The 144,179-nt window shown below is 33.4% G+C and overlaps 9 protein-coding genes across 12 annotated transcripts; 6 read left to right on the plus strand and 3 right to left on the minus strand.

Moving 5' to 3' along the window:
* Positions 1 to 4,643: 4,643 nt before the first annotated feature.
* LOC113404336 (inositol polyphosphate multikinase) lies at positions 4,644 to 16,625 on the plus strand. 2 transcript variants are annotated; one of them, XM_026645202.2, is made up of 7 exons: positions 4,644 to 4,800; positions 12,407 to 12,482; positions 13,067 to 13,205; positions 13,795 to 14,040; positions 14,827 to 15,015; positions 15,459 to 15,690; positions 15,808 to 16,625. In XM_026645202.2, exons 2-7 carry the CDS (start codon positions 12,417 to 12,419, stop codon positions 16,289 to 16,291), a joined length of 1,356 nt encoding a protein of 451 aa, XP_026500987.2. In that variant the 5' UTR covers positions 4,644 to 4,800; positions 12,407 to 12,416; the 3' UTR covers positions 16,292 to 16,625. The 2 variants fall into 2 exon arrangements, with proteins under 2 accessions (XP_026500987.2, XP_064073660.1); XM_064217590.1 differs by lacking the exon at positions 4,644 to 4,800 and adding an exon at positions 11,653 to 11,807.
* On the plus strand, positions 4,837 to 10,852 carry LOC113404338 (probable 3-hydroxyacyl-CoA dehydrogenase B0272.3). 2 transcript variants are annotated; one of them, XM_026645206.2, is made up of 5 exons: positions 4,837 to 5,056; positions 5,324 to 5,596; positions 6,067 to 6,152; positions 6,815 to 7,029; positions 10,554 to 10,852. In XM_026645206.2, the coding sequence occupies exons 1-5, from the start codon at positions 4,946 to 4,948 to the stop codon at positions 10,787 to 10,789; spliced, it is 921 nt and encodes a 306-aa protein (XP_026500991.2). In that variant the 5' UTR covers positions 4,837 to 4,945; the 3' UTR covers positions 10,790 to 10,852. The 2 variants fall into 2 exon arrangements, with proteins under 2 accessions (XP_026500991.2, XP_026500989.1); XM_026645204.2 differs by lacking the exon at positions 10,554 to 10,852 and adding an exon at positions 8,233 to 8,555.
* A 1,750-nt stretch (positions 16,626 to 18,375) lies between the features above and the next one.
* Positions 18,376 to 25,753, minus strand: LOC113404328 (AN1-type zinc finger protein 4-like). The gene is made up of 8 exons (XM_064217441.1): positions 25,250 to 25,753; positions 22,813 to 23,017; positions 20,718 to 20,839; positions 20,367 to 20,525; positions 20,088 to 20,293; positions 19,866 to 19,986; positions 19,613 to 19,748; positions 18,376 to 19,546 (listed from the first exon to the last, which is right to left on the minus strand). Exons 1-8 carry the CDS (start codon positions 25,428 to 25,430, stop codon positions 19,183 to 19,185), a joined length of 1,494 nt encoding a protein of 497 aa, XP_064073511.1. The 5' UTR covers positions 25,431 to 25,753; the 3' UTR covers positions 18,376 to 19,182.
* Positions 25,754 to 25,998: 245 nt separating this feature from the next.
* On the plus strand, positions 25,999 to 27,042 carry Rps26 (Ribosomal protein S26). The gene is made up of 3 exons (XM_026645209.2): positions 25,999 to 26,121; positions 26,323 to 26,500; positions 26,845 to 27,042. Exons 1-3 carry the CDS (start codon positions 26,119 to 26,121, stop codon positions 27,009 to 27,011), a joined length of 348 nt encoding a protein of 115 aa, XP_026500994.1. The 5' UTR covers positions 25,999 to 26,118; the 3' UTR covers positions 27,012 to 27,042.
* Positions 27,043 to 27,961: 919 nt separating this feature from the next.
* On the minus strand, positions 27,962 to 29,386 carry LOC113404341 (PEST proteolytic signal-containing nuclear protein-like). The gene is made up of 4 exons (XM_026645208.2): positions 29,215 to 29,386; positions 28,935 to 29,102; positions 28,428 to 28,686; positions 27,962 to 28,318 (listed from the first exon to the last, which is right to left on the minus strand). Exons 1-4 carry the CDS (start codon positions 29,240 to 29,242, stop codon positions 28,156 to 28,158), a joined length of 618 nt encoding a protein of 205 aa, XP_026500993.1. The 5' UTR covers positions 29,243 to 29,386; the 3' UTR covers positions 27,962 to 28,155.
* Positions 29,387 to 29,727: 341 nt separating this feature from the next.
* On the plus strand, positions 29,728 to 34,869 carry LOC113404334 (mitochondrial tRNA methylthiotransferase CDK5RAP1). Its single transcript, XM_026645201.2, has 7 exons — positions 29,728 to 30,368; positions 30,898 to 31,048; positions 31,593 to 31,807; positions 31,880 to 32,010; positions 32,771 to 32,927; positions 33,688 to 33,815; positions 34,390 to 34,869. The coding sequence occupies exons 1-7, from the start codon at positions 29,834 to 29,836 to the stop codon at positions 34,777 to 34,779; spliced, it is 1,707 nt and encodes a 568-aa protein (XP_026500986.2). The 5' UTR covers positions 29,728 to 29,833; the 3' UTR covers positions 34,780 to 34,869.
* An 887-nt stretch (positions 34,870 to 35,756) lies between these two features.
* Positions 35,757 to 109,733, minus strand: Dgo (diego). 2 transcript variants are annotated; one of them, XM_026645200.2, is made up of 5 exons: positions 109,590 to 109,733; positions 60,442 to 60,555; positions 39,485 to 39,583; positions 38,688 to 38,882; positions 35,757 to 38,529 (listed from the first exon to the last, which is right to left on the minus strand). In XM_026645200.2, exons 2-5 carry the CDS (start codon positions 60,538 to 60,540, stop codon positions 35,866 to 35,868), a joined length of 3,057 nt encoding a protein of 1,018 aa, XP_026500985.2. In that variant the 5' UTR covers positions 60,541 to 60,555; positions 109,590 to 109,733; the 3' UTR covers positions 35,757 to 35,865. The 2 variants fall into 2 exon arrangements, with proteins under 2 accessions (XP_026500985.2, XP_026500984.2); XM_026645199.2 differs by having other exon boundaries at positions 39,482 to 39,583.
* LOC113404340 (uncharacterized oxidoreductase SERP2049-like) lies at positions 89,661 to 90,496 on the plus strand. Its single transcript, XM_064217490.1, is given in 2 exon segments — positions 89,661 to 89,830; positions 89,833 to 90,496. Coding segments are annotated over 2 exon segments (585 nt in total). The 5' UTR covers positions 89,661 to 89,704; the 3' UTR covers positions 90,292 to 90,496.
* Positions 96,646 to 102,480, plus strand: LOC113404339 (uncharacterized). Its single transcript, XM_026645207.2, has 7 exons — positions 96,646 to 96,794; positions 98,231 to 98,313; positions 99,130 to 99,252; positions 100,333 to 100,507; positions 100,889 to 101,007; positions 101,974 to 102,122; positions 102,255 to 102,480. The coding sequence occupies exons 1-7, from the start codon at positions 96,785 to 96,787 to the stop codon at positions 102,478 to 102,480; spliced, it is 885 nt and encodes a 294-aa protein (XP_026500992.1). The 5' UTR covers positions 96,646 to 96,784.
* Positions 109,734 to 144,179: the final 34,446 nt, after the last annotated feature.

Raw genomic sequence — 144,179 nt, forward strand, 5'->3', positions numbered from 1 at the left:
CGAGTATTTAAAAATGCCGTACGGTTTGGCTAACGCTCCAGTTGTTTACCAACGCATTATCTCAAATACATTACGACCTTTTATTGAACAAAATCGCGTCTTAGTATACATTGATGACGTACTCATACCTAGTTTAACTATCAATGAGGGTTTAGACACTTTACGGGATGTTTTAAAAGTTTTAACTTCTGCTGGGTTTTCGCTCAATTTAAAGAAATGTTCGTTTCTCACAAATGAAGTTGAATATTTAGGGAGAACGATTGGAAATGGTCAGGTTAGACCGAGCGCTTATAAAGTTGAAGCTTTGATTCGTTCCCCAGTTCCAACTAACGTTAAACAGGTTAGGCAATTTCTGGGACTAGCAGGGTATTTTAGACGGTATATTCCTGGGTATTCAATAAAAACTGCTTGTTTATCTCAACTTTTACGCAAGGGGGTAAAGTTCGAATGGGGTAACGATCAAGAGAATGCTCGACAAGACATCATATCGCGTCTTACTAATGAACCGGTTTTGCATATTTTCGATCCTTCTTTGTCAATAGAAGTTCATACCGATGCATCCGCGTTAGGGTACGGGGCTGTCTTGCTTCAGACTCATATGGATGGTCGCAAGACTGTTGTTGCATATTTTAGCAAAGTTACACTTGGTGCAGAGTCACGCTACCATTCATATGAGTTGGAAACATTGGCAGTGGTCAAGGCATTGCAACACTTTAGGCATTACCTTATAGGCATTCACTTCAAAGTAGTAACAGATTGTAATGCCTTGAAACACACTCAACGAAAGAAAGATCTATTACCGAGAATAGCTCGATGGTGGATCTATCTTCAAGATTTCGATTTTGAATTAGAGTATCGTAAGGGAGCAGTATTAGCACATGCTGACTATTTCAGTCGCAACCCGGTAAACATTTGTGAAATACAAAGACCTCGAAATTGGGCTCAAATAGCACAGGCTGCTGATGAAGAGACTCAGACTCTTTTACAAAAATTGAATGATGGGGAACTTGATTCATCTCGTTATGTAAAACACAATGATTTGCTTTACTATAAGTATAATTCTGTGGGTAAAGATGCAAAATTACTTTGTTATATACCAAAAGGACATCGTCTTAGTTTATTACGTATATTTCACGATGAACATCAGCATATCGGTGTTGATAAAACTGTCGATTTAATCTTAAAACATTTTTGGTTCCCAGGGTTGAGATCTTTTGTTCAAAAGTATATTAGACATTGTATTGTATGTTTATCTTACAAAAAATGTGCTAGACAACCCTTACAGCCAATCGAATCGTGGAGTAAGCCCAATGTACCGTTTGAAACATTGCATAGTGACGTTTTAGGGCCATTGCCAGTTTCGAATGGCTATAAGTTTGTTATTATTATTATAGATGCGTTTACAAAATATTGCCTTTTGTACCCAATTGCTAAACAAGATTGTAATGAACTTAAAAGAGTTTTTCAAAATGCCATGTCATTATTTGGATCACCTAAATTAATTGTAGCTGATAGAGGCAGAATGTATGAACATACTGTATTTGTTCAATGGGTCTCGGAAATGGGTAGTGATTTGTATTTGATTACACCTGAAATGCACCAAAGTAATGGACAAGTAGAACGCTATTGTAGAACCATTTTGAATATGATTAGAATAGAAAGTAATTTTAAACAAGAAAAATGGTCCGATGTTTTATGGAAATTACAACTTACATTAAATATTTCAATACAAAAATCAACTAAATGCTCTCCTTTACATCTGTTAATAGGTACCGAGGCCACAACACCAGTGCTACGTTCCATTGTGCGAGACATAGCGCTTGAAGGGACAAGCCCTAATCGTGAGTCGTTGCGTGAATTGGCCCGACAACAAGCCAGTGAATCTCTGGAAAGTAATAGAATCCTCCAGGATTACCGCACAAACAAGACTCGAATTGCGCCTCGTACGTTTAAGATCGGTGACACTGTATTTGTGTTGAAGACCTGTCAATCGACAGGCAAACTGGATGGTGGCATGCGGGGTCCATATAAAGTGGAAAAAGTTTTACCTCATGGGAGGTATGAGTTGAAATTGCTAGCCGGCTCGTATGGTAAAACCACGCAAGCTGCAGCTGAATACATGATTATGTGGCATGGAGAATGGACCCCTGATACTTGTACATCATTCTTCGAAAGTAAGCATTCAAAGACATGTTGAGACCTCTGTCTTTTAAGCATCCTGAGGGCTCTGCTTAGAAATTACAATTATTAGTTTTATGGTAAAGAGCACCCTGAGGGCTCTGCTCTGGGTAGACATGCTGAAGCCTCTGTCTCGTTGCATCCTGAGGGCTCTGCAACAGATGTTTCATATGCGCATATGAAGTTATTATTTCGAGGGTAGCATCCTGAGGGCTCTGCTAACATTTGATTGCAATATGTTTGTTTATTGAAAAATTTTCATAACATAACGATGTTTTTGTTTGTTTTAGCTGAGAATGAGGAGTTCGTAGATCAAATGCCAGATCCACCAAACGATGTGCCATATCAAACGGGCGAGGGCGCGCCGTCGTCAGGATAGGCCGTGTTAGCGACAAAAATATCACCGGTGTTGTGGTCACGTGTCCTACTGTTATAAAGCTATAAAAGAGCATGACAAAGGGGGATCGGACACTTTTTCTTGGGCACTCGGAACGTAAAGACGTTGACGAGATTTTTTTGTAATCCTAATCTTTAATCTATATTTTTGTGTTTATTACAATATAATTGCTAGAACATTTCAGTAAAAGTTTTGTTTGTTGATTTAAAGATATTCTAATAAGAGATTTAATGATTTTGTTTTTATTATTATTTAAGTTTAAATTGTTAAATTGATTATAAATAAGAAACCTTTTATTTGGAGTAGTTTTATTTTTTTTTTTAATTTAATTATTAGCTTTTTGCTAATAATATATATAATATACCCTGCCTGGAAGTCAAAAAGTATTAACTCCACGCTTTTCTATCATCTATAGAATCCAGTATTGATTAAAATGTTTTTTTATTTATGTATTTTTTACAAATGATATGAATTTATAAATCGACAAAGTTATAAATATCTGTGAAATTTAGCTTCTTGCCCCAAGAAGGATTTATTGACTTTGCGGAGTCGGAAACTTGGCGTTATAAACTTATCCGTCTCCTGCACATATAATGATTATCACTTATTCTGATAATTGGAGCCTAGTGTGTATATTATATAAGATCTTATTTTTTCATTTTGTTTGATTACTTTGATTGCTTGGTAGCTAATTCAATACCATACCAATACAATACCTAAAGCTGCATCGCCGCTACGATTCGCACGACCGAGGTCCGATCTTGCTATACTAATCTGTATTTATGAAACATACAATTGTATAAGCTATAAGAATCATGTGACCCATCCGTCGCGTGTCGCCACAAATTTACAAAGTTTATAAAATGATCGTACGAACGCTGCTTTATTGCAGATAATTTTAGTATGGCATTTAAAAGTCTATATAATGGCGACAGTTAAAAATCGACCACTATAATCATGCACTTATATGCATTTTGAATTAAAATATTTCTTAGATATTCGAATAGATTTGAGATGACGCAGGAATGTTTTCCGAATTGCCTTATTTATTTAAGTTGGAAAACTTTGCTTACAACCTCCGTGGAAGGTTTCGTCGCCTTTAGTACTGTATCACTCGCGTTGAGTTAACTCAACATTCTCATTTATATTAGATTTGTTAACAGTGACTATAATATAGTAGATATTGTGGAACCCTGAGGGACTCCGACCTGGATAGCGCCATATGAGATCTGCCAGGTCTGCCAGGCAATCGTAGGATCTGTAGTTAATATTATCAGAATTAGTAGTATAAAGTAGGTGACGTTGATGTTCAACGAGAAGTCCTTTGAAATATCTTCATATATTTGGTTATTTGGTGTACATGAATGAAATGAAATGCTCATCAATTAGTTTCTGTTTGGTCTTAACAATGTTCTTGATTTTAAATAGACATACAGTCAGAATTTGATAAATTGATAAGGACGTAATTTTGTAACCTGTAGGCAGATTTCTAGGTTTCCTTGGTTTTACATTACATATAACTATAGCTTCTTTCCATTGATCGGAAACGATAGGGGCAGATTTGACATCTTGGGTGCCTCTCCTGATATTTAATACGTTACTGGGTCTATTGCAGAAGCTGCCTAAGCTTTGCAGTTCTAGGCCCACCCGGGCCTACTCTTCCTATAGAGAAATTCATCCCTAGGGAAGGAGTAGACTGCCAGAATGCATATGAATTTAGAACTAGTGAAAAGCCTTGCTATGTTTGAAAGGCGGACGCATTGTGTTAATTTTTGGGATTGATGTCAGAGCGACATTGTTCTAGTGGGGGTCGCATCTTATAACAATAGCAAAGATTATATAAACTTTCTTCGGGTACCAGTCATGTTGAGAATTGACATTTTGACAACTTGACTACAACATTAACAATTGTGTTGGTTTTTCGTACCGCTTTAAATGTTAATATTATTATTAAATAAAGTATATACATTTTCCGTTTTTGTATAGTTAATTCGAAAATTTAGTTTTAAAATATATTGTGATTTATTATTTATGGATAGTAACAAGATGTGCTTTTAATATATTTTATAACAACGAAACAAAAACTTATATTACTGCAAAAGTGAATTTAAACTTTATTGACAAATACATAAAAATATTTTTTTTTATCACTTAGTGATATTTAGTTATTTCACGGTTGATAAAATGTGTTGTTTACGTTGCCGTATCGCTACAATATATGGCAGGTAAGTGATATTATCATTCAACTTAGGCGTATAAATTTATTTTTTTATCTCGTACATCAAACGGAGTGAATGGACTTTGAATTAGACATTATACCGGTTAAGTAGCAAATTATCGCGTCGGCATTTCAATATATTTAAATACAAAATGAACAAATTAATAGGAATTACTAGAAACTTTTCTAATTCCACGTCTTTAAATGCTATTAAAACGGTCACGGTTGTCGGAGGGGGTCTTATGGGATCTGGCATTGCTCAGGTAAGTTAAGTATTGAAAAAAAACATCCTTAATTTTTTTTTTAATTTAATTCATTTTACTTTATTCATAAAAAATGCTTTATTTCTATATTTTAAACTGTATAAACATATTCATCATAGTTTTTTTGAGTAAATGTTCGTATAATATTCTTTTTTATTTTTCTAAAATATAAAATAGTATAAAAACATGTTTGTACAACATCAATATTCAAATTAAGCAAATATAATTTAATGTTCTATTTAAACATATCATCTATTTTGTTAATAGGTCGCAGCACAAGCTGGCCAAAATGTAACAATAATAGATCTAAAACCAGAATCACTGGAGAAAGCTGAGAAATCTATTCAGAACAACCTTAATCGGGTCGCTAGAAAAGCTTATAAAGATGACCCAGCAAAGATTGAAGCCTTTGTTAAAGAAGCAAGTGACAGAATCAAAGTTTCAACTAAAATAGAAGATGGAGTTAACGTTGATCTGATTGTTGAAGCTATTGTTGAGAGGCTCGATGTTAAGCAAGAGTTGTTCAACAAACTCGATCAGGTATGTCTTCAAATACTAATTTCTTCTGATCTAGTTTCAACTAGGTGTTATATATGATTACTCTCTGGTGTCTGTAACTGATATTAAAAGTATTAAACAAAAAAGTAACCTCTTGTTTTATGGCATAATCATTTTTTATACCAAACATTACTTCAACATGAATAATGAATATATATATGTAAACTTGTTAGCAATTATTGTACTTATAGTAAAATATTTTGGACTGTAAATGTCGCTCTTCTAAACAAATGTCTTTCCACTGATGAGAAAGTTTGGATCTATTTAATTCATACATTGCATTGGAGAATAAACATTTTGCATAATTCAAAACTTTTCTCATGATGTTTTGCTTTGCCGCTGTGCAGAAGAATTAAGATTACCAATTATAAGAAATAAGTACTGGTTGGATGTCCAGATATGAACCAGCAGATATGATATACAATCCAATAATGCATATGTTTTCTTTTCAGCTATGCCCTGAACATACCATTCTTGCAAGTAACACATCATCAATTTCAATTAATGAGATTGGAGCGGGTATCAAAAGGAAGGACAGGTATCTAACTAATATATACATTTTATAGTTTGAATAGATATGGCTGGTAGTCATTGCAGGCTGAATGAATCCGAATGAAACAGCATGGATATAGATTGTAGTCTGGAATAGGCTACTTTTCATCCTGGAAAAATGTACTCAACAACTGCATAACACCCCTCTCACTCTCCTAACACACGGAACCTAGTATTTAATAATAATGACTGATTACAATGTCATTTTGAACATTGCATTTAATTTCCTAATCATAAACAAATAAAAACCTTGGAAATTATATAAGTTATTTTGTGTGACTACTTACAATTCTCTTCAATCTTCTTTAATTCTATTTATAAATGTAATTAGTAAAAAAATGTAAAAACACAAAACATAATTTACTAATTCAGATCATGAGATGAGATAATGATGCTTTAAAAAAGTCTCTTTGTATAAGAGGGGTCTTGTTCCACTATTGCCACTCTGTTCCAGTGCAGTTTGATGTTTAAAGTGTGTTTTAAGCAACTAAGAATTATAATTAGTTAGCACGTAGTAGACATGATTAGTTAGCCACAGGAAAATATAGTATAAAGATGCTACTAGTCGAGGCCAAAGAGCCACCAAGCCAGTTGTGAAAGTGTGTATGTCCTAAAAAATTAACAATATGATGTTAATGTTCTATTCAGATTTGGAGGTCTACATTTCTTCAACCCTGTACCCGTGATGCGTCTCTTGGAAGTCATTAAGGGTGACCATATATCTGAAGAGACATACCAAACTATGATGGCATGGGGTAAATCTGTTGGAAAGACTTGTATTACTTGCAAAGACACTCCTGGATTTGTGGTCAACCGATTGCTCGGACCGTACAGTGCTGAGGCACTAAGGATGTATGAGAGAGGTAACTAATAAATAATTAAATTCATCCATGCATGCAAAAAGGCATATGATACATAAACCAACCAATAGTACATTGTTACTTTATTACACTATTAAAGAAAATATGATTCATAATTTTTTACTACAAAAGTTTGCTTGTAAAATTAAAACTTGTAATTTTTTTTTAATAATGTTGAATCTTGAGAATCTTGTTGAGTCTTGTACCTTGAGATGTGTAATTTATATTACTATGATTTTTATTCTGTGCATGTTTAATTATAAATTTTCATTTGGTTTTGTATGGTGCTTTATACATTATCATAACAAATTTCAATTGGGTCATTATATATATACATCATTCGTATACACATTCAAATTCAAAACATTTGGTTATTTTTTTTGGTGTGAACAGAGTATCACATGCATTGGGGTGCAATGTAACAAATTCGATAGGTTTTACTGCGGCCACATGTATTGAATTGCACATGCTTGTTTTAATTTAATGGAAGAAGGGCTTACTCATGCTTGTGTGGGTTGGTACCACTTGTACCTAACCAGCAGAGCTTGCACAGTCAAAACTTATCAGCTATATATAAGTTGCTTAGGAACTGATTAGAAAAATCACTGTTTTCTTCTTTGGAATGACAAATCATATGAAACAAAAAAGAAAACATTTTTCAACATAGTTCTTCAAATACATAGAAGTCAATGTTGTTCGACTAAACACCGCCTGCACAATTTTATAGAGGTTTGTGGAGTAGGAAATAATTAATATTCTTCAAAGTGTTATCGCTTGGATGGTTGTAACATATCATCAGGTGTTTATATGCTAGCGTTCCTGTTATAAATAAAAAATAATAATTAAGCTTTCTTCTGCTCACAAGTTTTACCTACACATCACAGTATGTATGTATTGGTGTGTATTCTATACAAATATATGGTTATACTATAATTATAATTTGTATGTATTTATTATGTAGTTTATTTGGATTTGGGGCTTTGTTTGAGTGATAGAAATAATATATATGAATGCATGATTCCGAATAATTATTATATAATGTAAGTATATTTATTGTTATTGTTTAATATATAATTAGGCATTATGTATCGATGGCTTTTATATAACATATATACAACAAATGATATATATATTTTGTTTATAAATATTAAAATTTATAAAGAATTAAATTGTATCTTGAACATTTTATTTTATCTGTTTTCCCAGGTGACGCGTCAAAAGAGGATATAGATATTGGAATGAAGTTAGGTGCGTCATTGCCCATGGGCCCGCTTGAGTTAGCAGATTACACAGGCTTGGATACTAACAAATTTGTCCTACAAGTTCTGTACGAGAAGACCAATAACCCCGTATTCAAACCAATAGACTTGTTAGAGAAGATGGTCGCTGATGGAAAACTTGGAATCAAGACTGGGGAGGGATTTTATAAATATACGAAATGATTGCTATACTTCTAATGTTTATTATAAATCGATTTTTGTACTCAGATATTTATAATTAATGTTTTGGTTAAATATTTTATATTTTTATCATTGCTTTTTATTATTATTAGTAACAAAAACCCGCCTTAGTTTTCGACTACGCAATATGGCAACTAGCGTTTATTTAAGTATATATTGTTTGTGGGATGTGCGCACTACGAATAAAATAGAACCATCTGCGTACGATAGGTGGTGCATACAATGCCCCCTTTTAGTACCTACATGGGTAGTCTTCTAGACAGATAGAAGCGTGCAGGACAACGACGATACCCGATAGGGTAATTGTTGCTAACGCTCCCATCATACGAAAACATTTATTGTGATGACACCACTAGGGACGTCTCGCCAACTGTATTAACGACTTACCAAATCTGTTACGAACAGCAGCGCTCCTCATCTTACCGAGGACTTCCAGAGATAAGATTTCAAAGCCTCAGTAATGAGACTCCGCCTTAGAATATTACTCAATCAGAAAAAACACAGTTACCCTTTTCTTAAATTTAATGAATAGTTATTTTATTAACTAATACATTTCGTATATTGCCAATATCTATTGGCCATGGTTTAGGCGCGATAATTCGAAGCGAATTTATTATATTTATATAAAACAAATTCGCTTGTTTTTATCAACCTCTTTATCTGACCTTGTGCATTTAAAATAATTTCAGTTCCTTCGTTCGTCTTATCGTAACGTAATTACAACTTTACCTTTATATTCAATGTATTTGTAATTATATTTTGACATTGTATAGCAATGACTAATAAATAATAACTATATATGTAGTATAAAAAAACATCTAAATCCAATTGTTCATTTCAAAATGTTTTTGATAATTAAAATTATCCGACACGACTCGCTCTGGTACAAAACACCACATTGTCTAAGTTTGATTGAATTAAATTAATAAATAACAATTATATAAATAGCGTTCGCATAATAACTGCAATTCATCAATCATCACTTTTGCTAGGAATATAAGTTCTGCAAACAACTGTACATTATTGTTGCGTCCGGTTTGCTGGGTGATCACAGGCTGTGTGACTTAATCCAGATCGCGGCAGTGTAACTATAGGCACAAGGGACATAACATCTCAGTTCCTAAAGTTGGACGCGCATTAATTATGTAAGAAATGTTTAAAATTTGATACGACTGTGACCACTTATCGGTTGGCCCATTTTGTTACTGCAGTTTTTTATTACTTTACACAATAATTCGATAAAATGTTCAGTGCATCCATTTATGGAAATATGAGGTATTTCTTTCTAGACGTCGGATGACGACGATAATACTTGGTATCCGCCGGCTTTGATAATGGGATACAATATAAAACTACTAAGTAAATTTATAGCCAGTGGTAATAGACTGTTGTAAAAAAAAAATCAAGAAAAATTTTCTCTTTGTCCATATGAGGAAAATAATGTTACGTATGTAACAATTTTAAAATATTCTCTGATTACTTGATTAGTATATTTTCAAATCAACCACCATTCACCAATATAATGCTGGATGAACCTGAGATGAACGAGCAAATAAACAGTTGATTTTAGTATAGATGAATGTGGTAACACTGGTGTATTTAGTTATGTTTGTTATTGACAAGCTACTTTCTTTTCAAATAATTACAATGATTCCGTGTATGAGGGGGCCAGGTATTATGTGGAATTTGTCTGGGTATAAGCTATCTCTTTCATACAAATCTGTCCAAACGCTTTTCCTATAAATATAATAAAAATTATTCGGAGTTACATCTCCATATGTATATAACACATAAATAAATACAATAAATATACATTATACCTAATGTGTTCTATAGAATGTGTGGAGGTTCTTAGTTTTCTAAACTTGTCCAAGTTCCACGGATTAATGTAAATTTGTGTGTTAATTTGTAAGTAGTATGTGCATTTCTTATCCAAGGGAATTAATAAAGATGAAATATTATAATAAAAAACCTTTCTTCTTCTCTTTCTTCTTTTGTCTTAAAACTTGTTCCAGGCAAGTATTTAAAAATAAATTAACTTAAACCATAATTTTAAGCATATTTCAGGTGATGCCTCATCTCGTGATATCGATACAGCTATGAAGTTAGGTGCAGGTTATCCTATGGGTCCATTGGAGTTAGCTGACTTCACTGGTTTAGACAACAAGAAATCTATTTTAGCTGTAATGTTAGAGAAAACTAGCAACCCTGTGTTCAGGCAAGTAACGATTATAAACAAATTGGTTAGCGAAGGAAAATATGGAAGAAAGAGTGGGGAAGGAATTTATAAATACAATAATTAATTAATCTTCTTTCTCTAGAAAAACTAATTAAATCCATTGTTGTTCATGTTGGGACAAGTTTAAAAAAAATTATAATTTGCAAAATGTGAATTTTTTACTTAGATAATTTAAGCCGTGTAATGAATTAATGAAAGGTTAAATGTGATCAAGAACGAAATGGGAATGGAAAAAGTTGTATATGGTTTTATTTAGATAGATAAATAAATATGTATTTGATTGAATAGTCTTTTATTGATAAGGCGAGTATTGAAATACAGCTGTTTCCTTTTAGAAATTATCTATTAAAAAATCCTATTATATCGATAAGTTATACTATAACAATGCTTGTGTTGATAAACTTCCGCGGTAAGTTTTTTCATTGGCTCTCAATGCCAATGTCACAAAGGAAACCGTATAAGGTACAAAAATGTAGATTATACGAATAGTATCATTATATAAGACAAATTCTATATATAAGATAAGTTTTATGATGAGTACTAAAGTTGTGTTAAGTAGTTTATTATTTATATCGATAAGAGTTTATCTTACAATATTAACTGGTTCTATTCACATATTACAGATTAGATTTAATCCGTAGAATTTAAAATATATAAGAGAGAAATTTTTAAGATAAATCTATGGACACAAGTGGTATATCCGTTATTTTGTTTATATTTTTTAAAAACAATTATTGTAATATAGGCATAAATAATATTATTATACTTTAGTCAACACAATACTATATGGCCACACTTACCACCAGATAAGCCATTTACTTTGTTCTTTTTAAAAAATGTCTTATTCTAAATATGTGAAGATGTTGATAAAAAAAATCAGTAAGGTACGGTAGATACGTTTCACAATTTTTCTATAAAATATCCTGTTATCGATGAGCGAATTATAAAAACGATAAATTTCCGACAACGTTGATTTATAGCAGATTAGATAAATACATATATCACTCGTTTATCAGTTAGTTTTTATAAAAGAAAACAATCAAAAGTGTCTAAAAAATAGTAAATTCAACGTTTATAATAAGGTAAATTGTTACTTTGTGTTATTTATATTTTTTAAAATATAACTGTATAGTTATCCTTTAGGTAAGAACTGTTTCAATCATTGAGTGAAGAGTTTATAATGAATTACAGATATACAATACGAGTCATGTTTGAATATTATGTATATTATATGTATTTTTATTTTGTAAAATTAATATAATCTAGTTTTACAAATATATAATGTAGTTTTACAAATAACCTTAGTTTGAATAAAATAAATGATAAACGATTTTTTTTTAATACCTCTTATCAATTATAAAAAGTTTTTTTTTTAATATATCGTGACTCTGAATCTAATTTGACCTGACCGTTAACAATACAGACCTTATTTTATTTATTCTAAAATCAACATTTTATCATGACATCATCATTATTATAACTATCATTTGTTAATGTATATTATCACAAATAAAGCTTAACAACCTATGTAACGTTTAACATTTTTAACATCTACCTACCTTGATTTCATTGTATGTGTTTCTTAAAATTATTCTTTGGACAATTATATTTTTTTACTCTATTTATTAAACTGTGTGTGACGAAAAAAAGCGTTATTTATATTTTAACGTGTTTATTACAGAAAGAAATAAATGAGTGATGTGGGCGAAAGACCGAAGACTCGAAGACCAGTGCGAAGGCAAAGGTCTATTTATCAGGTGAATACGGTTTTTTTTAAATTTATGATTACAATGAACTTTATGAATAATTAAAATATTCTATTGATACTTAACGAACATAGTTATAAGAAAATAATTTGCTATTATTATTTTCATATCTGCTAATATTTCATTCTGTATTTTGATAGTAGAGGGAATCCCAACCGTGAATCAAAGTAGGAAAATTAAGGAAGATAATGTCCATTTTGGAGGTTATTGTTAAATATACTGTTACGAAAAATTAACGAGCGAAGTGAGATATGTAATATAGTTTTAAAATACCATTAAGTATAAAGAAATTAACAAGGAATTCTAAAATACGCGAAACCCAACGATTTTTTTTGATATGACCTCTCGGTATTACGTAGGTTTGACAATAAATAAAAAAAACATCACAATAGCGTATCGAATAGAAAAAATAAATATGTTCCTAAATATAATTTGTTTCGAAGTAATCTTGGGCAAGATTACAGTAAAAAAGTTAATTGTAAAAACGCTTTAGAAATCTGACACATTTCTGGCGCAAAAAGTAGTTTCACTTTAGTCACGAGTGTTGCTCGTATTAAAAATGAAATATTTCTCAGGTGCATTACAGTCTCCGCCCGAGAGAGGACGAGATGATGGCCAAGCCGCTCGCCATGCCGTCGGGCCCGCTGCAGGTGCACGCCTTCGAGCTGCAAGTCGCTGGACACAAGAATGACAAGACCGACACGCGGTACATGGGTAACGAATGTTTTCAAACAGTTATAGCAATGCATTTATCGAGGTGCTATTAAGATTCCTGCTAGCACCATCAGTTAAGCGTAAAAATGTAGGAAAAGGAATATAGGAGAGGAGAAGACAATAGTTAAGTGTCAGGATTGTCATCGATCAGGATTGAAATTGCAGATTTTACGTCGACGATTTAAAAAAAAATATGATTCTCAATAAAGGTTGATACTCAACAGTATCAATCGTCCTTCTTATCCTTTCCTCTTAAAACAGTACATAATAAATTACAAAAAAATATAAATTAGTTTTTTTCTTAATATGTTGCGCTTCATCTTGCATCTGCACTGCACTGTCTTGCCCTAAGACACCTACTTCACTTGTTGCGCGCAGTTTCCCGTTCCAGTTGATAATTCAACTGAGGAAGTAGAGTACTTGTAGAGTACAATATCATTGCGCAGTCTTCGAGTGACGGCCATGGCCAATATAGTTCAGGTTACAATTCAATATATCTACTACTAGGCAGGCGCCTAGTAATAAAAATACGATTTAAATAAAAACTCATAACGATATCTTCTAACAAGAATAATATAATATCACACAGGATTACTCCAATGCAGCAACGGCAGAGTCCTCAAACCAATCATAAAGGAATGCCAGAAGCGAGAAGTAGAATTCTATTCCCGGGTGTGGTCTTCCAATGATCCAGATCTGGTGGAACTTAGGAAGTACATCCCAAAGTATTACGGCTGCAAGAAGTTCACTTACAATGGATACGAACAGGAGTATATCATGCTAGAAGATTTAACAGAGAGGATGCTGGAACCGTGTATTATGGATGTGAAAATTGGTAAATATTCCCAAGTCAGTAATTAGACTAAATTATCAAGTAACGTAACGGCGTGTAAATGTCTTTCGCTTGAGAAGAAGATTACAACGCTACTCCAAAACGGGTTACGTTGTTACCCCTCTTAAGAAGAGACCTCCGCCAAACCATGAGTGGAGTTGAGCGGATGCGTTATCTGCTTGATCACCCGAGGAGAGCTCCTCCAAGCCACGAGTGAAGCAAAGCGGTCTCTCCAATCCTCGTCGAAGATGGCCAGCCATCGTAGTGTTTATTTTTTGGTTAGTTTAAGGATACCAAACGTGGGTTCACTCCTTAGTGGGCCCACGTACCGTTCTGAATGTTTCCACTGCATGAAAAGAGGCTATCTACTTAATAATTAGGTTTTGGGTAAATAGACGAAAAAATCCTCACGATGTTTCCCTTCATCGCCAAGGACGAGATGAATTATGAAAACAAATGAACTCATGAAATCTTAGTAGTGTTTACCTTGGTTTGAACCCACACTCATATTAGACAGTATTGATAAAAGCATTAAAAGTCGAAGATTTGAGTTCATCCGGTTAGGTAGAACTGGCACGAAATTCAGTTACATAACAGGAATTTAGGTGTAATATTAAATAACTCTATTTATTGTGATTTTATATTTTTAATTTAATCTTATATGAAAATATGCAGCGAAAAACTTTGCATAAATGTAATAATTGTAGGTACATTTATGGTCTTCATGAACGAGCTCTGTCATACTAGAATAGATTTATGTTATATAAATCATATCTGACAAAACTATAGGCAGAAGAACATGGGATCCGCTCGCAACAGAAGAGAAGATTAAGAAAGAACAAAGCAAGTACAAACAATGTAAAGAAGAATATGGTTTCTGCATACCCGGCTACCAAGTGTACAAGCTAGCCACGGGTAAGCTGCAGAAGTACAACAAGGACTACGGGAAGAAATTACATGGGACCATGGTTAGGACAGGTGAGACTTGTAACCGATAGGTGGATAATTAGTATTGCTTTAAATTTGCTCGGTATAAGTGTGATGATGTAATGATTTCCTAAAAAGGAGGTTCTCCCAGGGTTCGTCTTTTTAGAATTTGCACCGAATGCCTTTTTGGAACGTCACCTATTACAGTAGCAGGCTCGTATAATCAACGTTAGTATGCCGTCGGGGTGCTCTCAGATTGTGCCGCGGATAGCGCACATATCGAGGAGACTACGCCGTCGCGGACCGTTGCCGATTTTTAGTATCCGAAACAGAAATCATACACATATAACAGGTTAACGAACCGCTGTACTCTCGGCATCCTCCTCGGTCGCCTGAAGATGTGACGGGTTGCAGGTAGACGACGCGCTGTAGCGCTCGGCCTCACTGCGATTCCGACAACTCGGAACGCGTAGTAACGATGATTCTCGACGCAGCCGTGAAGAACTTCCTGAACGGCGGGGGCGGCGCGGGGGGCGGGGGCGGCGCAGGGGGCGCGGGGGCCGCGGGCGGCGCGGTGTGCCGCGCGCTGCTGCTGCAGCTGCTGGCGGCGCTGTGGGCGCTGCAGCGCTGGGCGGCGCGCGCGCGGCCGCTGTCGCTGTTCGCCGCGTCGCTGCTGCTCGTGTACGACGCCGCCCGCCTGCGCGCCTGCTGCGACGAGCCGCCCGCGTGAGTGGCGAGCGATCGCCGATTTTACGAAATTTGGAATGAACCGAGTGTCGGCATCGATGTCGGCAGCCGAATGCTGCGGCCTATATTTGTCATCCGGCAGGTCGTTTGTTTCAGATCGCGTATGCAATGTCGCCCGCCGTCGATACCTCGGAGGAAATCGATTCATTCGATGCACAGTCCCGTGGCGGGGTCCAACTTTAGCGGTCAGATCTCCTCCAAGGGCCCCGTTTACAGAAAAGTCAATTCCGTTCCCATATCTCCGATGAGTCTCACCAGGGAATCCTTCTCCTCGCCTCCCCCGATCAAGTCTCCTTGGACCGAGGCCCTGGAGAAGCTGAACAACAGCCACTCCTTCGAGCATAATTACGAAGACAAATTGTCGAAGATCAAGATGAACTACAGGGCGTTGTTGGATCAGCTGTCGAGCGACTCCCCGAACCCGAATCCGTGGGGGACCGTGAAGATAATAGACTTCGTGCACGCTTTCTTCAATGACGAGGACGAAGCAAAAGTTGACACCAATTTCAGAGATGGAATAGACAGCTTAGTTGAAATATTTGAATCTTTATTGAGAGAGACCGACGATCAGGTTTTCTGATAATATTTTTTCTTGTTACCGATTTTTCGGGACGAAGGATTAAACGCCATGATATTTACTTAGTGGCATTAAAATATCCAACATCAACTATACCAAATGACTAAAACCGACTGGTTTTTTGATCCAAATCTTGAATAATATTATATATTAATAGGCATTTATTAAAATTATTTTAGGGTCATTTTTCATTATGTGAAAACATATAAGTTATCTGTGCTCCAAGATATATTCAAATAATGGTTTATTTTAAATGTCTTCGTTGTGCCAAATTTATTTGTACAGTATTGTTCGAAAAAAATCCTATAAATGAAAAAATGTGCCAATTTTATTCATAATTAATTTTCTAAATGACAGAGAAATGTCTCTCAGACTATATTTTATAATTGTTGCTACACATTAAGTTGTATTTCTTTGTAAATATAAATTTTTAATAGTTAAGCCATCGTTTCTCAAACTTTTAACTTTTTAACGTGACCATGACATTCAGCCACACGTGCATCCACTGTCCTCCAGCCTGCATGCGTCGTTGATTTGTCTAGTGGCGGAGCATTTACTGGCTGATACTTATGGTTTTCATAGGCAGCCCGCGATGCTAAATGGGGATTTACTCGAGCGTTGAACCTAATTATTGAAGTTTAGAGGGTAGAAAAGAAAAGGTATGGATATGATGTATATATTTTTTTTACTATTCTGGTCGGCTGTCCTTTGGTGGAGGTGAACAGGGTGCAAGATATACCCCTAATGTTAATCTGCGCCCTTGAGTAAATCCCAAAATCCCCAGTGAGCTCCCACACTGTTATTTTATAGACACATTGAATTGACAATGAGTTTGAGTAACGACGATTTAAGGTATATGGCGTTGTTATTTAAATAAAACAATTGTATATTTATAAAAATCAGTACTTAATATTGTAATTTGTTTTAATAAAAGAGGTGATATTTCGCTTTCGCATTTAAAATATTTATTTTCGAAATCAGCCAAAACTATTATCCAAATAAAAAGTATTAACATAAAATACCGTCTAGAATGAAACCGTGGCGCCGAACGGTCTAAAATGAACTCTATGCATATGCAATAAGGGTCATTCAATACAAGGTATTAGACGATTCCTACACATCAATCTATGAATCTTATCTGCGAAGATAAATAATCCCAAACGGAAAACGGTACGGCTTATATCGAATTTATTTAAAAAATATATTCGTATAATTCATAAAACATTTAGGGTTGCCATCTTAGAAGTTTTTCTTTATTTAAAGAACATTTGATTTTTTAAAGCCAAATAAACGCCAAAGTAAGCGTTTTACTATTACAAAGATAAATAAATTAAAATTATTTCGAATTCCAAAGATGTAACTGAATCTAAGTCAAAGATAAAACTGCAAAGTATAATCAAGTTAGCTCTACCAGTTATTACTATTTTCAGTTTATACGGATCTTTAATCTTATCTATAGTATGCACAAAACCTTGATTATGGTCCCGTCAGAGGAATTCTGACGTTATTTAACATTGCATTCATATTGGTTTATTTAATAAATTAAAAACAATGAATTACAACTAAAAGTTTTGTTCGTTAAGTTACTTGGTGAGATGGTCAAAAATCCAACATCGTATTTAATTGTAACTTATCTGCCGTAACTTAGCCGGCACTTCTGTAACTATCTAGTAAGCAGCTCCAGCTATTAATTAAATTTTGAAATCAAACAAAAAAAAACAGTAATATAATATAATGACAACTAAAACCTAAAAATGGCAACCCTATAAACGCTTGAAACGTGTACGTAAAGTAACATGTATTTTTAAATAAGAATTTATGTTATTTTGAGTTTAGGAATAGTCGAATGCCCTATACATAAAATATAAGTTTATAAATTGTACATTTGTCAACAGTCTTGTTATATTAAATCGTGAAAATTCAATATTTAAACAACAGTAAATTCTTTCGTAATATTATCAAACATGTATTTCGTCGTGCGGACAATTTAGTTATGAAATAGGAACTTTTTTTGTTGCCTTATTAGGAAAAGCATATTGTGTTGAAAAGAAAAACGTTTTGTAACTAGGTGTACGATTCAAAATATATTTTTATATATAAAATATATTTTTAATAACAGCAACCTTCAAGCATGACAATTTATAGATTTGATTTCGTCATTAATAATGGTTAGTGAAAACGATACTATAATACACATTACAAAAATAAATTTCCTAAATACGAAAAAGTAAACATTCTAAATTAATACAAATCATGAAATTCCTAATAATAATAATAATAAAAAATAACCACAAAAGTATACCACAGATAATAATAAATTTGGCCCATTCGGCACCCGCGGAGCGCGACCAGGCCATACCGGCCGTACGGGCCGTATGCGATACATCTCTGGGCACATACGTTCCGCTACACGCAAAAATTATAATCATTACAAGCAATTAATCTAACATTACATTTAATATACAACAAAATAGAAATCAGTGTTCTAGCACAAACGAAGCACCTCCATCGACTAAGGGCGATATGGAGGATTTGTAACATTAATTTTCTATTTATATAATTATTTTTTTTGATAATTTTTTCTCAATTATATTTCATTACGAAAAACACACATGGCAGATGATTTTTTAACATTTTTTTAATCTTAATTTAGGTCAATTATATCACAATTCGTTCAACTCCCACGGACTCGCTGCAAATTTTAAAAAATAAAATCGAGCGAGTGTCCGTCCGAAGACGACTCAAAATCAGTCCAGACACACTCAAATGTTCGAGAAGGACGTTCGAAGCGTACAGAGTCTCGCCTCCCAAAAATTACATGAAGATGATTTACGACGAAAATGTTACGGCGGACCCGCGCCCGCCCCGCGGCCCCCCGCGCCCGCCCCGCCCGCCTATATCTTGGGCAGCTTGGGCGCGCTCACGAGCGGGTTGTCGCGGCGCAGGTGGCGCGGCGCGTCCGCCTTGTAGTCGTACGCGCAGCCGTGCACCTCCGCGTAGCGGTGCGGCGCGCAGAACTGCGCCCCGCAGCGGCAGCGGTGCTCCGTCGCCACGCTCAGCCGCTTGCGGCACAGCCCGCAGCGCGCGCGCGCCGCCTTGCGGGGGGACGCGGGCGCGGCGGGCGCGGCGGCGGGGGCGGGGGCGGCGGGCGGCGCGGGCGCGGCGGGCGGCGCGCGGCGGGCGGGGCGCAGGTCCAGCCCGTCGTCGCTCAGGTGCAGGTGCTCGCGGTTGCGGTGGCGGCTCAGCGCCGGCAGCATCCTGCGGGAGCGAGGGCGGTGAGCGAGGGCGCGCGGGCGGCGGGCGGGGGGCGGGGCGGGCGCGTACCTGTTCCGCTTGAGCTGCTCGAGGTCGGAGGTGGAGGAGGAGAAGCGCGCGTGGCGCGGCGCGGCGGGCGGCGGCGCGCCGGCCAGCGCGCAGCTGGAGCCGAAGCCGCGCGCGCGCCACGCGCCGCCGGGCGCGCCTGCGGAGCGGGAGGGGACGTTAGACTTTGTCGGCCCCGCGAGGCGCCGAAGGTGCTACGTGTCGATTTATATCAATCAATTTTTCATCAAGTTTTTTATCCACATGTGACGCTCACCGTATTCAGCGGGCAGGTCCGCAGCGAGCGGTTCCGGGTCGTCGCACTCCTCTAGGATGGCAGGCTCGTCCTCGCGCGCCTTCACCAATATGGAACCCGCCAAGGCCTCCGACAGCGACGCCTGCGGACACGGCCGAGTCGTTATACGAGCATTAAAATGATAAAATAAAAGATGGTGCACGTGGTGACCCTTCGAAGGTGCAATCACCGCTCGCTACGCACCTCGACGACGGAGTCCTGGATGGACTGGTCGGAGTCGGCGCGCGTGGCGATGGGCGGCAGCAGCGTGTAGCGGTCGGCGAAGGAGCAGTCGTAGTCGTAGCGCGTGTAGCGGCCGTCGTAGAGCGGCGCGAAGTGCGCGTCCTCCAGCAGCGACGGCGCCGACAGCGTCTCCTCGCTCCGCGTCTTCTGGATGTCGTGCGCCTCGCCTGCGGGTGGGAGGTGGTGGGTCAGTACCGGCGGCCGGCCCGCTGACCTCGGGCGGCGCCCCGGAGCACTGACCGTGGCGGTGGTCGGCGCGCCGGCGCACGGAGAGCGTCTCCATGCGTCTCCGCAGCTCCAGCATCTTGCCCAGCGTCACGGCGTTGTCCCGCAGTGCGCCCCCCTCCCCCCCTCCGCCGGTCGCGCCGCTCGCGCTCGGTCGGCTGGGGGACGACGAATCTGTGACGAGAGGAGTGAGATTTTAAGTCATTTCAAATACGATGTGACGTTCCTCGATCATCGTTACATCCTTTTTATAAACCCTATTCCTTGCAAGATATACAAAAAATACATTGTCCATGTATGTGACTTAGAGCACAGAAAACAAAATCATGGTGGTCATTGGAGCAGTTTCGTATATGGCGTACTCACACTTGGCGCGCTCGAGCGGCGAGTAGGTCCCGTCGCGGTTCTCGCGCACGCGCACGAGGTTGACGCGCTCGCCCTCGCGGAACACGAGCACCGTGGCCTTGCAGCCGCGCTCGCCCTCCTCCCTGTGAGATCGCGCCACGGATGTATTGTACGTATAAAGTTGGATACTAGAGCGCTACCCACTCGTCGGGTATTCGTCCATTCGCTCGTTCCGGTTTGAAGAGTGAGTGAGGCAGTTTAACAACAGGCTAGAGTACTTTCGTTTGAAGGTAGAATGACAAAGTCCAGGAAACGTAGTTCATTACAAAATTGAATACTAGTCACGACCTATGAACGTGGGTTAAGAATTATAAACCCGGAAATTACTATGGCGGTCAGATATTTTTTTCATTTAACATCAATTGAATTCTTTTTACGATATAAAAAAAAATTACAATGACTTAAATGTTAAGTCATCCACACGGCATCCATCCATTGTGTTGTATATTTATCAATAGGAAGTAGTAGATTCATTCTTTTTCACCGATACGTTTAGAGAAGAATTCAAATTGTTTGTCCCTCTATTTACCGTTATATAATATGATTCAAGTTTATTTTATATACAGCCTGAAGCAGTCGCGGCTAATGAACTTACCAATCTTATTAAATATGAGTTCAAATAGAAGTCTTATATGCTTATTAGTCAGATTTTAAATTAACAGTATTTAAAACGGGATTTTTACCATGTTTTTTTATTTATATTTGGTGGGGCTCGATATTTCGACATTATCTACGAATGTCTTGTTCACGAGACTGACGTTTGCTGGTTGACGTTGACGGCATTAGAAGTGTCCATATCGGACTACCTCCTTTCTCGTACGTTTGCTGCGTAAACACCGGTTACCACTACCACTGTCACTTTCACCCCTACTTTTTGTTTTATTTACACTCGAAACTCGATCCCGTGTTTTACAAACGAAACTCACCGTATCGATTCGCGATTCTTTTTTTGTTTTTATATTATTATTCAAGGGTTTGCATAACTTTATCACTGGATTCCATACTTTCGAAAGTTGAAACCCATCTTCCCTATTGAAATTACTATGTTTAGTAGTAGTCATAAATGCTGGTTGTCTTTCAACCCTGTACTGTCGCAGTAACTTATGATCCCGTGTAGCTGTGTTTCAATTCCGCTGTAGGACCTTTTTAACGTGTGCTAGCTCAGATTGTATGTGGTCTTCATCACAAAGGTCGTATGCGCGATTGGTCAATGATGTCACTACATCGTTTAAGTGTCGAGGATGGTGGTGTGAGTTAGCATGAAGATATCGGTCGGTATGGTTATGATTTTAAATACACGAAAAATTTATAAATCCTTTATACATTTAAAAAAAAAATTGTCACTTGTATATCTTTAAAGAGTTTCAATGTGACGTTTGTTTTTAAAGTTCAATTTTGGGGGATCAATCGGACCGCACCTGTGTACAACTATGACCGCATCTACAGTATTACCTCCCCCCCTCAAATTCGGACGAAAATTATTAATAAAAACAATGATAAATGTCCTGTAACACTCAGGAATAATAAGGCTCTCTAGCAGTAAAATCATTAAATTACTATATAAATTTTTAATTCCGGAAATTACCCCCAACATACAGACAAATCAAATTAACCTCTTTGCAACATTAGCATAGGTAAGGATTTTAACGCTTCCGTTTTTTTTTAAAGTTGTAACAAGATCTTAAATAACACAATAAATGTGAAAGTAACTCAGCTGTGTGTCATCATAACTAACCAACCAAACAGATGGTAATGAAATGTGACAGTTTGGAAGCTTCGAACTTTGTTATACGTAGTAAGATATATATTGGTATATATAGGATAAACTAATCTCAAGAAACAGCAAAAATTACATGAATAATCTTCTATATATATATATATAAATTAATGTTAGTACATGTGGTTGGAATTGGAAAAATTTGGTAAGTTCTTGTACGTACGTGAAGATTCCTGGCACAAAGACTAGATCTTTTTCTTTTTTTTTTGTTTGGTTGTATGTGACCTGTGCACATCCGGGACCGGGAATGAATGATATAACAAAGCGTTGGTGACGCACTCATCCGATCTGTTGGGGTAGAGGAAGCGCTCGATGTCGCGCAGCGGGTCGGCGGGCGGCAGGCGGCGCGTGGAGACGGGCCCGCCGCGCAGGCCCAGCACGAGGCGCAGGCGCGCGCCGTCGCCCACCGCGTGCTCCCGCAGCGAGCGCGCGTCGTCCAGCTCGCGCAGGTTGTACAGCAGGTGCTGCTGCGACACCGGGATGCCTGCAACCGGCCCGGGCTCCCATTAGATCTAGTGTCGTATCATTTGGTAGCCCGTCAGTGGGCAGAGTACATAGTATTCATAAATATATGTAGCTATAGAAGAAAATAAAGTTGTTCAAATTAATTATTCGTTCATTTCATATTACCTCTGTCAACATCATTCAATCTTTTATCATACACAAAACATTCTGCCACATAACAAGAGAGCAATGAGGAAATACATCTGAATGAATCATTGACTCACTGTCTGTCATTCATATTATTATTGTTTCAATATGGTTTTTATACATATTTAATAAATATAAGAACAACAATATATATTTTTTATAGCTTCAGGTTGATAAACTATAATATATTGACATATAATATTTGTTCCTACTTTATATAGCTTGTTTGTCTGCAGCTTCTTAAAAAATATTTTAAATACTAGTATATATATTGAGAACAAATATTTTCATTTCCTCGTGTTGTACAATTTGAAACAGGTGAATTGGCACTCATTCAATCTCGTAAAAATAAGGCATGAAATCACAGTGACCTTTACGTAAAAAGTCATGAACAGTAAATTCATTATTGTAAATTAAAAAATCTAAAACCAATTATCAAACCTCACTATTTGATTATCAATTCACTTGTATTGTTAAGTTTGTTTCATAATACATACTATGTTTGATTATTATATTTGGTGATAATAAATATGAAATTGAAATTGTCATCTTGGCCAAATGAAACTGTTTAATTGGTTCAAAATTTTCAATAAACAGTTGTAGGGTTATTGTAAAACAATGAAGAATAATGTTCTTATAATGATTGAATGTGTCTAATAACTATAAAGAACTCTATTGTCACCACACGGACAGCTAATTTGATTAATTTAGCAATTGAATTTGACATCATGTATACGGCCAAAACACACAGAATTAAATTGCCAATTTTCTTAATCCTGTGTGGAATAGGCTTACCAATATTTATTGCAGATGGTAACATTATAATTCTTTTGTTTTAATTAATATTAAATGGAACAATAAAAACAATTAAAATCAACCTCATGAACAACAAAATAAAAATAATTTAAAATATAATTTCATAAATAATTTTAGTTTCTTTATTATTCGTGGAAGTTTTTTACTACTTTTTTTTTCCTGTACCTAATAATAATCTGTAAACAAAAAAAAAACTTTTATTTATGACATTATGATAGCATTCTAATATAAAATATTGATGAATATATAGATTATTTGAATATCAAAATGTTTAAAAAATGTATTGAGTATTTGTAAGACACGCATTCATAGTTAAGTTCCCCAGTAGTTTTAAAAATTTTATAATAAGAATTATTAATATTTAAAAGAGAAAAACCATTAAAATGTGTTTAAAATATTATCTGTTTCTTGATAGTTAGATACAAATATATTTTTGTTTTAATTAATAATAATATCATGTCTTATTTATTAAATTAGATTTTATTGCAACATTTCTAAGGAATTAATAAAAAAATAAAAGTCTTCTAATGTTATTGGCAAACCAGATGATTGTATTGAAGACAACTGGGTTTATCTCTCGATAACATTACGTTTTTAGAGGCCATTACAAATACAACGAAAAATTATTTGAAAATTGTCTATTTTTAGAATGTCAATTTGACCCATACCATATAGTGTCATGGAGCATAACATCTCTCACAAACCGTGCCAGCAATTTTATTAATGTTTCTGTAGGTTGGAACATTCATGAACTAGACTGTCCAATTACACCTACAACTGATGAAATGGTAGGTATCGTAATTGACTATTACCTTAATTTTATTATGATAACTTATATGACTTGTGAATGGTTCTTGTTTTGTAACTCAAGACAACAATTCCATCAAACTTTGTGGAAATTATTCCTTGCCACATTAAAAGAGAAAAACAAACAGACTTACTTATTGAATTATATATTCAACTCATTAAGTTATTTTAAATAATGCTGTAAAACATTTTTCTATAAACAATTATTTCCATTTTCTTTACACAAAACATATTTAAGAATTCTTATTTTGAACTGATATATATTTTTAATAATAATATTCATATAATTATGTTCGATAAATGTTTTTTCAACATTAATTTATATTGCATTTGTTTAAATTTACGCAGCACAAAGCCATCCTTTGTTGGAATGACGCATAATAAACAAGTCGTTTTCTTACCTAGAAATAAGATTGTGTAATACGAATATGCTAAAACCCACCTTCTACTCTAAATATCTTGGACTTAATCGCGAAAATGGTGTCTGAAGGCGATACGGTCATTTCAAACGCGGTGCCAGTGAGGGTTTCGACCAAAACTTCCATCGTGGGTTGGCTCGTCCCATCTTCCTGAAAGCCCTTCGATCTATTCGAAAGTCTCTCCGGGCATCCATGTTGTGACATTTCACACGCGGTTATTAATATTAACTACCTGCGCCACATCGCAATTTGAAGAATTTTTATAGCACTGATTATGATAAAATGGATATTATGCACTCAGATGATCACTCAATGACGACACACAAATATTTTTGCACGGTTTTAAAAATTCGAAGTGAAGCTATATTAGTAATATTATTCAAAATTCGAGAAAAAGCTAAACAAATATAATTTATACAAATCTAGCTCTATTTAGCAACAAAAATAATATTACATGCAACGATTGAATGAAATATTTTTTTAATGAAATGACGACAGAATATACAAAAACGTAAAATAAAAAGTAAAAAGAACAGATAACTTATAATTTTCGGAGTTCATAAGTAGAATGAACGAATGGTTTAGCATTTAAAAACTTCACTACCTCATAACGCGTATTAAAAAGTATCATAAAATTAAATCAACAGTGTGTTAAAAAAAATGCATTAATTGTATCAAATTTAACACAGCTCATCATCATTTTATCAGTATAGTCTAAGGTTATGAATACAATATATAATATTTAAAAAGGGTTTGTAGCGAAGCGATAGACAAACTCTATAGACAACCAACATAACTCTATGACCGGAAATTTGACATCGTTCATTCGCAATTGTCTCTGCAAAAGATTCTTTTCCGTCGTTCTTCGTTTACCGTATCGGAGGTTAGAAAAATGGTGCGTAACTTTTTATTTAAAATATTAATATATTGTCCATAAATTATCTTTCAAAAACTTATTAACCAAATATAAATTTAATATAAATAGCGTCTAGTGGAAATTAATAAGAAATTTCAGTGATATTGATAAAAAATTGAACGCGTGGTGGTTGTCGAGCACTAAAGACATGTGGCTACAAGGGAGAAATTTTGTTTTCAGACTCGCAAACGCCGTAACGGAGGACGGGCCAAACACGGGCGTGGACACGTTAAGGCTGTAAGATGTACCAACTGCGCGCGTTGCGTACCAAAGGATAAGGCTATCAAAAAGTTTGTGATCAGAAACATTGTTGAAGCGGCTGCTGTCAGAGACATCAACGAGGCCTCCGTTTATGCTTGTAAGTATAATAATGATGTACTCTAATATTTTTAGTAATAATGTTCTGTAGTATCTTTAGATACATTACATATTCGTGGTGAATTTTCTTTATACCAATAAGTTTTCATAGTCAATATTTCTAATTAATACTCCAAACAATAATCAGCTATAATAAAAACATTGTTGTTTGAATTAAAGTCTGATGCCGATATTCTTATATATTTTCATTAGTGCCTTTTACATATAATAGGATAACCTAACAATGAATAAGCACAACATAAATTATTAATCTTTCTACAACTGATATATAATATACACATCATATTTTTATAATTTTTCTAAAATAATAACTTTTACTTTCAGCATTCCAGCTCCCTAAGCTGTATGCAAAGTTGCATTATTGCGTCTCATGTGCTATCCATAGTAAGGTAGTCCGTAACAGGTCTAAGAAGGACAGGCGTATTCGTACACCACCCAAGAGTACCTTCCCAAGGGACATGGCGAGACCGCAAAATGTACAGAGGAAGTAAATTTTAATTAAAAAATTAATGTAAAACCCAAGCAATTTGTTTTATTTTTTCTTATATTTATATTTATCGTTATATTTATATTTGAATATTATTAATAGTGAAATCCCTTTCTATCAATAAAGTTAAACTTATTATAATCTATTCACTGCATAATATACATTAAATATGTAATTATAACTTAACAATATCTGTATTAGTAATTTCACATTTAACCATTAAATTTAGTTGTGTCAAACAATTCCTGGCAATGAGTACTAAGGAGACAAAACTATTAAGTCTGGAAGCCAAAAATAATTCATTCTCTTCTCAAAAGCAAAACGTTGATTAGGAAATATATGTAATTACAAATTGGATAAAACATCAAATAAAAGACAGTAGGTATTCATTTCGAGTCTTATAATGAGTCAAAATTTCAAATAATTTACAATAATGCTCTTTCTTTAATGCCTGTTTCAAATTAATTGGTTAAAATACTTTAAAATATGTATTTGTTTTATATTTCATAAAAAAGAATCTAAACAAAGTTGAAATTTATCTAATTGCTTTACTATTTCTACAAATTAAATTGAAACAGACTCCAATATGTTTAGTAAGTGCACAATAGTTATGGCTAACAATATTTTAAAAACAAAAATTGTTAACAGATTTGAATCCAATACATGTCTCAATTCTAGCTTCAATTCAAAATATTAATACACAGTCCATTATCCAGAAAAACTATTTAAATACTAATTTAAAGATATAACATGTTTGTAAATTCTTAATACATTATTGCATTTTAAGACGATTGATTATCTCCTAAAAATAAAATGTTAGGTTCTTTCCAAACAAGATCAATTGCTTTGAGGATATAATGATAAATCATTGATGAATATCTATAATAAGCATAATAAAAAAGGAATGTAATAACATGATTTCAGATAGAATTTTCCAAATTATATCCATTAAAATTAATGAATAAATAATCAATTCTTGAATGATTTTGCTAATTTATTGAAAACTATGACTTGCGCTAAGTTTCTTAGTAATGTAGTTGAAATAAGGGTGTTTTTTAGTCAGAAATATATATTATTAAAATGATTACATTCTAATTAATAAGATGAACAAATTATATAAATTCTACATACAGACTATAAATTAATTATCATGGCCCTTTAATCTTATAGATTGTCTGAGGGAACTTGATTTGTGGTTTATCTGCAGTTTCTAATGCCTGTTTTAGATTCTTCTCAAATACTTTCTTGGCATCGCAGAAGCCTTGTTTGGTTTTTCCAAACGAGTTTGGGCCCGCTGAAGTTGGTGTCTCTCTGTGGACATTATTGTTATTGAGTACAATTTGAGTCAAAATTAGTTTATAAAAACAATAAATTCTTGTTGATTAAGGGCTTGAAGATATACAAAATGTGGAATACAGACCTGCCAATATTTCTCATCCTCATCTTTGCTTCAGCTGGCATTTCCTCAGGTTCATCATCATCATCATCAGCATTGAACACAGACGCTACTGTTGCCTTTGGTTTATCAATGGGCTTTGATGATGCACCAAGAGTCATCTTTATTGGTGCTTTAGATTTAGAAAAACCAATGGAAATTTTGCTGATACGAGGTGGAGGAGGTGGTGCTGGTACTTCTTCATCAGAGTCCTCCCATGTATCGCCAGAATATCGTCTCTTGTCTAAAATAATTATTTGTGGTTGGAATCCTTTTACATTATTTAAGAAAATATTGAACAAAACAATAATATAAACTTCCAATTAGAATAGAAAAGAATACTTGACTATTTATAAATAAAACTTTAAGTTCTTTGAAATTCTTTAAAATCACTGTTCATTTTAAAGCTACTAATTTTATTTGAATCATTCTAATACCATAATGTATTTAAATAAAAAGAGAAATAGAAAATTTAAGCAGATAATTTTGTACCTTCATATTCTATTCCTTTGTCGCGACTTTTGCTAGGTCTTTCAGATAAATTTTTGTAGGCAGATGGCGGCGAACGATTTCGCCTAGGAGACCTCGATCTGGACTTCGACCGCTTCTCATCTTTCTCCTTGTACTTTCTATAATCATCACGCGTTGATCGCGAAGACCCTGCCAATGCGAAAACACTGGCAAAGATAAATAAAAATATATATATTTAAGTAAAAGATCTAGTGAAAGGTTGCTTGAATTTTTACATTTTACAATATCTACATTCGAATACCTTTGTGTTCTTTGTAGCGACTGCTCATCTTAATTATCCTCCTTATTTTTCAATCATTAAAGAAAAAGAAACAGATTGGTATTTGCATTTTCTACACAGCGCAAATAAAGATTTCAGAATGATAACTCAACAAACGGCCATTTTGTTTTTTATTTTTAATGCGTTTTACATTACATGAAAGTTGCATGTTTTTATTGAATTTTTAAATATTACTAAATAACTCTGAACTCTTAGTTAAATTTTGAAATGGTGTTTTTTTACTTACTTTTTTTAATTTTAGTATTAAAAAGATTATAATTCAGTGAAATATTATTATTTGGGCTTAAATTACTTTAATAATATGACATTATATCCATTCGTAGATAGTTATTCAACACATGTGTGAAAGTAATGTAAGTAAGTAAAAAAATAAATAAAATTAGTTTTATATAAAAGAAGATTATGCGGTGAGATTTACACTTATGACATAATGTTACGATTTTTGTATCAACTGTCAAGTGTCAATGTCAGATGTTATGGTTTTATTTTTAGGTTATTTTGATTACTACATTTTGTACTATTTGTTATAGAATAAAAGGCACAAGTATACTTTCATATTTATTTTAATACACAAACCACAATGTTCTTTTTGCAAAATGGAATGCGACTTTTGAGATACGTTCGGGCATCATATAAATGTCGGTGCAAATCAAATGCACCACTTAGCACTTTAAAAAATAAGTTAAAACAGGGCCCTGGATTAAAAGAATTTATTGTAAATTCAAGTGAAGTTCCAGAAGTGATTACACATCCACCTCATATACCATATTTGCCGGATAACATTCAGAATACTTCAAAACGAAGGGTTTATTTTGATGTTTACGGTTGTCAAATGAATTTGAACGACACTGAAATCGTCTGGTCTATATTAAAAAATGAAGGATTTGAGAAAACCGAAGTAGAAGAGGAAGCGGATATATTTCTAGTTATGACTTGTGCGATCAGAGAGGGAGCTGAGAATAAGATATGGCACCGCTTAGACCATTTGAGGGGTTTCAAAAACAGACGTGCCTTATCAAAAAATCGAAACAATCCTGTGAAGATTGGGATTTTGGGTTGTATGGCAGAGAGATTGAAGGAAAAGTTAATTGAAAAAGAAAAGGCTGTGGATGTGGGTACGATTCTCTATTCCGATATTATTGTTTGATTATTGCAAGAATTCATAAACTGCAAAATATAATTAAGTACTGAATAAAGAATATAGATTAAACAAAAAACTTTAATAAATAAAGCATATTATTCAACACCAGATAATATAGCCTGTAAGAAAGGTGGAACTAATACTTATTCACTTTCAGGCAGAATATATTGTACATAATTGTGTTTTACTAACAAAACTTTGTATTTTAAATGTTGGATGGTAGTAACAAATGAGTTTATCGGTAGACTGAGTTCTTCTAGTTAGAATCTACATACCAGTGGTAGCTTATTCAATATAATTCTGTAAAAAGTTGATCCCAAAGTGCTTTTAAAAGCCAACTTAAATATTAAACAAACCATAGATTTTTTTATACTATGCAATTTGCTTATAGCTTAACTATATTGTGTACCATAGGCAGTTCTTGATTATTACATCTCAATTTATAATAAAACACATATTACTATATTTATATCCAATTTAATTTTTTTTTTTTTTATTTTTAGTTGCCGGACCAGACAGTTACAGAGATCTACCGCGCTTGTTAGCATTGACTGAGAGCGGACAGACAGCAGTCAATGTGCTCTTGTCCTTAGATGAAACCTATGCGGACGTTGTACCCGTTAGATTGAATCAAAATAACATTTCTGCTTTTATGTATGTTGGTCTGTACTTATAAAATCACAAGCTGCCCTTGCAGCTTTTCTAGCACGAAATTTACACAACTATACCTATAGTACACAAACCAACAAATTTTAAAAGTAAGCCTATGCAGTGGCGGACTGAGCCTGTCAGAGGCCCAGGGCAGTAAAGCTGAATGAGGCCCCAGGCTTTAAAGAAATAGTAGTTTTACAAGCTTTTTTATTTATTTTACATTTGTATGTATAAATAAGTGTTTTTCAAAGTAAATAGAATGTAGTGAACGTAAATGTAGGTGCACATTTTTAAAGTCTTGTTTAGGATTTGATTAGGGGAATGTGGATGCATTTGGGGCGGACAGAGTTACTCACGCATATGTAATACGTATTAGTAATGATTTGTCAAATTGATTATATCTAGAAAGTTGTTATATGGATCTAGGTTTATTTTTCATTTTCATTTATGTCTTTCATAACATATTTAGAAATTTCGACTTTAAGGGGCTCTATATATTTAGAATCTATATGTATTTTTATATTATGAATATTGTTATATATTTCAGCTCAATAATGCGTGGCTGTGACAATATGTGCACTTACTGCATTGTGCCGTTCACTCGCGGACGGGAGCGTTCGCGTCCTGTGTCCTCTATAGTGGACGAAGTGCGGCATCTATCCGAGAGTGGAGTGAAGGAGGTCACCCTACTGGGACAGAATGTGAACAGTTACAGGGACGTCACTCAACCTACTGAGAAATTTGATACTCACTTAGCTGAAGGTAAAAAAATTAAAGTAAACTTAAAGTAAAACAGTGTTCCATTTATATCAAAAACATGTATTATTTTGTCAGGGTTCAAAACAGTGTATAAAAACAAGAAAGGAGGGCTCAGGTTTGCGGATTTATTAGATAAAGTGTCTTCCGTTGATCCAGAAATGAGAATAAGATTTACCGCCGCACATCCCAAAGATTTTCCCGATGAGGTAAGTTAGATTCGTGTATATACTGTAAGTGTACAGCCATACTGGATACATGCAGTCATTCCTCATTACTAATTAGTCATTCGCAAGAGGACATACCTTTAAAACTGTGTTTTTTTTTGCCAAAGATAGGTAGGTGGCGTCGTAATTGGGTCACAAGACGCCACGTGGTCATCACGGTCTATATACATTTTATTAGATATTAACCATTTTTTAAATCGTTAACATGCCACCCACCCCGAGAGCTAAGATGTTATGTCCCTGATGTAAATTAATGGTGTTGGTTTTTTGATCTTTATATTTTCATATAACGGTAATTCTGTAGATATAAATTCAGCTTTTACATCTCGTAGAAATATAAGTAGTAAGGTAGCAGATCAAAAATACGATGAGCTACGTCCAGTTTCAATATAATTGGCCTAAATTTGTGTAGTTGTCCATTTTGTACAATACGCTGGGCAACCTGAACGACAGGCACCTATTTTGATAACATATAAAAGTCCATATTCGACTGCGCGAGTTTTCCATGAAGCTCAACTTTGCGGTTCTGTTCCCGAGTGTTCCACGAACCGGTCCACTATGTTTAGGCCAATATACAAACATCTACAGTTCATATACGCTCGGTGAATACACCCTCATGATGACAATATACCCTTTTGATATATATATATATAAATATTTCACAGTCTTGGTCAGATATTACTGATCCAGTGGCAGGTTTCACTGTCGCGGCGCTGTAGTGTAGTGTAGGGTGTGGCGGCAGGTGCTGCGGCTGGTGCGCGAGCGCGCCAACGTGTGCAAGAGCGTGCACCTGCCGGCGCAGGCGGGCAGCAGCGCGGTGCTGGCGCGCATGCGCCGCGGGTACGGGCGCGCCGCCTACCTGCGCCTCGTGCAGCGCGTGCGCGCCGCCGTCCCCGGCGGTACGCATCCGATATTATGAGCAAAAGTCCAAAAAATTACAAAGTAGGTAAATCACAACTAAATAACACAATGAGCTCGTCTCGTAAATTTAGATTTTCAATCACAACGGCATGTACGAAGCGAGTGTGTGGCGGCTTAGTGCCGGTCCCGCCACCCTCTCGCCGCGCACCGCACACGATTGACATGTCTCGACGTGTTCGTTGGCTCTCTAATAGTTTTTCATTGCGCTGTGGCATAACGCTCCCTGTCCTGAGAAGCGCATTGGGCACGACTTTCCTTCCATATACCTGTTGATCTCAGGTCGTTTCGATTGCACTCCCATCGGATTAGATGTCAAAAGGTGATAAGAAAATGTACCAGTCACTCATATACTACGAAAATCTTTGACGAAGCCTTAGTCCGATGCATACGACCGAAACGCTTTATTTTAAATATTTGAACACGATACCCCACTCCACGTAGCTATACAGTCAGTTGTTGCAGCTCAAACTTCATTGACTTGTGCTGACGAATGTCATAGTTAAATTATCAGTGCAAAAAATATGGACTTCATGAAGTTAACACGGGAGGAGCAGCGTATGCGTAACGAAAACGACCCCGTGTCCTCTCTGATCTGTTTCAAAGAAGACGTTATATAAATTTCGGTGGGTTCACATAAACCGGTTCTCCGGTATCAGGTTAATTTCGAAGGTTCTGTCCGGCATTTAAAATAGGTTCACATAATGTAACTAATGTTTAAAATCTATTGTTTATTGTCAGTCGGCTTGTCCACGGACATGATCTGCGGGTTCTGCGGCGAAACGGATGAAGAGTTCGAAGAAACGCTCTCCTTGATGGACATTGTCGAATACAACGTCGCGTTCCTTTTCCCTTACAGCATGAGAGAGGTAACTGTTTTGGTATATTGGTTAATAATCCAATACGGGTATTTTAACTTTGCCTGTCAGGATACAGTCACAAGTGGCTAAGTAAATGTTGAATGTAGACTGACTTTAAAAATCAGAAGTAACGACCAATTGAGTTGCCTATTTAACTTTTTTTGAAACGTAGATAAGGACGTCAAAATGTAACGTTGTTATGATATTATTAAAATCAAATTGGAACTGTAAACTCTAATCCAGGGTGGGTTAAAATCCTAGGTCAGGTCAATAAAAATTTATTATTTTTTCAAGTGAAACAATTATTGGATCACCTTTGGGGTATGTCTTGAAGGCATTTTTCTTATGCCAACATTTCACATGTTTACTTCATATTTTTGTCGGTGGTCCTTAATAATAAACTTACCCAAAGACCATCTATTTCGAAGTTTCGTGATTTTTATTAAAGATAAATTAAATACGGAGTACAATCGTTCAACTTTTTTGCAGTAAGATAATATCCGTCAAGAATGGGCGCCTTAGCCATAATCATCGGTACCTAAAATCGATATCAATAAAACTACCGTGACGTTTATATTTTCAGAAAACAACAGCGTATCGGCGTTATAAAGACGACGTACCGGAGTCTGTAAAAAAAGAGAGACACAGTCGAATGATTGAACTATACAGGCGGAAATGTCAAAAATTGAACGACGCGGAAATAGGAAACGTTCACCTAGTTCTAGTTGAAGGCGTTGTACCAAAAACGGGGCAGATAATGGGTAGGAATGAATTCTACATAAAAGTAGTGTTCGATCAGACCGAAATACCCTCGGAGGAAGGCATGAGGCGTGCGCAGCCGGGGGACTATGTCGGGGTCAGAATCGTTTCAGCGAGGTGCTCGGTTCTAACAGGCGTGCCACTTTATCACACGACTATTAGGGAGTTTTATAAGGAATACAGTTGGGGGGAGAGAGCTGCTTTAAGAATATAATAAACATTATATGGCTGTTTTTAAGGTTTCTTTAATCAATATCCTGTACATATTTTTATTGAACTGTAAATAAATGATTAAGAGCAACAATGTTTATTTTTAATGCATGTTCACCCTGTTGTAGTTAAAAATGTAATATTTAATTTAGGCAATGATATTTCAACACTCAGAATCAACTTAAATCATATTAGCAATGTGATTTCATGTTTTGGCAGTATTTATGTACTCATTGCATAGTATGGAGCGCGGGTAGGTCATTGACGATTTTGTGCTTAATTCAACTATTGCTGTCTGTGTACTCTTAAAAATATCGTCAGACTTTCGAAAATATAGAATCGTATTTCATCTGTTAATTAGTAAATTTTCGAAATGTCGTTCTTTAAAAATGACGCGTGTTCTAATTTCAAAATAGAGATTAGTAAAAAAACAAAATGTACAGACGTGTCACTCAGAGTGCATTTATTAAAATAAAATCAGTACAAACATTCACAGATAATATAATAAATATAAGTATACACAAAATCCAAACACTTAAAATAGTTATCGTCAATTTCAAGAGAATCTGCACAAATTACAAAATCTATAAAAATAAATGATAACATAAAATTCTTAGTTTTAGCTTTTATTCGCATACTTTGATTACGGTTATTTTTTATAGATATCTTGACAATACAGTATAAGTGATTTAGACTATAAATTGTTCAAATTCTTTTGAAATTCGAGAAAAAAATTGACTGAATTACGTACAAAACAATAATTATTTTACATATTTTTTTTACAAAACGTATAAGTCACTACACCTACTTATTACATTAATTAACTTAACAAATTATTGTGAAACATGGCATCTCTCGTTTCTAATTAAAATTTGTACTTTAGTTAAAATAATATTTAAAAAAGTTACTTTTATTAAGTAATTATTATTTTTCAATTTCATTATATGTATTAGTATATGTCACAAATTAGAATGTTCGCGTGCAATAAAAATTGTCGAATTTAGATTTTTTGATATTAAAAAAAAACAAATATGTTTTTTAATATGGCCGGTCGGCTCAGACTTTAATATTACGTATATAATTTTGTCTTTCAGACTAAGCTCGAAGCACCCAGTTGTCCGCCATCTTTATTAGGCAGAACGCTAATTCGCTGCCCTGATAAGTTGTCATCCACGTGACCAGATAGACTTGGAGACGGTCCTTGTGAACTGCCATAAACTTTTGTGCTGTATCCAGAATCGTTATGTGACTCTCTGTCAGTTTGACTTTGAGTTTCCGTCAAATGTGTATTTATGGCCAGAGATTGAAGACGGCTATGCAATAAGTTATGATCTGGTGCTGGTTTTCTCAAACCATGTGTATTTCCTCTGAATCCTGGGTACATTGGCGGACGGTTATCGTAGTAATTACCGCGAAAGTGATCATTCTGATTAGCAATCTCCACCTCTGTATTCTGATCTAAATGGTCACTGTAACAATGTGGTATCCGTTCTATTTCCCGCATTATATGATCTTGCATCATTGCGTTGAAGACTCCGGTCTGGTGATGGTATATAGGATTTCTATTTCGACCTTGGACTTGATTTTGTTGCACTCCGGGTTCGCTGTACTCGTACTGATTCTTACAAGGATATTGTGGATACGGTAGTCCATTTTCGATATCTCTGTAAGGCATCTGATGGTGTACAGGCCTGTTTGATATGTCGTGGAAATAAGCGTCTTTTGGAATCATCCTAACGTCATGCGGATAACTTTGAGGTTGTGCTTGAGGAGCTGGTGATTGAGAATTTGTAGACATAGTCTCGTAGTTCGGTAGAGGTAGAGTTTGGAGTAGGTTAGTGTTTCTCATGGGACCTGGTTGATTTGTACTTCTAATTGGATTGTCTTCATCGTCGCTACTTTCCGAGTTGTTCCCATTTTCCTTGGGTGGGGTTTGGAAAGTCTTTCTCGTTGGGAATGGTATGAGGTTATGTAGGCTAAATCTTTTGGATTTCGGTGGTTTTTCTTTCAATACAGGTGCCGGTCGCATTGGTTGTTGAGGCATTTTTAAGACACTCGGCTGAGCAACTTGCATTGATATCTCTTTTTCAATAACTTTTCTTTGTAAGGGCAGACGTTCTGGTGAAGTGCACCTCTGTTGATGTTCTACTTGTGCTACTAGCTCTTGCACCGATTTACGAGGTTCTTTTTCAACGTTACTTTCTTCTCGATAATCGGGTTGTTTTGGAAATTTTATGTATCCATCTTGAGATATGTCCAATGTCTTTGTATGTCTTGATAACACATCCGCCATTTCTTTTTCGAGAATCACCCTTTTGCGGATGTCATCGGCAGTCCTCTGTAATACCTGACTTTTCCATGTAGTTTCATTACGGGTTTCCGATGGCTGATTTAATTTGGGATCGTCATCAGGATCATTAGCTTTGTATTCCGAATATCTATTGCTGCTACTCGGCGAAATTGTGGCAGATTGTCGACAAGGGGCAATGTATCTGTCATTATAAATTGGCACGTCTGATACCGGTGATTGTGAAAGTGAAACTTTGTTTGATTTGACGTGTATTTCCGCTGTAATATTATGAGATAAGTCTTGATTGCAATTTGCATACGGTGTTAGGTTGTAAGGAGATCTGGAGCATGCACTAGATCCTGCGTCTAATTGATCACTACTTTTTGAATTTTTCAGTAAATGCTTCCGTCTTGGACTGGGTGGTGATCTACTGTCAAGGCCATCTGAGCTCTTAGAAGTTGGTTTTTGATCCAGGTCTTTGGCAATACTTTCACATTGTTCTACATTTTCGTTAAAACTCTGAATAATTCTATTAACATCATTCCATTCTTCGTTATTTGCATCTAAGAGTTCTAAACTTCGTGTCCTTTTTATCGGTGGAATATCTACAGAACCTTTTGGACTGAAATCTAATTTTTTAACCCTCTCCGACGCTCTGAACATCATGCCTCTTGTCAACCACTGCTCCAGGTGTTTATGTCTTTCTTTGCACATAGCTCTTTCTGCAGCTACAAATCTAGTCAATTCAGATATCTGTCCTTGAGTTTTCATTTCCAAATCTGTCACTTTTTGATCTAATTTCTCATGAGCTCTATCTATATGGCGTTTCAAATCTTTCTTGTCTTCATTCAGCTTTTCCTCCATATGCCTGAAAAACGGTGCACAGTAACACGTATACCCAGCTCCGATTGGACCTTTTTTGATATTACCCGCTAAGTCCAAATAGTACTGCTCGCCTTTTTTTAACGGTTCGGTGGGTAACGAGCTTAACTTCGGCTTCGGGAAATATTTAGGATCCGGGTAGTAATGACAGCCGTATGGAGACCAATGAACTTGTGCCGGGTTCTCAAAGTGAACGTTCTTTTTCTTTTTATCCTTACTCTTGTCCCTTTTCTTCGCATCATCCGGTTCATCAATTGTCCTTTCTTTACTTTTGTCTCTATGCCTCTCTTTCTTTTTGGGCTGCTTCGCTACAGGCGTGTTAAGGATGTTGATGATTTCTTCTAGCCCTTTTCTTGCAGCGATGTCTCTAGCGGTTTCGCCCTGGTGGTTTCTCAGAGATTTGTCGCAGCCGGCCTCGAGGAGTATTCGAGTTAGTTTTCTCCTGCCCATGGCTGCGGCTATGTGTAGGGCGGTGTCTCCGTTTTTGTTTTGCTCGGACACGCGGCATTGTGCGGAGATGAGGATACGAGTGACTCCAGCGTGGCCGTAACGTGCCGCGGTATGGAGAGATGTGTCACCATACTGTAACGTGAGAAATGTATTCTTAGAAGTTTCTAATGTTTATTCATATCTGACAAACTTTATAGGCAATTATGAACCTATTTTTAAGAGTTATTTTTATTTCACATAATCCTTTAATTTATATTAATTAATAAACAAGAATATATTATGAATCTCACGTTGTTCTGCAAGTCCGGCGGTGCGCCCGCCAGCAGGATCTCCCTGGCGGACTGGTTGTGCCCGTTCTGCGTGGCGAGGTGCAGCGGAACGAAGCCAGCCGCGTTGCGCGCGCCCAGCTCCCCGCGGCGCGCCAGCAGCGCTACCGTGCGAGAGTAACCCTTCCATGCCGCCTCGTGCGCCGCAGTGTTGCCGTGCTATGTGGTAGAAGATGTAAAAGTTAAACTAAAAGTTGTTAAAATTTAAAAAGAAAATCAAAGATATGATATGAAATGTCTTTAAAAAACATTATAATTTTGTAAATAATATTACATAATTAAGCAGGGTTACTGCACTATAAAAGAGATTTCCTCTTTATAAGTGCTTATAGTCGGTACATTTTCGCACAACACGGTCCAATTATCCCCTTATTGGGAAGTGGAATGAAAAAAAATCCTTAATTACGATAGACTTATTTTACTGAGATATAATAGACATTTTTGTTTTACGAAGTATTGTAAATCTTAATAGTCGACAAAGAAAGACAAAAATATATTTTTTTGATAATTTAGCAAATGTAAAAGATATTATATCTCCTGTTCATCATAATAATAATTATATAAATTAAGTTTATGTTAATTAATTTTGTTTAATAACTCTGGAGTTTTAAGCGTGTTTGTTAATAATATATATATTATAGATACTAAACATACATTCCGATTTAAAAATAAAAAAGCATCCATTGCAAGGCATGCTCGCTTATGAATCCAAATATTTTATATAAAATCGATACACCATATAAATAAGGTAGACTTACCACATTATCCTGTTTGTTGGGATCTCCACCATTTTCCAGAAGAACACGCACGACGTCCACGTGCCCGTCCGCTGCGGCACGTTGTAACGCGCTGCATCCATTCTGTGAAACACGACGAAATTATTTATTAGTTTATTGTGTACAACTTTTTGCTTAAAAGTTGAATTATTTTAATAAACGATTTTTTAGCCCTTTTCCTACCACAGGAGGAGTAAAAAAAAATAACTCAGATTAAATTGACGTGATTAGTTTCTCGAATTCACAAAAAAATTGTGTTTTAATAGTAGACGTAGATCGGAACTTGAAGTAAAATTAAAGTGGTATATATGTATATATAAAATTGAATGTAATATAATATAGAAGAGCTATTTTTTATGGTGTAGGTGATAAACGGGCAGGTGGCTCATTACAAAATATTCTTAACTTTACCGCCTTATCAAATATGTACAAAAATGTTATATATATATGTATTTAGAAAAGGTTATAACAATTTTTTATTAGTTTTTTGTCCTTCATATAACGACACCTTGCGTAATTATTGCATAGCTGAGTAAACGTTACGAAATGTCATTAATACGATGTTGTTGTTAGTAGAAAACAAAATGGCGTTCTTAAACAGTTGATCGATTGGCGAAAGCTTTTCGAATTGTTTTAATAATTTATGTTTGCGATTTGCAGTAAAATAAAAATTTTCTACCGCTCGTTTTAAACACGTGAATATGTATTTCATAACGGTTTTTTTTGTGTTGTAACGTTAAATGCTCGTAACGTGAAACAAGACTTAGTGTCTATCACAGATAATAAAACAAAAAGCGCGCGCAAATAAATGGTGCGCACGGAACGTTAAAGGAGAGCAATAAGATCAAAAGCGAATGAAATGAATGTAGATCAGAATAAACATTTTTTTAATATGTCTATAATTATTAATTAATGTGACAAAACTATCGACGTATTAATAAAAAGACGTGTCGTTTCGCACTAACATGGAATTTTCATTGGTTTTTTATTTTAATAATAATAATAAATTATAAATATTGGAGAACATCACATACACTACTCTGATATCAATGTAAGTAGCTAAAGCATTTGTGTTATTGTCTAAAATATTTTGTGTCATTTATGTCAATTAGTTTTATTTCTCATAAAATTGTATAGATGGAATTACTAGTCTTTTAAATCGCGCTGATGTTTTGTACAAATGATTTACATATTAATATTGTATGCGAGTCAATAAAATGAGTTATTCAAGAACATGGAAGTTTAATTTATCTAGTGAATAGTGTGATCAGTATAATAGTGCAGTGTTGACATTCTGGTGCCGAAACCCGGGAGATATTCAGGATTGAGGAGGAAGATATATTATGGACTTAGAACATCGTGTGTTGAGTGGAAAACTGAACCTATGTTAAAAAAAAAGTGCGATAAAAGACTAAGAATAATAATCTGTGAAATTGTGGGACTTAGAAAAAATAATAATTGTGTAATTCCGAAAGACTTAAAAATAAATTGTGTTCAACTGAGACTTCAAATATTCGCGATATATATACGGATTTAAAGAAATGTGTTATTCTTATTAATTAAAAGACTAAATTATATATGTAATTTCAAGATTTCAAAATATGAGTTCGTTGACAGTTTAGTAAATCAAACTATAAAATGGAGTCTACGATTTTAAAACAAGAAGATCAATTAGAAAATTTACAGAAAGCTTTTCGAAATTATAAAAAATCACCAAGGGAAAGAATTACACGGCCATATATAGAATCGAAGCTTGAACATATAGAGAAATTATATCCAATTTTCTTTGATCAACATTTAGAAATAGTTTCTAAAGTGACAGTTGCGGATAAAATAAAATTAAGTTACTTTAGAAATGAGATCTTTGATAAATATGATGAAATTTATTTCGAATTCAAAGTGAAGTTAAAAGAAGATCTTGAGCAAATAACGTCATCAATTTCAAAGAAAAATCCTTCAAATCAGCCGACGAACATGTATGAAGTACGATTGCCGCAGATCAATTTACCAACATTTTCAGGTGGTTATGATGAATGGCAAACTTTTTATGATCTCTTCGTATCACTCATCCATGAAAACGGAAGTTTAAGTGGAGTGCAAAAGCTGCATTATCTAAAGAGCAGTCTTTTGGGAGAACCTGCAAACCTTTTAAAAAATTTATCAACTACAGAAATTAATTATGGTGAAGCGTGGAAAATGTTGGTCAAGCGCTACAATAATTTCAGATACAATACCAATGAGATTATGAAGAAGCTATTTTATCAAAAAAATGTAATTACTGATTCGGCGGTTAATTTAAAACAACTTTTGGATACCACTTCAGCGTGCCTGAAATCTCTGAGCAACTTAGGTGTAAACATTGAAAATTGGGACTTATTCATTAATTATTTAGTTGTATCCAAGTTAGATCAAGAATCTCGTAAACAATGGGAAGTGCATGTTAGTCAGACTGAGTCAGATGCCTTACCGACGTGGAAAGATTTATCACAATTTCTAGAAACACGCTTTAGAACATTAGAGATGATAAATCCATCAAAACAACTAATCAAGCAGAAATCATTTCATTCTACTTATGAAAAAAATGGACCTATTTCACGTACAAATACCTGCACTATGTGTTCTGGATCACACATACTATATCAATGCAAGCAATTTGCAAATAAATCTCCTGAAGAAAGAACTGAGTTTGTGCAAGCAAAGAGATTGTGTTTTAATTGTTTGGGACATAATCATGCAGTTAAGTTTTGTCGCCAATCAACCTGCTGTCGACGTTGTGGAAAACGTCATCACTCTTTGTTGCATATTGAACGAAAACAAGAATCATCTCCTTGCGAGTCGAAGGAGCTTAGCATCGCAACAGAAACGGAAACTAAGATATCAACTCACTTTACACAGGAGACACGCAGAGAAGTATTATTGGCTACAGCAGTGGTCAAAATTAAAGCGAAAACTGGCTATTATCAATTTGCACGTGCTCTTATAGATCAAGGTTCTGAGGCATCATTTATCAACGAAGCTACTGTTCAAGCTCTGGGTCTTGAACGTACATCAGTAAATGGCCTTATAACAGGAGTAGGAGACGGGAAGACACGTACAAAGAGTTCGGTTTCATTTATACTAGAGTCACGATATCATTCTTTTACAATGCCAGTTGAAGCATTTGTCTTGAGTACATTGACTTCCTTCTTACCAAATAATACAACTTCAATCACGGACTGGCCAGAAATTGAGAATTTATCACTGGCAGATCCGCAATTCGGAGAGCCAAACAGAGTTGATATTATTTTGGGCGTTGACATTCTTAGCGAAATCATCTTAGAGGGTCTTAAGAAACATCCATCTAAGGGTGGCCTTATTGCACAGAACACGCAATTAGGTTGGATCTTATCAGGACGTATTCATAAGACTAATAAATCTAATAGGATTATCAATCTCCATCTACAATTGGAAGAGGACCAACTCTTAACCAAATTTTGGGAGATAGAAAGAGGACCAGAGAATATAGTTAAGAAAATGACAAGAGACGAGACAATTTGTGAAGAGTTTTTTGAAAAAACAACAAAAAGAGATGATGAAGGACGGTACATAGTAAGGTTACCATTTAAGGAAGAAGATCCACAGTGTTTTAAAGGTGAAACAAAAGAAATCGCACTAAGAAGATTTAAACTACTAGAAAGAAAACTAATAAAAAATTCAGCTTTATATGATGATTATAAAAAGGTGATAGAAGATTACATAATTCAAGGTCATTTGATTAAGGTCTCGAATCCAGAAACGAACTCTAGAGTATTTTATCTTCCACATCACGCTGTTGTAAGAGAAGACAAAGAAACTACCAAGGTTCGATGTGTTTTTGACGCTTCTTGTAAAGGATCTAACAACGTTTCATTGAATAGCTGCTTTATCATAGGTCCTAAGCTTCAACAAGATCTTAGGCATATTTTAATGAGATGGAGACTTCATCCATACTGTATTGTAGCTGATATTGTACAAATGTACAGGCAGATTCGTGTACATAGTGATGATTCAGATTGTCTGAGAATTTTGTGGAGATTTGATCCGAACAAGCCCATAGAAACCTATAAACATGTAAGACTCACATTTGGTACCTCATGCGCACCATATTTAGCTGTAAAATGTCTACAACAATTAGCACTAGATGAGAAGTCCAAGTACCCAATAGCAGCCAAGATAACTTTGCAAGATTTTTATATGGATGACTTACTAACGGGCGGTGATAATGAATTTGAGATTATTGAGATCTATGATCAAATGAACAGATTGATGAATGCTGGAGGCTTTTGTCTACAAAAGTGGTGCACAAATAGCGAGAAGTTACTTAATCACATCAAAGCAGATAAAATAAGATCAGATCAAGCTGTGATTTTTAAAGAAAATAATATGATTAAAGTTCTAGGTATATGTTGGAATAAAAATACAGATAATTTTGAATACTTGCATCATTTACCTGAAGCAGATATGCCCGTAACGAAAAGGAAGGTATTATCAGATATCGCAAGATTGTACGATCCATTGGGATGGATTGCGCCTGTCATTATTACAGCCAAAATTTACATGCAGAAGTTGTGGAAGTCTGGTTTAGCTTGGGATGATAATCTCACACCAGACTTGTTAAAAGAGTGGCTAGCGTTTCGACGTGATTTGGTTAACGTACAAGGCATAATGATTCCAAGATGGTTGCAAGTAAAACGTGACTATTACGTAGAACTTCACGCATTTGCAGATGCTTCGCAAGCTGCCTATGCTGCTGCAGTTTACATGAAAAGTAAAGATGAAATAGGCAATGTTAGCGTTCATCTAATCACGGCAAAAACTAGAGTTGCCCCAGTGGAGAAAGAAATATCCATCCCACGTCTTGAACTATGTGCAGCTCTTCTTGCAGCTCAATTAATGTTTGAAGTGTCGCAAGTTCTTAACATTCCAAAGGAACGATTACGAGCTTGGTCCGATTCCACCATAGTGTTAGCATGGATAACCGGCGAACCAAGTCGTTGGACGACGTTCGTCAGCAATAGAGTGTCAGAATTATTGACGATTCTAAATAGAGACCAATGGAATCATGTTAACTCAAATGAGAATCCTGCTGATTGTGCATCAAGAGGAATTCAAACCAAAGACTTGAAGGATCTCAATTTATGGTGGTTTGGCCCATCATGGCTCAAAGAGATTAATGAGTACAAAACATATAAATTCAGTGATTTTATAACTAACGAGGAACAAAGATCCATTAAGAATATGAGCGCAGTAGTTCAAATAAAGGAAGAGGAATTCCTGTGGACGAAATTTTCGAATTTGCAGAGACTATTGCGAGTTTTATCTTATTGTCGAAGAGTTTTGCTATGGAAGATACCAAATAAGATGAGACTTCTATCAGAAAACATTACGCCAGAAGAAAGGAACACAGTTTTACGAATTTGTATAAAAGGCACCCAACATTTTCATTTTAAGAATGATATTAATAAGTTAAAGTCTAATGGATATGTATCAAAATCTAGCAAATTACATACCCTTTGTCCTATTCTTGATGTCGATGGTATTTTAAGAGTTGGTGGTCGCATTGAACATTCTCAGGCAAGTTTTGATACGAAACATTCTATTATTTTACCTAGTACAAGTCACCTCACAAAATTAATTATACAAGATACTCATTTAAAAACCCTGCATGGTGGACCGCTAGCAATGCTAAATTATTTAAGATCAAAGTTCTGGATATTAAGGGCAAGAGATAATGTTAAAAAATGCTACAGAAATTGTATTACTTGCGTCAGATATTCACGACAAAAAACTCATCCATTTATGGGTCAACTCCCATCAGTGAGACTGAAACCGGAGAGAGCATTTAAGTCTACGGGAGTAGATTTTACTGGCTTCATAAAATTGAGATTCGCGCCAGGTCGCGGTTCAAAATCTTATAAGGGTTATATATGTGTTTTTATATGTATGGTAACCCGCGCTGTCCACTTAGAAGCAGTTTCCAACCTATCTACTGAAGGGTTCATAGCAGCCTTTCGAAGATTCGTGAGCAGAAGGGGCTATTGTAAGGATCTGTATAGCGATAATGGTACCAATTTTGTAGGTGCTGATAAAGAATTGAGAGAGATGTTTAATAAGGCAACTTCTGACTTTTCTAAAGAAATAAAAACCTTGCTAGCAAATGAAGGTACTACGTGGCACTATATACCACCTCAAGCACCAAATTTTGGAGGACTTTGGGAGGCCGGTGTTCGATCTACAAAGTATCATCTCAAAAGAGTTATAGGTGACACTACTCTAACTTATGAAGAGCTTTCTACGGTACTGACGCAGATAGAGGCGTGTTTGAATTCACGACCGTTGTGTCAATTGAGTGATAATTCGGATGACGTATTGCCACTAACTCCCGGTCATTTCCTTATTGGAGAACCATTGATAACAATTCCTGATGAAGATTATTCCAAAAGCAATATCACAGGTCTACAGCGATGGAAACTTGTACAAAAAATGTTAAATGATTTCTGGAAGAGATGGTCAGCTGAATATCTGATTACACTAAACCAACGGTTTAAGTGGTTATCGAAGAGAGCTGAACCAGAGATTGGTGACATAGTAATTATTAGAGACGAAAATTTGCCACCCGCAAAGTGGCTACTTGGAAAAATTGAGGAGAAGCATTCGGGGAAAGACAACATAACCCGTGTTGTTACAGTTAAAACCAAGAATGGTCTTCTCAAAAGAGCTTGTAACAAACTTTGTTTTTTACCCATGACTGAGTCTGTCAATGATAATTAGTTTTAGTTTTCTTAACTTTGTTATTGTGATTTAGAGTGTTAATTTAAATTTATTTACTATAATTGTTGTTATACTCGTTTAATTTACTGAGTCACGGTGGGCGGCCTTTATGTCATTACATAACTTCATTTTTTATTTTTTATTTTGTGAGTAATTTAACAGAACAAGTTCTTGGTGGGCGGAATGTCTAAAATATTTTGTGTCATTTATGTCAATTAGTTTTATTTCTCATAAAATTGTATAGATGGAATTACTAGTCTTTTAAATCGCGCTGATGTTTTGTACAAATGATTTACATATTAATATTGTATGCGAGTCAATAAAATGAGTTATTCAAGAACATGGAAGTTTAATTTATCTAGTGAATAGTGTGATCAGTATAATAGTGCAGTGTTGACAGTTATGGAAAATCAGAAGTAACCACGAACACCCAGACCCAAGACAACATAGAAAACTAATGAACTTTCTCTACATCGAATCGGCCGGATATCGAACCCGGGACCTCGGAGTGGCGTACCCATGAAAACCGGTGTACACACTACTCGACCACGGAGGTCATCAAATTCCTTCCGTTTTATAATCTGAGGTGTTTTTGTTTAGAAAAGCTGCCTAAATATGCAATATAGTGAGTGGTTACCTTCGCCATTAAACTCGGGAACTATAGTAATGAACAATTACTTCATAAACCGTTAACGCGATGTGCATGTAATTACACTGGCTCACTCATCCTTCAAACTGGAAATGTATACGTAAAGTGTTATTGTTTGGTGGTAATTGGCTAGGTATTCACCGAGACCAGTCTTTACGTACCCTACCATCGGTCTATATAAATATAATACAATAATTTATAGTAACGTTACCAATGATAACATATATTTAAGCACGAATCTAACGATTAATAAATGAACTTTACTATTAAATTATAATATTTTAATATTATTTTTTTCTTATAATTTAATCAATATAGGATTTTTAGGAACATATTATTAACTATACTTATATAATATGACTAATTTTTCTATATTGAATGTATCTTTAGTAGTTAGTAATACTCCGTAAATATCCCACTGCTGGGCAATGCCTTCACTCTTAAGAAGGTTTGGAACTTATGTTATAACTTCGAATCTAATATATTTTAGGTTTAATTTTGCTCTTCAAAATAACATATCAATTTGTTTTTATAATTTTAATTTTAAAATGTACAAACGAACGGTTCTACCAATGAAACTGTATAGATAATATAGCTACAGCAACTTTTGATACCAAACTGCAATGCGGCTTCCATGTTAATGGATTAGCGAGACTCAGCTCAGCAACATTCGCGGTTAAAAAATAGACTAAGTATTGGCGAAGCGGATACGGCTTGGCTGCTGTATTTCAGATTCTTTCATCGAATATTACTTTACCGACTTTACCATAATATCGCTCGCGTCTAGGGCCCCATAATATCCCTGTCATGTCATATGGAGTTTTTACTGTAATGTTACTGGCGGTGCTGCTCAATTTGGAGACCCGTCAGGAAAAAGGTATGAGCGAAGTAAGGTCTTCCACCAAAGCTCCACAATCCCTCATGCCCAAGGGTCACGGAATGAGCTATGACGACACTGGTATGATGTCTTGTTATTATGTTATTAGTTTGTATATATGTAGCATTAATAATAATATAAAACAGTCATTGTTTAGTAGAATGAAAATTAAACTGTTAATTTGGAGACCGCTCTTAGTCAGCGTTGAAGCTTTCGGCTGTTTATTAAGAATACTTCTGTTTTATTATTTACACTGATATATGTTTGTTGGTAGGGCTTTGTGCAAGCCCGACTGGGAAGTACTACCGACTCATTAAATATATCGCGATTGATGTAAGGAAGGAAAATTCTTACGGCGCCAAAGTCTATGGGCAGCGGTGACCACTGACCTATAAACCTAACTTTTTTTGTGAAAAAATAGGTCTTACTGTATAAGAGGAGTTCGCTATATATATATAAAGATAGATATGGACAAGTCGTTAGTGAGTAACGTAATAAAATTACGCTTTAAACAATATTTGCAATTTTCAAAGTAATAAGTTCCATCCATGAGTCGTGGAACTACCGTTAGAGTTGGAGTCATCTCGGAATTACATTTGCGGTTATAATCTGTATAATCTGTAATATTCATACGGGATGGTCCAGTGGAAAGAATTGAATCTGCAAATGCGATCGCAGATTTGAAGCATTGATCAATATTTTAATTGTATGATTTCTGTTCATTATTGATATGGTGACGTATGCTGGTAATCTCCATGTTTAAATTCAAGGCGTTTGAACCTTGTATTCGTCTTCTTACAAAAATTATCCTTTGCTCAGGAGTGGGCCTTACTCAGTGAGGACAAAAAATAGGCAGATATCTTTTTTTTTACTAAGGCTTCGTATAAGTGCTGCAGCCACACCTGAGTTAGATATCACAATATAGTAAATATGTTATGAATAACGGAATGTGTGTACGGAAATTACATATAATTTTGACGTCATCTGCGGGAACATGGAGCCCTATTCTCGTTGGAGCCCGACCCCCAGTAAACCCGAAGCTACTACGTATTCCACTTTTACGGTTTTTCATGGTACATCTAATATTAGGGGATATTTGGTTTCAAGAAATCTCAGTTTTAAACTAGATTTTAGAAAATGGTGCCAGAGCGTACTCTACTTTTGGATTTCCTGTCCTCAATTGTGTAATGCTACTGCATATAATTATAACAGATAAAGCATGGACTATAAAAACACTTTAATCATCGAGATACCTACAGCTAGTAACTGAATCGGCTCGTTAGCTTCCTCCTTTCATTGTCAGCTTAGTGTTCGTTTTTCGGACACGCTCGTGTCCCAAGTATCAGATTGCTGTTCCATGAGACTGTGATAGACGGCATAGAGTGCATTTGTGTTCTACAATATTTGCCTCCTGTGGAATTGGCTAATTTCCTTTAAGAATTTCACGGATTGCATTTTTCATCGTGGTTCTTGAGCATTGGCTGATTCCACTTACTTATAACGGTTGCGTTCTGTTCCCGATTCTATTCCAACCGCTATTGGATCGTGGTTTTATTCGGCAACGCTTACGCTTCGATTCGATTGATATAACAATTGTCACAATTTGTTAGTAGAATTGTCCCCCCGATAGGTTAAAATCAACGTTTGTCATTTTGTTGTCGCTTAACACTTTTTACAATTTATTGGTATTATAGTCATGATGCTAATATATTATTATTTTCTACGCCGTCATAATTATGCCACTGAATTGATTATGATTAATATAATTCAAGGATCAGCTGTTCCTATTTATTGAAAGTGACCCAGTGTAGCAACAGTCAGAAGTAGCGCATTGGGCATCTTAGGGATGGTTGTTTTTCTTAAATTATCAATATGCATTGCAGGCCCTGGGCTAATAATACTTAGGGGCCCCACTTAAGACACACCTGAACGTAGACTTGAATTAAAATTAATTGAATGGGTTTGATTAATTGCAGGATTCACAAACCATACGATCTGTTTAATTTAATAAAATTATGGATTCTATCGCATTATCGTCTATTTATGACTTTGACTTGACTTGACTTAGCTGGGGGCCGTTGAATCCACGGGGACCTGGGCTGAAGCCCAAAAAGCTATACGGTAGATCCGGCCCTGTCAATATGGATGGTTTTGACCACTTATGATCAAGTGGCCTATCTACCAGTCTGCCTATTTATACAAAATAAAGAAAGACGCGTGTAGAGTCGTGCTGTGCTGTATAGTATATAATATATATCCAGACGCTTCGTATAGCGATACGTATCAATGGACAGCAGGCTTAATCGTACTTTGCATATTATGTTTTATAAATTAAAACACGTCTGTACAAAATGCCGCTCCGTTAATTAAGGGGACACAAAAAGTACGAAACTCGCTTATAACATTTCTTGTTGTTCCGATTCACATTAGTAACGAGCGCGCGAAACTGTTATCTGATTATGATTTTAAATAACTTAATGATTATTGTGTTGGTAAATTAGCGTTTATTTGTATGTATGGGTTGGATTTTAGGGAGTAACGTATTAAGACATTTTGGAGATGTTTATATAATTAGTTATATCGAGTTGTTTTTTGTACTGGTGATTCAAATTTCGGGTATTTTAAATAGATGCAAGATGGACCGTATCTCGTTTTATCAGAGTTGGTAAGAACCCCGCCTCTCGCATGGTTATCGTTGTTAGGAGTATATCAAATTAGTAATAAATATTAAAATTGTCTATATCCAAATCTTATTGTCTTTGATTGCTTGCTTGCTTTGCTTGCTTAAAACATTACATGACTTTTTGTAAATTTCTCAATGATTTCTAGTTTTGGAAATAAGTTGTTAAAAACGTTTTCCAATAATAACTATCAAGTTTTATTTAAGATTTGTCTCTGAAGCATTCACGTGCTTTTGACTTGAGCATCCTAGACCTCCCTTGAATCCACCACTAGCAACGTCACTTAGTAGTATCTTAACAGTCTAATTGTCCAATTGCCAAACTGGGAAATTCTACCAAATGTGTATCTACAAACCTGCACTAAGCTCCAATCTTCAGGGAAATCTTCAGCTTAGAAGTGACACAAAGACATTAGATAGGTTTACGACTTTTGAAATTAAACCAAGTATTAAATTTAGAAATAAATTTTAACTGTTGTCAGTTATCAGGAATCCATTGAGATGTGAAAAAACGTTTAAATATAAAACGAATTAGTGAAGCTTCATTTAATTCTCGCCTTTTTTTTATTAAAGATGTAAATTAGATGAATTAAAAATGAATGTAAAATTTCTTAGCAGTTAATATAGTCGTAATACTTTCGATTTCTCGTTTAGAAACGTTAACAGGAAGTCCGACTGACCAGTGAATTATAGTAAAGAATAGTATAGCACACGTATAGAATATATTTAATAGGAAAATATTATAAAAATCAAAAGATATACCACTTTTTTCAACTATTTATGTTTTACTATTATTTGAATATAATATGACATGTTTAAGGATGTTGCGTAAAACGACATTTAAGTTCACATTTATTTTTGTAAAGGTATTATATAATTTTATTAATTACATTATCAAGATATTATTATAACTTTTAACAGATTTATGTTTAGAAAAAAAAATAAGACCGTGTGAAACTCAATACTAATGATAGAATGTACGAGTACAATTTTCCGTATGTGTATCTAGCCTTGAAGTAAAATTTAATTTCTGCATTAAAAGATTATGACTAATACATAACATCACATAGAATAAAATATGCAAACAGGGCCGTCTCAGTCCATTTAGGAGCTCTAGGGCACACGGAAATATAAGGCCCTGGCACACGACATATTTTTTAAGTTGTTTTTTATCGTATGTTTCTTCACGGAGCCTCCAATGTGAGCCGAACCGAGTGTAAGTCTTTCGAGGGACCTTGACAATGAGGGCCCTATGAACGTGCCCCATAAACCCATATGCTACAGACGGTAATGCATGCAAAAGGCGGTCCCTAAAAAAGTTACTTCTTCCAGAAGCCACACAGAGAGATGCTTGTAAGACCTAGCGGGCGAGTGATATATGAATATTATAAAAATATATCATCTATAATATATCAACGAAGGATACAATATAAGGAATGTGTTATGCAGTAGGTTACGATTATAGTTTCTGAATATGAAAAACTAGTGATAGTTCCGTTGCGTAAAGCTATCGGTGGATGTTTAACCTAAAGGACATAATTCATTGAAATAACTCCATCAGAGCGATATTACTAATCTAATAATATAGGTACAAATTGAGTTTTTATTAAAAAAATGAAATTGAATTTGTCTAGAAACGAAACTAGTTTTATGCTGTCTTAATTAAGTGCCAATTACAGGCGCATTTAAAACGCTCCAGAATAACAAAGACGTCTATTGCAGATCGAAATATTAATTATTTTTCAAATCGATAACTGTTACGAGTATACTAGTTTTAATTAATTTATTATATCTGAAAGGAATTGAATTGCATTGATATTAATTAATATATATTTTATGCGTTTTTTATTATCTATATAACGATCTTGTTTTTAAATATTGACTGGCAACTCTAAAAAAAGTAATTTGGTACACGTAGCATTTCCAGTGTTTTTACTGTTCGATAATGAAATTATAAAATGTATCATTATCATTAAAATAATTATTGAGGATGTAAATTTGACTCGAAATTTTTCAATGGTTATTATTACTGAACTATAATTCTGTCGAGGAATATTTTTCGTTTATAGTTTTTATGTATGGACGGCTCAATGCATACTCGTTAGTTTAACTCATTAGTGTTTTACGCACACACACGCACACGAAAGGTAACAAATCCGCACATACAAACCCATGTTCAAAAGCACAAATTACCTTTTTTCTGTTCCATAATGGAAGATATAAGATTTCTTTAGTCTTCCTCCTATTTATTGTAAAATTATATAAATAAAAAAGTTCTTATTCTAGGAGGAGAGCCAGGAGACCCTTAGTACAGATCAATCTAGTTTGGGCTCCTGCTTCTTACACACATATATTATTAAAAAAAAAAAGTTTGTTTATTTGATGTATGTATCTCCACAGACATATTGTCCAGTCACAGACAATTTAACCAGTTGGCTGCGACATACATATACCATCCATTTTTTTGTAACTAAGCTGCATGAACCAATAACACATAGACTTACGATTGACACTTTAAACACCTAAGACGACGCTAGGCAACACGCAATACTTATTAAGTATCGTCTGTTGCCTACCGTCTCTAAATTTGTTTTGACACTACCCACAATTGGCTTATTTTTTTAATTATTATTATACATATTTATTTTTGTTTTTTTTACTATACAATGGTTGATACTTTTGTGTGTTCAGTTAAACTGAACTTAATAAATTTGTTATACTGGTTCTTTTTTTTAATTGCATTGTTGGGCGGACTGGCAAGAGGGGCAAACGATTTAACCACATTAGTGCCGTATTTTAAACATTTCTTACATAACTAATTTGCAAACAACCTAGAGAATTAACAGTTAGTAACACTGGCTGACTCGATTTTCAAACTGGAACACAAGAATATTAAGATTTGATGGTTATTAGTAGAATATTTGATGAGTGGGTGGTATGTACCCAGACGAGCTGGAACAAAGCTCTACCAAGTAAAATAATGTACTTTGTTTGAGAATACAGATTATTCAACCATATGTCTACAACATTTAACCGATAGTCCTGACAATTAGTAAATATACACGGGTTGGAAAACGTCTGCCGGGTTCTGCTACTTTACTATAAAATATAACATTACTAAACCGAGGGTTGGCGCATGTCGTATATTTTATTATATTGTTCTTTTTAAAAACAATTTCTTATTGCTAGCTAACATGTTGACAGGACTTTGATTATAAGGTAGCTTCATGCACCGTAGTGGTGCTCTATTCCGGTATGATTTATGAAGGTGAGTGAGCTAGTGTAATTAGAGGTGCATATAAGATCCTACTGGCGATAAGAGGGAACAAAATAGACTATAGTAGATGTAATTATTTATAATTCATGCAGTGGTAAGTTTTTAGTGATGCTACCATCACCACTTAAATCAGTTGCCTTTTGCCTTTTTAGCAGTTATTTGCTTGCTAAAATATTAAAGATATTATAAGTTTAACAAGTTATTCCGCTTAAAAATAATTGTTATAACGTTACTAATGGCATTAAAGCAATCAAATAATCTTCCAGGAATCTTCATAATAAATTACGTTTTTATTCTTTTAAATTTTTTTGATCGGCAATTAGTGTATTTGTATGAAACGAATTTTAATTGATCAATTTAAAATATTTATATTAATTTTAAAATGTATTTTTGTTTGTGATTACGGTTCGGTATCGTAATCGGTAGTATTTATATGTGAATCTGTGGTTAGTTTATTACGAATAGAAACTTATCCGGACAAAACTGGCTAGAAATATGAATTTTTGAATCTATCATATTGCATAAAACATATATTTGTAAATATATATAATATTATAGTTTATAAAATGGTCGTAGCTCCAATAAGAATAAGAGAATAAATACTCAAATAAAAAACATTATAAGATCGTAAAAGACATTTTATAAATGTATATATTTCATTTTTTTAACGAATGCATACAATAATAAATTTTAAAGTGCCTTAAGCCATAGTGAAATTGCCTAGCACGAAATCTGTCAGTCTCTGGTTAAATCCTTCTTTATTTCTACCTGGTCGTAAAACCTATAGTTAGGGTTACTATGTTTCACCATATTTATTATGAAGTATATTGAAATACGTTGAAACAAATAGAAAATATTTAATTCTATACCACAGTCAAATTATTAAAAAAAAATGTTTGACATTTAACGAATAAATTAGCTACATGATTTGAAAATGTGTTTAGATCGACAGAAAGCTTGGTAGCCCTAGCGTCAATACAAGAAAAAGTTTAACAAGACTTAAACCGGTCAGCGTTACTGAACTAGTTTTTTTAATGATCCCGGTCCCCCTGATATGGTCTCAGTTGCGCCTAGATGACATATGATAACATTTCCGATATCGAATAAATAAACGTAACGTGGTTTTCGACGAAAATCGTTACCTTTTTTTGATGATTGCAATCATGTACAACGTATATTTGATTTCAGACTTAACACTTAACCTGTTTAGTTATAAATTGAGAAGATTTATTATTAATATAATCACGAGATAACCGATATTTATATGTATATATCATACATCGTGTAAGTTTGTGTTGCGTAGATGTTTGGACTTTTTTTAAATATAATTTTGCATGAATAATGTTACTATGTTTTTTTTATTCAAAAAAAAAAACAAAAACGGTTAAATAAAAGAAACCGTTTTATTTGTAAATTTCATACGAATATATAATGAATTTCTGATTAATTATATTTTTACTATATATTTAAAAAAAACATCACAATAACAATTTTTAGTCTGTTCTAAAACATGAATTCCACAGATTCAATATCGACAATCGCAACTAAATCTGAAAGTTAACGACGGTGTAGGCTAGAAAGTAGAAATACCAACAAGTTCCTTACGCAATCAAATAAAAATATTATATTTGAAGAACGTCAAATAAATATTTTGTAACGTTATCTATTCATAAAAAGCAGGAAACAAGAACTGCGTATTAAGTGTCCACCGAGGCTTATACGAAATAAAGATTATTGAATTTCTGTCGAAATATTTTCTTCAGGAAATTCTCTAATATAATTTGTGTAACTGTATTCCGATTTGCAGGATGAGTAAGTCAGTGTAATTAACATAAAACAAATGAAGGAAGATTTTAAATTGATGGCACATTAATATTGGAAGTAGTTGTATAAACTCCTTAGGACATCAAAATCTACTTTATTCAAGTAGGCTTTTACGATGTGAACAACCTTTTCGGCATGTAGATTATACCTTGAAGAACCGAAAAAAAAAGTTAGTAGTTACTCTTTTTCCAACATTTAAAATACAAAGTTATGTTAGGTATATACAATTATATATGTATATAATATATCCTGCCTATAAGAATTTTCATTCGGTGTGTAATATTGGGGGACGAAGATGACAGCTAACCATCAGACAAGTAGCTCGTGTACAATTTAAATACATATGTTAAAACAACAAGGTTCTATTATGTTAATAAGATCCACTTGAAAGCTTCGATATATCGAAATTGATACATATAATCAAACTCCATTTGTGTAGCCATCATCAAAGTGAAGTGAAAGTTAATATCAACGAATTTTAAATTAAATCATGTGATATGCAAATTATTTTGATATAATTGTAGTGTTTTGCCGCCGTATATTACATGGCCGTCATAATTTGTCGACAGCGCGCTATTAATTATTTTCGGAGATTGTTGTCGTTAGTTGTTAAAAAATATACATATTCAATACTTTTTTTTTGGTTATGAATTAAATTAATGTTCATGATAGAGTAGTTCTCTAATAAGGCAATATATTATTTTAACAACACGACTAAACTTTCTGATTATAAAATATACGAGTATATATTAATACACTATCAATTATTTTTATTTGTTTTTGACGAAATAATTATTTGATCTAAAGTTTGAAAATTGTTTCGATAGCTTCTCTACCTGGAGTTTGTTATTCCTGTTTTTAGATGTTAGTCCAGTTAATGAATACTTTAAAAGAATTGTAGTGCTTAAAGAGGAGTAGAAATTTTTAAGTCATAGATTGGCGACTTTTTCTAATATTTCCCCTTGTTAAAAAAATATTTTTATAAATTTTCTGTTTAAATTCTCATTCTCAAACTTAACTTCTGGCTGGATGGTTAAATATTGAATTTAACTTCAAGACAGATGTATTTTTGAAAACAAGAATCGTATACGCAATATCGTAGTGAATTAAAAAGAAATATTTCAATCAAGTTTAACAAAACAAAGTATTATATTTCCCTAATAAAAATAATAAACTAAATGTATTTTCTAACCAAAAAAATAAACTAGTAATTAAATGAAGGCGTCGTATTTTTGAGAAACGAAGCATTCAAACGAAGTTCTAAAGTTCCATTCGTTATTGTTTGATATTCAAAAAAGGAACAATAAAATTATTTTAAATTATCTGTAGTCGACAGTTCTTATTTATTACTTTGAATATATTTGAACGATGGCAACACAGCGCTTGTAAGCGTCGACTTGATGATTGATGAGGAACCCGCCATGGGAAAAATGAGCGACCGACAATTATAGATCAACAATTAACTTTGTTTATTTTTGTAATAACTCTCCTGAGTTTCTCAGTCAGTCATGGTCTATTAATATAGCTAGTATTTTTTTGACTCCGTATGTCCGCCTGGACAGGTTTCATTCGCTCATCAAATATTCCTTGAGACAACAGCAGCATCTCGATATAAGGATTTAACTTGGATGTATTTTCTTAGTGGTGTGAAATTGTTACAATTATTAATCTTATAAGAGCTTGAAACGTTGTGAAAAAAACGATTTTAGGTTTATTTTTTTATATTATTTTTACTATTGAGATAGATCATACTAGATTTGTAATTAATTTTAAAAAAAAACATGTGGTCTATGTGAAGTTTGCCGGTGAAAAGTTTGTAATTTGAGCTGAAATGATTGAAGTCAGAATTTAAAATAGAATTAACAGTACTATAATCATTTATATTTTTGTTATTTCGAAATTGAAATGTCATTTGTTCGCTCATCAAGTTATATTATTTTCTTGCTGATATATAAACGTCTTTAACTCGATAACTTATATGATTAAGAAGAATTAAAGATATTTAAAAGCAAATTAGTTCAAACCAATGTTACGCCTCGAGGTTACATTTGATCAAGGGTTCTTTTTATTTTCACAAGCGCGTTCTAGGTTTCATTTCATCGACAACGAGTCTTTCTTATTGATTTTAAATATAAACTATAACTCATTTACAACGTCATTGCAATTGCGTTTCAGATTTAGTTCAGAAATTTATTTTTAACATTTCTATCATAATATTATTTTTTTTAAATTCATACGTAGTTTGATTTGGGAAGTTCATTTTATATAACTTTTGACTGTTAAGATATAAAAAATGGCGTAATCGATCACATTTTTGGACAGCATCCTAATCATTTCCTTTTATTAATATTAGTAATTTTATTTCATTCATATTTTACTACTTTTGTTGTTTGTAATTTACGTGGGTATTAAATCATATTAGAATGTGTGTTCATAGATGCATGGAAAATAATATTTGGAAATTGAATTTAGTTATTATATCCATATATTCAATAAGTTTGTAACTAAAATCCGCCATGTTAACATTATGACCTCATAAAGTTTCCACAGACCAACTATACTTTTTGACAGATTTTTTTTAAAACAGATCACATGTATTGTGCATTGTTTCGGAAACTTTAATGATAAAAAAATCATCATCTTGATTAATGTTTATGTCTAAATAAGCGTTTGCAATTGTAGTCTTTAAAGCAGAGCTAATAAAATATATTTTGTGATATATATTCGAATGCAAGACTATAAAATTCATTCGCCACGGGGCGTCTGTACATTAAACATGTATATTGCTACTAGGTAATTGGTTTTGAGGCATCTGACAAAGCAGAATTCAGAGTAACATCTCGTTTTATTACATGTGGCAGATTATATGTGGTAATAAGATTCATGGATGTGTTTTGATGTGTTTTTTATTTATTCTTTATATTTCGATGAAAGGATTAATATGGCGGACTGCATTTCTTTCTGTAATACTCATTATCAATACTTATGTTTATTAAACATGAAAGAGGACCATTACAGATGCAACTATGTTGCAAATTTCACTGTTTGTGTTGTTAAGTCTGTGAAATTTATTTAAATATTTTTTACGTTTTCTGTGGAATGCATGGTTAGTTTGTTTAGAGGCAAATGCTAAGGACCGGCGAACATATAACGAAGCAAAGCTCAATATATTATTTACTGCTAAAAAGTTAACAATTTAGAAATTAGATCCGCAATAATTGTTAAACGATTGCTCTTTTACTGAAGCCATCTGAAGCCAAAGCCGGCAAACCGGAGCGCATTTGTACAAGTGTGCAATGTGCATACTTCTTACAGATGCGGGGCGGTTAGATCAAAGCGCAGTGTCTCACAATCGCGCTCTCTAAGCGTCCACGCAGAGACGCGGAGACGTATCTAACTATAGCCTATTCCAAAGGAAACACGTGTAAGCACACCTTAGAATTTCCTATTCCATACGATCTTGTAATAGTTCATCTACGATATGCATGCAATCCATAATGAAAACCATAGACTATTCTAGATCTTGACCGATGCGAACGCGTCAATCAAATGTCAAAGTTGTTTATTTGTGTTTACTCCTCCTGTAGTTCGAATATGCCCTGTAAGAACTCACTGTAAATATCTTTCGTATGTCACTCATAAGTATTGAAAATAACTTTACAATAATACCTTAGCTATTGTTATGCGTGTAGCTTTTATATTATGTTATATGTATTATTGTCAATGTTATTACTTTTTGCACTTGACGATGATATGCTTTCGAGTTTATGAGTACAGTGTTGCTCTATTGTGCGAGCATACTCAACGCTGTTCTTTGTGAGAAACGTGCTGGCTTCCAATTTAACTACGTCAATGAGGCTTAAAGCGGTGGCAAAGGTCAAGTGTTTCAACTGTAAGCTGAACAAAGATATAATTAGGAATAAAAGGCAATATTTACGCCGTTTCTTCGCTTCGACTTTTCCGTAACGGATCCGACCTTTGAGATTATTTCTGACTGACTGACAGACTGAGCCATAAAAAGTAGATGAATAGAAAATATATTATTTGGTGGTACTGAATATATAATTTTGTAAAAATTAAAGAATTTTAACTACATAGCATACTACGATATATTAGGTAGTTATAGAGTACGCTAAAATGTAGCCAGGCCGTCTACACTTTTGGATTTGGGTTTATCTCGAGAAGTATTGAATAGGCTTTGATCTAGATTAACCAAAGAATGCGCCATTTGTAGATAGAGGTGTGTTTGCGCTATCAATTTGCAAGCCATTCGGAGATCGCGGCATTTAAAGTAAATCTCCATGTCTGACTTTTACTGGAGAACGTGTTACGTGAACGTGTTCATATCATTTAAATAAAAGTCTTAAAACTATTAGCATAAGACAACGCACTATTGTGCTTTAAATTTGGAGATAAAAGTTTGTATACAACAGCAACAGTCTGTAAATTTCCCACTGCTGTGCTAAGGCCTCCCTCCCTTTGAGGAGAAGATTTGGAGCATATTCCACCACGCTGCTCCAATGCGGGATGGTTGAAAAGTTTGTTTGGATTTTCGTAATTTAAGAAAATAGAAATTTGGAAATTACTTTGGCCTTTTACGAAATCTATATCCCAACGGATTACTGACGATACGGAATGAGAATCAAGAACTTAGAAGTTCGATGTATTTGATCTTATTTCGTTTACTCGGAATTAATTGCTCGATGCGACCGAAGAATAAAACATAGGAACATTTAAAAGGTCAGATGGTTCCTATAACATTAAATGGAAAATTTACTGAACGGGACACGGTAGGTATGAGTATTGTGTATATTGTCTTTTAATATAATAGGATTTATAGACTTACCTCGTCAGTCGCATCGACGTCTGCGCCGGAGCGGATCAGACTAGCCACGCGGCCCGCGTCTCCGCGCGCAGCCGCCTCGAGCAGCGCGCCCCCTCCCATGCGGTCACGCCATCACTGAAACAATTAATACATATTAATGATGTTTAAATTACTTGTTATAATTATTATCAGTAAAAAAAAATTGTTACAAATCTTATTAGTAAATGAATATTCAAATATCAGCTTTAAATAATAAGTGTTTCATTATTAATATCTAGTAAAGAAAATGAAATCTAGTATTGTGGAGACCCTGATTATTTTCCTCTAAACCCAGAACTGGCTATCAACTATCGGTATGATCGCTAATTCTAAACGATAAACTACATTAAGTCGGTTTAGTAGCAGCCCTTAGTCTATCAATTGAAGTCAGAAGTATAATAAACTATTAATATAAATGTTGATATATTTTTTCTTTGTGTGTCAATCACGTGAACTACTGCACGTATCGGTAATCTATTGGTCATAGTCCCATGACCAATAGATTCGGAATCGTCTTTAGATGTATAAGCTAATTTATTGAATTCCAGCGAATTTAATACCCAGCGAAGCAGTACCAGCTAGTAATATATAAAATTTACTGGTACTCACTCGTGAGATGTCTACATAACATACATTTGTTACAATTTAGTTTAACGTTAACGAATGCACGCGTTGTTTACATTCCTACATCCGACCGCCTGCTATTTCATTTAAATTCATAACGCATAAAGTATTTGGAAGCGCCTGTATTCCTCATATGACCGACTTGCGCATGCGTATCATGTTAAGACCACCTGTAATTGATTTTTTTTCTTTAAACTTTGGCTATAGTAAGTTTTGAGTAGTACTGTAAAAAAAACTGTAAAAAATTACAGGCCGTATATCACACTTTTGGATAAAGATTTTCCTCCCCTAGAGAAGTGTTGGAACTTTTTCCACCAAACTGGTATAATGTGGTTTGGTGAATTTTGGCGAGAATCGTTTTAAGTAGCTTAATTACATTGAATTAAAATCGAATTAATAACTCATTATTTTTTTTGTGGTTTTATAAGCTGTTTTACCTTCAACTGTTGCGTAAGCTATTTTGCCGGGACCGATAAATGATAAAGGTTCGAATAAAATCGAGCGAAGTACGCACGTAACTCCTGCCAAAAATAAATTTAAAACGGTCTACGCGGTAAAGATATTTGCTAATTATTTAACAAATATAACAAAATTATTTCGAGACCTCTAATTGAGGTTAAAAAATATTACAACTAAAGGCCACACAGTCTACAAAATGGAATATATAATTAAGATACTGTAAATAACTTTAAGGATGCTATCATGAATTAAATGAATCTGAACGAAATGAATGAAAATGAATGAAATCGTACACGTTGTCAAGGTAAACAGAAAGAAACATAGGGCTCGTAACACCTGAGCCCCTAAGTTTTTTTATCTACATCGATATTATAAAGAGCTAAATTTGTTTGGTTGTATGTTGTACATTTGTTAGTGGGTAAATTCCGATACTAATAAACCATTTTTTATTTTTTTTTAATTTCACAGAAATAAAGCTACATATTATATTTCTGAGTGCTAAAACGAACGAATTATATTAATATCAAACCCTTTTCTTTATTATAAACAAATTACACCCGTGGGAAGCCGGGGAGTTAGTTAGTAACTTATAATTGAATAAACTATACTCGTAAGTACTTTACCGTTAAAAATCTCTTAACACATACTCACATACGCGGTTATAAAAGCGCGTTAAAATGTCGATATGCAATATCGCATTAAGTTTAAAAGATTTATGAACTAATAAATAATGTTTTGATTAATGCGCCGATGTAATTTATCTTGTCCGTTGAATACGGTGATGGCGTTAAAGAATGCTCTGCGCATGCGTTAATAAATCGTTGGGAACGATTTGTTTTGATTTTTTCTCATAACGACTGCGGTTACCGTGACTACTATATACGGCTGGATAAGTTGTTAACAATTAAATTACATAATGTATGATATATAGTTTTAATTAATTTATAGACGCTTCGTTATTTAGAGCCTGTTAAACGGTATAAATTTAAGTAAAAGTTTGTATGAAAAATAGTTTTGTACATCACTTTAATGGTTGGTTCACACTGATAAGTTTAGGGGGCCCTTGGCCAACATTACTTAAAATTATATTAAAATAGAAGCATCAGTGTAGTTATGCAGCATTATGTACCAGAGTGCTGGACTACGCTGCAAAACTTCTTTTTTGTTTTATAAAGTAGGAACTAAGATGTTATGTCCCTTGTGCCTGTAGCTACACTGGCTCAATCACCATTCAAACCGGAATTCAACGATACTAAGTATTGCTGTTTGGCGGTAGAATATGTTATGAGTGGGTGGTAGTTACCCAGGCGGACTTGTACAAACCCTAGCCACAGTACCACTAAGATTCTTAAAAGGAGACTGTTACATTAATATGATTTGATGCAAATCTTGAAAGGCACGGAATATTTTTATTTGTTTATTGTAGTTGCACACCTACCACAGATTATAAAGATTGATTTATTGTTCGAGGCCAAGTAGACAAGAACTACTGAACACTCTAAAATCACTCTAATAATAAATATTTTAAATTCGTGTATTCTATAACCACAGTGTCACAGGGCTCAATTATTCGAACTCACCTCGTATTTGAAATTATATGTTGTGATATGCAAAACGTTACGAATGTAATCGCGCGCGCATCTCGATCTATACTGCTATTGTTTCGATCATGTTACCCATTTATCGATTATCTTTCGATGTAATTAGGTTGCGGTTACATATAAGCGTTAGCGATTATATTAACTGTCAAATGTTTTATAAACGATCAGTGACGTCGATTTATTGGTATTTAAGTGAGCTAAGTCAAATGAGTTCAAGTCATTGTTCATAAATATCTTATTGGTGGTATTCCTCTCCTCTTAAGGAAGTATCATATCCCACCTAACTTCTGTCATGTGGTTTGGTGGAATACATATTTACCGTTTTATATTTTTTATTTCTTTGCAATTTAAATTTGATTGATGTATTTATTTATGATATATTGGGTACAGTGAGTGAGTATGAGTCTTGAGGATTATTATAAAACTTAAATGGTAAACAACCATAAATAAAAAAAAAGGTGAGTGTCCGTCACCGGTGTTGGATCTGAGTATTTACTTTTTAGACTCGATGGTAAGGTTCTAATGTAAAAACATAATATACCTATATAATATAATTTATAATGTACTATCAAAATGTAAGTATATTGCTTCCATATTAAATAAATATAGAATACTTAATTATTCAGTGATCGAGTTGTTTTTGTAAATATTTTATATAGTTGCGGGACCTGTTTGTAATAAGCAACATTTAAGCCCCATGACGTCTCTTAATACTTTTTCTTCGTTAAAACAACAGTGGGGGGTCACATGGTAAAATTAACACGGGGCTGTATGAGATTCGATATTGATACGATATTAATCCGATGATTTATCGGGGTTATATAACTATTTAAAATGTAATTGAATCTTTATTATCTCGACTTGAAATTAGTGTTATTAAATTACGAATCATCAATTATTCGGTATAAACAGCACTTATTAAGGTTAATTATTGTCTAATCATGAAATTAAGCATTGTTTAACTTTGCGGAAACAAAATGACAAAAAAAAAAGGAAATTCGTGACAATGATATATGACAGATGATTATTTAAAAGAGAGCGTCATGCCGCTTGCCGTCACGGCTTACGATACGAGTCAGTCTTACCCCCAACGTGCGCTAAAATATATTTCACATTAAAACTAAATATACTAAACATTGTCTATGCAAATGTGTAAACCGCTTTCGCTTATGTCGCAAATGCACACCCGTAGCAACAGGAAGACTTAGCTTCTCAACAATAAGGTATTATATACGCTCGAGTGGACCCTAGCCCTTCCGTGGTATAAAGTAGAGGAAGACCATTAGGTCACGTCAGTCACAGGATAATACCTCAGAAGAATCACTATTAAAAATGTTATCAAAAGAACTGTAAAAAAATATTTTTATGCGTATTTCAAAAGACAGTTTGTATTATTTATATACCTGCCTTGATTCAACACAAAAAAAGTCATGCTCAACTCTGCATAAAATGTTTTAACCAACTTTATCCTGTATTTAAATTTATTATATTAAAAATCCATAAGGTTAGACAATTTAACAGACAATTCTTGAAATATTTTTTTTTTTAATGTATTACAAACTGTTATTCGTCACGTAATTTTAAACAAACTTGTGTTATAATAAGCTTCGGCATTATTTTGTTTTCATGTTGCCCTTACTGAACAATTAAAAAAAAAAATAGTTAATCTAATTTATAAAAAAGTTAGAAAAAAATCAAATCAAATAAAACATTCAATTTGTTTTTATTTTAATTATTTTATGTTTATAGTGCGTTAATAAAACTACAATCTTACTCTTAATCATACAACAGTAATATATGTATACAGTGATTGCTAAAATTATTTAACTAACACGATTTGCACAATTTACAAAAAATTAATTAACCGTATCAAACAAAATATTATGTTTATTTGACAAAAAAATGATGACGAATGTATTTGATACAAGTTACATTGTATTTAAGTAGTTAACCAATTAAATTTCAATTATTAACAAGTTTAATTTTTTTATACGTAACATATTTTATTGTAATTAACTTATTCACGTTTTGTTTTGTTTTATTGTCATATATTGAAGTTTATTGAACATAGTATTAACTGGGCTTTAAACCTTGACTTCGGTTTGATAAAAATAAAAAAAAGTTACAGTCTGTGATTGTTCTATTGCTTGGCAGAAATTTATCTTTTTTTGAAGAGATTGTTTGCAATTTATTCCAACGCGGCGTGAATAAACCAATGCGGGGTAGTTTCGTTAGATATGTGATAGTTTCCTCACCGTGTTTTCCGTCACCGCCAAACCGGTCCTCGGACACGAATTAGCCACTGAGCTATATCGGCTCTTTATAATTACAGATTTTATATTTATTGGAATAAAACAGACGCGCATGTAAGCCACTTTGATGGAAAGTGGTAAATGCGCCGTGAACTATGTAAACTGTTTAGCTTTAGAATTATTGAGTATAAGGTATCCAAGCGTTTCCCTTTCCATTATATTGATTTCAGTTATTTTTTTATGTGATCGTGTGTTTCTATTTTACTTGGTGGTAGCTATTTCCAGTCTCGTTTATCTATGTACCACCCATTCATCATATATCCTACCACGAAGCAGTTTATTTAGTATTGTTGTTTCAGCTTCAAGGGTGAGTAAACCAGTGTAACTGCAGGCAAAAGGCATCTTACTTCCCAAGGTCGGTTGCGAATTGGTTTTGTAAAAAATGGTTATTGGCGTCGAGGTCTATGGACAATGGTAACCAATAACTATTAGGTGTCCCATTTGCCTGTGTCAAAACTAAACAGCATCATAATCCAAATTTCAGGATTTATAATGGACTCTATATTACAACATTTTGTAAGCTATAGTTCTCACTATATACTATATTCCAACCATAACAGTAGAAAAGCCAAATAAACAACATTTGACAGCAAATTGACGCAATAACATTGGTCGTGAGCTTGATTCATCTATGATATTCACTATGCATTTGCGAAAAAATAGCGTTTTGAACGTCGACGAAACTGTTACCGGAAATTTTGGAAGTAAAATTAAAGTGGAAATAAGTAGTTAAGTGCAATAGTGTTGTTTTATAAATAGAGATATATTAATCATAAACTCTTATTAGTACACAATATAGCTGAGTTACTAGCAAATGGAATAAAATACGTAAATCTAAGGTTTGTTTATCTCTTTTCCTACTTCCATTGGAATAGGCTATATCATTTACAGTGTATCAAACCCACCATCATCAACGCTACGCGTAAATAAAATGATAAAGTTATGCTTATTTATAGAACTTGTCCACAGCGATGACCTTGTTAAAAAGGTTTAAGCACAGATAACAAAAACATATTAAGAATATAATACACGAGCGGCCCGACCAGGCTTCGCACGGGGGCAATTTATTAAAAAAGAAAATTACATGATACAAATATATAAATATATATATATAAATAATTTATACCTTATAGCACTCAGCAATAATATAGCTTAGTACCAGAAAAAGTTTGGAATAAGATTATTAGTTCCGGTCATTACCTACGTAAAAACAAACAAATTTAATTTATTTATAATATTAGTATAAATTTATGAACAATTTTAAAATTTTTACGAATTTTTAGTGTCGAAAATAAACGGTTATAAGTTTCAAATGCAATTTGTCCCAATTCATTTTATCAGCAACATTAATACGTATTTACATAGAGATGATAATAGTGCTTTTAAATTTATCTCATTATAGTATATTTAATGACTCTATTGGCTATGAATTTTTCACCTTTTAAAGATTCCACGAAGAAAACAAGTCACACGGGACAGGTTTAACTAGATTATACGTGTAATTTGCGTCTAGGCTGATGCTTGTATCGGCGATAAAATATAAAATTCTGTTTTAAATAATGTCTAGAGTTTATCAGCGGCTCCGCTTTTATTTATTTAATTGAATTAAGTCGCCTTTTTTCGACTATTAGTTACAGCTCATAAATATTCCTCGGCTGGACTAAGCACTTGACTCGGACAATTCTATAAAAAGAAGGACCACGCAGCAGCGTTTTGGCTCCAGCGGCGCGCTGTGCCAAGGCAGGTTGGCAGAAATATTACAGAAAACTAGTTTAATTAGTCATTTAAATAATAGCCGAGCCATTTTACTAAACAGCGCCGCTTAACCAGCGGTCTGAATAGCATTCAGTCAATAAATTTTGCGTTCATATAAAAGGGTAATTTGTTAGGCATATCTGAAAACATTTTTTAAGTTGCTTAGAGTAGAGTATGAATATTTTATTAAATTTTATATATTAAACTTTCAGCGTTTCGAATGTCCATTTTAATATGCATTTGAATATCAGCGGTGCTTGCTTGTGTTTTAATCCACAATCATCTTACTTCTTTACGAATCACAAAATATAACATTGATAAATTTTGCAAGGATAATGACTGCAGTTGTGAAAGCAGAACTCGTGATTAAAATAGCTCTGACATTTACTGTTTCACAAGCTTTTAATCAACTTCACCTGTCGGCATGTGTCGGCCAAAATATCCAAAGAATCTTAACCAGTTTCGTTATTATATACCTATATGTTCATATTGACTTTCAGTTTAGTGTATTTAATTAAATATACTGATATTTTTCCTGTAGTGTCCTAAAATATCCGTGTGTACCTTCACACTGACTTTTTCTTATAATATTGGTAGCAATATCGGTTGGGAAGGCAAAATAGCCAACTCGTGGTAAGTGGTCACCACCGCCCAGAGACAGACATTAGCGCTGTAAGACATATTAGACATTTCTTACATCTCCAACATGCCACCAACATTGAGAACTTAGATTTATGTCTTTGGTGCCTTGTAACAGTGGCTGGTTCAAATCGGAACAAAACAACACTAAGTACTGCAGTTTGGCGGTAGAATATGTTATGAGTGGTGATGGCTGACGAGGTGGCACAAAGCGCTACCACCAAGTAATAGTATATGAAAATAAGTTCGTAAAAGCAGTAGCTAGTCCGTACGAAGTAACTGGATACTCACCGTAGAATAACATTGTGAAATATCAGACAATGGTATGCGAGATTGGCTAAAATAATTATTACATTTAAAAGAAATGTGACTTGTGTAATATTCAAATGAATATTATATACTGTATGATAAACAAAGTTCAGCTCTTTATATTATTTTGATGATGATGATACGATGATCGCCTCCAGGCTGTTTGAAATAACAAAAATATTTTTTTTATTATTGTATGAAAATAAAAATTGTAAAATTAGTCATTTATAAAAAATCCCACTGAGTTTCTGTCGCCGGTTCTTCTCAGTACCGAGTTTATTTTGTCAGTTCACAATCTCGCTAGATGGATTATAATCTAACGGTATGTATTTATAATTACGGTGAAATATACGTATATTGTATTTAACTGACACAACTTTGTATTTCAAATGTTTAAAAAGACAGACAACTACAGAGTTTCTTGCTTGTTTTGCTCCGTAGAATCTACATTCCGAACTGGTTGTAGCTTAACATTTTATACAATTGTGTGAAATGACGATTCAAAAGTGCTTGTAAAAGTCTACTTGAATAGAGATATTTTGATTTTGATTTAGCGTAAAATAAGTTCCAATAAGTCTGTATTCAACATTTGACGATGTAGATCTCAGTGAAGTGCACTCCAGGATAAGAAAACCATAACAACTTCAATGTTAGTTATTTTTATATTATTTCTACGTAATAAACTTAGTAGTCCTGTAATATTATTAATATTTAGTTTATTCTGTTTTATATTATATAATAACAGAATAAACTAAATATAAGTTACATGTTTCGCCATTATATAATATGTTATGTCATGTACCTTTCATGAAGTCTCCACAAAGCTTTTAAGTAATAAAGCTAAAAGTTATTTGATATCAGAAAATTATTTCTCACTACATATGTCATACGTTCAGAATGTATTTAAACATAAATAATAATCAATACTAATATTATATAGAGGTAAAGTCTGTTTGTTTGTATCACATTATTTTTTTTTAATTCACTGCTACAAATCTACATTATTCCTGCGTGCTATATATAAATTAGATTTATATATAATTTACTATATTAATAAATTGCAGCTGTGCAAAACTGGGGCGGGTCGCTAATCTTACTAATAAAAAATAAATAGTATAATAATTTCGACAGATTATATATTTTGGATATTTGTTACTTAAGTACTCTCAGATAGAAGGACTCTAATGAAAATGGATAGACATTACCTATGCCCTGGAACAGAATATAAATAATGTCTTCTTTGCTCTATAGAAGGTCTAGAGCTAATTCTACGACATTACTCTACTGCGGAATGATTGATAAACATGTGCTCATTACAATAAACACAAGAGAACATGCAATATTAATGGTGCTTGTGTAGATATGAACACAATCTCCGGCTAAGAAACACGCGAAGTCTTCAATTCACTAATCTTTTCAGAACATTCGGAATAGAATGAATAGAAAGAATTGTAAAATAAACTTTTTTTCTTATTTTTCATCCCCAGGGATAAAGAATTAGAAAAAGTGTTTTTTTTTGTTTTTAATTAAGAAAATATTTTTATGTAGTGAAACAGACAGGCTTGAATTCTTGTATGGAATAAAAAAGCCATCTATAAAAGCCGTTGAACAAATATCACACATTGAGATCAATATATTACGATGTTTGCATAATAAAAAACCCATACCGATATAATCGGAGTGTGTGAATGATGAAAAAACTCATTTAAATTCCATGGCGTGGCACGCGGAAGCTTTAATAAATGATAGCAAAAACAATATGAGAACTAAATTGGCCATGAACGCTTGATATTTGACTTTTATTGCAAATTGTGTGCTAAGTAACGACTTTTACCTTAAACGTAAAAGCGTGTGGTGTCGGTAAATATTATCCCACTAATGACAATCGATTCGAATCAGCCTGCATGGGTGGTACGATTGTTTATAACTGTCTCAGGTCCAGTAGCTTGTAAAACTGCTGATACCGTCCTGAGTTTCAACACGCATCAAGTAGGCATAGTTACATTTTCGTCTCGGAAAGCATGAGAAAATATTGGTACTGCTAATATTGCTGGTCTGAACTCGGTCGGAATTGAGACTACATGCATTTTTGCCATTTGAGTCTACATGATGCCGTACTTATTGATTTCGGCTACGTCGGCCAATCTTCAGGGAGATCAGGCAGCTACGAAGGATATATTACAAAGTAAAACTATGCGTGCAAACATCTCTATCCGATGAAGGCCAATCGGACACGGCCGGAAAGAGTTCAGGCTCAGGAAGAACGGTTTTACGTGCTTTCCGAGGCACGGGATTTTACATACTTCCAACTTCCAGACTCCGGACTGTTATTGAGAATTTTTCGATGGAAAAATCCAATATCAAATATTCCAATAACATATATTTTTATCGGTCCGACCTGGCGTTTGAATCTAGGAACTCGAGATCTGGGGCCTTATACATCTGCCAGACTAACAAGGCAGTTTTTTAATTAATATAAAATGATGTTATAACAATATTCAGTAAGTATGTTTACTCTACAATTCGTTTATAAACTCGTTAATTTTTTTATTGCGTTCAACCGACTTTAATCCAATTTTATTAAAAACGTCCGTTTATATAACATTATAATTTATGTGACCACATTCTTGCGTTACAATCATATAAATAATGCAAACTACGATACTGTGACGTCATAAATATCTGACAGATGTGGGTGAGACGTGGGGGGCGTGACGGCCATTTTGAATTAGTAGGTAAGCATTAAGTTTGTAGTACAATAAAACTATTTGTGATGATTAATATACGATAAGGTTTAGGTATTAGAAGATTTACTGCCTATATGTTATATACATATTTACTATATTTATTACATATATTATTATATAATAGCCGTGTATATGTATTATATTGTATATATATATTTATAAGAGTTTTTTGGGTAACCTGCATTGCCTGTAGACTTATTTCTATACTAGTTGAACCTGCGGCTTTAGCCGTGCAAAATTGATAAATCTTTGACCGTCAGACAACAAACCGTCAGTTCAGCGGTTTTGGGCGTTAAGCGGTAACAGAAAGAGTTACTTTCGCATTTATACAATTAGTACAGATGTGAAATTTTAAGTGTTACGTCATAGGCAGTTTAATGAATTAAAAAAAAATTGGTGTTCATAGAAAATGGCAGACGTGATATATAAGTATTAGTCCCATTGCCATTAGTCACAGCACTGTCAAAAATTTTAGACAATCCTTACAAGGATAATCCACAACCAACTTAAGGACCTAAAATGTTATATCCTTGTGCTTGTAGTGACAATGACTCTCTCCATCTTCAAACCGAAACACAACTCAATATTGCTGAATGGTGGGAGAATATATGATGAGTGGTACCTGCCCAGACGGGCTTGCACAATAACTCACCACCGAACGAGTGATACTGGTCCACTTAAACTTCAAACTGGAACTGAGCAATTTATTGGCAGTAGAATAACAGATAAATATGTGTTACCCAAAAAAGTTTGCACAATTGCTACAAAAGGTTACATTTAATTAAATATTTAGCTTTAGGTTGAATTTCATCTCGTTCAAAAGAAAAAAATACGATGAAAAAATAGATAAAATTAAGGTCCGATTGTAATCAAGTTTGTTTTGATTTATAACGTAACATTTTGTAATAAATCCTTTGAGGAACACGAGTTTTATTAACTCCGTGTTAAGTCTGGATGAATGGCTAATTCATGGATATTTGAAAATAAAATCTTATAACGAATTGAACATATGACAGGCCATAAATTTAGACATAATGCGACAGATGCATACTTCAAAAGGCTTTTGCTCAAATTTATTGTCGCTGTCGAAAAGTTTTAGCGATTTTATTACTGACTTAACTTATTCAAAGCGTAGGTTTTAGTGTTCCAATCCAGCGATTGTTGATTTTGTTTGTTAAAATTAAAGTTAAGCTTCACAAAATATATAAACAGATTAAGGCAAACAGTAAATACATAAATGGAAATTATTGTCGGGCTCATATAAATAATGACTAGGCAAGTAATATTGTAATGCTCACTCTCATAGGATTAGCCTGCGTTACTTAAAAGAAGATTGGTCAAATGTTAAAAAAATATTCTAAATTTCTAGTTTATTTTAAAAGATATTATTTAAGATTATTTTTTTAAATATGCCAGAATATGCCCGGTGGACCGATTAATATGCCATTTGATGGTACACGGTAACCACCACTCATAGACATTGGCGCCACCAATTTGGGATAGTTCCCAAATTGGTGGCGATATATTTTAACAGCAGTTGACTATACATACCTACTAAGGTATGTATAGTCAACTGCTGTTAAAATATAGGTGATACCTACGAGACGGTTTATACCAAGTTAAATTGAGACTTAGCAATCGTCGCAAAACGATCATTTTATCAATACTGGTGTGTTGCCAACTAGTAGATTGATTTAGGAGACGGATTGTGAGGTCCATGTCCATGGTACCATATTATGTATTGGGTATTGGGTTTATAGGCCTCTAAATTTGCCGTATTGTAATCCTTGTCTCGAAAACCACATAAAACCTATACCAACATTCCCTTAAGTATTATCGGATTATCTTCAAATCTGACTACAAACATGAGGAAGTAGGCTCATCCCGAGTAGCAGGCCAGTCTCCACTGACAAGCTTTTCTCTGGCCTCATCACCATCCCATCAGAAGGAAAATATCGTTAAAAGTTAATTGATCTGTCAAATTTCACAGATATTTAGACATTTTTGTTCTGAATAAGTCTTTTACTTATAAAAATGTTAATCTAGTCGGACATAATCCGCCTTTTTGATAATTATGTTATTCAGCTATTAATTTATTACGCGTAATTTATGTATTAATATTCGTATTTATGTAAATTAAACATAAAATTACACAGAACATGGAAATTGAGACTCAATAAATAATTAGAATGTATTGGGTCGGATTTATTTATGCATAATTAATTTGTCTGTATAACACTGTTCATTTGACTAATTTATCTGTTTAGAATTTGGTCTTTTATTCGTTTTTGTTGATTTAAAAGAACGAAATATGAAATCACACGGCATTTAAAAAAAATCTATGACTTTAAATAGGACATATATTTTTACATATATTATACAAAAAACAATGTCCAAAAAATATTTTGGATGTAATATAGTACATTTAAATTTCTACAAGCAAAGCGGTTGAGAAATCATAGATTTGCTATGAAAAAAAATAATGAATGTATCTTTGAAACGTGTGTGTGTTTGTTGAGACTATATGATACTACGATAGGTTATAGGTGAATTTAAGCTGATATAATTTGTAAATGAGCTGTGTCATCGATTTAGTTTATAATAAATATAATTATCCCGGTGGTATACTCGTTGTTCCGATTTTGTGATTCTCTTCGAAGTTTCTTCCGCCGGTTCTTCTCAGATCTACGGCGTTTTTTTCCGAAGCGGTGGTAGATTTTTCCATTAATAATCAATAAGTAAGTACATATGTCTCTTTGACTTTGATTCGTTGAAAATGAAACGATCTGGTTACTTTTTTAGGATTATTAAGGCATACTTGACTAAAGTTTTTATTTTTATTTTATATTTTCTCTCTTTCACACGCATGCTTCCCATTTTGAAACGGTTCAAGTCACTAGCAGAGTACTATTCAAACCGGAATTTTAAATAGAATAAAAAGTGTATCATTTAAAAAGTTATGATGAACTTTTAAGAGGCTTACTTGTTTTGACATAAGCAGTAAAACTGGTCGTTAGGAAGATAACGTCTTAATTTGGTAAAATACAGATTAACACCATGTGGGGCCGAGTCCGAGATGTTATGTAACCTCGTTAACTATAACACAGATTAGCTGCACGCAGAATAATCTAGATAAATCTTTTCTCCCACAACTATAAAATAAAGACCAGATATAACTCAATAGTTGCATCTTAATGGTTAATTTTGGGTTCAAATACAGACAAGCGCCACTGGATTTTAATAAGATTAATTTATCTCGTACTGTGCGGTAAAGGAAAAAATTGCCAGAAAAACTACATGCGTATAATTCCAAAGAAATTCTGCTACATGTGTATCCACCATAATATATTAATATAAAGAATACATTTTATATGCATACGTATACAGCAAAGTAGATTATACATTTAATTTAATTTTAAACATACTATTAAGATAAGTAAATAAAGGTATACTGTAAATATACTCTGTACGAAGACCATGAGTAGGAATTATTAAGGCCTTAAGGAAATTGCGTCTCATACGGCCGGTGTTAATGAGTACATCATCTTATCTGATGGTAATATGTCCCATGAGTTATTTAATACGCCTTACGACACGTTAAGGCGCTGTTTATCTAGTTAACATTATTTATATAATGCCTTAACGACGAATTATATTCAATTATATATTATATGTAAGGAATATCTGCTAATGGAATGTAAGATTTCTACACAAGATAAATTAAGGTTTTTTATTTAGTTTATAAATAAAAAAACTTTATTTTATTTAAATATTTATTTAATGAAAATGTTATTTAATTAGCAGTGTAGAGTAACTACTGTTGTCTAGTTGATTCTTTTGCGTTTAATCTACCAAAAAACTGAAGCTCATTTAATCGTTTAAAATGACGATTTAAAAGTGCTTGGAATTGCTTATTTCAATAAATTATATTTTGTTTGGATTTCGAAACAATCAAAAGTTACTTTACTTAATAAATTATCGTATGTTATAATATATGTCTATTATTATGATATCTTTATACAGAATTATATAAACCACATATTTATATATAAAATGTAACTAAGAATTCGAACAATTTGCTTGGTGGTAGGGCTTTGTGCAAGCCCGCCTGGGTCGGTACCACCCACTTATCAGATATTATACCGCCAAACAGCAGTACTCAGTATGGTTGTGTTCCAGTTTGAAGGGTGAGTGAGCCAGTGTAACTACAGGCACAAGGGACATAATATCTTAGTTCCTAAGGTTGGTGTCGCATTGGCGATGTAAGGAATGGTTAATATTTCTTACAGATCCATTGCCTATAGGCAGTGGCCACTTAACATCAGGTGGCCCATTTGCTCGTCCGCCAACCTACGCCATAAAAAAAGACAAGCACAAAAGGAATGATATTATAATGTGACATATTTATGCCTCAAATAATGATACAAGTCGTGTCCAGTCAAGAATTATATGACAACATTGTATGAAGAGAAAATTCCCGTCGAACCACATCACGATAGAAAAAAAACATTTCAAGATAGAGACGTGCAGCGGACGGATAAAAAAAATAAATGGATTATGACATTTATGGTGTTTTTATTATGTGTTTTTAATGAATTATCGATGACGGAAACTCTTAGCTACAAAATACATATATGATATCGAAATAATCTATATTGACTTTCTTACTAAAACTAACATTTTTTTATTAAAGAAGGCCATTAAATAAGGAACTTTAATTATGATTTAATTATATTTAGAAGCTAACTCGGAATACAAATTGTATCGAAAATAACAGTCAAGGAACTGGTTAGTAAAGTAATCTAGTTATTAAAGTCAGTAATTAGTAGTCTGTTGCCAGTGTTGCAATTTTCATTCGTCGGAAAGCACTTCAAATTTTACGCTGGAAAAACTCAATCTTTTCACGTGCCTAACTTTTGGTCTGTACCCGGAACTACAGAGTGTTGAATTAAACGGCTGGACGGGGAAGCAAATTGCTCATTCGTTCGAGTAGTAATTATAACAATACAAAATTAAAGGCGGTAATGATTAATCGATTAAAATTTTTGGACAACTTAATTTTTTTAATAATTCAAAATAGACAGACTGGCTGAACCGATGGCGGCAACAACCACCCATAGACATTGGCTCTTTGATAAAGATTAATCATTCCTTATATTGCCACACACACATCTCAAACCATAACTCAACAATACTAAGAAGTACTGTGCAACATTAGAATAACTAAAAATTGAGTGGTACACAGACTTGCACAGAGCTCTACCAAGTAAATAAGGCTTTAGATGAATTAAAATAGTTTACGGTCGATAGTCAATAAACGGAAACTCCACTCATCGTGAGCTTTTAATTATACCAATACGTTAAATGTCAAGCTGACGTGTATAAGGGAACCTCAGTGCACGTCAACAGATCTAAGAATCGATTAAGTTCTAAGTTATTCTAGTCATAGCAAGATCTAGGTTCCTAGTATGAAAGAAACAATTTATACTATAGGCGTGGCATCTTTCCTTATAAGTCAGTGATGCCTATAGGAAACTATTACAACTGTTGATGGAAACTATATGGTGTTCATAATTAAAACGAATTATAGTTCAAAGTCGAATCCTGATGGTTATTTTAATTAGTACATTCATAGTGTATATTTTTGAAAATATTTATTTCCAACTTGACTAGAACGCTATATAACACCCATGATAGTGGGATCAAATCCAGGCTATCACTACGGAATATTTCAAGGGCTTAATTCGGGTTTAAAATTCATCTAGTGCTCGGCGGTGAAGGATGTTAAGGAAATCTGCAAGTGTTTAATTTCAATGAAATACTACCACATGTGTGTCCACCAAACCACATTAGAGCCGCGTGGTGGTACATACTTTATTTTAAGAATATGTAGGCCAAGTTTTACAATTAAATTTTATCAAATCAAATCAAATCAATTGTATTCAAGTAAACTTCACAATGAAAACTTTTTGAATCGTCGATATTAAAATACTACCACCGTTTCGGAAAGCAGCCTCTCGCCAAACGGCTAGAAACTCGCATAGTTGCTCTTTTCAAATAAACAGATTTACAATGCTGTTTTTTACAATAATTAGTGTCCTGTGATGGATCTACATCCAGGCCTATTTTTCTAAAAAGTACTCTTTTAATGAATAATAAGATTTATTTATTAATTAAGTCTCAATAAGCTTTTTTAATTTTGTAAATGGTAAATTGTTTACATTTAAACCAGTTGAAAACGGAATTTCACATTAAAATCCTCCAACCAATCGCAACTAATGCTGAACGCAGGACTAGCGGTGTCCCCCTCTTCCAACCAAAACAGGAATAAAGATAAATAAATAATATTTGTCATTGAATTGACTCTATATAATTTCTATATTTAAATACTGTGTGGTATTCACTATGGATTCGCGAAATAATGGCGTTTAAATGATGACGTAACTGTTATCGAAAAATTGGAAGTAAAATATTTAAATTGAGTATAATTCGTTTAGTGTTACATATTGAATAGATATATAATAATCAAGAACGCAATATATTATCCTAAACCAAAGATTGTCTGGAAGGAATTTCTAGCAAGAGATAACGGAATGTTAGTACAGAATTCTATCTCTACTAGTTTCTATTTCTTTCTTAATTACATTTTTTTTTAAATTTTTTGGAATGCCTGTACAATATATTAATGTAACTTTATGCCAGTATCAGACTATCATATTTTCGACCCGTTCATAAATTTAATTTAATGAGTCTAAAATGAGATGGTTATGGCATTTCCAAAGACAGATTTTTTGTTTTAATAAAGCAATATAATTAGCAAATGACACGAATAATTCAAGGTATAAATTAGTATAAATAAATAGAAAAAAAATATTGAATAATTCAAATCTTATCTTATATCTAATTGAGAAAAACACGTTTGATATTGTAAATGCCAAAAACTTTTTATTGATATTAAAATGGCAACATTTTTTTACGGATATGCTTGATATTTTTTCGTATCGTTTTAAATAATTATTATTTATAGCCAGTCCCAGACATAGTCAAAGACCTCATTCTTTGAATTAAGCACTTGAAAATTCGTTGATGGTTACCTGGGCTTGAATCCATTAAACCGCGTACCATAAATAAGTCGTTTTAAAGTTACCGATTATTTTTGTATATTATTTGTAAATATACTTGGTACTATATATTTTCATTTATTATGTACGAATTCACGTACTTTATTTACCATATGGTTTGAGTAAAGTAATACTAATTAATTAAAATGTTTAAATGAAAAATGTGACAGATGTTAAAGTTTAACTATCATACTGGTACGTCTTGAGTTTATTAACTCTTGAGTCGAACGTTTTTCTTTAACTACTTGTCATATAAAATATACAACTTGAATGATATGTTCTATTGTCTAAAATATGTAGTTTAATTTATGTTAGTGAGTTTTATTTTTATTTTGTTTAGATGTAATTACTAATCTTTTAAATCGCTCTGACGTTTTGTGTAAATGATTTCATAGTACTATAAGTTCTTGTCAATAAAATGAATTGTTCAAGAGTATGGAAGTTTAATTAAACCAGTGAGTGGTGTGATCTATATCAATAAAAATATTACGCAATAACCGCTGAATAAAATTTTTATCATTATGTCCAGCGTGTTTCAGAGAAAGTTTTTGGCTAAATATCATCTATATTTGTAAATATTGATAATTGTGTGCAGGTCTACGATACACCCGACCGAATCCACAATTATGGATCGTAAAAAAAATAATCAACAATATATCTGTAAAATTCGTATAATCGTTATATTTCTATATTAATTCAATTCTTAGTTTAATGGCAATTTCGATATAAATGCATAAAATTGAAATGACAGTTCAACAGGCGGCCATGTTTGACGTTAACGGTTGCGTTCAGAAAGTGTGTTCCAAATAATAATATCGTGCAGGGGTACTGTAGACTCGATGGAGACTTATCCACAATAAATTATAGATCAACGTTTATGGAAAAGTTTTATGTTATATGAAATGTAAAGGATTAAAACGTAGTTGTTCAGTTTTATTTATTTTACCCGAGCGCAGCCAGGTTTTCATATATATGTACAGTACAATATAATTCAACGCATAACGGAGCCACAGAAACGCGTGGCTGATCTGCTAGTATAATATATGTTAAACCGAACTTCTTGAATGATAAGTTATTGTGATGTCAAAGTATCATATCGAGTGACGTATTATGAGATTAGATTTTATGTCCAGAGAATCAAACGTATGTTAAGTCTTAGTTAATTTAAAAATCTTGATTTATAAATACCTAGTTGCCGTCCGTCCGTCTTCAATATCATTTTCTGTATCCCCGATGACGTGTATGTCAAATTTCGTGATGGTCGGTTGAGTGTTTAAGACGTGAAAGCGTAACAAATAAACAAACTCACTTTCAAGTTAATAATATTAGATAGAATCATTATTAGCCCTAAAGGTAACAATACACTATACATTTTAAATTGTTGAAGATAAAAATTGTATTGTAGGATTTATATAATAGGTGTTTAACGATTTCAGTGCGTCTGATTTTTTAAGTTTGTTTAAGATAGGCAGACGAGCTAATAGGTCACGAGGCCACCTTCACATTGACGCTAGCTCTGTAATAACTGCACACTACTCTTTACAGACTCCATGCTACCGACCATGAGACGTAAGATGTTGTCTTTTTTCCTGTGTAAGTGTATTCGATGTCTACACTAGCAACACAGAGCATACTCAGCAGAAGATTAGATTAGATTTTGGGTGAATAGATATCTAATGATCTAGACCAAAGGTAGCTTTATATGAAACGAAACTATTCCGACGTATGGATTAAATTAAACCCGCCCCACCTGAACCATTTAAAAAAAACCCGTCATCGTCTACATCGTGAAAAGTGATCTATAGTTTAGAGGGAGATTTAATTTAATATTATAAAATGAAAATTCACAAATACTCGTGAGCGTCTACTTGAGTAGACGTTCACTGGCTTACAAAAAGTACCAGCAATGATTTTGTATATGTTGTAGTCGAATGTTTTTTTAAATACGTTTCATTTGATCATAACTTCATTGGAATTTCAAGGTGCTTACATAAATAAATTTAACTATGTTAACATGCACCCACAACAAAACCGTTCATGATCGTTTTAAAAAATGTTTACAAAAAATAATCCTTCTAGAAACCCGTAAAGTATTAGTAAACCGTTGCTGTTTGTATATCAATTAACCTTAGCCTTAAAGTCAGCGTGCGCCCGCGCACCCGGTAAAGAGATCTTTAACTTTCCTCGCCGTATTTGGACATGCGTGCTTCAATGATACTCGTATTTTGTTCTCTTTTGTGCTCGAAGAAAGTGAAAGAGACAAATGAAACGGCTGCAGCTCGATATAAACTTGTTTCGGAATAAATAATGGTACGTGAAAAATTTTGCTTTTAAAAATAAAATTAAATGCATGTTTTTCACATTGTATCAATTATATAGAATCGTAACAGGGATTAATTAGCGTTCGGAAGGATGAAAAGCCTTCGTCTATTTGATATATCAAAAAAGTCAAATGAGACTTGATTAAATTTAATTGTCAAAATTTACAATGAACAAATTTTTTTTTAATTTAACAATTGAAAATTTCTGAATGTTTTCTAGGATCCTGTTGTAAGAGCTAATATTGTGTCCTAAAAATAATTATTAACCTGTGCACTCGAAAAGCACACGTAACTCTATACTTATTTGGTGGTAGGGCTTTCTGCAGGCATATCCAGGTAGGTACCATGCACTCATTATTTCTTTTACCGCCAAACATAAATACTTAGTATTGTTGTATTTTGTTTATTGAGTGTACAGTAGCACACAAACGCTCACTCCCCATTTTACTCCCTCAAGAGGTGATGTTTAAAAAAATGTTCTCCGGGACTCAAACTGTCTCCATACCAAATTTTATTTAAATCGGTACTGCGCTTGGAGAGGTAACAGATATTTTCACACTTTTTAATATTAGTATAGATTTGGCTGTATTGACATGGCTTTATGAACCTGTCATTTTTACCAATTTCGGACAGCAACTGAGAATTTAATTTCAGAAATACCTTAAATTAACCATCGTACTACGTTTTTTTTGGGTGGTCTGCGATTTGAGCACAGTAGTTCAGGTTTTATCACCTTACGAATTAACCAAGGAGGGAGTTGTATTTTATGATTATAACTCAAAATTATTTCCAATTGCAGGAGGAAACAATTTTGACTTTAAGTTGTTGTTTAAAATCAAATCTGTAGTATACATTCGAAAGAAAAATAGAATGTCTGTGAGGATGTCTTTGGTATCTTCGAAGTAAATTTGAAGTGCTTATAAAGTCAAGAGAAATACTATTGTATTATAAACAAAGATTAATCTAGAACTGTTAGTTGTGCACAACATAACAGAGCTATTAGTTCCAGTTTTAAACTTCCAGTTTTTCTAAGGATTTATACTTTAATCACAGGAGATATATTCGTTAAATTACGTTAATCTATATTGGTCCAGAGTCAGTATTAACTTTATTTGATATTTTTTTTACAACCTAATTAGTAGTTTTATAGCTACCATTTTATTAGTGTGAACAATAAAACAGTCACAAAATCTTTGCCGGTTGTAAAATTATTTCCATTTCGTGTGTAAACAAAAGAGTATAAAATGTTTCTATTTTAATGGCTTTGATAAATTTATCTTTGACTGTAAAAAAGTATAGTTCTGTAATAATTCTATTAGGTTAAAATAGCTAGTCAACGAATACAATATTATGTTCAACGATCACCAAAACTTCTCTTCAGAAAGAGACAGCTTTAGGCCAGCATAGCATTGACATACTGTTATTTCACTTTCATTTCTATTAGCCATTATATAAAGCGATGACTTGCAAATTAACTAACTACAAAACCAACAATAAAATATACATATTTTAACGACATTACTTGGCTAATGAAAATATATGTACACATGTAATGTTATGTTATTTTGCTCGACGTTTCGACCATGTAATTAACACCTGTTGTGGTCAGGAGCACTCGCGGACATCATTTATTAGATTTTAATATTATAAACGCGAAAGCTCGGATTGATGCATGTTTGTTACTCAATCCCGCCAGAACATCTGGACGCATTTGAATAAAATTCGGGATTAATAAGTGATAGGTTGTCTGGAATAGCACATACGGTACTTTTTATCTCTAGCACCTGCACTCCCTCGCCTTCACACCATACGCAGTCAGATACCAGTGGATAATAATTTATTAATCTAATAAAATTTCTGATATTATACGTTATCTCCCCTTATTAAATAATTATATTAAACATTTTTATTGTATTAATAACTGCTCCTAATTTAAGCTTTTTTTTAGCTTTTTATCAGAACAATAGGCCTTTATATTTCGTTCAGTTTACGTTTGATATTATATCAGTATTATATTGCTGCCTACTAGTTATTTTGTGGTAGGCCTGTGTGCAAGACCGTCTGCCCACTCATCAGATATTCTACCACGAAATAGCAGTATTGTTGTATTCCGATTTGAAGGGTGATCAAGTAAGTTTAACTACAGGTACAAATATACCATGATCATAAACATTGGCGCTATAAGAAATATTAACCATTCCTTAAATCATGGACTAGGATAGGATATAACATCTTAGTTCCCAAGGTTGGTGGCGATTTGGCGATGTAAGGAATGGTTAGTGGTTATTTCATATAGCGCCAATGTTTATGGTCAGTGGTGACCACTAAACACCTTGGGGCCCATTTGCTCGTCATCTTACCTATATAATAAAAAAACCGATACATACCAAAAATTGTAATATAAAACTGAAATGAATACCTATATTATTAAATACAAACTTGTATTAAGTAAGTACTCCATCTATGGCAATTGGCCGGTTATGGCGAAAAGTCACTCCCATTAATAATTGGATCACATATTTTGTTATGTGTCGAGCGAATGTTTGCCGTCGGATTTGAGTCCACCCAAACCTACGGCGGGAAGTTTTGGCCGAAGCCGAAGGGTTTTTGGTCAATTGATTTTAATTAATTTATTTAAATGAAACACCATTACAAGTAATTATAACACTATTCAATAAAAAAAAGTAATAATTCTTAGCATAGAAAAATATAATGGTTAAAGGCCTTAAATCAATCAACCGATTAAGTTCTTTATGTACAGTTACCATTGACTTGAAGTACATTACTTTACTTACTTTTAGCCAATCTTGAACTTTATTTCTTACCGTTACTAAAACTTCGTCTTCAGGCTTCTTTAAGGTTGTGGCGATAGTCGATTAATTGGCTTTGACTCCCAGAATTTCAGAAGAAGTCGATCTTTGGTCAGACACTAAACATTATTGCTAATTTGAGTCTAAATGCTAACACGTTCACGTAAGCGGAAACGTTGTCTAGAGAAACGCTATTTAATAAACGTAGTCAAGACACGTTTCTTCATATCGATTTAACGCAAGTAATTTTTGTATTTAAAACTCCCATAACGGACACGGCTTAAATCGTACAACGACCATCTTCGAATCTCAGTCGTATTTCAAAATTTACATCGATCGTAAAAATACGCGTGGGCTTAACGTGTTTTTTTGTAAGACCAATTTAATAGACTTATTGTTATGGATTTGTATTGTTTTGATTCCTACATTCAAATGTTCGTTTTAAAATAAATAAGCAATATATAATCTTTTTTATGTTGTAAGATTAGCTATAAAGATATATTTGTTGTTAGAGACTATAAAGTTGAGTGAATAAAGACCATTAATATAGAATACTTAGATTCGAATTTCGACCAGGCAGGTTGAGCAGTTCTTATGGGATGGGACTGTAAACGGACTGAGAGTTCAGACATATCACACAGGACAGGAGGCTTTCAGGCCTTGCAAACTTAATTGCACATCAAAAGTCTGCGTGATATTGAATATATTTTCATAATTGAGAGCGTTATAATATTTTTTTCTAATTATGTACAATTTATTTTAATCCAGTATTAACATCAACAAACATTTACTCTTTTTTATGAATTACATAATCTTGAGAACTGAACAGTACTTAAATTCTTCGATCTTGGGATATCAACGTGGTTTTAATCCGGATTTTAATGCTGGAAGAGACAAGTTATTCTTAGTAGACGTTTGAAAGTGTTTCTTGCAAATTAATAAGTGGTTTTCGATGTTGATTATGACACTGCGGGAGTAAAACTTATTCTTAAACTAATTTCAAATTCAAATTTAATCGGTTTGCAAGCTTTTGTGTAGTCATTTAATTAACACGTCATATCAAATCTACCTGGTATTACCATCGCTTCGGAATGTGTCTAAAAAAAAGTTAATACATTAAAAAACGATTCGAAGTTTGAAATAAGGACGCGGATCCCTAAACACATTAAAATAATACCAATCATCTTCTGTCAGAAAAGATCGTATTAAATTAATCGAATATATATTTTACGGAACGGACATTAAGTGCAAATTCGCATGACGCCTGACACATCATGACAGCGGATAATAGTATCCTATCATTGGAAGAGCGCCTTGTAATGAATGCGAGATGTATTAAATGCATAAAGGTTTATTTTAATGTAGGGTGATGTTGCAAGATCGTGTGTCAAGAATATTTCGTCTTAATAGTATTATTTTTTCTTTAGCATATTTATTTTATCTTATATCTGATACACGCACACACACGTACAAACAGAAATACGCGCAGGCGCACACTTACCTCGTGAAGAAATTTGTTTTTTTTTTAATATGGCATTTATTTAATACGGATAAGCTGTGAAGATAATTGTGAGTTTTCTGAACAATAATAAGAAAAATAATAAAATAACATAACCGTCCGATTAATTGTTAATATTTGTATTTATTTATGTCATGGTAGGAGGACTGACAAATAGGCCACGTGCTGGTAAGTGGTCAACACTGTCCCTAGACATTGGTACTGTTAGAAATATTAGTCATTCTTCATAATACCAATGCGCCGCCAACATTGACGACTAAGATGTTATATCATTGTATTTATGATTTAAGGTATGGTTAATATCTCTTAGAATGCCAATGTTTATAACCATGATATATTTGACTAACTATTTTTATAAAAAAATAAACAGCTTTCCACGTAGTTATAGGACTGGATAGATGTTTTATATAATACTTCAAAGTGTTTCAACTACAACTGACATAGGACTTTGTGTATAAGTATATTATCTGGTATACATATCCGTTAACATATGTATAAATATAAACGGATTATATATCATAATTTTTATCACGATGATCTCCATCTCAGGAGAAAGTGTTTCAAAATCGACCCAAGACGGTCTGTTGAAACAATATCTTAGTAGACAAACTCGAGGTATTTAAACAAACCATTCAGATCCGTAAGTGTTGTTTAGCTTATATTAACGCATGTAGCTTTTGTCTTAGACAACCGAACAGAGCCTTCCTTTGTTTGAACTTGATGAAACATTATTGGATATGTACAATTTAAAATAATCTAGCGGATAATGGATTGTGATAGAAGATTAAAAAGTAATTTAATTTTTCATGTTTTTCAAATTGAATCGTGAGTGAGCCAGTGTAAAAGGCATAAGAAAAATAATGCTTTTCTATTCAAATTAATATTGCGTTTAATTTAATGAACTTTACGTTTTACGGCTGTTAAACGCTGCGTTAGTATTAGCTGCGTTTGTATTAATTTATTGCCTGAAATCCGGAAATCTCCATCATTTCCTATTATTAAATCAGACGCGAGAATGTATCCGTTAAATGATGCAACTACCTGGGACATTAACCTACGCTATATTTTTATGTATAATTCACTGAAATATATATATAATTATTTTAATACCATTAATTTCACCTGCTAGTCTAAAGGTTGATTGGCATAAAACTATTTCTGACATAAGTCACGCATTTCTACATGCATCATTTAAATAGCATTATTCTTAGGGTTCTGTAGCCAAATGGCAAAAAACAGAACCCTTATAGATTCGTCATGTCTGTTTGTCTGTCCGTCCGTATGTCACAGCCACTTTTTTCCAAAACTGTAAGAACTATACTGTTGAGACTTGGTTTTGGTAAGTAGATGTATTCTGTGAAATAAAGATTTTCACACAAAAATAGAAAAAAAAACAATACATTTTGGGGTTTCCCATACTTAGAATTGAAACTCAAAAAATGTTTTTTCATCGAACCCATATATGTGGAGTATCTATGGATAGATCTTCAAAAATGATAATGAGGTTTCAAGTATAATTTTTTTCTAAACTGAATAGTTTGCGCTAGAGACACTTCCAAAGTGTTAAAATGTGTCCATCTCCCCTTGTAACTTCTAAAGTAAGAGAATGATAAAACTAAAAAAATATATGATATACATACAAACTTCCACCCAAAATTGGTTTGAACGAAATCAAGTAAGTAGATTTTTTTTTAATACGTCATAAATCGAAAACCACAATTTACCACAATTTATTTTAATATCATAAATATAAACCTTGTTACTTGCTGCTACAGAACCCTTGATGGGCGAATACGACTCGCACTTGGCCGCTTTTTAAATTTTTACTTTGTGTATAATAAATAGAATAAACAATCAAATATAATTGCTATTGCTAATATCATACGGTCGTTTATTAAATCAAAATATTGTCCACATCTCACCTTTTCGTTCTGTTTAAATGCATGTAGCTCTTTTGCGCACTAATTGAAGGACCTAAAGTGCATCCGCGTGCGCCCTCAACTGTCATATAGTCGTATGTCATTTATATTGTACTCTGTATTCTGAGGTCAAAGAAATATTAACTACTGCAAGCGAAGCACGTGGGCGGGTCGAGGAGACAATGGACATTTGTATATAATGTATTTTAACTTCACTATCCATAATAAACGTGAAATATACGTAAATAAACTTTACAAGTATCAACATTATTTAAAGAAAAACTGTACTGCTTATGTGAGGTCCTGCTTGGATGTGGATTAATTTGTAAGCCATGATAAGGATAGCAGCACTTGCTGGTCTTTTCTCACAAATAATTGTTATTAGTATGTACGTTTACTTTAATATCCATTTCCAAGTCATTCATACATGAAACAAAACATATCAAATTGTACTTTACGATTTGTACGAGCACGTTCGGATTAAAGGTATGGATTGGTGCTTCTCTGAAACAAGGATGTATTCTAACTGATAAATTCAATATAAGGACTAGAGATCAACATACACTCCATTCAAATAGACTTTTATAAAGTACCCTTAAAAATAATAATGTTTTGGAAAATTCGAAATATTTTTTCTCAAAAGGTTAAATTTAAAGGATTATAAAACTCATAGTGGCGTTGGTTGTGCCGAAGTCGTCTATATAATATTATTAATACGAAAGTAACTCGGTCCGTCTGTCTGTTGCACTTTCACGGCCAACTTACTGAACCGAATTTGATGAAATTTGTTATAATGCAATCTTGAACTTAGCCTTTTTCATGCCTAACATCTGACGACTGCCCCTAAAATGCGAGCGAAGCCGTGGGCGGCACATTGTTTAATATTTATGTTCACAATAGTCGACATTATTAGCTTAGCTTCCTTGAATTACTTGAGAACACATTTTAGTAAATCCAGATCGCATACTTCAGTAATTTCAACAAAATAAAGATTTTTCTTGAACATTTATTTACTGCATATCAAAGTCGGCACTAATTATTCTTTTAAAGACAATATTCCCTGCGGACGGACGTTTTTTAATTAACAATGCTCTTAGTCTCGTAAGAGCAAATTAATTCTCTGACAGACGATTTATTGAGGTTCACGAAGCGTTATCAAAGTTATTTAATCAAAAAGTATTGAGGTTAATAGTTGATATAATTCAAAAAAGGTTCAGTATATATTATTTTTTATTTTTCTCATAATGATAGTAAAAAATGTATCATTTTTATAATATATTATTTATATTCAAAGTTAATAAGTTATTTTCATTATAATATAATGATTCTTTCATTATGAAATGAGGTTTTTCGGTTATATTACACAAAATGCCCCGGTTGCCCCGGTTGCCCTACCCTAAATCCGGCCCTGTTAGCGATCAATATAAATCATAGTTGTGAAAGCTATTTAATTCACCATATAATCCTCTAATATTACACTCGGTATTAAGCGTACATAATAGATCTACATTCTAATGTTTTATGTTATTATGCAATATATATTTTTTTACATTAACAGCCTGTAAATTTCCCACTGTTGGGCTAAGGTATCCTCTCCCTTTGGGAAGAAGGTTTGGAGCATATTCCACAACGCTGCTCTAGTGCGGGTTGGTGGAATACACATTTGGCAGGATTTCATTGAAATTAGACACATGCAGGTTTCCTCACGATGTTTTCCTTCACCGCCTCGCACGAGATTAATTATAAACACAAATTAAGCACATGAAAATTCAGTGGTGCTTGTCTGGGCTTGAACCCGAAATCATCGGTTAAGATGGAAGCGTTCTAACCACAGGGCCATCTCGATTACGCAATATAACTCAGTGATAATAATAATTACATAAATTGAGTTTTATCTTATCAAATATACAATACAAATAATGAAGTCAAAGAACAAGATCAGATACCGAAAAATTATTAATTAAATTTAGTATATAGTATTAGCAAATATTAGTATTTAGTATTAGCAAATAGTATTAATGTGATTTTAATTTGAATTATTAATTTTAAATAAATTAATATGAATCATACTTCTATATTCATTAAAATATTTTATGTAAATAATTCGCACCGATAGTTTTAGAAATATAAAAAGATTATTTTGATTTACGAGTGAATATATATATATCGCTCTATATACATATATATATAGGGCGAATGGCTATTGGATAATATATACATCTTATTAATAAAAAAATATATAGCACATATGATTAGTAACACGTAACAAATAAATTGAACTTAATAAAAATAAACAGTCTGGCTGTTTATTTTTCCATTTTTATTATGTCCCTATAAATTATTAAATATTAATTTATCTATAAAAGATAGAGATACTGCTGTGAATTTCTCTGTATGTATTTTTAAAACTTACAATTTAGAAGTACGTCAATTGAATATACTTTGTAAATTCAACGTAAGCAATATTAGCTCATTTTACCGAAGTTATAACGAAACATAAATTGAGTACTATCAAATTAAATAATATGATTTTAAATACTAAGATATGTCCGGAGATATTAACTATCGTTATCACTAACTATTTAACCTCTGACCAGTATAACTAAAATATTCCGTAGAAGATTAAAAAAAACATCAAAATAAGGTAATCTGTTATTATTAGGTACATATATATATTTATTAATCAATCAATGCGACTGAAGCAGAAAGCGAGTTTTTACAATTTTGTTAGTAGTCGGTACAGAATACATATCGTATTGTAAAATATTATTAACCGTTTAAATGGGAACCGATAAGGTTTTTTGAAACTATTTTGGAGAAATGTCTTTTCTATCTATATGCATCTTTCTTTATCGTTATACGGCCTGTAAAAGTAAAGTTAACTACATAAGTGTTGATGATAAATAGATAGATAAAACAAATATATCGATACAGAAAGTACACGAGATTGTAAAAATAATAAAATTGGAATTGAGTAATTATTCTATGATAACATTTATCTACAGAGTTCAATTGTCTGTACGGTGAGATACGTTGAATCAGATAGATAGGGCAGATCTAAATTGATCAGCTTTATTCATGGTCGAAGTATTGCAATAACATCATCACAATGAGTTTCAAGAACAAAGTTGTGATCGTGACGGGAGCCAGCTCAGGCATTGGTGCCGCCGCGTCCAAAATGTTCAGCAAAGAGGGCGCTCGCGTGGTGATGGTGGGACGCAACGAGACCAAACTCCCAACCAAGCCGTGGCCGCCCAGTGCAATTCACCGCTCGTGCTTCGCGCAGATGTTTCCAACGACGACGCCGCTAGACGCATTATTGACCAAACCGTTAAGAAGAATGGTCATATCGATGTATTGGTCAGCAATGCTGGTATGACTATGGCTAATGGTGGTATACTCGGCACCGATATGATGAAATCTTACGACACTATCATGAACACTAATCTTAGGGCTATTGTTCATTTATCTAACTTGGCTGCACCATACTTGGTCAAAACTAAGGGCAACATTGTGAACATATAAAGTATAGCTGGAACTATACCTCCCATCGGTCCAGGCCTAACTAACTATTACGTTTCAAAAGCAGCATTGATTCATTTCACAGTCTGTGCTGCGACGGAGTTGGGACCACACGGTGTGCGAGTAAACGTGATGAGTCCTGAACCGGTTCGGACTGATTTTATGATTTATTGACAATGTTAAGGATTTTTATGGAACGACTGGGTCTTGGGACGATTTTATGCCGAAAATTATTCTGAATAGAGTATCCGAGCCGGAGGAAATTCCAGATATGATTTTGTATCTGGCAAGTGATAAAGCAAAGTCCGTCACAGGGTCGAACTTCGTGATCGATAATGGCATGCTTATTAAACGGACCTGACTGTTTAATTCAGTGTTGTTTTGTTTGCTGATATTGAATGAATATTTATGTGTAAAAGTAAATATAATATTATATCTTAGGTTATTTTTATATAGATACAATATCGCAATACAAAGGAACTAAAATATAGAGTCAACTTTATTTTCTTGGTGTGCGTGACAGCTACGCTTGACACTCTCCAGAAATCATATTACTTTACTAGTGTGCGTGTGCTTAGTGATCAACGGTTGGTCACAATTTTTTCGACGCGTATCTAGATATAAAAAAAATCAAAGTTTTATATATTCATTAAGTATGTGCTATTAATGAGAAGGTATGTATATTAAATATAATTTAAAAGTGTGTGTGCGACTGTAATGTTTTACCAAGTGAGAGTAGCTCTCGTCAATCACACCAAACATGCCTAAACTCGAGTACCAGTAGGCATGAGTCCCGTTTCCACGATTCCAGTGTTTGATCGGATACTCTTAAACATTCAGATCAATGTAACGTTCAAAAGTAACTTAAGAACATTTCTTTGTGTTTTATTATATACTGAATTAAATATATACATGAAGCTAAAATAAGCGCGAGACTATCACTAATATTTGTTGTGGCATTGATTAATATACTTACTTGATGTTTGGCCTATGTGCAAGCCCGTCTGGATGGGTACCCCGAATCAGATATTCTACTGCCAAAAAGAAATACTTAGCGTACTGGTGTGACATAAGGAATTGTTAATATTTTTACACTGCCATGCATAGCATGTTTATGTATATAGACGGCGGTGACCACTTACCACTATGCTTTGCACATCCACTTAGCAATATTAAAAAAAAATATCTAAATAATATGAACAACAACGACACGACCAACACGGCGATGGAGATTTGTTTATTTAAAAAAAAAAAATTATATAGAATATATATGTATATATATGTCTGAATGTTTTATGATTGATGAAAGTTCTGTCACGACGACTATGTACTAATAGCTGATTAGTATGTTATCAAAATTATGATCTATTGTCAATTGAAACCATTGTTGAACACGGCATAAACTTATTGCCTAATCACTAAACTGTATTGAAAAGATTTCTATTTGCTCTAGAGAGTTCGAATGTACACGCAATGTGTATGTTTGTTCGTTTTCTCTAACACTGTAATGTTGTTCTTCCATACTTTCTTTATGACATGATAATCGTTTCTGTACATCTTATGCCTAAATATTGAACATTTCATTGATTTACTATCTTAAAAAAATACATAAACAATATAAATTATGTATTCTTTGAAGACATATACAAGACACGGGTGCTGTGTAATTCTAGTAAAAACTCAGGCTAAGATATATTTATTTTGCTTGTAAATAAGCGTACTGTTATACTCTAACAGTCGGATATAACATTTTATTGAGTTTAGGTATCGTTAACTGCTTAAATATATAAGGTATATATTGCTGCGGCTATATCAGGGAGAATTGTTGTATCAATTCTAGCCGTACGAAGTCGGGATGGGCAGTTAGTCAAATAGAAAATTTCAGTTCCCAAAACTCTCGTTATTAAAAACTCCGGAAATTTATGAAACGTACCGTCGTTCTTCCGTGAGAATATGCTTCACTGTATTCGTAAACAAAAGTAAACAGTTCGTTTCCAAAAGTGTATGCCATTTAGTTTCTAATAGAACTTAAGAAACATCAGATATTAGTAAAGTTAATAACTATGTTAGTTAGATATATATGCCATAGACATATAGATTTGAGTTATGTAAGAGCGTTGATATAAAGTTTTTTATCACATCAACGGAAATGTTAAAACGATATTTGTTTATTTTATATTTATTATCACAATTAAACGGTAAGTTTTATTTTGAGCTCAATATATTTAAAAAAAAAATTTACAAAAATTCTTTATTATAACTTAGTTTTTATTTAAGTCTGCGTTTTTACTGCCTAAAAATATTGTAATAACTCCAAGATGCCTCTTAATCGCATCAACAGATTTGGACGTATGTGAAGAATAAGATAAGTGTTACACTCTCGTGATTGGTTAGCCAATGAGGCTTACGCTTCTCTCTCCAGTTGTGTAGGATTGTCATTCCATCTGACTATGAAAGCGAGGGAACACTGTGTTTGTCACTTGTGTATACAATTATCTACAACCTTTCACCTTGGCCACAAAAGGCAAATTCGATCAGGAATATAAAATGAATAATATTTATTAATCCATAATTGAAATACTCCATAACTTCATTTATACCTTACCTTACCTGAGGCTGATTTCTTAAATTTATATTCTTGAAACAATTATTTTCTTATTTTAAAGCAATACACAGACAGTGCAGATAATATTATAATCTAATTTAATAAAAAATAAATTAACATAATTAATTGAAGATCCAATACGACAAGCACGTTGATATTTTAATCAAACGAGTATGTATTAATTATAATACGTCAGACCATCAGAGTCAAGGACAAGAGACAACCTCGTTGGTCTAGTGGATTGGCCATAGGGGAGATCCCGGGCTGTAATCGGTCGGCTCAACGATTAATATTAGATTTTTCCCTCTCATCCGATCAGATGATAGTCAGATGACCAGAGAGAGTTTAGGCGATGTAACAACACCTTTCCAAGACACGGATGTATAAAAACTGTCAAGTTCCGGGCTAATACCGAGAACATATGACAGAAAAACTCAATTACAGATCTGACCCAGAATTTGAACCCAGGAACGCGAGATCGGCACCCATAGCTAGCAACTAAACCAATGACCGATTTAATGTATCTTGTTTCTAATTGGTAGCAACCTAACTATTTACTAGAAAAAGAAAATGTCTGCATTTAATTCAAAGATCAAACACAACTTAAGTGTTGAGGGTTCAGTAGATCCGTTTTCGTTATTTTAGAAGATCGAGGGCATTTTTTATATTAAGAACATTTCGTAAGCCGTTACTTACGGTTCTTGAGATTTTGATGGAAATGTGATGAAGCCCATTTATATAGGCAGCTGGTGGTGGAGTCTTGTATAATTCTCCTATTGGTTGCACCCTTAAAGAAAGGTTTCTATTAAGACTTCGTATTACAGCGAGTTTCTGTGCTGTGAAATGGGATAGCATTCATTGTGCGTCAGACGCAGAGCAAGCAACGCCAGAAGGCAAAGTTCCAGATATAGGTCGATTTCCGTGGTTTGGAATAGTTCAACACTCATTTTGTAAGTTTATTTATAGATAACATATGTGTGATCATTCTATCTATAGTATTATTCAATCACGGGAGAAGGAAAGACAAATAAACGATTTCGACAGGGAATTGACAAGATATCGTTAGTCGAGATCTTGGTTAAAATTAAAGTGGATATGAGTATTCCAATTTTTTTTTATATACCGAAGTAGGTAGACTGGTAAATGGGCCACCCGATGACAAGTGGTCACTACCCCCATAAGTTGACGACCTCCGTGGTCGAGTAGTGTGTACACCGGTTTTCATGGGTACGCCACTCCGAGGTCCCGGGTTCAATTCCCGGCCGAGTCGATGTAGAAAAAGTTTATTAGTTTTCTATGTTGTCTTGGGTCTGGGTGTTTGTGGTACCGTCGTTACGTCTGATTTTCCATAACACAAGTGCTTTAGTTACTTACATTGGGATCAGAGTAATGTATGTGATGTTGTCCAATATTGATTTATATTGATTTATATAAGTATTAGCACTGTCAAAAACATTAACTATATTATATCTTGAATGCGACAGTAACGTTGTGAACTAAGATGTTATGTCCCTTGTGCCAGCTTCCAATCAGATTACAATAGTAATAATGATTTGTTCGCTTCACGTAGTATTCGTAGGAAGAATAAAAAAAAAACGTATAAATTGAACATATTAAAAGCAATTACGTAGAGTATATTTTTTGGAACTTCAAATCTTATGAATGATGCCTCTTTATTTCTGCTCTGAATTATAGTCTCGCCTTCATCATCATTAAGATGATGAATTTGGAGGCGTCAAAGCGTTACTAATTACAGTATTGTGGGAATATAATTGAAAAAAAAGACCATGTAACAGCCTGTAAATGTCCCGCTAAGCGAAAGTCTCATCTGCTCTTGGATTTTCTCACATTGTTTTGATTCACCAGCGCGCTTAAGTTTGAATTCGCAACCTCCAGCTAAGATTTACGTGTTCCAACTACTGAACTATCTTGATTCAAATTTATATTCTTCATTATATTTTTATACTGATAATTTGATAGTCATTTTTCTGATTTTTATGTAAAATTTCGTCGTCAAGAGCTGTTTTATTTAATAATAGATAAAGTAAAATGGATAATATATACATATGTCACTCAGATAAATGTAAACGCCGGTGTTCAATTGAACTGCGTACCACTGCGTGTTAACGCTTGTTATTAAAAAAAAACTTCTCTTGTTTGTTTGTTATAATTTTTCGTCGATTTTATTGGGATTAAATTAACTGGGCATACAATTATCCAGTAACTATATTAACATTTTAAACACTACCTTAAGTCTAAGTGTTTTAAGCCTAAAATTTTAAAGTAGTACAGAAGTTAATAAATAATTAATACTAAAAAACGGAATTTAATACAGAGAAAAGGAAAGTAGAAATGATTAATTCAATTTATTTATTTTTAATTGTAGATTTAGCGGGTGAGACCAGATTTGCAGTGACTAATGGAGTTCTTATTCATCCAAATTACGTAATAGCACCCGCTGAAGATATCGCTCGTATACAGCCTGAACGTCTAATGTAAGTAATATATTTATATACACATACCTTTGTTTATATATATGTCTTGATAGAATGTCAAAACTCAAACAAAAAAATGCCCAGCAGTTGGCAATTAAATACACGCACACTAGTAAAGTAAAGTAGTATGATTTTTGGCGAGTTTCACGTGTAACTGTCACGCACACCAAGATAATATTATAAAGTTGGATCGTTTGTTTTAGTTCTTTTGTTATAGTCTATCTAGCTATATATATAATCTAAGACTTTTACTTTTATTCTTAACAGTTTGTTTTCACTCACTCATAGTTCTGTAATAGTTGTAATTATATAATGTTAAAAAAAAACTGTGGTTTGCATAGACATATAATCTGTTGTGGTTTTACACACTGCGGTTTCGCTTTATCGGTGTTGATTTTACAGAGCGGCCTTAACCTCAATAAATTTTACCCGTCTCGATTCAATAAAATTATAGTTTTACCCACATTAGAGATTCAATGGATGCAGCAACTCATTTTAACCATTCAAATATTGATAAGTCATAATATTTTATAAGTCTAGATACGAGCTAGATAAGAGTTTAATTATGTTTCAATTGATTCTTCTATATTTACCAATTTTTATACAGGACTACTCTGATATACCATTTTTAAAACAAAATAAAATTGAATCTGAATTGATCGCACAACGTGTTGTGGATGTATGAAAAAAAAACCCGACGAATCATGTATGTCCTCCTTCTTTTGAAGTCTGTTCCAAATATCCAGCCTATATTATTAGTAGGTACTAATAAATAAACGGGCGTTGCTGTTCTGTCATCATTGATTTGACAGCGGACAGAAGAATTTTAGCAGCATTTGTTTCAAAAATCAAATTCTGGAAACTCAGTAGTTACTCTTTTCCAACTATAGATAAAGAATTACCTTAAACAGCATCTATACATAAACCCAAATATGACTAATTATTTGTCATTACAAAAGGAATAATACGAAATACATCGTATGGCAGAGCAAAACTGAGAAATATTCTCTGGACTTAGAGAGTTATTATCTCCCGCCGGAGTACACCGAGGGAGTCACATTAGCGAGTATAGCATTGTTACAAATACAAAAGTATGGAGGAGGCTCGGGAGGTAAACATACTTATTAATTACATAAATAAAAGCCATAATGACCTCGTTATAAGATCTTAATCGAAAATTGTGGGTTCAAACCCAGGCAACGCAAGAACCACGTGCTTATTTTTTGTTTATAATTTAAATATCATGCTCGTTGGATAAGGTAAAGATCATGAGAAAACCTGCATGTGTCAATTTTGGTACTGCCAATGCGAGGTGGGATAAGTTCAAAACTTTATCGAAAAGACGAGGGAAGATTTTGGGCAGCTGTAGGCCAATTATTGACTGTTATTTTGTTGTCATTGCCTTTAATAAGCTGGCTTGATGAAGAGGATAGAGGACGTATTGTACAAAGTTGATGCCACTAGAAAATCAATAGAAAAATATCTTTAAATATTTTCAGCACCAGTGCTGCCGATATGTTTGCCAATAAAAGGCGCGGGGACTTTCACGGATTTGTTTGTGGTCAAAATGTCAGATGGTAAGTTAGTTAGTTAATAGATGATTTTAAACTGTGTACCCGCTGAACAGCGCTCTTGCCGCTATCGGATTACTGCACTCATTGAGTCACCTAGAATTATTTGTGATAATGGAACGAAACCTACGGAACGGTACCACTCACTAATCGACAGCCAAGTAGGAATACTTTGTATTGTTGTTTTCCAGTTCGAAGGATGAGTGAGCGAAATTACAGGACAAGGAACAAAACATATCAGTTCCCAAGTTTGGTGGAGCTTTGGTGAAGAAAGGTATCATTAAAACTTCTTATTACATAGTACAGTATCTTATGATGTATTACATTAGGGTAATGTTAAAGATACAAAATATTTTCATTCTTAAAAAAACGTTTGGATAATTTTCTCAAAGCAAAAGAGTCCCTTGCGGATGTTACAATATATACAATAATATTACCACCACAGTAAACTTAAAGCAAGGTGAAAAAAAAATGGAGAAAAAACATAACCGCGTGTTGCAACAACGGGTTTCCGTCTCCCAAAAAACAATTCAACCTTCTCTGAGTAAGGTGATTCTATAATATCATATCCAAAATACTTTTGTCTTTGCCAATCAATAAACTTAAATCTCATGTTAAAAAAACATTAACAAATAAAGCGTATTACCCAATAAAGATTACTCAGACGATAAAAATGCGTGTTATCGTGCAGGATATATAATGATTTAGGTAATTGTATCTAATTAACATAACTAAATAATTTAATTGGTGGAAACGAACTGCGTTTCTCGCTGGTCGGATTTACATTCTACATTTTCGTAGCATCGGTAGAGGGACGTAAGAAATTTTAAACATTTATCACATCGCCAATGCGTCATCGAGGGAGCCAAGATGTCCCAGTGGTTAGAACGCGTGCATCTTAACCTATGATTTCGGGTTCAAACCCAGGCAAGCACCACTGAATTTTCATGTGCTTAATTTGTGTTTATAATTCATCTCGTGCTCGGCGGTGAAGGAAAACATCGTGAGGAAACCTGCATGTCTAATTTCAACTAAATTCTGCCACATGTGTATTCCACCAACCCGCATTGGAGCAGCGTGGTGGAATATGCTCCAAACCTTCTCCTATAAGGGAGAGGAGTCCTTAGCCCAGCAGTGGGAAATTTACAGGCTGTTTATGTAATGCGTCATCAACTTTGGGAACTGATATACCTTATGCATTCCCTTGGTCACTCGCCCTTCAAATCGGAACACAACACTAAGAATTGCTGCTCGTGGTAGAATATTTGACTAGTGTGACTACTCAGACTTGGGAAAAGCCCTACCATTAAATTTAATCTTCTAGACCGACTTGTATAAATTATTTAAGTAAATTTTACTATAGATGTGATTTCTTCGTGTTTTTTTCTGGATGCTCGCACTATCGGCAAAATTAATGCTATCTATCTATCTTTTAATCGCAGAGACAGGTGAAGTTGAGAAGGAAATGTTGAAAATGAACTACATGGCCAATCAGGAGTGTGCAGAGTTTTACTTTCAGCACAAGGTGGTAGAAACATTGTAATAAAATATATTATTTGTATATTATCTTTAGTATCAGTAAGTAAACATACAAGTATACCTTATTATACTATCAAGTATTTAATTAAAACTACAAATTAATTTATCTTCTATTTAATTTTTATGAACCTAACAAATCTGTACAATTTAGAAGAGATTAGAGAAACAGAAAATATAAATAATAAATAAATATTGGACAACATCACATACATTACTCTGATCCCAATGTAAGTAGCTAAAGCACTTGTGTTATGGAAAATCAGAAGTTACGACGGTACCACGAACACCCAGACCCAAGGCAACATAGAAAATTAGTGAACTTTTCTTCCTCGGAGTGTTATTGGTCTTCGTGGGATTCTCAGTCTGTATGTCTGTCTGTTTTCTTGCTTTCTTCTCGAAATGAACACGAAGATTATAATATAAAATATATCCTCATCAAATCTGAATTTATTAAGCTCTCATTCAACAATAAATTATAATATTTTTATCATTTGTTAAAATATTCAAGTACTTTACTATAAGGTGCTGTTCAATTTTTATTTACATGAGAGTCCCTATCCTATGAATGGAAGATATATTAGTCGGTGTCATTCAGGAGGCTGGTTGAACGGCGCCCTTTAGTAAAGTGTCTAGACAGTGTAAATGGCTAATTTAACCAGTTGACTGCGACATATACATATATATATATATATATACATATATATATATATATATATATATTCTTATTCTTATTTAATATATTTGCATTTTTTGTTATCATTGAAGGCAGTTTAATACTTTTCGTATTCGATATAATTTACAGTTGAACCACAAGCTGATGTCTCCAAAGAACCCGCTGTGCGCGGTGTCCACTCAGACGCGGCCCTGCGTGTGGGACGGCGGCGCGGCGCTCGTGACGCGACAGTCTTGGGGCTACTGGACGCTTGTGGGTATTTTGTTTATTTAGAGAAGGAAAATGTTTGTGTCTTTCTTATCTTAAACTCAAATCTAATAGATCGGATTAAATTGTTTATGAGGTGTTAACAGGCATTTGGCAGCAGTGCGACAAAATTGATTACTTTAAAACCAAGGCGAAAGTTCGAAATGTCGATACATTAATCTTCAGACAAGAAGAGTACCGAGTAACATAAAAAATACTAAATAGCATAGATTAAAGTTTATATCGAAGTGAGTCTTTTCGTATATATAATTGAGTTACTCAGTACTTCTTACTTGTTTACTGAGTACTGCAGTTCCTTATAGCACTACTGTTTCGTTTAAACGTTTAGTTTAGTTCGATGTATTTGTGTTGTTATTACAGCCGAAACGTTTTTGACGTTTATGCTCCAACCGCTAGTCGGTTTTTCGAATAAAGCTTCCGAGTGTTACATAAGTCAGTGCAGGTCGACGTTTCGTTGCAAGCGCATACAGATACTGCTTTGAATTGCAGTATTATCTTACTGCGAACGTAGTGCGGGTACGATAACTTCGGTCGCGACGATCATGTTGGCACGCTAGGTATATTTTAAGCGGACCCGTAACACGTAACGATCTTTGTTACGTGTTACAGTTACGTGATGATATCAACAAATAGCGCGTGTCGCATCGCGTTAGAATTGAAACTTTTCTAATATGTTCATCGCTGTCTCTCTTTCTCTACTTCAAATCAATCTTCTCTCTCATGTACCGAAATGGAAAAAAATCCACCTATCGAATCCTCCTAAGGAGTTTCACTTTAATAGTTTAGAGTCCAGCTTCTCGGTTTTTATATTCAAAAAACGATTAGTTTTGCTCATGGATAGTATATAGTATAATCTGCTTTACGTTCTTTTTTATTGAAATACTAGTAATGCCTAGCCTATAATACTAGCGTAGCCTCTTGTTAACTAAGGGACAGCCAATGGTAGCTTCTAAATACGATCATAGACAGATTTTCTATCCGTAAACAAAAAAAAAAATCTTTTCTTGTTTATAATGAACAGTAAAAAGTATGTATACATTTTAAATACCTACACATGGTTTATAGTTGGGATTCAGCGTTCGCGGTCCAGGCTGCGGGGCACCCACTCGTTTTCTGTATATCCACGACTACCTGCAGTGGATCGATGAAATCATCTCATATGTTCCTCACACGCTCAGGGAGGAGGACCAAGCGCTTATTTTCAGAAGAGTGTCTCCAATCAAACTTATTATGTATAATGGTAAATATAATTTAATATAAAATTAAATTATTTGTTTTTAATAGAGACCTACTAACAAGTGTATGTTCAGCGGTTGCGTAAACGGTAAATGAACAGTATACCTATCTAGTCGGTGTTAGGGCTTTGGCCACCGTATGGGTTCTTGATGGTAAGTGGTCAAAAGAAACATTAACAATTCCTTACATTGTCATTGCGTTGAAAACCGTGGCTACGTCGTGTACCTTGTGTCCGTAGTTACACTGGCTCACTACCCTTAAAACGGGAACACAATAATACTATTAATTATTAATATAGTATTACTACTTGGTGGCAGATTATATGATGATCTATCTAGACAGGACTTATAGAGAATATATTAAAAGATTTGAATTTTATTTTAAGCTAAACTCCAAATCCCGAAAGAAATTGGTGCATGTGATCGTACAACGAGAGGGGCTGTACTCTACAAGGATAATTCTGAGTTACTTGTCAATAAGAATTTTGCTCAAGGCTTTTTCTTTGTAAGTTAGATACAGACGTAATATTTTTATAAATTTATTTGTTTGAAACCTATTGTATGCTATTACCGATATAATCTGTGGCTTTGCTAAATTTCATTGTGATCCGTCATGTCATCCGTTCTTACTTGATTCAGTAACAAACATCCACCCAAAGTTTCGCTTCACTATATATGTAATATATAACAAAGTCGTTTCCCCCGTCTGTCTGTCCTTATGTATGCTAGTTTTAAATATCTCAATATTTAAAACTACGCAACGGATCTTAATACTGAATTTGATACGGTCTTTTTTGATAGATAGAATGATTCAAGAGGAAAGTTTATACGTATAATACAGGCATAATATAGTAGAGATACATTATGCATTTAGAGGTTTCTAATGCGATGTAGTAAATAAACAAATTTTTTCGCTTACATTGAGTACAAACTCTGAGTTTCGTTCGCCGGTTTTTCTCAGGTCAGGGTGTTTTCTTTTCCGAACCGGTGGTAATGTTTCATTTGACTATCAATAAGTAAGTGTAATTTTTCTATAAATAATAAAGGAATTTGAGTTTGAGTTCTGGCTATCATTACATTACATTAACAGCCTGTAAATTTCCCACTGCTGGGCTAAGGCCTCCTTTCCCATCGAGGAGAAGGTATGGAGCATATTCCACCACGCTGCTCCAATGCGGGTTGGTGGAATACACATGTGGCAGAATTTAGTTGAAATTAGACATGCAGGTTTCCTCACGATGTTTTCCTTGACCGCCGAGCACGAGTTGAATTAGAAACACAAATTAAGCACATGTAAATTCAGTGGTGCTTACCTGGGCTTGAACCCGAAATCATCGGTTAAGATGCACGTGCTCTAACCACTGGGCCATCTCGGCTCTAATCATCTGGCTATCATAATATATCATAATAATATCGCCAAAATAAGTATATTTATCGTGAAAGTTTAACTGTTATATTATTCCTTGTACAGATGTCTATGGCTCAAGTGGCGCAAGTGAACTGCGCCACGATCGTCCTGGACGTGAGTTCGCGCACCAACGCGGCGGTGTGGATCGAGCACCATTGCCACCGCGACTACACGGGCGACCGCCAGGGAGCATATTTTAAGGACGTTCGACCGTTAGTGACCATTATTGTATTCATCCGGGTTTGAATCCGCAATCATCGGTTAAGATGTACGAGTTCTTACCAATGACACATCCACGCTCATTAAGTATCATTATATTTATAAGTATTATTTATTTTTTACAGACGAGATTGTTTCGTATACTTCAAAAGCGTAACTTTCATCGAATTTCGTTTCTACTTTTCGTTCAAAGCGACGCTGGAGGTCACTCTCTTCGGTAAGGAGGAATTGCCGAAGTTCATACCGAACCCGTATCCCGTTACCGAGAGTACATACAACTGGTTACCGACCTATTCGTACTTGAGAGATAAGTGGTTTGTCCCAGGAACTTCCTGGTGGTGGAACATGTAATACGAGTACACTGTGGGTAATCCGAATTAAATGTAATCCAACATTAATCTATCATTTTATCTTTATGTAATTTTATGTTCTGTCAATATTTGGTAACGTATAACAGATTTATAGTTATTTCAGTGTAAATAATCTTCTATATACACAATAAAAAAAAAAAAATATATTAAATACTATGGAAATGAAAAGAAGGTTTTTTATTAAAAGGTTTTATAAGTAAATGTGTCTAATTTCAACGAACCCGCATTGGAGCGCGTGGTGGAATATGCTCCAAACCTTCCCTTCAAAGGGAGAGGAAACCTTAGCCAAGCAGTGGGAAATTTACAGGCTGTTACTGTGTCTCGTTTTCTACGAGGGTTTTTTGCAAGGTGTTAAAATGCGGATTGGTGGTAAAAAGATTTTTTTTAAATACATACATACATACATGTTTATTTACAATATTGTTTTCCATAACTTACTGGGAGATGAATGAGCACAAGCGTGTTTCATCCACTGGCCAATGTTGACTCTATTTTTATTTAAACTCTATTTATTTAAAAAATGTCTACTGAAAGATTATATATTACAAGATAATTATATTATATATAAATGTTTCATTTTATAATGACACCTTATGAACATTATATTCTTTATTTAAAAAACTACACGTACGCCGAAATGTCTGTTTGATTATATTCCGGTTTAAATGATGGACACTGGCTCGTGTAATTGGCATAAGGGACATTACATCTTAGGTCTTGTGTTTGGCAGCGCAGCGCGGTTCATGTGAGAAGTGTTTTATACTTCTTACAGTGTCAATGAGCGAAGGTGACCAAGTATAATCAGTTAGTTACTAAGCCATATTTCCGTCTGTATTCCTAAATCAAATAGAGAAGTAATAGTCTGCATCAATTGAAAATTAATTTAGTAACGCTTTCAGATAACAGGTGTAAATATTGTTCTTACATCTACATCTATACATATAATAAAATTGGAGTGTCTGTTTGTAACATTAAAATAACCGCTTTTTACTAAATGCATATGTATGTAAACACGGTACATATACCAAAATATCATTTTTTTTTTATTTTGTCTGTCTGTCTGTTTGTTCCGGCTAATCTCTGGACCGATTTTGACGGGAATTTCACTAGAGAAAGCTGATGTTTTAAGGAGTAACTTAGGCTTCAACAATAACTTTTTTGTTTGTTTCAATCTCGCACGAAGTTGCAGGTCCAGCTGGTATATTATATAGGTGATAGTTATAACTAGGCAGGTGTCAAATAGGATAATTGGTGTAAGAATTATAGAAATAAACAAGTTTTGGTCTAATTAATACGGTGATTTGTAGAGAGATTTATCGTACACGCGTGTGCTTGTTAAATTGTCTAAATGCTGATACGCCATTTTGTCTCCTATTACGAAGTAGCAAGTATTGTAATTGTCTGCAATTATTGTTGGTGTTAATATCGTACGTACATGTGGCTGGTTGAAAAATGTTGTCCGAACAGACGGACAAAAAGTGGACAGGGTCAGTGACCGTGTAAGCGAAATGGTTGTATTAATTGTGGCTCGTTTTATTGGACCTTATCGTTTCGTTTGGTTCTTGTTTGATTTATTTTTGTATTGAATTATAAAAGGAATTGGATTATTATATTTGTTGGTATCAAATCCAGTTTTAATTTGAAATGAAAATGTTGCACCATATATATGTTTTCAATGTATATAAAACAAGAATATGAAATTCACGCTTGTCACCTCTATAGTGTAAATTTAGCACAAGTGTAACTCTCAAGTGCCGCCACTTACATAATATTATATGCTAAAACTTTCTTCGAAACGCGCTGCTTCTCCTGGTGTATTTTTTATGTATATTACTTTAACACCCACTGATTGTTTCAAGCTGTGGTACTTTAATATAAGTGAATTACTGTTTTCAATTCTTGATTGTAATTTTTTTTTCGAAATTTGTATTGCTGATGGCCCTAATGGCCACAGCGTCTCCGGGCGGAGTAGGCGGGTTAAATAACTCAAGCCTGGATGTTGGGAACCCACTTAAGGGCTCAGAATAGCCGCGTCCAAAGGGTCGTCCTGTGAGGCCGGACCTCGGCTTAGGACGTCGTCGTCGTCGATGGGAGGATTGTAAATTAAATTTTGTTTCTAAACTTATGGTATTTGATAATACAAAACGTTGTCGCGATTTAATAGCCCACCAACGCCATCTATTGTTAGTCAACTAGGCAATTATATTTGTGTAGTAGTTGTTTTTATAGTTAGGAATTTAAAAAAAAAACATCCCATTTATTCAAATAGATTTGTGAAGTAAGTGGATTAGGTAACGTTGTTCGAGTAAGCTGTTTTTTTTCGTTATTTATTTATAAGAAGCGGACTATTTGATTATTAAGTACAAGTTAATTGTGCGCACGAACGAAGAAATTTTCTTACCCATGATATTTAGCAAGAGATAAGGTGGGTCCGCTTTGTATAGAGATATAACGGTTTAGCATATACTTAGCCCTGCTGACTTCTTTGAAGATATCTCAAGATAAAATCTAAATATACAATCGCATATATATTTATTTTTAATTTAAGAATATTTATTAATAGAAAAAAAAATACGAAATTGCCACCAGTAGGCCTGTTTGAAAAGACAAAACGTTACAAAAAACACGACACATTTTATCGACTCTTTTATTTTGTTTCACTTCTAATAGTTTAGCATATTTTGTGATAAGAGCTCATTGAAAATCACTTAAAAATAAATAAGTCCAGTGCGAATAGACGTTTACCTTTTTTGAACTTTTTTACTCAAACCTCCTTAATCTTCATTAATATTTATGAATATATTTTTATAAAAAACGCGATTGATTGCCGTGTACAGTATTATAATGTTTATAGGTATTTGATTTTCTATAAGTAATGTTTTTAATAATTTATATAAGGTTTTATAAAATTATAAATATCGTGTATTCAAATTAATAAACGTTAAAATAATGAACATATATATTAACTAAGGCTAATCAGCTAGCTGCATTATCATGTGATTACGGAGACAGGTGTCTAAAATCGCAGGTACTATACATCAGATCTTCAGGACCTCAACCCTCAATTGGTGCTATATCGTCTGAGTATGTAATTACAAAAAGTAATAAGTAATCTCTATTATACCATTTGACTATGTGTTTGTAAAACACACACATAAACATTTTTAATGGCGTTGATGAGATATTAAAGCTATATTAGCTTAATAATAACTTCACTGTTCCTTTCCTGATGTAATATTAATAATATATTTCTTTACATAAGAATTGTTAAAAAAAATCCTTAAATATATACAAATTTGAATTAAAAATATTTACTGTAAAAATCTTGACCGCGTGAAATAGTGGCAAGAATGCTTTTCTTAATAAATAATTTTCTTAATACAAAATCATTTAAATTTTATAAGTAATATATTATGCAAAAAATAATAAGTAATCTCTAAATTGTAATATTACGACCAATAATATAAAACATTTTTTTTTTCTTAACTTTATTTTCATTGAAATATTTATTGTATATATCATAAATACATATATATATAAAAAAACCTAAGATATTCAATAAAATTTCTCTAAAACTATGTATGATATTAGGAACGTAGAGATAGTCTAAAAATTTTATGTCTTTGTTGTAGGCACTTAAAGTCATCATAAAAACCTCAGAACGCAATTTCAACTCAAAATAAAAACTGTTAAACATCGAAAATAAAACAATACTCTAATACTGTATTTACGATATATAATTTATTTTGTATGTTTAATGGGATATTAAATTATTAAACAGTAAAACTGGAACGTACACTGCCTCGTTGGTCCAGTGGCTAGACATAATGCCGCAGATCCCGAGGTAATGAGTTTAAACCCCAATTCGACTCAATAAAAAGTAATTGGGTTCTCCATAGAAAAGTTCTCAGTAACAGCCCGGAGTTTGGATGTTGCAAGTGTACCGTGTCTCGGAAAGCACGCAAAAACGGTCCTGCGCTTTAATTCTTACCGGTCGTGACGGATTTGCCGTCCCATCGAATTACGAGAGTGAGTGAGTGCACTAGGATATGCACACACAGTCGTGCACTAGGATATGTTCTGTGTAGTTCTCTGGCCCTTGTGATTAGTGATATATTATACATATATAATCAACGCGTTTGCTTTAAAGTTAAATGCGACTGAGATATTTCCAAGCAGCTTAAACTTATACGCAATGATTCATGAATAACAAATCATTACTAGTCAGAGTCTTAGAGTAATAAATCCACATACAATTGAATTAAAATATCCATTGCTTTGTGATCTTAAGTTTTTGGTACGATTTTTAATAGTATTCATGTAACGTTAAAAATATTAAACGACCCTAAATACTAGTAATTTTATAGTGTTATCTAATTATATTTCAATTCTTCCAGATACATCCAGGAAGAAGAAAAAGTTTACTTTTTTCACATACTATTTCTAATTTTGAAATTGAACCCCTGCCAATATATTATTGTAAAAACCGCCGCAAATAATTAAGTTTCTAATTTCATTGCAAATAATAAAATCACAGTCGATAATATCGATTATTTGAAACAGAGAAATTAATTTGAACCTTATTTTCTGCCACATATGGACGTGTTTAAAGTTAGATGCGTTGAACTTTAATCGTTGCAAGCGATGTATTTTCTAATATTTAATGTACAATTTTGAAGCCTATTCAGTTGCAATAAGTATCTAAATCGCAATTTCGTTTTGAATATATATTTTAGAATCGTAATGCGTTTTATGGGCGTCTGTGACGTTTTCATGTCTTCATATACATTGGTCACGAAAAGTTTTGTTAAAATAAAAAGCCAACGTATATTTTATTACGTGTGTAGTGTTTGAGATAAAATTGATTTGTTTATGAGGTTGTTTTGTGCTAACATATTTATTATACGGTCTCTGCAATCTGAATTATTTGGAGCAAGACTTTTAGTATTTTTGTTCGTATAAAAATGTAACATTTATCATGGTTGCTATGATGGCACGTTTAAGTATTTACTCAAAGTAGTACTTTGGTTATTTTTATTAAAATAATTCGAATAAATGAGATTGAATTATCAGGCTTTTCAGCTTAAAAACTAGTAACATTTAATTTTATTAAGATATAATATTATAAAATAACTATCATTAAATAAAATTATTTAAGGTTGAACAGCACGATTTAATCAATGGATTTAAAAACTGTGATCTGTGTTCTCTGAAAATGGAACATTCACAAAATTATTTATCTGCACCTACGTCTTAACATTACAAGATGAAGGTTTAATGTTTCAAATCTCTAAGTCTTAAAATTAAATCAGTAATCAATAAGTTAGAACATAGTTTTTTTACATAACTAAATATATTAGATATATTATGTAAGTATTACATAAGTATGTAAAGTATTTTTAATGTTTTGATACTAATTATTTTTCTTATGTAATCTATTTCAAGTTGGAATATATTTGCAATAAGAAAACATAAGCCTATTAAATTAAACCAAATAGTTTCAATATTTTATTTGAATATTATAAATACATAAATTAACTGTAAATCAGGTATTAATTAAATTCAATAAATAATATATTATCCGTTATATTTTATTAGTGTAAATATTTATGCAAATAGAATAAGATTATTATCGTAGTGTACCTACTATAATTTTACGATGGCCGTCACATCGCAGGCGGAAATTAAATTTTAGTAAGGATTATATATATATCGAAGTGTTGTTTTATTGGGTGTCAGTAAAATACCAAAGTTAATTGGGCGCAACGTTTATGATGCAAAATGTTTCATAGAACTGCACAAATATCGCATAATCATAATCGCAGGCTTAAATCCTTAAGAAAAACTATCTGTATGTCATGAGATAAACTAAGTAAATATGGCATATAAAAAAATATAAAAAAAATCTTTATTATAATGCATGTCGTATTATGTTAGTAGAAGAACGATTAATATTTTCTATGGTATAACATATATTGTGTGACGGGACTCAAGCGCGTTGATGTCTTCGCTATGATCTTAGATAATCTGATAGCGTAACCAGTATAATATGTAATATCGTTTATTCTTACAGGTCGTTGAAGATTTTATTTATGACTCTAGCATATTATAATGATAAGAAATAAATAACACGTGGGAACTAATTTTTTTAGTTGAAATGTAGTTGTAGAGTCGTTGTAGAGTCGTTATTATTTATGTTTTTTAGAAGAATTTGTCACGTGACTTTTTCGTTTAAGAAATTAACGTTAGATTTCAAAAAAGTTTAAATATACTTTTATTCTCTTCAAAAATACACACGGGCAAGTAACGTAAGCTCTATCCATAAACATTGTTACTGCAAAAAGTTTAAGCCATTTTATTATACAAATACCTACGTGATTCTAACTATAGTACCTAAAATGTAAAGTATATTGCGTCACCAGGAGGCAAAGTAGGAATATGCCGGTTAAGTTCGATTGTTAATAAATATATACTATATTTATTTTACTATTCACTGTAAACACAACAATAGCCTACAATACTCACAACAAAATTGTGTCGAAATATAAAAGTAGAGCAACGCCATGAGATGTATATCTTTATAATAAATAATAGAGTTGGTTGATTTGAACATTTACAGGTTGTTGATTTATTTTTATTGCTTATTTTAGCTTTACGACCTTTGCGATAATATTATGATATCATTAAAAAAACATAAATTTATCAAATTATCTGTTTATTATTTAATATCATATACATATGTATATAACCAAAATTAAAAAATTGCGTCGTAGACTCTAAGCTCCTTCCTTGAGCATCGTGCCCCATATCTTATTAATATGTTTTCTCTATCTATTTGAGCGGTACATTTAATTTCATATTAAAATTATAGATTTATTTATCATTTTACAAAAGTGATATGATATGCTTATTGGAATGAATGTAGTTCCAAATTTGAGCGTAAAATATGTGAGTGTTGAACTAATAATAATTCTATATACGGCAAACTTAATAAGTTTAAATAAACCTACGGAAAAAAATATAGCTGGAACGAATTAAAACATTTATCGAAATATACGAAGCGATACAAGACTACACATAACCGCTCACCTGCCGTACATCCAATGAAACACTCTATCACACTGGAACACTTCACAATAACACAATCACTTTATCACTTCTCCATCTCAACACTTGTATCCAGCACTTTGTATCACTTTTCTAGAAAATACCGCAAAACCTTTAACAATAGCAAATCAGTAACAACCTCCTCGCGGGACAGACGGTTGTAAACTGAGGCGTCGCTAGAGTTTCCCTTCTCACTCCCACGGGCTATTGATACGTGCGTCTGAAAGAGACAGGAAAAAAATGGTTAGTTCGTACAGCGATTTTAGGCTTCGAAAAAGTTGTAGGGACATCGCAATGTTATCGAGTACAATGTACTTGTGAGAATGGATTTCTTATTGCGATATAAAAGTCGCCTTAATGTGACATAACTCAGAAAGTGCATGTATTCTTGATTTCTCTACTTTTCATTTTAAATTTATATTTAATTTTTTTTTTTCTGTTTATTAGATGATTGAGGCTTAATATAGTCGATTATTTTTTAATCTTAATCTCTACTCAATAACAATCGCTGGACATTATACATCGTTAACTACTGATGTTCATAAAAAAATCTATCAAATAATCGCTTTCAGATAAATTGAAAAAAACGAGGCAAAATTTATATATTATTGAATGTACATATATCTGTTGGTAACTCTATATTTAATTTATAATATATGAAGGAACTGCTCTACAATAGAGTGTTTTCTTGATATGCTGCATATTAAATAGTATAAATTTAGAACTTTAAAAATGATTAAAGCTTGTCCATATTGCGACCGGCAATTTTAACTACAGGTGCTATATCTACGGCGCTATTTCTGGTATTTCGCAACAGTGTAGAGTAAAAATAAATCTAACTTTAATAAAGGCTTGAAAAAAGTAAGTTAATTAACGTTAAATATATAAAATTAGATAATATAGAATAAAATAATATAAAGATATACAAATTGATTGTGATAATTAGTAATATAACACCACACCACATAGTATTTTTAATACAGAAAATTGCGTAGGTCTCATAAATATTAGCGTATTACCAAACGACTATGGATTATATTATGGCTAACTAAAGATTCCTTCCAGACACCACATGTATTCCATTCGAAGAGATTTAGAAACTAATTAATGTGATAACAAACACATTAGTTGTAAGTTTTACGTAAAATAAACTAGAAGTGTTATTACAGTACACAGGATTATCGCCATCAAATTGTATTTTTACGATATCAATTTAATTTTGCTTAATACATGTTGTTAATATGCGTCCAACAAACATGTATGCATATTATTCATTTCATGTTTGTAACACAATCACGCTCAAACTACACGTTAACTGGTCTGCATTAGCAACACAATTGAAATAAATTTTATCTAAAGTTTTGCAATACTCCTTTTATTCAATTAAATATATTATTATATTTAAATACATAAAGTAAATAAAAAACGGTAATTTCGGTAAGTAAACTTATACTTATATCACGAGTACTGCGATTCTGCAAAGTAATAAATCTCTTCTGGGGCTACAATTCAATTTGTAGAAATAAATTATTATGTTCAACCATCGGTGGCAGTTTTATATTTAAATTAATACTGTATAATGTCTATTCAAATATTGTAAATATATTATAGAAATACCGAGCAGTCGATCAAGCGAAAATTACGGGAATCGCTGGGAACCGTCAAGTGGGAACGCCGCGGACGCGCGACGGCTAGAGAAATGATTGTCTATCTGTATGTGTATTGCGAATTGTGATGAAGCGTGACGATACGAATAAATAAAACTTTATTTATGATTGATATTCCGTAAAATGATTATTAACGTGTGAATATATAATAAGGCTTAATTAAGATGTTCCGTATAATCTTACTAATATCATAAATGTCAACTCAAACACACCAAAACTGTTTATGCATTTATAAAATTTTATGATGTTTTTTTTTTTGAATGAAATTTTATTAAAGCTTCTGTTGCTAAATATCTTTACTAAGATTAGTGTATAAATTATAAAAAATATACATTAAATGGATAGAGAGCGACTGGCAAATGGGCTACCTGAAAATATGTGGTCACCTTTGAACATATATTGGTGTCGTAAGAAATATTAACTATTCCATACACGCACCACCAACCTTGGAAACTAAGATGTTATGTCACCTGTGACTGTAATTACACTGACTCACTCACCCCTTAAACCGGAACGCAACAATACTGAGTATTGGCGATGGCGTTGGGATGTGATGAGTGGGTGGATCCTATCGAGACGGGCTTGCGCACAGTCTTACCACCAAGTAATTAGTCCGTTATGCTTAAACACATCGCAGTGTCTGTAGCTGTATGTGTGAGCTTTGTTATGTTTCTTTTTTTTTTTTTTTATATCATAGTTTGCAAACGAGCAGGAGTCTCACCTGATGGAAAGTGACTACCACCGCCCATGGACATCTGCAACACCGGGGGGCTTGCAGGTGCGTTGCCGGCCTTTCAGGAAAGAGTATGTGTGTTTTTTCCTTCGCTGTAAACATTTATTATTATAATCAAACTTTTATTACATCTATAAAGTAATATCTTAGTGTTACTAAATCCCTTCGAGACACTTTACTTCGATTGGAAGACTGTATCTTGTTATTTATCGATAAATTTTAAATTTTGACTTTTATGTATTCCAAATCCAATCCAAAGTTCTGATAGTGAAGTATAAGCGGCAGTCGTATGTTTTATTAGTCTTCCCATTCGTTAAGCACAAATTAAGCGCAGCGTGTTTTAAACGCCAATGTTAAAAGTTACACTTTAAGCACTATATGGATTTTTTTAGCCTTTATATGAAATAATATGACATGGGATCATTGAAGGCTGTTATTATTTTTTTTATTATAGTATAAATTCAGTAAATATCTTAATGTTCTCATCGTGAGAAAAACTGTGTGTTTTGGATAAAAAGCCGAGATGATCTTGATCTTGATCGCTTGATGCAAGCGTTCTATCCACTGAACTCATGATTATGGGTTCAAACCCAGGCAAGTTAAAACCCACCATTGAATTTTCATGTGCTTAATTTGTGTCTGTAATTCATATCGTGCTTGGCAGTGAAGGAAAACATCGTGAGGTAAACCTGCAACAGTCTAATTTCAATGAAATTGTGTCCACATATGTGTTCACCAATCCGCATTGGAGCAGCGTGTATAAGCTCCTAACCCTCTATTTTAATAGATAAGAGGCCAAACACCAGCAGCGGGACAATTACGGGCAGTTACTTTAAATGTAACTAAATACATTTACATCAAATATTATAGAGCCATTGCAAAGATATGCTTCACAATTATAATAATTTTTTAGCAAACCTTTGTAAAAAAAGCTTTTTTTATAGTTCCTTTTACCAAAAGAAAAGCCGAATCGTGATACGGCGCGCGTCAAAGGTTATTAAAATGTAAAATAAAAGGGATATCCTATTGAATTGAAAGCCATTCATTTATCGTTCATTCATCATTCATCGAGGCGTCTGGGACGTGATCGAGAGGCGGTCCTCGGGATGAGGGTACACGTAGCATCAATAAGTATCATCGTAATGTGTTTAGTAAAAAGAAAATAAGGACCGATTCTAAATATAGTCGTATATTTGAACATCAACAAATATCCAAGACATCTTTTATATTTTGAACTAGTTGTCGCGCGTTGCTTCGCTCGCAGTTTGGGGGTTTGTTGCCATGTGTTAGGCAAAAAAGTAGCCTATGTCCTTCCTTGGACTTCAAGTTTGCTTCATACCAAATTTCGTCAAATTCGGTTCATTGATTTGGCAGTGAAAGAACGACAGACAGACAGACAGACAGAGTTACTTTCACATTTATAATATTAAATAATATATAAATATTAGTATAAATTAAAAAATTAAAGCTTTACGTACATAATGTATATTTAAAATTTGCAGTTCTATATATCTTGGATGAAATCGGTTCGTATCTCATACGTGGAATGATGAAAACTGACTTATACACTAAATAGAGTATGATCAGAAATTTTCATCAGTTTAACGCTGAAACGGTGAAAATTTATTCAACGATACCGTTGTTAAATATATTTAGTAGTCAAAGCATATAACTTACATAAATTGTATTTTTTTATAAAACGTGTATGTGGTCACCACACACGTCGGTGCTCCGAGATCTTATGTCACTTGTGTCCACGCCTGTAGTTACCAATACTACGTAGTATACGCATCACGATATGATTGAAAATTATTATTATAGTTTATCAAGATTAATATCGGTAGTAGGGTTTTGAGTGAGCCCATATAAGTACCATCTTTTTATCATATAGTCTACCACAAATCAGTAATATTTAGTATTGTTGCGTTTCGGTTTGCAGAGCGAGTAAGTCGGTTTAACTAACAAGGGAAATAAAATGATTCAATTCCCAATGTTGGTGAGGTATTGGCGACGTTAGAATGGTTAAAATTTCTTACGGCGTTAATGTCTATGAGCAATGGTACTACTTACAATAAGGTGGCTTTAGCCAGTATGTTAAATTTGTCTTTACAGAATAACTCTTAAAAAAGCTTCTTCTGTAAAAGTAGACCTCTGTAGTAGTAATTCTTTTCCCGTTTTCAGATTAATTTTCAAATTTAAAAATCAAAAACGATTACGAAAAACATATATTATATTTCAAAAATAAAAACATAATATTAATTACTTATAGCCAACAACACGACAAAATTGACGCAGCACATCTTCAGACAATTATTTTATGAGTATCAAGAAATATATCTTATTACACGTATCATAAAGTCTATTTTAGTAAAATTTTGATTTATGTATATTTTAATCAAAATCGTGCATTGATTTCCACTCACCCCTCACTCAGGGTGTCAAGTACTCGGAAGGTGAGTGAACAATAGAGTTAAGGATTTTCGTCTTTATTCAATGCGCTTAGGTTAAGTTTGTTAGGTTAAAAAATGTACTTGCGGCTTTCGACGAGGTCTACATGAGTAGTTACTATAATTGTTGTCTGTAAGTCAACCTTATCGAGATGGCCCAGTGGTTAGAACGCGTGCATCTTAACCGATGATTTCGGGTTCAAACCCAGGCAGGCACCACTGAATTTTCATGCGCTTAATTTGTGTTTATAATTCATCTCGTGCTCGGCGGTGAAGGAAAACATCGTGAGGAAACCTGCATGTGTCTAATTTCAACGAAATTCTGCCACATGTGTATTCCACCAACCCGCATTGGAGCAGCGTGGTGGAATATGCTCCATTCCTTCTCCTCAACGGGAGAGGAGACCTTAGCCCAGCAGTGGGAAATTTACAGGCTGATTATGTTTATATTATTTAAGTCAACCTGACTCTTAGTTACAATATGTTTTTCATTCTGTAGAATAAAAATCTTGATAATACATATTCTAACCAACGATTACCATTTTCCGATATACTCTTATTATTATAAAACCAAGTCAATATAATATTCTAAAATTAATATACTTAGAAAAATTAACTTAATTATAATACCTCCTTGTTAAAGGAAAGAGGAGGGCTTAGCCCAATTGTGGGACATTTACAGGCCGTTGCTATTACTTTAAGTATATACGATAACAACTTAAATAAAATATTCAGCTCGTTATAAGTAAAAGTTAAGAACTGTGTTATTAGTAAGGCGCTTGAATCACCCTAACATTTATTTTTATTTCAACCTCGGTACTTTTAACCCTAAACACGTGCCCTTTGTATAACGATGAATTTTAATTGACTGCGATGACTTAACGATAGCAAAAGCTTCAATCATTAGACTGATCAATGAAAATAACTTTATATTAGCGGAGAATATTATTATGATACTATTAAAGAACTTAAGCGGATTAATTACTATTTAATATTACTACTTAAAAACATGTGAATTAACCGACTATAGCCGGTTCAAACTAACTGGGTCCTCATGTGCTTAATGTTTGCCTTAAATTAATCTCGCGCGTTAAGGAATACAATTAGAGGAAATCCATGTATTAAATGATATTCTGCCGTAAGTTTACTCACCAACTCCGCATTGGAGCAGCGTGATGTTTCCACCAAGCCAAGCTTCAAACTTGATCCTCAAAAGGTCGTTTTCACCAACAGTGGGACAATTTGAGGCTGTTTCTTTTGTTATTTAATTTTACTTTATATTACTTCGTGAAATAAAAAAATATCAGGCTATAGTAGTTTATACTTGTTTATACTTGTATTTTATATTAGTATATATTTGTCTTTATATTTAGTTATAATTGTATCGAGTATGTATTTAAATTGAAATTCGTAAATGTGTTTACACAATATTTTGAATGGCGACGTTCATTGCGACATATCTCATATAGAACGAATTACGAATTTCGTAAATAGCCTTGACACCTGACATTTTGTCTTTACACAGAATATCTATAAGCATTTCAATGTGCAACGTTTTTGTATTTTTTTGTAAATATTTATTTATCAAAGTTGATTGGCATAGAAAAAAAACCCGGAAACTGAGAATGTACTTATATAATTATTTATCAGCTATAATTGTAAACTTTGCAATTAATATCACTTTTGAATCGTCATGTACGGAAAGTAGATTCTACCGAGAAGAACCGGCAAGAAACTAAGTAGTTACTCTGTATACTTTTCAATTCAATTATTGTTTAAGTTTTATTTTTACATAATAAAGGAGGAGTTTATACATTCGTCGCGTGATTCGGTCATTATGTTGTTATTGGTTAATGGTCGCCGTTGAAGCATTAGCGACCAATGAGGGTTTAGCTTCGATCTAAATTAGTTTATTTTACTTTGACTAGCGTTTCAAAAACTAGAGGTCAGTTGTACCGCTTACATTATCGCTGACTTAGAGACGCTCACCTTTATAACTATACACTATTTTACTTTATATAGTGTAATTTACTTAATCTATATATTATTAATAATTTAAAAAAAACTATTTAAAGTATTACATACTTTTTAGGGCTAAAAGGTAGTTATTTTTTAAGTCGATTAATTTTTAAAGTTTTTTGTTCTGCTGCTATGTTATTTTATTATGTTCTTATTTTTTATTCATATGATTATGTACAAATACTGGTTAATTTATTTCGTGCATATGTATGCTGAAATTTGGAAACACATGTAACCAAAAACTCGTCGTGCGTCGTGGTGGAAAAGTTCCAAGACTGTCTAACACGAGAGGTCTTATTGTAGAGAGTAAGAACTCAACAAGCTCATAAAATTGTCCACCGTTAAACAATATTATTACAGGCACAAGGCATATAACATTATAGGACCTAAGGTGGGCTGTGGGCGGTGATAATCATCAATACCATATTATAACTAATTTGCCATTATCCGTAAAAATACACATAAAAAATTAGATGAAAATGTCTCTTATGTATGAGTTCTGATATATTTTTTAACAGTATTGTAATTAAACCATGCAAAGTGTATCAATGTTTCTACTTTTCCTTCTAAGTGTTACGATTGGCGAAGTGGGCTATAGCCAAGGGGTCCGGAGCAGACCTGTGACCCAAATCGAACCTGCCACTTTCACATCTCTTGATCTCGATCCATAAAGAGATGATTTGTTCATAAATACGTTTATGTTCCAATAAAACGCCAAGTATGCAACTCCTTTAACATAGATAATATAAGATGTTAAGGTTGGTTTAGTTTTTCTGTATTTAATATTATTGTTTTATCCAAGTTCATCTTTAGACGCAGTCAGATATGAATTAAATCGAGATTATAATTTTCTTCTAAATATAAAATGTCACATTAACTGAGTTGTATGTTTTTTCAATTTTGTGTTTAAGACAAATATAAATATCATCATTGGTATCGCAGTTAAAATAAAATAATATATATTTAAAACAAACAAAATCAAAATGCACTTTGTTCAGATAGCCTTACTGAACTTTAGACATCGATAGATATTATCACCGGTTCCGAATGTAGATTCTACCAAGAAGAACCGGTAATCAATTCAATAATGGTTCCACTCTTTATTACTATTTAAATTATTTTATAAAAAACAAATCCATATCATCCTAATTTCAAAATTTTTATTATATTCAAAAAAAGAACAGTTTATTTGTTTTGCAGTTATTTGTATATTTACTAAAGTTTAATAAATTATTTTTACTGTACATCCGTAATTTTTCCATTGATCGGTTACTAACGGTACAAATTAACACGATAAAATACAGCAATGTACGTTAATTATAAATGTTTATTACGATGTAAACTTACTTCTTCATTCCTAACAGGCATCTAATCTAGATAAAAGCCTAGACAACCAGTCGAAGACTTCCATTATCTTGATCAACGATTCGTAGCCATCAATTAACCGACCTGTCTAAGCATATGTATATTATTTTAACTTAACAACTAAAGAGTCGTATGTAATTAAGTATATAGTTGTGTATATAAGATAATTATAAAAGATAATTTGTTTTGAAAAAACAAATAAAATCACGATTTATGATTTTTCGTAAATAATTGCTTTACAAGTATGTAGGTGCTGTTTATACTTTATGTTTTATCCTAAAGAAAATAGCTAAGATATATGATTCTCTAATTATGCGTCATATTGTTCGTTTATGTATAACCGGCAACGAACTTGTGACGAAATGTTAATTAATAATAAAGACTTCACTAACATAGACTGTGAGCTCTTAATTATGATTACTGACCCACTATGGATGCTACTTATATTAAATAAAGTTTATTATTATTATATACTTATCACATATGATGGTACGTCTGGACAGGTACCATCTACTATCATATATTCTAGCTAAACAGTTATACTTAGTATTGTTGAGTACTGATTTGATGGGCGAGTGAGCCAGTGCTTTACGAGCATTTGACACGAGGAATGGTTAATATTTTTTTTAGTTGTAGTTGCATGACCATTTTAAGATGGCCCATTCGCTCGTATGTTTTTAATTAAAAATAATATATATGTATATAAATCAGACAACGTAGCATACTATATATATCATCCGCTGAGCCCTCTGGGTCATCTAAGCCTAGCTTTTAACATACCTTACATTATATTAATTACGATTTTTACGTGTTTGATACGTTGGATAATTTTTTTTTATGATTGATTTAAGCGGACGGGTAAACAGCCTACCTGATAGTAAGTGATCACCCTCATCAATAGACATTAGCGTCGTTAATATTAACCATTCCTTAAAACACCAGTGCACGAAACCTTTACAAAAACTGTTATATTATAAATAAAAGGAATATACAATTTAATTTTAATAAAATTTCTAGAGATTTTTATCAGATTGTTGTGATGGCATATAACATTAAATTCTGAACTAGCATCGCATCTCAGACCACATCAAATTTTTTTACGTGAATTCCATAATATATCTCTATACCTATTTCCAAGTTTGAGGCTACCTCCCTCAAGTTAAGTTACGATCGGTTCAATGGTTTAACGGCTTTGTCTTAACGAGTAAACAATCGGATAGAGGTGTTTTGCGTTTATAATATTAGACTGATTTTATTTTATTTTATTTTCAGTAGGACAACCAACAGCAGATACAATATCACATCAAAATAAAAAAATACATTTCAAAATTATCTTGGCGATCGTTTCAATATTTACAGGTACTCTAGTAGTAGACTCAATAAACTTTAACAAAGTATAATATTTAGACTTAACTTTAAAATATTTTATCGTTTTTTTAAAGCTCTTTATAGAATTAATTGAATTATTTTTGTATCCTAGTGACGAATCTAAATCCACATTGAGTATGTATTACTCAATCGTGGTTGCTATGGTAACTGATATTCATTAGTTAGGGAATTCGGTTTCGGTATTGAGGGTTTGTGAGCTAAGCCCAGGTTAATTTTAGTAACCCGGCAAGGCTATAGTTATCACAACGGATTCGCACGGGGCATAAAGAAAATGTTATGATATAAATAATACCCTATAGCACTCAGGAATAATGTAGAATCACACAATGATAAAAAAATTGACCATTAGTGATTGAGATGAACCCTTACATACAAACATAATTCAAATATCTTTATTCAACTAAGTATTACACTTTCTTATTGATTGGCAAATTTCTACCAACGGCTCGAAGACAACTCAAATCTGCGAAAGAAACTCAGGATTTCTGGCATCAGAATTTTTGGCAGAAATTCATGTTAACTATGATAAATTATTTATTTTTGAAATGACCTGGCGATCGTTTCATTCCCAAGAAGTCGTTAATAATCTTATCACACAGATATTCTTTTACGGTTTTTTTTAACCTTATGATAGCAAAGATTTAAATATTTTCTGGGATCGTGTGGTGAAAAAGTATACTATGTGCCTATATTGGTCCCCACTTTTACTTCTTTATAATATAAGTGTAATGTTCACATGTAAAGTCGATCTACCAATTAAATAAAATAAATATTATATTTAAATATCAGCTCGCTGTGCACACACACCGTCTTCACCGCGCGCCCATTTTTATATATCCTCTTTTCCCGCGCTTTTGCGATGTGTGTCACTTGAGATGACAGATGCATAAAATACACAGATAATATATATTTATATAAAATATAAATCTAATGCTAATGAATATGTTACTATAGATCTGTGTACACTACAATAAGTATAGAATAGTCACGGTTATCAGTTGAGAGGCTTACAATGATTTTTTTTTTCATTCAGACAAATAATGTCGAATTGCATTAATCTGATACAGATCTACCCACATAGTATATAATAAGATGTCATGGTTGGCAAATTATTCACAATGTCATGGCTAACGCTATACAATATCAATGTCATGGTCAACGGTGACCACCTACCATCGCGTGACTCATTCACTTATCTGCTTCCAATTAAAAACAAAAGAACACTTGTACAATAAGTATTATTTATGGAATACGAGTATATACATTTAAATATTGTTAATTGTAGATAAAAATAATAACGCCACGCTGTTATATTGCGGTTTGGTAGTTAAAAAATGTGTCTCCGAAATTTCTTCGAAACCATACAGACACGCTTTTGGAAACCAAAAACGAAAGTACTTTCCGGAGATTCGTTTTAGTTATATGTGCAATGAAAAATTTCGTTTTAATTAAAAAAACGGAATACAGTAAATAAAACGTTTTATAAATCATTTACCGCGAAAACATGATATTTATTATTTACATTAAATAACTCTAAAAATTATCTTAATTCCTAATGTGTTGTGTTTGGTGCGTTGTATAATCGTATATATTAATTGCTTGTTATAATATATCTACATATAACACTTCTCTTGAATCACTCTGTTTATTAATATAAAATGCATTAAAACACATTGCGTAGTTTAGCGTGCAGACGGCGTAAATTGGCCATGATTTATACTATGTACATAATACATAAACACCTATAACCGAACGTATTGCATGTATGGCTCATTTTTATTTGTATTAAAAAAATACACCTCTACATTTAAAAGTATTTAGATAATAAATAGTTTTTTTATTCATATAATGTAATAGTTAATTGTCTTTAAAATCATATATTTATGTAAGATAAATTTATAACAAACTTGGTTCCAGCATCTAAAACAGATTTTGTCATTTTCCCGCCAATAAGTGATTTTTCTTTTTTTTTATAGTGTTGCCCACTTCAAAATCATAACCAACACTTATGTCAAATTTATGTATTATTTTAAAGATCAATTCTGTTTTCTATTCCGTAAAAGTGTAGATACATCAAACTAGACAGTTTCTGATAGCGTTGAGTGAAAACTGCAATTAAAAGTTGCACGTCGTATTCCCGTATCTCTCGCAAACATCTGCAGAACATCCGTCTCGAGCGAGGGCCCACCTGGGCGATACAATGACTTGGATTTATTTAAGTTTTTTATTTTCTCATTAACAATAATATTAAAGTATAACATATAGTAAAATATATATAGGTATATGTCAGCCGAGTCTGGACTATCTATCTCTTAAATAATTTAGCTAACGCATATCTATTTATTTATATATTTATTATTTCTATACTATGTATTTAATGTCGTTGATTCAATATACCCCTTCGATGTACGAGTAATATATTTAAACAAGTAACAAATCAATCAAATATATATCTGCATAAAAAAAAATCCAAGAGCCACTCCAACGATGGTTGACTAAATTAAAAATAGACTTTAAATTAGTATTTATAGTTGTAAAGCTATCTTTATTATTCAATAAATAATCAACTGCTAGTAAAGTAAATAAAAATAATTCATTTAACATTAACTATAAAAAACTCATCGCGATACAATCAAAACATAACCAACAATTTCTTAATGTATGCATCCTTTTCACTCGTATATAAATACTATTACAAGGTATTTGTTTTAAAAACAGTCGCAGTAATGGTCGTCGTTAACTTTAAGTACCGTTTTATTTTAATCTATTCGTGTCGTAGTATATGAGTTAAAGGAGATAAAATTACGACCTCTCAAATAAAAAAAGTTTGATTGTTAGTTACAACACACTTATCCTAACATTAGCAGCCTGCAAATTTCCCACTGCTGAGCTAAGGCCTCTCCCTTTGAGGAGAAGGTTTGGAGCATATTCCACCACGCTGCTCCAATGCGGGTTGGTGGAATACATATGTGGCAGAATTTCGTTGAAATTAGACACATGCAGGTTTCCTCACGATGTTTTCCTTCACCGCCGAGCACGAGATGAATTATAAACACAAATTAAGCACATGAAAATTCAGTGGTGCCTGCCTGGGTTTGAACCCGAAATCATCGGTTAAGATGCACGCGTTCTAACCACTGGGCCATCTCGGCTGACTTATACTTATCATAAGTAATAAGATAATGCAGGTATGATATATCAGTATTTCGGTTACAGTAAAGCCTCGTCTTTTTGAGTGGAAACTTATTCCTTTAAGCTGTTTCAATACGGATTGGTAGATATACAAATTTTCATTCTGAATGTGTTTCAGGTTTTCTCGCGATATTTGCCACAACAAGCCATAACAGCGCGATTTTTAAGACATTTTCTGCCTCGCGACCGCTCTGTGGAACTTTCGAACTTTCGTCGGCGGTTTTTCCGAACCGATACGACTTGGAACCTTCAACCTTCTTTATTTCATGTTATTCAAATCTGTATATCAAACTCTGTATTGTTGTGTTCCGGTTAGAAGGGTGAGTAAGCCAGTGTTATCACAGGCACAAGGGACATAACATCTTAGTTCCCAAGGTTAGTGGCGCATAGGTGATGTAAGGAATGGGTAATATTTCTTACAGCACCTTTGTCTATGGGCGGTGGTGACCACTTACCACCAGGTGGCCCATATGCTCGTCCGCCAACTAATGCCATAAAAAAAAAAACTTTTTAATACATTTTATTAATATTACAAGCAAGTATACAACAAATATCGTTTTAACTCTTTATAACTATTATCAAAAATGTTGAGTCGTCTGAATACTATTCTTGTTTTAAAGTTTATTAATTAAATTTTCAGACAATATTTGTTATCATTGATCAATAGGATAAAAAAATAAATACAATGCAAGGTGGAGAACTGGAGAGTCTCGATTTCTCTGTATCCAAGAGTATAGTTATTAAATATGCCTATACAGCGTAATTAGCAAAATAGTACCTATTGAGTTTCTCGGTAGATGATTTCGGTAAAATTTGCATCACGAGCCGATGATAACATCACATTTTAACTAATACTATTAACGAAAGCGACCTTGTTTGTTTGTTACGGTTTTTATCGTGAAATTATCAGACATATAAAAAAGGAAATAAGTTAACTGTTTCCCCAAATCAAACAAAGCCACGAGCGGAAACTAGTTTAATATAATTCGATTCGTATTATTTCTCAGCTTTCTATTTAACTGTTATAGATGTAATATTTATCTAAAGTTTTGATAAAACTATAGTGCCCTCGTATTCCTGGTGGTCTTATCTTCAAATATCCTCTCAAATTACAATATCTGACGCAACCTACGCATCCGTATTAATAAAACTGACAGAAGCCGAGTTCTTTTACATTAATTCTATAATTTTAATCTGTGTTTTTTAATTACGAACAGTGTTACATTTATATGATAATACAATATTGAATAGATAAACTTAATTAATAAGATTAGATTCGAAATATTTTTATAGCAGTATAAACTATATTATTGACAGTTAAGTAAAAACAACCGATGAAAAATGAAACCTCGACCTGAGAACGATCGGCAAAAGAAACTCGGGAGTCTTTTTTGTCTAGTGTTGAAATTGTTAACAATTCATGATAAAGAGATAGTCAGCAGGCGGTCGTCATTGTCGGTCGGTCATTGTCAAGCCCGTCTGGATACCAATTCCTACTCAAATATTCTATCATCAAACAGCAATACTTCTTATTATTGTAACACGGTTTGAAGGATCAGTGAGCGAGTGTATCTACAAGCAAAATGGACGTAAATACTTAGTCACCAAGGTTGGTGGTGCAATTTATTGACGATGGTCACTACTTACTAAATGGAACACCATCATCGTAATAAAACAACGTACCTCAATATTTTTTTTGTAAAGGAATTTCACCTTTATTAATCGTTTCTGCTCCACCCTCGTGGGTCATAGTGTTTTTATATAATCTATTTATTTAATTAGGAATCAAGGAATTACTAATAGTTCTATTAACCCCTCCAATTAAGCTGAAAGCTTGTATCAGTACTGGGGACGGCATTAACCCAAAGGGTCAGAATTGAGCCTGCGACTTTTTACATAGCTAGGCTTCCCTTAAACCATTGCACTATTAGATCTATAACATTTTTCAATAAACGGCCTATCTCCCAAGGCAATTATTATTCGAATCGGACTAGTAGAATCAGAGATAAGTCTGTTTAAACAAACTAACATTTCCGGGAACTAATTCTGATAACAAATTGTTACTTTATTGCAATCGACTCGAAAAGTAATCGTTGCCGTTTGACCGTTTTCCTAATCTACTAACGCAACCGATCAGCTTACTATTTGTTGGAAGTCAATAGAATCGGGAACTTAGCATACCATTGTAAATTAGTAGGACTGGCACCAGGTTTTTATTATTATTGATGATGACGTCGTCCTGACCGATTTGATCCACGGTGGCCAATCTCAAGGGAGACCAACCAACTACGCAATATATATTATAGAGTACGGGAGAGCGAATACTGGTGTACTAACTCACTCACATAATGCAATATAGCCGGAAGGAGTCACAACGGTTTTACGTGCTTCATGAGGTACTCACTACAAACTTGCATACTCTGAGCTGTAGAATTTTTCAATACAAAAAACCCAATATCGAGGACCTCCGTGGTCGAGTAGTGTGTACACCGGTTTTCATGGGTACGCTACTCCGAGGTCTCGGGTTCGATTCCCGGCCGAGTCGATGTAGAAAAAGTTCATTAGTTTTCTATGTTGTCTTGGGTCTGGGTGTTTGTGGTACCGTCGTTACTTCGGATTTTCCATAACACAAGTGCTTTAGCTGCTTACATTGGGGTCAGAGTAATGTATGTGATGTTGTCCAATATTTATATTTATAATATCTATTATATCGGATCTGGGATTGAACACACTACCTCAAGATCCGCTAGACCCACTGGACCAACGAGGCAGAAGATATAATAGTATAAATACTATAAAGAATAAACATAACCATCATATCGAGGTTAATATTGATACAGTAGTTACAACCGAGATGCAGCTCGAGACTTACTTCGGGATGTTTTAACGAAGTTGGCATAATTACTGTGGCATCAGAGTATATTTACAACAATATTATATTTATCCATAAATAATATTGATTATTTTTATTGATACAGTGTATTGTATAAACACAAGAAGCAATATCTTGTAAGACCAGGTTACCGCCTCCGCAAACGCAATCCCTCCTTGGGCAAGGTGTTCGCTTCTGTTAAAAAACCCTCAAATATTTTTAGTCTTCCTTTTACTTATTAAATTTAAATCACGTTAAGATAACATTGATTTAGTATTCATTGATTTCCTTGCGGGATTATTACTCAAAGTTCGAATGGTTATCGGAAAAATAACGAACTACAGTAACTATTGAGTTTCTTGTCGATTCTTCTCGGTAGAATCTACATTGAACCGATGGTAAGCTTACCTTTAATTTAATCCTATAAAATAATGCTTTAAAATTACTCGCATTTTTATATTTCGATTTAATTTTACAATATAATAACTATGTTTTTTATTAAATAACAATAGTTTGACTAAATAAGTTAATATTTTATAGTTATTAAATGCAAAAGTAATCGGTATTCGAACATGGCGGCATGCGTTTATGTGAGGTGTAGGAATTAAATAGCGATGGGTTCCGAGAAGCTTCAACAACATAGCTTGTAGCCATATGTGAGGCCGTGATGTGACTGCTATACTAATGTCAACTGTTTATATACTTATGAAGTTGAATGACAGATCATTTATACATCTTACATTGTAGAATCTTTGGTTCCGGGATAAATTAACTAAAATTCTCGTTCTACAAAGTTAATTTAATATAAATTAAAATATTAATGATATTTATTAACCGTATGTTTTGTAACAATGACCATCTTAATATCAGGTGTCGTGTCTATCACGCTTATTTTACATAAAAAATATGACCGGAAATGGAACAGTTACAGAACCTACAGCAAGACACGGAATGCTTATTTAAAGTGTTATCAATTTCTTGTAACAAAAACCCGATATCTTTTAGGGGTTCAAGTCGGAATACGATCCTGGAGTCTGCTATACAAGCTTTCCAGTTATCAAAGAATTTATAGTATTCTTGTTTGGTCTATCTTTTAACGTAAAGCTTTAAGTAATCCGGTATGTAGTTCAACTTTAATTAAATTTACTGAATAACTCAAATACACAATTACAACAATTGACATTCGATAATATTATGACATTTTAAAAAACACAAAAATTAAATATTCAATTTATATATTTTATCTGTGATAACGTTTAAATTCCACAATATATCTAAAATTAAAAAGAATACCTTTTTTTATAACACAACAAAATTATAAGCAGTTTTTATTAATTCAACCGCTTTGGCACAATCGTGTTACACCCAGAGCGTGATACGAAAAAAAAAAAACTCCATTTATAAAAAGCTAACATCACAAATCGCTTTAATGGTTCCTTATCGGGCCGATTAGCAATACTTAATTGCCCACAATAATTCATAAGATAACACTAAGACTTGTATTTCTTTTGATCGCGCGCCGTATATCTGTATTGAAGCGATGTATAAGTTGCGCGTGGACTTAAGTCAGTATCCCATAGGAACTTCTTAACTTGTAGGGATTATATTGCTAAATGATTACACAATTTGTTATGGATGGTTTATTATATAAGGTATTGTTTATACGTTGCTATGGTAACGGTTGCTGTTCAACTTTGGTTTTGGTAATGAATTTGTTTTTTTTTTATGGGACCCTTTTCTTTTAAGGAGTAATAGTATTTTATATTAAACTCAGGGACTTAATAAAAGTATATCATTGTTTTCTATATATTTATAAACGTTTATTTGGACATGTTAATGTAACAAACACAACTTTGTATTAAGACTAAGTTAGTAAGTACTAAGTTTCTTGTCGATTCTTCTCGGTAGAATCTTTATACCGAACAGGTGGTAGCTTCACTTAATATAGTTTGTAAAATGACGATTCAAAAGTCCTTGTAAAAGCCTACTTGAAGTATATTTTGATTTTGATTTTGTAGCTCAAATTTTACCTATACGCAATAATAAAGTATACATTTTATTAATTTTAATGAATTTAATTTCTGTTTTATACATCGTTTCATGTCCTGCAATGAAATAAAATATATCGCAAATTGCAGTGTTGCAGTTTGTTAGAATAAAAACGTATCTTGAAAAGGCGATCTTAAATTTGTTTAGATACATCTTATGTCGTATTAGCTTATTTATATACCTAATATATATAAACAAAGGCGTGCAAATATGTACGTGTATAAAAGCTATAATGGCTGAGAGTGCCTACAGGCACGATAGGTCAGCCGATCACAAAGGTCTAAGGTTCGATGACCGGTGCTGATCTCGTGGGCTCTTTGCGTACAATGGCCAATATGTACAAGTATACTTGCATACTTGTATATGGGAATGTGTTTCGTATTCTTTTGTTGAAATTATCAATACAATTATTGAATATATTTGTATTGAAAATATATCAACATATTTATATATTATATTTATACATAGAAGTTTAATTCGATAATTACACGTGAAGCAAATAATTAAAACTAAGAGTTATATAAATATCAGACATATATATTTTTAATAATAATAGTGCTCGTAACTGTATAAATATGTACAAATCAAAATAATTACATAAATACTTTATCACGATTGCATGGGATGGTGAACAGAAGCTAGCTAGGTAGCATTTCTCGCTTGAATTAAAATTCCCTGGACGAAAAGTATGAACTAGATCTCCTTGAATCTTAATAAATAAATGTAGCAAAATATTTATAACCATTTTGCAAGGTTTTTTTTCAAATGAATCAAATAAATATATTCTTTATTCAAGTAGGCTCAAAACACTTTTTAATCATGTTACATTGTTGAATTAAATTAAAGCCACCACCAAAAACCAAACCACCGGTTCAGAAAGTAGATTCTACTGAGAAGAACCGACAAGAAACTCAGTAGTTAATCTTTTCCATCATTTTAATTACAAAGTATGTCAATAAAGTACAATTAAATTTATATGTACATATATCTATTATCTTGAATTGAGTTATATGTTATGAATGTTTTTTTTTATATGAGCTCTAAATTTTAATAATATACTATATGGAAGGGATTTAAGTAATATATTATTAAAATTTAAACATAGAGTTTAATCCATTTTCTGAATATTAAATTGTTTGAACTATATCATGCATACTTACGTTAAGTTGGATTAGTTTTATAATCAGCCTGTAAATTTCCCACTGCTGGGCTAAGGCCTCCTCTCCCGTTGAGGAGAAGGTATGGAGCATATTCCACCACGCTGCTCCAATGCGGGTTGGTGGAACACACATGTGGCAGAATTTCGTTGAAATTAGACACATGCAGGTTTCCTCACAATGTTTTCCTTCACCGCCGAGCACGAGATGAATAATAAACACAAATTAAGCACATGTAAATTCAGTGGTTCCTGCCTGGGTTTGAACCCGAAATCATCGGTTAAGATGCACGCGTTCTAACCACTGGGCCATCTCGGCTCGGATTAGTTTTACTGGTTTTTAATTATTCGTTCTGTTCTGTGTTCTTTCGTGACAACGGATAAAGTGGATGATTATTTACATATGTCGATCAAAATCTTATATTAGTCCCGATTAGTTAATATTCAATCACTAATTCTATGAAAATCCTACATTTTTTACTTAACCAACAAAAAACGGTATGTTTTTGAATAAAGAATATATATTCATATTGTTCAAATATAATGTCGAGGTTTTACTGTAACATTTTTAACTTATAAAAGGAGGTTCTCAATTCATTTGTAATTGTTTTTTAAACGTTTGTTACCTCAGTACTCCGTCGTTTATGAACCGTTTTGTTTTTTTTTTTATTTGGGAGCTTGTACCTTCGGTGCTATTAAATTGAAAAAAAATACCTCCCCTAAGGGTGAAAAAATACGAGATGATTTTTTTTTATGTCCTCATACTTAATGTATTGTCTCGGATTATTATATGAAGACGATTTTTTTTTTAATTATATCATTTGTAAACATTGCATCTCGATCGAACCTTTGCCAAAACGTAATGTGACCCCGTTCTGACCACACAGAAGCCAATCATTTACATTTGTAAGAGCTCGCGTCAACTTCGATAAACTTGGGAGCTTGGACTTTTTTCCCGATTGAGAAAAAAAAGAACCGTATTTTAAGATGCTCCTTATATAGACAGGTATGGTGTCGATCGATCTTACTTGTCATGATAAGAATTCTGCCCTCTGATATACGATACGATATTTGAATTGAGCGTTTCGCAGCTCCTTTTGTTTTGGGTATAATACCGACCAACACGGATTCAAATAGTGCTGTATGAGCTCAAAACTTTTTCATCAATAAGAGAGGCCTTTGCCCAGCAGTGGGACAGTACACCTTACTATCTGTTTCTTTTACCATGATTTTTCACAATTACAAATATTAATTTACATATTTCATAACAATGTTTAATTTAGTGTATTTAAATATCAGTGACGAAATAATTTTGTTAACTTGCAACACTTAAAGGCTTCACAGATAATAAAAAAATATATATTAAACATTCAAGTAAAAGATAAAAATTCAAATTATAAGGATAAACGGACACTAAATATAAGATAGAAATAAAAAACAATGTCAATCCCACACATACATATAATATACGAGTAATTAGCAAAAAAGAAGAAGATATAATCTATAATCCGCAATGCTTTCCAATTTATTCAATCCTTTTACCTTTATAGTATGTTTAATTTAATTCGCAACGCCGGTAATCGTCAGTAGAATCCACAGTGCGAATCGTCTTTTCGTATCAAAATTCAACCATGTAAGATGCCGGTTCAAAAGCGTTTGTAAGAGTCTACTTGAATAGAGTGTATTTTGATTTGACTTTGAGTATGCCAGTGTCAATTTTTTACTGATAAATATTTTTATATAGTCTAGTAATTGAGCGTGTTAATTAAAATGTGCCTCGGAAAGCAATTGAAACTGTTGGTTCGGAACAGACACTCTTGGACGATAACATATCGCGTTCAGACCGGTTGACTAGGTTGACTATCATTTGTGAATTAAAAAAACAAAGAGAAGAGAAACGCCCCTCGGCCGAAATCGGTGGACCATCACGTATCCTTTAAAAGTTATAATTTCTTTCTTTAAAAGAATCAGAATCAATAGTAACGCTAGAACATCCAAAGGTACATTTCAGTCTATTCGAATAAGAACATTTTGATTGATTTAACTTTTTGCGTACCATTACGACAGAAGTGTACTGTAGAAATTAGTTTCTAATTCAAGATAGTTAGCTATCTTCACAAACAATACTTAATTGACCATAAAATATTTAATTGTCTTGTAAAAATTCGGGTTGATACGCTGATAAAAAAGGTTATCTTTGTCAGTAACCTATCTTGTTTTTTTTTTTAATCGAAACCGCTTTTATATTATTATTTTATAATAAGTATCACTTATAACCGGATATCCGCTAAGTAATAAATTATTTTCAGTGTGAGTAAGTATTCATGTAGTTGTTGGTTTTAGTAAAGATGTTCATATGTATTGGAGGACCTCCTTCGTGTGAGCAAGGAAGTAGATTTCCTAAAAAAATACATGTGCGTCTTCAGATGCCCGACAGAAGTGATAACTTAAACTAATCTCAGTTGAATTATTTAATAGTAAAATTGTTTAACTTGAGAAAATTTTAGGTTATTATTAAAATTTTATGTATATTAATATGATAATGTAAGGAAAGGTTATTTATTAATAAAATGTTTTATTGATATAAAATATATTTTATTCTTAGTTACAATTCTTGAATATGTACATGAGAATTTTGTGCATGTACATTGTACATATATTATTAGTATCATTATTGCCTGTCTACCGCTGCTGTATGCGTAAGAGAAAGGGAAGTCGGACAGACTGGCGACGTAACGCGTTACGTAACGAAGCGGTGTACCCTCCCATAAGAAGTTACACTTAAAGAAAACCGTTTAATATATTTTTTTACTAAGTACGACAATTTGACGGTGCTAAGCATTTTATTTTTGGAATGATAGCGCAAACAGTATTGCTGGTTGTTCTAATTGGTGACTGATGGGGGGTGTGGTGTAATATGTTTAATATGATTTTTATTATTGACCATTTATTATTGCCAACTTTTTCCCAAGTTCCAGGTTACAGTTTAAATCAAATAAAAATTAAATAATGCATTTTTAATAGCCGTTTTATGCTTTCTTTTATTTTTATAAATACTGTAACTTATAAACAAATTGATCGACGAGAACTTAACGTTTTGCCCAATTATAAATTACTAGCTATCCGATTGTTAATTACGATAACGGAAATTTCACTAAATCGTTTACGAAATAGCGGTTGTTCGGAGATGAGAAGAGATAAAGGTTACGTTTGTTATTTTATTCATTGAAGAACGTACGGATACGATTGATCTTCGGTGTGACGTTTGAAGCAGAAATCTTTACTAATATTATAAATACGAAAGTAACTCTATCAGGTAACAGACAGAGTTCTTCACGCAAAAAACGCTACTTTTTTTTAATTTGCCCTTCGAGGGGATAAAGTGGAGAGCGACAGTTTGTGTTGTATAGGTTGTTTTATAAATGTCGAGCGGGTAAAGCCGCAGATTCAGCTAGTTTAACAATAAATAATGCATATTATTATGTGCGAGATCATATAGATTACTTGGAAATATGATGCGTTAATTTATATATCGGATAATTATATGACATATTATTTAGGTACATATTTATATATATATTGATATATGATAAATTTATAAAACTATACACGATACTTAGTCGCACTTTAGTTCGTAGTGAAGTAGTTGCTCACCTCAGAGAAATATTTAGCGAGTGTTGAGCTGGTCAAGCTGTCACTAAGGACTGTACATAGCATTATATTACGTCTGCCTCCCTGGTACACTTTCACGGCCAAACCATTGATGAAATTTATTATGATGCAACTTTTTTATACCTAACACGAACGACAAACTCCTTAAACTCGAGCAAAGCCGCGGCGACACTAGTTAGCTATATTGCTTGATTTATTTTGGAATAGTTTGGGAATCTAAATTAATTCGTGCTTTCTGAAACTACGTGCGTCGTGTACATATAATATTACGTACAATTGAATTTATAAACTCTGAATCTATTTACGGGATTACAACTCGATCGTACTGTATCGAATTCTTTTAATTTACTACCGAGAAACTGTCAAATTAAAAACTCATATTAATAAAGTAGAATTATACTTTTTTGGTTTTCTTTAAATGGATGATGAATGAAGTGCGTTGAAGTGCTTGAGGCGTTGTTAATAAATGTGAATACGAATATTATGCAAAGTTTATCGTTTTGTAAAGCTTTCAAAAGCTATATGGGTTTCTTACAGCATTGAACGGGACTTGTTTAAGAACGTGTTACTTCGTTCTGTTACACGGAACGTCGTGTAGTAAAATGGTCGATATTTACGTTAGAGGATAAAACGTGCGCACGCGTGTGTGTTAGACTTTTTGTGCGTGTGTGCGTGTCAACGCTATCGAGATAAATTTAACAAGGAATATTTTCACAACTAAAATGATTATGAGCATGTTTACTGTAATACTGTTTTATAGTTTCGGAAAGACAGTCGTTCGGATGAAATTGTGAAAAAAACCGTATCTGCCAAACCGTATTAGAGCAGCAAAGCTATGAAGCTTCACCTATGAAGGATATCGATAATTTTAATCATAGCAGAATATGTCAGTTAGTTTGTATGTATTAAATATAACCGTATTAGGCGTCCAAGTTAAAAACATGTTCCCTATGAGTTCAGAGCGGTTATCAGAGCATAGGATCTATGTAAAATATAAAATAAATGTATGTATGACTTCTTCTATAGAGTTGTCATGATATTTGATTATCACGAATACACATTCATACGAATTTAATCCGTATTGATATTAGAACTAAGTCCGTTTTCGAGTGTAATATTATTTATAATAATGTTTTTCGTGACTCCAAACAGGAACAATATGAGAGAGCGATTTGTTTTGCTCGTACAACAGGCAACATTGTTTTCTTTGTCATGTCAGAATAATATAAAATAGGACTGAGATTTAGACCTCGGTTCCTACACGGCTTGTGCGAATATTAAACGAGGTTTATAACCTATGCATATGTGGTTTAGACATATATTTTATTCTAGAAGCCTTAGTGTACTTTTTCATAACCGAATCCCCACAACCACATATTTTACCGCAAACAACCAACCAATAGTTAGAGCCTTGTGTTAGGGTTTGTTCCACTATAACTACAGGTTCAAGAGACATCCTAGTTCAAAAGTTTGGAATCACATTGGTATGGATGTAAGGAATGGTTAATGTGGAAACATTAACTGTAGGAATACAGTGCCAATGGCTATGGCTATGATCCCTTACCATCAGACGGCCCTTTTGCCCATCCGACTATCTATTCAATAATTATAAAGAAAAATCATAATCTTCACGATTATTTATTATAATATTCTAAAGTCTCTAATCACGAAACGATGTATTTATGTAATTGCCAAGCATACAACATAAAACGCATTGTAACGCTAACAAAATAAAAATATAAGAACATATTTCTAAACTTAAAAAAAGCGGACGGGTGTTTCGCTTTATTCTATTTTTAACAGACTTCAAAAAAGGAATTTAACCGTTCGATTTTTTTTTAATGTTCGTTAACTTAGAACTTCGACATTTATGATTTGAATTTTTTTTATTTTGTTTAGGAGTTATATACCGCCCAGTTTTTTTTTTTTTTGTTAAAATTTTAAATCATCACCACTTAGTGTAAAACAATTTCGCTTCCCGCTGTCTGTGTGTCGCTATGTAGGCTTAGATCTTTAAAACTACGCAATGGATTTTGATACGGTTTCTTTTAATAGATAGAGTGACTCAAGAAGATGTTTTATATATTTACCTAATACATGTATAACTTAGTAAAACAACACTTATAATTTTAGAGGTTTTTAATGAGATTTCGTAAATAAAAACATTTTTTAGCTTACATTACAAACGCTAGAACTCTATGAGAAAGAGAAATAATGGCTTATTTACTAAGCGATTTTAAACAATACACCATTAATCCTTATCCAATGAAGTACATTGTGCATTGAATATAGATCAATATGGCTCTTTATAGCATGTAATTTAAATCAGTATTTTCGAACATCTTAAAGATTTAAAATGCAGGGACATAGCGGTTTTTATTGTCTAAAGACATAAAAACTGTCAACATTGTATAAAAAGACGTTCTGTAGCATATTTGGTATCAGCATCGCGAAGTTAAGGCTCGCTCGTCTAATATAATTTTGAATTTTTACTCTATTAAATTAAACTAAATCTTTTAATTTATATCACAACAATATGTATAAAATATATGATGTATTTCGTCCTGAATAAATATCTCAGTCTTGAATATAAGACTTAGCAAATTTGAATCAATGCATTGAATCGGTCCAGCGGCTGTTTTAATATATGTATGTAAAGTATAATATATATCTCATTTCCATTAACAGATGTTGATCCCACATTTCCTTTTTAAAAGGCAGTTTCATTAATCACCGCGCAGCTGTATGGCTGGTCCGTTTTAGGCATTGAGACCTCACAAAGGGCTCGGAGCCCTAATAGCAATGCATTCACCGGTTCCTTTAGAAGTCCTAAGTTATACCTTAATGAATGGGACAATTGTGTTTTGATTTTGAATATTATATAATGAACGAGTAACTTCGTCTTTTGCGTGATTTTATTTGTAAATAAACAGTCGTTTTTAATTGGCTTTATTTTGGAATTTAATTCGATAAATCAAAGCTGCTTCTTCTCTTAAGGAGATGTGAAAATCAAAATCATCAGGCTACTTTATTCAAGGAGGCTTTTATAAACACTTTTGAATCGTTAGTTTACAAACTATATTAAGTGAGCTACCACCGGTTCGGAATCTACAATTCTACCTAGAAGCACCGGCAAGAAACTCAATAGTTACCATTTAAAATACAGTTATGTCAGTTAAATACAATTATATATATATAAATAATATATCCTGCCTGGAAGAAGTATTAGCTCCAAGCTTTATTGTCTATAGATGTGACTTTTGGTCCACAATGCTACACCGCGGGTTGGTAGACTTAAGATGTATTTCTTTACCGCTGAGCACAAATTGTATTATTATTAAAACGAATGAAATCCGCGAAAACAGTGACAACTTTGTGATAATGGAACGATATGTAATTAAACCTTTGTCAAACTTTCGTATTCGATAACATAATATGCATATTTGACTGCCTCGTTTGTCTAGTGGTTAGATATAAGGCCACAGATCCCAAGATTCTGGGTTCAAGCCGCAGGTCGGGTGGACAAAAAGTTATTGGGATTTTTTTATTGAAAAATTCGAAAGCCGTTGGGGCTGCGCCTGAACTCTTCTGTGGTGTCGGATTTGCCGTCGCTTCGGATTATGAGTGAGGATATGAGGAGTTTGCACACACCATTGTGAACCATAATTCTTTTACTAAACGTATCCGGTATGAAAAAGTACGCGAATATATGGCAGACAGGCTATTAATATTAAGAACAAATAACATAATCTTACAGAAATATGTTTTTTTTTGGTTCTGTCGTTGTTTTTTATCATAACTAGTAAAATATATTTCTTATAATATATCATATGTTTCTCTTTATAATATATGTATGTGTATATATATTTTTTTGAAGTGAGAAAATAAAAAGAAAGTCCAATAAACAACTAAAAAAAAATAACTTTGTACTAAAATCAATGTCGAGGTTTATTTTAACCAATACGTGATCGAAATCTGATTTAAAGTATCGAAATCGTTTCTCGAGTACACCGAAAACCCGTTATCAAATAAGAGCTAATTAAGATGACTTCCATTGAAAATTGATCCTTATGTTTATGACAATAAGAGCGAGAGGATAGCATAGTTATCAACTTCCACGACACTCCAGGGCTCGGCGAACAAAAACTTGCGCACGCGCACCGGCGCGGCCGTTGGTGTTTGAAATTCGAAAGTTGGCGCGTTTGTGGTTTACTTCGATTGTGAGGAAAGTGATTAAGTTTTTTCCACCTCTATTTATTACCTCGACATTCATCTAACTTATAGATCAACTACATTAACAGCCTCTAATAATCCCTTTTGTATTTTTATATATTTTAAAAGAATAGTAGCAATGCCCCAAATTAATTAAGGAATTACTAATATTCCTATATACCCCTCCTTTTAAGCTTGTCACTTGTGTTAGGTTTAGGTTAGTGGGGACGACAATAGCCCAAGGGATCAGGATCGGTCCTGCGATTTTTTACATCGACAGACGGCCCGTAAACCATGCCACCACACCACCACCAGCGAGATTTTTAAGGCATTTTTGTCTCGCATAACCACTCTGTTAGTCTTTTGCTGTTTTCTGAACCAATACGACTTGAGAACCTACAAGAAAAGTGCATATGTAATTCTTAAAGGCCAACAACGCACGCAAGCCTTCCGGTGTTGCAAATGTCCATGGACGGTGGTAGTCACATTCCGACTCGTTTGCCCGCTTATCACAAAAAAAGAGAGAAAAAATATGTCCCGTTTCTACGCAAACGCCGCAAATCCCGTGAGAAGAAATCGCAGTTAGACCCCTCTGTATTCGTTCATTTCTTTATGTAGGTTTAAATATTCCTTAACAACTGTACTTATGTTATTCGTGTGTTATATGATTAGGGCTAACCGGAATGGTTTGACAGTGCTTGCTATGAGCTCGAGAAGATTTCTACCGAGCAAAGGGAGAAGAAAGGCTTAGAATAGGCAGCGTAAGACTATACCTTTGGGTTATGTGTATGAATTCCACACACAACATAAAATGCGAGTGGATACATCGCTCGCTTATCTGTACTTAGAGTATATCTTATATATTATGTCTCGTGAACCACATACGAGCAGGAGTTTTGGGTGAAAAATGAACACAAACTTCAAAAGGAGTCAACAAAGAGATTGGGAAATTTTATTCTAACGTTTAAAGCCAAACTCGTGGACATTAATTCTACTGGTAAGCATGTAAACAGATTTTTTTATCGAAACTGTCATCGAAGCCATGAATATAAAATTTTATGGTATCATATTTTAATGTTGAACTTTTTCAATAAAATCCACTTAATGCATTCAGTTAAAAACAACTAATTGACCATAAATACAAACAGATATAGTATTATCCGTATAATCTTGGGTCATAATATTTATTATAATTTCGTGAATAAATTTAGTAAATTACACCAAAATTTCAATTTAAACGATGGTGTTTTGATAAATAATTTGTTTTTTAAACTTAGTATAATTTTTGTATACGAAACTGTTGGTTAATAACTTTTCCTTAATTAGAATAGGAATTATATGAAGATCATGATTTCGTAGTCAGAAAATATTTAAAAAACAAAAGATATGACTTTTTTTATGGCATTGGTTGGCAGATGAGCATATGGGCCACCTGATGGTAAGTGGTCACCACCGCCCGTAGACAAAGGCGTTGTAAGAAATATTAACCATTCCTTACATCACCTATGCGCCACCAACCTTGGGAACTAAGATGTTATGTACTTTGTGCCTGTGATAACACTGGCTCACTCACCCTTCTAACCGGAACACAAAAATACAGAATACTGTTATTTGGCGGTAGAATATCTAGAGTGGGTGGTACCTACCCAGACGGGCTTGCACAAAACTCTACCACCACTATGACGGTCAATGTCATTTTATTTATAGCATCGGTAGACTGATTGGAAAATGACTCACGTGATGGTGAGTGGTCACCATTACCCACAGACGTTTTGCCGAAAGATATTGTAACAATTCCTTACGTCGTTAAAGCGCCACCAACCTTGGGTTGGGTACTGAGATGTTACGTCTGTTGTACTTATAGTTACATTGGCCCACTTTAGATCCCAAGGTTGGTGGCGATTTGATGTTTAAGAGATGGTAATATTTGTTACGGTGCCAACGTAGATAGGCGGTGGTGACCACTTATCACCAAATGATCCTTTTGCTAGCATTTGCAACCTACCTATTTATATGCGAACATGTAAAGCCAATGGTGGTCTCCTATTCAAGGGTAGTCATATTGAAAATACTGTTAAGTCACTAAATAAATAAAAAATGGTTGGTTAATTATTCCAATTTGCAATGTGAAATTATACTGCAGCGAATGGCTTAGATCGCTATGGATAATTGCTTGACAGCTTAAACCGAATAACATATTTTACTGGCCGTCCATTTTGAACCCTGGACCTCTATATGTAGCCCAATTAGCTACTAGATCAACAAGACAGTTACGTCGAAAATAAATTATATTTAAATAGATTTATGTTCTCGAAGCCTTAACAATTTAGGCCGCCTCGATGTGAAAGTCGCTAGTCCAATCCTTGAGCCCTCAGGCTTAACTACACGCTTAATTGGGGGAGTTAAAAGTGAATAATAACATCTTGAAGACGGCATTTCTAGTATTCTTTAGAAATACTATTTTATACAGGGTTATTGGTAATTCGACGTATTCCCGTTAGGAGGTAATAGGGGTGATTATTTGCAATAATTTTAACCCCCATATGCATTATGCAAAAGTGAACCATTTTTGAGTTATCACGTTTTTTAGATTTTTTCGTTTCCGATCATTTTTCGATCCGTTTACGTTAAATATAATCTTAACAAATTGAGATTTACGAAGCGACAGTTCGAACCCTGATTCAGGCAGAGTTTATAACTTCCAGCTTAACCAGTTTCTTCGAAACGATTATTGATTAATTTGTTCCTGTCATCTGTAATCTGCTTAACCTGACTATATTTTCAAATTCATTACAATTCATCGATATCTGAGATGCCCCAGTACAAATTTTGACTAAATAAACACAGGTTCAATTCGAGTTCTAGTACTAGAGTGTTTTGTTATATGTTTAACAACTGCTAATAAGCGAAGAAAGACATCAAGATGAAACTTTCATCTCTGGGATGTATTTCCACAATATAGATGCACATCATTGGATAACAACACATCCCTATGATAAGGTCGAAATTAATGACTTCACGGAGAATAGAATTGATGAATAACATTAAATCTTAGCTACGTCATTTGCATTTTTTTAAATATATTTGTAACTAGTTGTCGCCCGCGGCTTCGCTTGCGGTTTAGGGGTTGGTTGCCTATGTCCTTCCTTGGAGTTCAAGTTTGATTCATACCAAATTTCATCAAATTCGGTTCATTGTTTTGACCGTGAAAGAGCGACAGACAGACAGAGTTACTTTCACATTTATAATACTAGTATAGAGTATAGATTTGGTTTTTTTTTTGTAAATTTGTACTTATTTGATTTGAGCTACAATGGGTAGTCTATTTTTAATTTTAATTAATACAAATAATATATATTATACATATATATAGCGTGTCTTTTGAACGGAAATTATACCTACATCAAACTGAATCGATCACCGATAGAATATTTTTTAATTAAATTTTTTATCTATGTAGTCAAGACACACAATAACTCACTAGTTAAATTTTGTACATATAATCATTAATACGTGTTCATAGTTCTGGGAGTTAAGAGTGTCTCACGATGGCTTCCATGGTAATCTCCTCATCTTAAACAACATTCACAACAAAAGCCAGCAACAAACGGAACAGTCTCAGCATCAGTTACCGCATTACCATAATTATCTGATCGGTAGCATGTGAACCGGCTCAGTACGAACACTTTTACCGGGATCTGATCGGCGTTCGTTACGAACGAACATCTTGCATTTAGCTGTAATTAGCGTATGTTTAGTTCAACTTTTCATTTCGAAGCTTTCGAATAATAAGAATATAATACAAAAAATATTTTTGTTATGAAATAGGCAGGCGGACGGGCGAATGGGCCCCCTGATGATAAGTGGTCACCACCGTCGATAGACATTGGCATCGCAAAAAAAAAAATCATCCCTTACATCTCCAATGCGTCACTACCTTTGGGAACTAAGTTATTACGTCCCTTGTGCCTATAGTCACACTGTTTCACTCACCTTTAACTTAATACAGCACAAATTATTGCTGCTTGGAGGTAGAAAATATTATGAGTGGGTACCTACCTATGCAGACGGACTTTTACAAAACCGTACCAACAAGATAACATAATTTTAAAAAGTAGTCGTTTTTCTCTCATGAAATTAAACTTTTTTTTTTTTACAATTTGGGGATAAAAAATCTAATTTAAATTTCTATTAACTCTTAGTATTAAGAGATCAAAATTAGCGAAATCGTCTTCTAACTACTTAGCCATCACGGTTTTCCATAAAATAAAAAAATAAAATATACTTTATTCAAGTAGGCTTTTACAAGCACTTTTGAATCGTCATTTAACAAACTATTTAATATAAAGCTACCACCATAATAAGTACATATGTGTAAATTTAATCATTATTAAGCTAACCGACTTACTTATATTTCATCTGCAACAACGTATGAAACTTTAACTTCCGAACTAACTAACTAATTCAAGCATATAACTCGCTAACTTTAACAATTCTTCGTAGTAATAGTTCGCAAGAGAAAGTAATTCTTGTAACAGTTACATTTCCGATCGAAATTACTGATTGTATCTTAATAATATATTTTAACAGCCAGATAATTTGGTACCGTAGTGAATGTGAACTGCTTTTAAAACAAAGAAGAAATCGAATTCAAAATTAAGTTTTTGTAATGCGTAGTCAGTTTTCAAAGGTAAATTGCCATCGCAACGTTCCTAAGTAGATTATTTAAAGACTTTTTATTAAAAAAAAAAAACAGAAAGAAGTTTTTTCTTAATAATGGAATTTACAATATAATATTAATAAATGTTATCGCAACACTTTATATTTTTATCACTTTATAAAATTATGATTATGTTTCATAACCCTTAAGTACTATTACTATATAAAATTCCTTCACAGAGAATATCAATGTTGTATCACTGTCCATTAAAAGATAATCATCGCGTCCATAGAAACGCGTGCGCAACCGATGCCAGCCTAACACAGCTATTTGCCCGGGGGTTGAACAGGTGGACCTAATTGTTGGGATACCAGCACGCAACTCAACGTTTCTTGATAATAAGGTTAATATTTCTATATGAGCTTGTCGCTCAGCTATGCCTTTGAGACCGAAAGGGAGACCAGCCAGCTAAGCAGGACATATTATACTGCAAGTGTGTGCCCAAAAACAAGTGCGCACTATTCAGTCACGCTCTGATGGTACGGCAAATCCGCATGACCGGAAAGATTCTCGATTGACTATTGAGGTAAGAACATTGGGCAACTAACCTTAATACAACAAAGAAAATAAATTCACTATATCCGCTCCGACGGTTGAAAACTTTTTAGAAAACATTAGGTACCAAGTTCACAGTCAATATGTAAGGTAACCTTACACTTTAACTCAATACTAATATTATAAATGCAAAGCAACTCTGTTTGTCTGTCTATTTATCTGTATGTCTGTCGTTCTTCTACGGCCAAACCAATGAAACGTATTTCATGAAATTTGGTATGAAGTGCTTGAACTTTTTGTGCTTAACACATGATGACCACTGAACCGAATTAAATGTTTTTTTTTTAAAGCTAGCTTGAACTCCAAGGCAACCTTTTTATGCCTAGCAACTGACGACAAACCGCTAAAACGCGAGCGAAGCCTAAAAGAATTATTACATAAGTACACCCACCGATAATTCTTAATAACGTCTTTCGTATCACGTTGGGTATATTTCTATTTGTAACTAGCCGATGGGACGTTGGGATTTCCTCTCGACAACTTCTCAGGAGTTATTGGAAACCTGATTTAGTTGTCTTTTTCAATCGCTTGGTTACGTCGATAATTTTGTCCGCATAAACAAAAAACACTATGAAACTTCTGTGTCTGACTAGAAAAGTTACGGACTTTCGTAAAGTCTTCATTACCTACTCACTCTGTTCCTGCCTCGTTGATCTAGGCTATGTAACGCAGTGCATTCTGAGATCCTAGGTTCAAACGCGGGTCAAAAATTAATTGGGTTTTGCTAATTTTTCTTGTAAATATGTCCACGATGTCATATACACGACCTCCTCGTGTGCATTTTCCAGCATAAAACCTTGTTTTGAGAATTCAGAATTTCCTTGTCGTTGCGAGCTTAAATATGTGCTTAACGTCGTTAATATCATCGGTAAGTTTTTATGATTTTAGATTTTCATCGCATAAAGTTCAATTGCTCCGTTACTTTTTGCGTGATACCCGAACAAATAAACTGACACTAAGTATTATATTAGTTTAGATTGGTTTTATCATAACGCCGTGATAAGACGCCATAAAGAGTTAGATAACAAAACTCTTGTTTCTATAAAATTAACTATTAACACCACTTTCTTGACTTTTATTTTACATATGAAAAGTTTGAATTAAATTATTAGCTTTGATAATTCACTACGGTTTCCGGTGTGGCCCTGGTTCCATATTAATGTTCATGACTAAGCAATAAGTCACGAAGTGTACATACGAATTTAGGTTTGATTTATATAAATATAAGGTCTATTATAATCTGTATTCAGAGGTGCGGTAAGATAAGACAGAATTAAGAAAATAAATACTTTAAGTGAATAAAATCACTATTACGAAGGTATATTTTGTAATCTTATACTATAGGGCTAGCTTTAGTTAATTTTGTTTTTTGTTATTATTATTATTTCTTATATATTCAACATTTCTTCTTACGTACGTTAGAAGACAAACTAATATAAAACAAAAGAGAACTAGAATAATTATAACGGGCATTCTTATACCTTAAAGAGACTTCATTCAGAACGACTCAGAACTTAATCCAGAAATCCATATAATTTACATGTACCTATTTTCTGTATATAATTCGTCTCGGCGGTGAATAAGATACAATGAAAATTATTTATATACTTGACGGGCCACTGTGTTTTGAGAGTGTCAAGAAACGAAAAAAAGTAATAATGACATTTTTGACAGTAACATTGGATATAGTGCGGTTTGACGTTTCTTCACTCTGACGCAACTTCAGGCTCTTTCGTGTAATGCATTTGCATTTGTCGTAAGCAAGACGTGCCTGGTGGAGCGTCGTTATTTTATTATAATATCAAAAGTGCTGATTGTATTACTGTTATACTGTAAAACCTTCAAACACGTGGTTTTAATACTCCTCGCCCGCCTACCCACGATCGCTCGGCAGCCACAGATGGATACAGAAAATAATGATAATGGCAATTTGTCGTTATAGTAATGTATTAGTAAAACTCAACAGACGTTTTCCTGGATATATACATACTAATTGTCGTGACGATATGTTGAACGACATAGTAGATGTGGATTTGCATTAAAACCTAATTTATAGTATAAAAAAAGCTATTACAATATATTTCTTTCATTAATTCCATTACTTATTAATAATAAAATTAAAAGTATTATTAATTAAAAATAGAAAAACTGACTGGCAAATATGCCATCTGATGGTAAGTTTTCACCACCTCCCAAATTAAACAAATTAAACACTACCACTGGTTCGGAAAAGAAAACACCCTGATCTGAGAAGAACCGGCGAAAGAAATTCAGCGGGTCTTTTTTTGTCAAACTAACCAATCCTGACACCATCAACGTGCTACCACCAAATACAGTACCAGTACCCTTACCCTTAAACTTTACACCAGTACCCTTAAACTTTTCAATGGCCTGTTATGGAATAAGTTTGTAAATTATTTAACTTATGCTCTAATGAAAAAATTTTAGACAGAATTTCATCCGGTTCAAATACCATAAATAACATGTATGATGTGAGCCACTGGTTTGAAAATAAAACTCAGTA

Source organism: Vanessa tameamea, chromosome 17 (assembly GCF_037043105.1).
Source record: "Vanessa tameamea isolate UH-Manoa-2023 chromosome 17, ilVanTame1 primary haplotype, whole genome shotgun sequence".
NCBI classification, from domain to species: domain Eukaryota; kingdom Metazoa; phylum Arthropoda; class Insecta; order Lepidoptera; family Nymphalidae; genus Vanessa; species Vanessa tameamea.

Coding starts and splice junctions, on each gene's coding strand:
- LOC113404341 (XM_026645208.2), bottom strand. CDS start 29,242: ATGAGCAGTCGCTACAAAGAACACAAAG. Junction 29,103..29,214: donor TCGCTACAAAGAACACAAAG/GTATTCGAATGT, acceptor TCGCATTGGCAG/GGTCTTCGCGATCAACGCGT. Junction 28,687..28,934: donor CAAAGGAATAGAATATGAAG/GTACAAAATTAT, acceptor TAATTATTTTAG/ACAAGAGACGATATTCTGGC.
- LOC113404334 (XM_026645201.2), top strand. CDS start 29,834: ATGTTCTTTTTGCAAAATGGAATGCGACTTTTGAGATACGTTCGGGCA. Junction 31,049..31,592: donor AATAACATTTCTGCTTTTAT/GTATGTTGGTCT, acceptor TATATATTTCAG/CTCAATAATGCGTGGCTGTG. Junction 32,011..32,770: donor CCAAAGATTTTCCCGATGAG/GTAAGTTAGATT, acceptor GTGTGGCGGCAG/GTGCTGCGGCTGGTGCGCGA.
- LOC113404339 (XM_026645207.2), top strand. Junction 100,508..100,888: donor CAAACTTATTATGTATAATG/GTAAATATAATT, acceptor TTTTATTTTAAG/CTAAACTCCAAATCCCGAAA. Junction 101,008..101,973: donor TTGCTCAAGGCTTTTTCTTT/GTAAGTTAGATA, acceptor TTCCTTGTACAG/ATGTCTATGGCTCAAGTGGC.
- Rps26 (XM_026645209.2), top strand. Junction 26,501..26,844: donor CGAGGCCTCCGTTTATGCTT/GTAAGTATAATA, acceptor TTTTACTTTCAG/CATTCCAGCTCCCTAAGCTG.
- LOC113404336 (XM_026645202.2), top strand. CDS start 12,417: ATGAGTGATGTGGGCGAAAGACCGAAGACTCGAAGACCAGTGCGAAGG. Junction 14,041..14,826: donor TATTATGGATGTGAAAATTG/GTAAATATTCCC, acceptor ACAAAACTATAG/GCAGAAGAACATGGGATCCG. Junction 15,016..15,458: donor TGGGACCATGGTTAGGACAG/GTGAGACTTGTA, acceptor TTCTCGACGCAG/CCGTGAAGAACTTCCTGAAC.
- LOC113404338 (XM_026645206.2), top strand. CDS start 4,946: ATGAACAAATTAATAGGAATTACTAGAAACTTTTCTAATTCCACGTCT. Junction 6,153..6,814: donor GGTATCAAAAGGAAGGACAG/GTATCTAACTAA, acceptor TGTTCTATTCAG/ATTTGGAGGTCTACATTTCT. Junction 7,030..10,553: donor ACTAAGGATGTATGAGAGAG/GTAACTAATAAA, acceptor AGCATATTTCAG/GTGATGCCTCATCTCGTGAT.
- Dgo (XM_026645199.2), bottom strand. CDS start 60,540: ATGGGAGGGGGCGCGCTGCTCGAGGCGGCTGCGCGCGGAGACGCGGGC. Junction 39,584..60,441: donor ACGTCGATGCGACTGACGAG/GTAAGTCTATAA, acceptor CGTGTTTCACAG/AATGGATGCAGCGCGTTACA. Junction 38,530..38,687: donor CGCCGGACTTGCAGAACAAC/GTGAGATTCATA, acceptor CTCACGTTACAG/TATGGTGACACATCTCTCCA.
- LOC113404328 (XM_064217441.1), bottom strand. CDS start 25,430: ATGTCACAACATGGATGCCCGGAGAGACTTTCGAATAGATCGAAGGGC. Junction 20,840..22,812: donor TACCCCAACAGATCGGATGA/GTGCGTCACCAA, acceptor GCGATCTCACAG/GGAGGAGGGCGAGCGCGGCT. Junction 19,749..19,865: donor GGACCTGCCCGCTGAATACG/GTGAGCGTCACA, acceptor CCCGCTCCGCAG/GCGCGCCCGGCGGCGCGTGG.